This window comes from Microtus oregoni, unplaced genomic scaffold, assembly GCF_018167655.1.
Source record: "Microtus oregoni isolate MIOR12 unplaced genomic scaffold, Mior012 000046F_ref0000063, whole genome shotgun sequence".
Classification (NCBI taxonomy): domain Eukaryota; kingdom Metazoa; phylum Chordata; class Mammalia; order Rodentia; family Cricetidae; genus Microtus; species Microtus oregoni.
Window position 1 is genome coordinate 13769526 of NW_024543220.1, and position 142328 is coordinate 13911853.

The 142328-nt window shown below is 47.5% G+C and overlaps 3 protein-coding genes across 5 annotated transcripts in view; 2 read left to right on the top strand and 1 right to left on the bottom strand.

The window, feature by feature from the left end:
* Positions 1 to 2426: 2426 nt before the first annotated feature.
* On the bottom strand, positions 2427 to 55083 carry Slc26a8 (solute carrier family 26 member 8). The gene is made up of 20 exons (XM_041634960.1): positions 54958 to 55083; positions 48300 to 48495; positions 36986 to 37125; positions 31721 to 31837; positions 30548 to 30729; positions 28316 to 28480; positions 26323 to 26472; positions 23273 to 23355; positions 19408 to 19555; positions 18183 to 18296; positions 16799 to 16876; positions 14381 to 14476; positions 13501 to 13607; positions 13352 to 13421; positions 12334 to 12426; positions 12115 to 12246; positions 9469 to 9849; positions 6914 to 6968; positions 6635 to 6819; positions 2427 to 3111 (listed from the first exon to the last, which is right to left on the bottom strand). The coding sequence occupies exons 2-20, from the start codon at positions 48479 to 48481 to the stop codon at positions 2611 to 2613; spliced, it is 2979 nt and encodes a 992-aa protein (XP_041490894.1). The 5' UTR covers positions 48482 to 48495; positions 54958 to 55083; the 3' UTR covers positions 2427 to 2610.
* A 1401-nt stretch (positions 55084 to 56484) lies between these two features.
* Mapk14 (mitogen-activated protein kinase 14) lies at positions 56485 to 118852 on the top strand. Of its 3 annotated transcripts, none has more exons than XM_041634344.1 (12): positions 56488 to 57010; positions 80027 to 80156; positions 82078 to 82136; positions 92382 to 92493; positions 93114 to 93143; positions 93415 to 93462; positions 94910 to 95024; positions 95461 to 95532; positions 109162 to 109241; positions 110270 to 110348; positions 115381 to 115554; positions 116737 to 118852. In XM_041634344.1, exons 1-12 carry the CDS (start codon positions 56895 to 56897, stop codon positions 116802 to 116804), a joined length of 1083 nt encoding a protein of 360 aa, XP_041490278.1. In that variant the 5' UTR covers positions 56488 to 56894; the 3' UTR covers positions 116805 to 118852. The 3 variants fall into 3 exon arrangements, with proteins under 3 accessions (XP_041490279.1, XP_041490278.1, XP_041490277.1); XM_041634343.1 differs by lacking the exon at positions 109162 to 109241 and adding an exon at positions 104853 to 104932 and having other exon boundaries at positions 56490 to 57010; XM_041634345.1 differs by lacking the exons at positions 109162 to 109241; positions 110270 to 110348; positions 116737 to 118852 and adding an exon at positions 104853 to 104932 and having other exon boundaries at positions 56485 to 57010; positions 115381 to 115539.
* A 20254-nt stretch (positions 118853 to 139106) lies between these two features.
* Positions 139107 to 142328, top strand: part of Mapk13 (mitogen-activated protein kinase 13) — a 9257-nt gene continuing 6035 nt past the window's right edge. The window contains exons 1-3 of the mRNA XM_041635024.1: positions 139107 to 139313; positions 139772 to 139901; positions 140918 to 140976. Of these exons, the coding sequence (XP_041490958.1) occupies positions 139195 to 139313; positions 139772 to 139901; positions 140918 to 140976 (308 nt within the window). The 5' untranslated portion in view covers positions 139107 to 139194. The remainder of the gene's footprint in view (positions 139314 to 139771; positions 139902 to 140917; positions 140977 to 142328) is intronic.

Genomic DNA, 142328 nt, shown 5'->3' on the forward strand with positions numbered 1-142328 from the left:
AAAGTACGTAGGGTAAGATACTTACTTATTTTTAATTATATGTGTGTGCTTATGTGTATACATGTGCACGTGTGTGCAAGTACTCTCGGAGGCCAGGTGAGGGCGTGAGTGCCAGGTAACTGGATCCAGGTCTCTGGAAGAGCGGTACATGCTTTTGTCTCCTTAGGCACGGCTCCCAGTCTAGGAGGTGGGTTATTTTATCAAAGCACTTCCTAATTTGCGTGTGTGTGTGTATGCGCGCGTGTGCATGTGCTTGCACACATGGGTACAAAAGCATACGTGTGCACAAGGTCATCTTCAGGTGTCAGTCCTCTTGTTCTGTCTACCTTCTTTCTTTTTTTGAGACAGGGTCTCGCTCTCGTTAGTCTGAACTCTCTGCTAGGCTAGACTGGCGGGCCTGGCCCCCAGGACTCCTCCCACCTCTGCCTCCCCAGTACTGGGAGGGATCACAGATGTGAGCCACCATGCTCAGCTTTTTTTTTTTTTTTTTCAATATGGGCTCTAGGAATGAAACTCAGGTCCTGTGCTTGTGACTGAGCCATCTCCGTGACTCATTCATTTGTTACAAAACATAGAGATAATTTTGTGCATATGTATCTGTATGTGTGTGTTCATGTATGTATGTGTGCACGTGTGTGCAGGTGAATATGTATGTGCAGGTGTGTGCAGAGGCAGGAAGACAATTTTGGCTGTCATTCTGCAAGTGCCATCACCCTTTTTTTTTTTTTTTCCTGGAACTGACTAAGTAGGCTAGGCTGGCCGGCCAGTGAGCCCAGCCATGCACCTGTCCATGCTTCCTTGGGGCTGAGGTTGCAGACTGTGCCACCACTCCCAGGAAAGACATTACTGCCTAGCCACCTCCTGGGGGGCATTTACGACAGTTTGTAATTGCTGCCTGTTATCTTCACCCTTCAGCTTCAGTTCTGGGGACAATACCTAGCACAACATGACAAAAGGATGAATCTTGTGCCAGACTGAGGGGACACATGTGTAGTCTCTGTGATTAGGTGTGTCTGTATATTCATGTGCACGTGAACACATAGTGCAGAGGGCAGAGGAAGGCACTGGGTGTCCTTCCCCTGTTGAAACAGTCTCTCCATTCATCTGGAGCTGGACATGTTTGGCTAGGCTGGTGACCAGTGAGACAGTACCCTGTGCTGATGGGGTTGCAGGCATGACATGCCCAAGGCCCAGCTGTTTTTGTGGGTGCTGGAGAGCTGCATACAGGCGTTGGTGCTTCATCAGGTGCTCTTCCCTGAGCCAATTCCATCACCCCAAGGCATCTTTCACCTGCCAACAAGAGAAACTGAGAACGCAGAGAAGTCACGCTTGTTGACCAGAAGTAAAGGGTACGGATGGTGGATCTGCCGTCTCTTCTAGGCTTACCTTGTTACTAGCTATTTTTAATCGAGAAACAAAGAAACTTTAAGGGGATTTGAATAAAACTAGAATGACTTTTCCTAGTCCTGGGGGTGGGGCTTGTATCTGTCAGTTTTAAATTTTATCTTTTTTTTTTTTTTTTTTGGAACAATGTTTCTCTGTGCAGCCCTGGCTGTCCTGGAACCCACTCTGTAGACCAGACTGGCTTCGAACTCACAGAGATCCATCTGCCTCTGCCTCTGGGATTAAAGGTGTGCCCAGCTAGGTTTATTTTTTTCTTAATGTGTATGTGTGCCTGCTTGTCTGTATGTACACCACGTGTATGTAGTGTCCTTGGGTACCAGAAGAGGGCATCAGATTCACTGGAATTGGAGTTCCATGCCCTGGGGAATCACCCAGTGTAGGTGCTAGGAACTGAACTCCGGTCCTCTTCAAGAGCAGTCAGTGCTAGAAACTGCTGAGCCACTGTTCCCACCCATCACACATTTTAAACTAAGTCTGGTAATGGCTCCAGGCTGGCTTGGAAAACCTGTAAGAAAAAGCAGTTGTAGCTGAGTGCATTGTCCAGACTAGAGAATCTGGTAATGGCTGTCACCGTCCACTGCCGCGGGAGCCTCTGGATGACTGTGAAGCCAGAAGTAGGGAAAGCGGGATGGCAAAAGCGCTGTCTGCTAAGCAGGTCCTAGTGCTCCAGGCCTGAAGGCCAGCTTACCTTTGCCCGGCCCCTCTGGATGGTGGCAATATTTTCCTGCATGTCAGCTCCAGATATTGCCTGGGTTTTCTTTTGCTGGCTCCCTTCTGGCGTCCCTCCCACCTGGCATTTCTTCAGGGTTGTGTGATACAGAGACAGGCAGGAAAAGTCTGAATGTTTTAAGTATAGTCACATATTTTATTTGAGCCTCATTTCTTTGGAGAAAGGGGGACGGAGAGGAGAGGAGGTAGTCAGAGACAATCTGGCACAGTTGGCAGAGACGTGGAGTGTGTGCAGGGAAGGTGAAGACTGGGACTCCTGGGGACAGACCTCTGAGACAACTGTGGACCCTGAGTCACGCAGCCTGGGTATGTGATGGGCATGTGATCCCGTAACCCAGAAAGAAGGAAGTCAGCAGGTGCAGGGTTACAGAGCCAGAACGGGTAGCTTGTACCCAGTCTAGATCTCATGCCCCAGTGGTGCCTTTGGGCAGGGAGGATTTGCCAAAATAATCCGCCTGCTCTCTCTTCCCAGTTCACCTACCAAGTGTCCTCATCACCGTGGGGTGAGTTTGGATGAGCACGCGGCTGTTTCTTCTCCTCTGAAGGTGCCTGAGATGGAATACGAGACTGGGAGCTCGAACTCCCAAAGCGATAGGCAGTGAAGTAGTTCCGCCAGGGGCTGTAAGCCCTGATCCGGGTCCTAGGCTGGGGCCTCCTCTCTTTCTCTGACTCCAGCTCTGGCTCTGGCTCTTCCTCCATTTCAGGCTCTGTCTGGGCCTCTGTCTCTAGCTCTGTCTCCAGATCAGATCTGGTTTGGATCTCAGACTCCAGCTCAGACTCAGGGTCCAACTCTGACTCCTGGTCCAAGTCCAGGTTCAGGTCCAGATTGAGCCCCAGCCCACTGTTCTGTCCAGAATCCAGGTTCAGGTCAAAATCCAAATCATCCTTGATGGGCTGGTGGGTCTTGATATAGTTTGAGCCTGCACGTTGGGGAGCTTCTAAGATGCTACCGCCGGTTTGATGTCTCTGATTCCCATTCTGAAACAACACACATTTGGAGGGTTAAGACTTGCCAGTGAATTCCACTTCCAAGCAGTCAAGGGTTTCAGAACACAGCACTGACTGCTCTTCCAGAGGACCCTGGTTCAATTCCCAGCACCTGCATGCTCTTAACCGCAGAGCCATTGCTCCAGGCCCTTAATGTCAGGCGAGCAGAGAGGTGCTTGTTAAAGGACGTTGGTGATGATGCCCAACAGAAGCCACACTCACTCCAGACTTAGGGCACACACTCCAGCAGCTTCTCCCATCAATCCAGCAACAAAGCAAGACCTATCACTCCTGCTCCCCTTGTTTTGGGGACCCTGACTTCAGCAACAGGATGTACTATCAAAGGAAATAGTGGATAAGTGCTAGTAAATAAAAAACTATTACATATTTGTGAGTGTGTATATGTGGGGGCACATGGGCAGGCATGTGTGTGTGTGCACTTGTGTGGGCACAGGTGTGTGTGTGGGCACAGGTGTGGGGGGCATGTAGGGGCACATGTATAGTGTATGTGGGGCACATGTGTGGTGTGTGGGTGGGCACATGTGTGGTGTGGGTGGGCACATGTGTGGTGTGTATGGGCACAGATGTGTGTGGGGGCACATGTGTGGTATGTGGGGGCACATGTGTGGTGTGGGTGGGCACAGGTGTGTGGGGAGACACAGGTGTGTGGGGAGACACAGGTGTGTGGGGAGACACAGGTGTGTGGGTGGGCACAGGTGTGTGGGTAGACACAGGTGTGTGGGAAGACACAGGTGTGTGGGTGGGCACAGATGTGTGGGTAGACACAGGTGTGTAAGGAGACACAGGTGTGTGAGTGGGCACACATGTGGAAGTCAGAGGACACTCGAGAGAGTCAGTTCTCTCCCTCCACCACGTGGGTCCTGGGGACTGAACTCTGGTTGGCAGGTTTGGAGTGATAAGTGCCTTTACTTGCTGAGCCTTCTTGATAACTTTGTAATTTTTTTTAATAAAGAAAATCCATGAGAAATAATAGTGAACCCTCTCATGACTGGTAGAACTCTCCAGAAAGTTGGTCAAATAATTTTTAAACTTTACCCTTTCCTGTCCTTTGGGTTTTCCGCTGCCTGCTTTGCATAGCTGTCTATTGGAGCATTTGGTGCAGAATAAAGTTACTTTTACTGTGGTTTTAGTTTGGGATTGGGAAGGACAGTCTTGCTATACTGTCCAGGCTGCTGACAAACTTGTGAGCTTAGGTGATCCTCCTGCCTCAGCTTCCTGAGCAGGCGGGTTATAAGTGAACCAGCACACCCAGGCGGCGAAGACTTGTTCTGAAAGGCAATTAACAAAAAAAAAAAAAAAAGTAAAGCGGGGCATGGCAGCTCAGCAGTGAGAGCACTGGTCTCTTCCTGAGGGACCTGAGTCTGCTCCTGGCACACACATCAGGTGGCACACAGTCCTTAGAACTCCTGCACCAGGGGATTTGTCTCTGGAGCTAGCCACCTTCCTGTCACTGCAATGCTAGGAGACTGAACGAATGCAGAGAACCCGCGCCCAGAAAGAAAGGAAAGTGGAACAATACACATCTCAACCTCCTCTGTATTTTGGGGTGATTCTCGGGGAAACCTTGACAGGGATTTTGTTTGCCTCTCTGAGGACAGGACGGAGCCTGAAGAATAATGGTAATAATGAGTTAGGAAATTGGAAACTAGAATGCTGATAACCCGAGACTTCTTAACCAGTGTTCAAATGTATTCTAAAGTGACGCTGATCAAAACAGCATGGTGCCAGCAGAACAACGAAGCAACAACAAGCTATAACGTTTAAGCTATAAACGTTTTCACAAAATGTTTATGTGAAAATAGTTTCTCAAGCCGGAGAATTGGGGAAGGCTTACTCAATAGAGGTCAGCAGGTGCTAACATTTGTCTGGCCTTCAAGACTGATGTTGGAACTTAATACCGTGTGGGTCAGCGATAGAACTCAGGTCGCCAGGCTTGGCAGTGAGTGCTGTGGCCTGAGCCTGATGGCACTCTGTCACCGCCTGCTCTACCCCAGCCACTAGAGACACTTCCCCCAGAGTGCACAGTCCTGTGTAATAATTTACACATAATGCCCCTTTGATGCTAAAGAAACTTCACGTGGTACCAGGCAGCCCTTAAGGGCTGTTGACCTTTGCCCTTGAATGCCTGTGAGATTCGAATAGAATAATGAAGTCAGGCAGTGTTGGCCCCAGAACCAGAGTCAGCCTGATCTACAGAGCAACTTCCAGGTTAGCCAGGGCTACACAGAGAAACGGGTCTCAAAACAAACAACAAATAACCAAGAAAAAGGGGACAATGGCATCCCCACTGAGAGGCATTTAACCATTGCTTCCTGCTTTTGTGAATTCGCCCAATCCTGTGGGGTGGGAATGAAGTGCAGAGGTCTTTTTATGACCATGCAGTGGGAAGAAGAAACCAGTCCTCTTGCCCAGCCGTGGATGCCGCAGATGGTGTGACGTGCACCTCTGATATCCACCTTTACAAACCTTGCCTTGAGCTCCCTTCCGCACACAGTGCTGTTTTGGCTCTCAGGTTGCTGTCTCTCTGCTAGCATTAGGAATGAATTCATCAGTCTAAACTACAGTCTTTCCCAGTGGATGCCAATGCCACGACACTGCCTTTGCCCACTGAGTCATCTTGCCAGTCCTCAGGAGAATTCTTGCTCCGGGCAGGTTTATAAACACGAGTGGGTGGCAGAACAAACCAGAAGCCCTACGTTCTGATCTCGGTGACAGGGAAGAAAACTGTTCTGGAAAAATGAGGCACAAGACCTGTGAGACACCTCAGCAAAGCCCGGGGGAGGGGGATGAAGAAGAGCTGGGTTCTATCAGTCTGTGTATTTTTCACTTCTCCAATTATTTTAAAAACCTTATCGCGGTACATTTTTCTTGTCATAAAAATGCAAACTATTAAAGCCCAGCGGGTCAGAAACAAAAATGTCGACTGAAAAATAATTCCCGACCATTAGATAACACTGCGCGCCTATCCATGTTTTAATTTCCCTGCGGACTCTGATCTGGGAAGCCCAAAGCCCACTCAGGTCTCTATTTAGGGTTAAGAAATGGTTCAGACTGTGGATGTATGTGTCCTCCTCTCTTGTATCTGGTCATGAATCCTCATTACCCACAATGTAAATAATCACCCAAGTCCTGGGAGGGCAGACATGGCTTCTACTCATCAGATTTAAGACTCCTCTGGAGGTGGTGGTAAGGGAGGCTCTAGGGTCTGGATGGCCAGGCGAGGATCTCAGATCTCTAGCAATTGGTGTGACACTAGCCATAGGGCGATGGATGAGGATACCTGAGGCCTCTGCTGGGCCGGCTGGGGTGGGGGTCCTGCATGGGACACCAGGGGCTGTGGCAGTCTCTGCCATTCATGACTGGTCCCAGAGCTTGCTCTGCGTCAGCTTCTGGCACAGGTGCAGCCCAGCCTTCCGTGAACACCCTTTACCTCTCCTCAGACACCCCCCTCTCCCCACTTCTCCCCCAGCCCTGAGGCTCCACAGCATCCTACCTTGTCTGACTCCGAGTAGGTTTCATGTATCACTGTCTCAGCTGCATCCATGCTTAACTCCGAGGGCTCGGGCATCTTCCTTGATAAGGCAAACAGCACTGCGTCGTGGAGGCTGAGGAAGAGCTGGGCCTTCGTGATGCCTTGGTCAAAGAAGTCATTCTTCTCCAATGACTTGACCACAGAGGCTACAAACCAAAGCCAGACACACAGGTGTCAGCGCCTTGGAGCAGAGCACTGGGGGACGAGACATACAATCTCTCACGGCGGAAGGGTACTCACTGTGACACCCCGAAATGAGCACCAAAATGTTGGCATTGTGGAAGGCATTGCATATCTGCAGGGAGAGAGATAGCCTGAGTGAGAGCACTGCATGCACCCCAGAAATGACCCACTGACTGGGTCTAATGCCTCATCAGCCGCTCACTACTTTTTCCTTCCAAGCCTAGGAGCATTGGGTGAGTGGGCCTTTGAGTACCACGGCTTGGAACACAAATACCCATCAGTGCATCTCATGTGGGTGGGGAGTGATGGGGAGGGGTGCTTAAAACCTAAACAGGAAGACGGTTCCCATGATGATGTTTACATGAGGCAGCTCAGGATAGATGGGGCGAGGATGCTCTTGGGAACATCCTAGAGAGTGGTTACAAAGAGTTACCCTCCTTGCAAAAAAAGATGTATTTTTAGTCATGTGTGTGAGTCTGTATGTCTGCAGGGTGTGCCTGGTGCTCAAAAAGGCAGAGAGGACATTCAGCCCTTTGGAACTGGAGTTACAGACAGTTGTAAGCTGCCATGTAGGTGCTGGGAACTGAACCTGCAACCTTTGGAAGAGCTGCTAGTGCTTTTAACCACCGAGCCATCTCTCCACCCCATGTTCTTTATTTAGGGCAAGTGGACCATAAAAAATTCCTACAGTGAGAAATGCACAGGACGGTTGCAGAAGCATGAGGAAGCCTAAACTGCAGGACAGAGCTGTGGACCATGCGTCTCACAGCAGTAAGGCAGAGGATCCTGGCTTGCCTAGACCAGAAGGCCTCCTGTGTGGGTCAGGTGTGGGTGCGAGAGAGGGGAGATGAGAAGAGCCAGGAAAAGCCAGATGCTTGAAGTTCCGAAGCACCAAGCCGTGGACTTTTCCAAACAGGGCTGTTATGGGGGCTGCTGGAAGGATGGAAGGCAAAGGTGTGCGTATGTGGAGCAGCCATCCTGCAGGCTGCATCTGATCATGTGACCTCAGTCACTCTAAAGGAATCAGTATAGCACCAGAAGAGAGGAAGGCAGCCTGGTCCCGTGCAAAGGCCTACGATGGAAAGTTTGGAAAAGAGACCACATCAAATACATTTGGATCTAAACGGGTGGTGAGGGCTGGGCGTGGTGGAGCACACACTTAACACCGGTACTTGGAAGACAGAAGCAGGCCAGTCTGGTAGGCCTACATAGTGAGTTCCAGAGTTCCAGACCAGCCAGTGCTACACAGTGTGAGACCCTATCTAAATAAGAAAATGAGAAAGAGAGAGAGAGAGAGAGAGAGAGAGAGAGAGAGGCAGATTTTTGAGAGTTCAAAGTCAGCCTGGTCTACAAAGCAAGTTCCAGGACAGCCAGGGCTAAAAAAAGTGGCAAAAGGGGTATTTAAAAGGGATTTAAAAGGGATCTTGCTGGGCAGTGGTGGCACACACCTTTATTCCCAGCTCTCAGGAGGAAGTGGCAGGCAGATCTCTGAGTTCAAGGCCAGTCTGGTCTACAGAGCTAGTTCTAGGATAGCCAGGACTACCCAGAGAAACCCTGTCTTGAAAAACAAACAAAATAAATAAAAGTAAAGGAGGATCTCAGGCCTAAACTCACTAAGTGACTGGCAATGATCTTGAGCCACCAAATGTCTTGCCTCCATCCCCAGGCACTGAGATTATAAGTGTGTGCCACCACAACCAGTTTCTTTGGTGCTGGGGAAGGAACCCAGAGCTTCAAGCGTGCTGGGCAAGTGCTCTGCCAGCTGAGCCACATCTCCAGTCTTAGGGACGCTCACAATGTTAACTTTTAGGGGCTGCTGCTGAGGAAACAGACACTGGGCATCTCAGGAATGAGGTGCAGAGGGACAGCGCTTGCTCAGGAACCCTAGGGAGCCCGCCTTGCACAGCCAGTCACAGGTTTTCCGGCTTTGAAAAGCTTCTCACGCCTCAGCTCAAAGAGGAGCCAGACTCCCTTAAGAGAGAAGCTTACTTCTTCAGGAGTGTGAAGGTTTCATAAACCCGGATCCAAGTCAGAAGGAGGGCATGCCCATCAAAGGAGCGCAGCTCACAGTGGGCAGATCCATGGGGGCTGGGAGGGAGCTATTGTGAGCAAGGGGGGGACGGAGAGAAGTGTCTGAAAGGAAAAGGAAAAACACCAAAGCCAGCGTGGTAACCAGGCAGCCTTGCTGCCTGCTCTGTGCCAGAAGCAGAGGCTCTGCGGAGAGTAGAGGAGGGGGACCCTCTTGACACCCCATAGGCAGGGCCAGGAGCAGCTGAAAGGTGGAGGGTAGGGGAGGGTGGGAAGGCAGGGGGTGTCTGGTCCTCCATAGCTGTCCTGGAGTTCCACAGTGGGTGGGACAGATACTGCCTCAGCGATATTAAGAAGCACCGCCCCCAACCTTGAGAAATGAATGAGCCACGTCTAGGGAACTAACTGCTCTAGTTCCACAGACCAGGGCTGGTTCATTTCCTTCTTATTCTGATTGACTTTACGCCACCTTTGGTGTCCCCACTCTAGGATCTGAGCAACACCATGACTCACAGAATTACACTGGGATGGGGCTATGTGTGGGAGGGGTTCAGAGCCTAGGGCCAGGTCTCTGTGGTACTTACCTGCCTTAACACAACCGAAGCCTGATTGTCCACATAGTGCACCATGGAGAAGTCCAGGATGATGGTGTGGGTGCTGAACTGCACACCTGAGTCTGAGTAAGGGACGATGACGGATCTGGACCGACTCTGCGCTAAGCTTTCTGAGGGCTCAGGCGGAGGCAGTGAACTGGTCCTTGAGACGTTGCTGGGCAGCCAGGCCTTCTCCACGTCCTCATAGCTCTGCCCTAGGTTTTTCTGTGACGTGGAAGACACGGTGTAGGGGATTTGATCCTCGGAAGTGGTTTCGCTCGTGTCTATGTTGCCCAGGTAGAAGCAGCGGATCAGGTTGATGGACGAGTGGTCATGCTCCTGCTTGCTTTCATATCGCTCTGTGTAGACGACCTGGGATGACGGGGAAGGCGGGACCCTGGTGAGGCTCAAGCGGGGCAAAGGCAAAGGCAGTGTGTCCCCTAGCTCCCCCATCTCCCCTTTGAAGCTTTACCTCATTGACTTCCTGTAAGGTGCTTTCTTTCTTTTTACATGCATATGTATGTATTATACAGCATATACATGAGGCTGAATACATCACGTGACAGCTCCCCTAGAACTCAGTTACAGGCAGTCGTGAGCCACCTTCTGTGGGTGCTGGAAACCAAGCCCAGATCCTCAGGAAGAGCAGTGTGTGCTGTCAATCAGCGACTGAGCCATTTCTTCAGACCTGTAACACGCTCTGTCAGGCTTTCCTCAGCACCTTCTTGCATGTGTGCAACAGTCTTTCCTCGGCCTTCTTAGGACTACAGCAGGTCATTTCTGGGAAGCCTGTCTTTATCTCTGACGACTTCCGCCAGTCTCCCAAGAGACCTGAGCAGCTGACACCGAGAGCAGGAGGTGCCGCACTGTGCACGGTCCTAGCGTGGCCTCTGCAAATGGAGTGTCACTGTACTCGTGATCACTCCCCTGCCCCCTCTTCCTCACCCTCCACCGCATCGTGCCTGACTGAGAGCCTCAGGGTCCTGGCCAAGTCTCTGATACAGAGAACTCTGTTTTCTGAGCCAGCACTAGCGTCAGAGTCTCTCAGCAGCCCCTGCCACTCTCTATACACCAGAGCTGCCTGTGCTGTGAGGAGCTAAACACTGCTCAGGGGCGCAAACTCATCTGCTGCTGTACTGCACTGCTCCTAGTTACTTTCCTAGTCCAAATGGAGACATGGCTCAGTGGTTAAAAGCACCTGCTGCCCCGAAGAGGATCAGAGCTCAATTCCGTGCATCTAGTTCAGGTGGCTCACAATCATCTGTGACTCCAGTTCCAGGGGATTTGATGCTTTTCTGACCTGTGTAAGTGCCTACATACGCACACACCATATATACACACATGCATATACACACACACACCATACACAGACAAATACACCATACACACATATACGATATATACACACACATATGCATCATACACACAATCCATATAGATACATACATACACACATATATACATACATGCTATATACACACATGCATACATATACACATATATACATACATCATAGACACACAAACATACACATGATACACATACATATGCATACACATAGACATATACATAAATTGAAAAATAAAAAATTCAAATTGTACCACTATTTACCATCTAGAAAGGAGAAAATATTAAAATTTTATGCCGGATTATACAAACCAGAAATGTGGAAGATGCTGACTTTAGGTCAATTGCTGGAGAGTTGACTCCCTAATTCAATTTTAAACCCCATGAAGTGCTTTAAACCAATCTTACACATTTTGGGGGTTGAATACGTAAGCAAAACAAGCTTAGCTATGGACTGCTAAACTTTAAAGCCATTCGGTGTGGTGTGGTGCACACGTCTGTAATTCCAGGATTTGTGATATCACAGGATGACCACTGTGAGCTTGAGACCAGCCTGGACTACACGGTGACATCCTACCTCAACAACAAGCTGGGTGTGGTGGTATCCCAGCGTTTGGGAGGCAGAGGCAGTAGGAAGGAATGGGGTGCACACCTTTAATTCTGGCACTTGGGAGGAGAAAGCAGGTGGATCTCTGTGAGTTCAAGGCCAGCCAGGGATACTTAGTGAGTCCTGCCAAAAAAAATTAATAAAAAAAAATATGTGCATTGACATATGTGCTTGAGTGCATGCAAGCATAAGTGCATGTGTGTGATATATGTGTGTATATATGTACTATTAAATATTAATATTAAAATATTAAAAGATAGCCAGTTGGTGAAAAGATTCACTACCTGCCTCCCAGTATTTGGGAGGCAGAGGCAGGGCAATCTCTGGATTCAAGAACAGCCTGGTCTACAGAGTGAGTTCTAGGACAGTCGGGGCCACACAGAGAAACCCTGTCTTGAAAAACAAGAAAAAAAGAAAAGAAGAAAGACAGACAGACAGACAGACACACACACACACACACACACACACTATGTCGTTGGGATCAGACCCACCCCACATTCTTCCGCTCCAATTCCTCTTCTACCCCCACCATCACTCCCAACCTCTCATGGATCTCTCTCCACAACCAGAGTCTATTTAGTGCATTCGTGTGTGTGGAGTGGACTGTTTTTTCCTTAAAGGGGATGGCTGTTTCCTTTTTACAGGAAACGGGTGGAGAAGTAGGAAGGACAGGCGTGGCTCACCCTGGTCTCCGGCTCCAGCTCTTCACAGTCGCAGAAACACCTACAGATCTTGTTCTCCGATAAATTGGTGTAACTTTCGTTAAAGAGGGTGAATATTTCTTCTTCTTTAAGAGGTATCTTCACCATGTTGACCTGGGAGACAGAAGAGGGCTCACACAGGAAACAGGCAGTGGAGCCAGAGGCCCAGGGCGTGAGGGGTGCCTGGCGGGCGGTCCTCACCTCCTTTAGCAGCTTGTGCTTCAGTTTGTACACATTGACAAACGTGATGGAGCAGCAACACTGCAGGATTTTCACCCCAGGGATGAGCATCGCCTGCAAGACACGCTGAGGTGGGGCACAGGCCTCTGCTCTTTCAGGGAGTAAGAACCACACAGCTTTAATGGCTCCTCAAGAGCTTCTGGCCTAGCCAGGCAGTGGTGGCGCACACCTTTAATCCTGGCACTGGGGAAGCAGAGGCAGGCAGATCTCTGTGAGTTCGAGGTCAGCCTGGTCTACAGTGCGAGTTCTGGCTAGCCAGAACAGGCTCCAAAGAAACTCTGTCTAGAGGGGCAGGGCTGGGAGGGGGAGGAAGAGAACTTCTGGCCTCAGTGAGTTGAGGGCTAGAAAATCACCACCTCAGCTCCTAGCGCGCTCTCTCTCTCTTCTCACTACGTACCTCTTGCTAGCTCGGAACTAGAGTTGGAGCTGTGCTTGCCTCTGCCCCAGCACGCTGAGGTCCAAGGCAAGCAAACACCTCCATAGCTGCCACCCCCTGCTTTGGTGTACTCTTCCATGTCTTACTGCTATCTAGCCTTCTTCTCCCTGGAGTCCACGGTGAGAGAGCCCCCTGCTGGCTGGAGGGGGTGTGGACACTACCTGTCCCCTGGAGCCCATTGCCCGTGAGTGGGCTGCAGTGCCTTGGTGAAGGGTTTGGGGTTGAGCTGACCATTCTCCACACCCCCTTCCATGTGTGTGTGCGTGTACACTAATGTGTAGGGGGTGCATGTGTGGAGGCCAGAGGTTAAGGTCAAGAGGTGTCCTCCATTGCTGTCCACTGTTGACTGAGGCAGAGTCTCTCCCAGAAATCCAGAGCTCTAGGATTCAATGAGCCTAGATACCCAGTTTGTCCCAGGGATGTCCTCTCCTGCCTCCCAAGCCTGAGATCCCAGTGAGCTCGGAGGAAGTGAACTCCTCACACATGCATGGCACCGGCTTTATCCACTGAGCCATCTCCCCCATACCTGGGCTGGCTCCTTACCTCCCGATAGTCATTGATGTTTCTGTAAATGTTGGTGTTGGGGATCTGACCCAAGACGAGGATCTTGGTTCTGGAAGGAAATGGGCTTGTCTTAGGTCCCAGCGCCCTGCCTGGCCATGACTGTCCTCCACCCCCCAGAGGCTGAGTACCTGTGCGAACGAACAGTGATGATGAAGAAGGCAAAGACCAAGGAAATCAGCAGTCCGACGTCCAATCCCAGGAAGATCGCGGAGGAGAATGTCACCATCCAAACAACCTTGTGGGAAAGGGTGGAGGGGAGGGAGACCGTGAAAATGAGCAGATGGAGAGGTGCCAGCCTGTCGCAGAAGACTTGGCCCTCGAGGCTGTCTGGATGTTCTCTGATACATTCCTGACATCTTTCCCTTTATTTCTTTCCTGGATGATAGTTAAATGTCTGTAATAGTTATTAGGCATATTTAGTCTATTTTGTTTTGTTTTGTTTAGTTTTTTGAGACAGGGTTTCTCTGTAGCATTGGGGCCTGTCCTGGAACTAGCTCTTGTAGACCTGGCTGGCCTTGAACTCACAGAGATCTGCCTGCTTCTGCCTCCCGAGTGCTGGGATTAAAGGTGTGCGCCACTACCGCCTGGCTTAAAATTTTATTTCTTTTGTGTATGTATGTGAGTGCTCATGTTGGTGTGTGCAGAGGTGAGTATACACGTGTGTGTTTGCATGTGGAGACCAGAGGAACTACATATACTTTGTGTTTTTCAGACTGGGTCTCATTGGCCTAGAGCTCCTCATAGGCTAGGCTGATGGCCAGCGAGCCCCAGTGATCCCCCTGCCTCTGCCTTTCCAGTCCTGGCAGTCTGAGCGTGTGTCACAATGCCCAGCTTCCTTACGTAGGTTCTAGGCTCTTGAGCACTGAAAGACGAATCCTTTGACGGCCCCTTCTAACATGTTTAGCGATGCTGCCTGCAGCTCGGCTCCGGCTGGTTCTGTTCCCCCTGCAGGTTCCAACTCCATCCGTCTTCCCCCCAACCTCTCCACCCCCTGGCAGCTGTACTCACACAGTCGTACTGGTCCTGCCTCCACAGACTGGGTAAATAGTAAATGGTTTCGAGGTAGGGTATCACATTGCTCAGGATGATCCCTGCCAGCACAGCCTGTGAGGGAAAGATGAACCGCCCTAACTGCCTTGTTCTCATTTCAGGGATGGCATTCCCAAGTCTGCACAAAGGAAACACAAAATCTAGCCTCGCCTCTACAAGTGCTGTGTGAGTTTGTTTTATTTTATTTTTTTTAAACGAACAGCACGCCCAAGGTCTGGCTCACGGTTCAAACACAAAAAGCCCTTTCCGTCTCTCCCCAGTTTCCTCAATAGTGTGTCAAGTCTGACAGGCAAGGTGCGCACGTCTTCAATCCCAGCACTCGAGAGGCAGAGGCAGAGGCAGAGGCAGAGGCAGAGGCAGAGGCAGAGGCAGAGGCAGAGGCAGAGGCAGGCGGGTCTCTGTGAGTTCCAGGCCAGCGAGGGCTGTTATACAGAGAAATCCTATCTTGAAAAAACCAAAATAACAAGTAAATAACCCCCCCCCCCAAAAAAAAACAGTGTCAGAAATTGCAGAAAAAGAAGGCATCTTAACTTCACAGGGGGCTGTAGAATTCTTTTTCTTTCTTTCATCTTTCTTTCTTTCTTTTTTTCCTTCCTTCCTTTCTTTCTTTCTTTCTTTCTTTCATTTTTTCCTTTTTTTTTTGTTTTTTTGTTTTTGGAGACAAGGTTTCTCTGTGTAGCCCCGGCCTTCCTGAAATTCACATGGTAAACCAGGTTGGCCTCGAACTCACAGACATCGATCTGCCTCCCACGTGCTGGGACTCACAGTGTGCGCCACCACCGCCTCACTGGATTCTTTTTCTTTTAATCTGAGGCGAGGAATAGCCCTAGGAAACAAATCTCATCGTAAAGCCACATACGGCAAAGCTGTGTCCTTTCTGAATATTAAGGGGAAACATTTGCTTCATTAAAAATTAATTGCATTCCTATATAATGTCATTAAAAAATTTTGTTTCTTTGAGACAAGGTCTCTCTGTGTAGCTCTGGATACCTTGGAACTCACTACATAGATCAGGCTAGCAGGCAATCCTCCTGCCTCTGTATACTGGGTGCTAGAATTACAAGTGTATGCTACCATACCTGGTCTCTGTTATTTCCATCACTGAAGAGACAGCCACTGCTAACATTCTGCTATGTTCCGTGTATCTGGGCATCAGCCTGTATGATTGCTTAGAGTCACTTGCTTACAGGTGTAATAAACACACACAATATGGCTAAAGGTCGGGTCATGTCTCAAGCAAAGGGAAGAAGAGATGCATTGAAGCAGACACGCAGCTGAACACAGAGGCAGGAGTCAGTCTGCAGGCCTGTCTTCCTAATGCTCTGCATAACCGAGAGGCCATGTGACAGCAATGGAGAGACCAGTGCAGACACAAAGGCCTTCTGGAAGCAGCTAAGTGAGTCTCACTGGCAATGGGGTTCACGCTTCTGACTCTGGCTCTGTCATTACTCACAGAGTCCCCACACTGACAGCTGAGCTTGCAGCTCAGTGAGACCAGTTGTGACTCTTTCTTGACCACTCACTGTGAGTTTAGCATGATCTTGCTTTACATGAATATATACATGTATTACATACAGACATGGATCCCAAACAATCATGTTTAATGTTTAACTTACAATGGAGACACTACCATGATTTTCGCTGTCTGAGTTGGTCCGCGAGTGTAAGAGGACGGAGGAGAACCTCAAAGGCCCTGCTATCACTCCTCGCCATATTCCATACTCTCCTTAAACAAGGTCTCTCACTGAACCAGAAGCTTACCAATTTTTTTTTCCCGTTGGTTTTTCGAGACAGGGTTTCTCTGTGTAACAGTCCTGGCTGTCCTGGAACTTACTTTGTAGACAAGGCTGGCCTTGAACTCACTGGGGTCTGACTGCCTCTGCCTCCTGTGTGCTGGGATTACAGGCGTGCGCCACCACTCACCATTTTTTTAAAGCTAGGCTAGCTAGTCATCAGGCTCCAGCAATCCTCCTGCCTCTGCCCACCTCCTTCCAGCACTGGGCTTACAGGTGCATAGAGTCGCACCTGCTTTTTCCATGGGTGCTGAATATCAATCACCCTTACCCACTGAGCCATCTCCCTGGCTCCAAGATGTCATTATTTTAAGAAAAAAGATTGGGAACCAGGCAAATACAATTCTCTGCAGGAACGCTCTACCAAGATTCCATCTTTCTTCCTTTGAAGATGAATTTATTTTTATGTGAATGCATGTTTGCCTGCATGTATGTATGTGTGCCACATGCATGAAGTGCCTGAGGAGGCCAGAAGAGGGCAGCAAATCCCTGGGGACTCATTATAGAAGGTTGCAAGCTGCCAGGTGGGTGCTGGCCTTGGATCCCGCCCATCCTGACTTCCTCGAGCCGCTCAGCCACTTACGTTGGGCATGCTGTGGAAGAAGTTCCCCATCTTCGCCATCAGGAGCACCATCACACCTGCGCCTACCAGAGATGCAAACTGAGGAGATAGAGCCGGTTGGAGAGAAACCGTCAGGAGCGTGCTGCTCCCTGTCTGCAACTGAGGCCTTCTGTTTGCTGGGAAGTGCGCCATTTGCTTTTCTTAGGAGGAGTTGAGGGTTGAGCACACCTGCCTTTTAGGATCTTAGTGGAGTGTACCACACTTAGTAGGTACTTCTTAAGTGTCATGTGACTGCTGACTGCAAAGTTCCAGTTTTCCCTATAATCTTTATTGTCACCGCTTAGGGCTATGGCTCTCCTAAGATATATGGCTCCTATTCCTTCAAAACTTTAGCCTCTCCTCACACAACCTAGAAACTCCACTCCCAAGCAGACCCCTCGCTGGCAGCCCGAAGTTCCACCCATTTTACCTCCTGGGTAAATAAAGGCCCCATCTGTCCCTGTGTTGCTGGTGCTTTGACAACTTCCCAGCTTCAGTCTGCTTCATCTTTTCTTTGTTTTGTATTTGAAACAGGATCTCATGGTGTAGCCCTGGCTGTCCTGGAACTCCCTCTGTAGATCGCTCTGGTCTCTAACTCTCAGAGATCCGCCTGTTTCTGCTCCCTGAGTGCTAGGATTAAAGGTGTGCACCCCCACATCCGGTGTGTTTCATCTTTTTAAAGGTGATTTTTAGTTTATGTGGATGAGAATTTGCCTGCATGCATGCATTTGCGCCATGTGCATGCCTGGTGCCCCAGGAGTCCAGACAATGATGCTGGATATCCCGAAACCGAACTTACGGATGTTTGTGAGCCACCTGATGTGGATGCTGGGAATCAAGCCTGGGTCCTCTCTAGGAGCAGAAGTATTCTTAACCATTGAGCCATCTCTCCAGACCCCCAATAGGGCAGGAGATGAGTGCTGGGGGTTACAGGCATATGCTACCATGTGCCTCTCCCAATAACTTTTTAAAAAAATAATTTATTTTTATTTTATGTGCACTGGTGTTTTGCCTTCATGTATGTCTATGAGGATGCCAGATCCCCTGGAACTGGAGTCACAGACAATTGTGAGCTGCCATGTGGGTCCTGGGAATTGAATTCAGGTCCTCTGGGAAAGAAGCAATTAACTGCTGAGCCATTTCTCCAACCCCCCCCCCCAATAACTTTTAAGACAAAATATGAGCAAAAATTAAGGTGAGTGTGGAACCCAAACTTTTCCCATAGTCTTCCCACTGACTAGAACATTACAGTGAAATCAACCCAGACAATGCCCTTCTGCAAACAGACATGCAGACAGCCATGGGATAGATGTACATCTCTTGCCTTATGGGGACACACTAGGGACGGGATTCCCTTTCAACACACCTGCTGTCTTCCTCCAGATTTGTCTTGGATAATAGTCCTGGCCACGGCTCCCGTAAACACACACGATCTGAAAAAAGAGCTGACCACATTGCAAAGGCCGATGGCTATTAAATCCTGTGGAGAGACAGCAGAGCCTTTGAGCCCACATTCTGTTGAGGAATCTGATTTTGAGCTAGAGGCACACTGCTTTGTGAGGTTGAAGTTAGGGTTCTTACACGCCCTTCCGACAGCACTTGGATGTAGCCTCAGGAAGTGTACAGGGAGGGCTGATCTGACCTAGATTAGGCTGGGTCTCTGCCCTAGCCTCTGACCGTAAGGGAAGTACTTTCTGAAAGTAATAAAACTGACGCTTGCCTTTTCCTCTTTCCCGTGACCCCTGGGACTCAGACACACAGAGAGAGCTCAGTGCTGGCCTCTCCCTTCTCTACACTAACCTAAGTATCTGGCTGGGGCACCACTTGCTTCTGTGTCCCTCCTGACTTTTTGAGAAAGTACCACTTTCAGAGTAGTTGGAGAATTTTTTTCCTAAAAGATAAAAGCAAAGGCCAAAGGCAGGGAGGGTATTGTCGTAGTGACAGGCAGCCTGGTTCCGTGTGCGATCTCGTGGTGCTGGTGCCCTAGCATGCACCTGCCTTCCTCGGCCACAGGGAAGTGTTGACAGAGGTTTCTGTCCCACCCGGTTCTGTAGTCACTCAGTCCCCAGGAAACACACAGAGGTCTACATTAATCATAAACTGGTTGGCCTAGTAGCTCTTATTAACTAGTAGGCTTCTTATTAATTCTTATAACTTATATTAGTCCATAATTCTTGTCTGTTTAGTCACGTGGCTTGGTCCCTTTTCTGGCGAGGTAGTCACACTTTGCTTTCTCTGCAGCTGGGTCACGACTGCAGACTGAAACTTCCCTCTTTCCAGAATTCTCGTTGTCCCGCCTCTACTTCCTGCCTGATTGCCCCACCTCTACTTCCTGCCTGGCTACTGGCCAATCTGCCTCCCTGGTGCTGGGGCAGCAAGCATGTGCCTCCCCACCTGGTTGATTCCTTTGCCTCTCTGCCCCATATCTGTTCTAGGGGAATAACGTGTTGTATGAGTTCAAGCGGGTTCAGAGTTACACATCGTCCACTTCTCAGAACCCGTATATGATTACAGTCAGATTATGGTCCTGGTGACCCGTTAAAGAGTAATGAATGTTGGTGTGAGGCTCACAGCAGAGAACAATCCCTCACCTGGTTGGAATTGGTTCTGTAGTTATGTAAGCTGGCAATCTTCTTGCCCACAGATATGAGCAGAAAGGAGCTCACTAAAGATAAAGACATGGCTTGTAAAATAATCCTGGTAAGGATGCCAAACTCTGGAGTCTCCGGGAACACGAAGCTGGAACGGAAGACTGGGATTACCGCCGGGTGGCGGGGAGTCCCTTACTGCACCTCTCCCACTCCTCCTCATGCCAGGCAGGCCGCAGGACAGACAGAGCAATGGAGGCAGCATCTGGCCAATGAACTGAGCCAAGTTACAAAGGAACTGCTCCCAGTTCCTACCTTACAGTGAGGGCAAGCACCAGATGTGATTGGAGGAGGATGTTCCGCTGCTGTCTGAGAGCATCCTGGGGTGTGTGGGGAGGTTGACCTACATCCTGGATGCTTTAGAGCTCAGTGGCTTCACGACAGGGCTCTTCTCCCTTCCAGGTCCACACAAATTCCACCGCACCTTCTCTCCTGGACTGTTTTGTTTTTACTTTTTGACTCAGAACCACAGACATCCCAGGCTGACCTGGAGCTCCTCCCCAGGGCTGGGGCCATAGTTGTGCACCATCACGCCTGGCTCATTGAACTGTGTACTGTAAAGAACGAATCTTGCGGGTATCAACAAGATGATGAAGGAGTGGTGCGAACAACTTTATGCCAATGTGTTTGATCATTCAGAATAAATGAATAGATACTTTGAATGGCTCAGATGAATGGAGTGCTCTCCAGGAGAAACAGATAACCCAAAGTAGACACAGTGATTACACACAGTGCGATGGTTGGTGGCTACTTTCTACTTGAAGAATCTGGTCACCTGGGAGATGAGCCTCCGGGCATGTCAGGTGGGGAGTTCCCTCCATGGCAATGATTAAGGTGGGAAGATTTGCCCACTGTGGCCAGTGCTGTTCCCTGGTCAGAAAGGAACTGAGCACGGCGTGCACTCCTTGCCCTCTGCTTCCTGACGTAGGTTACCCTGTCACCAGTCACTGTAAGCTCTGCCACCTTGACCTCTTTCGGCATGAGAGGCTGTGCACTTGCAGGATAAGCCGGACTAAACCCTTTCTTCCTTAAGTTGCTTTTGCCACAGAGTATTTTACCACAAGAAAGGGACTGAGACACAATAGGAGTTTTGTTTAGTAACATACAAGCTGGGTATGACCATTTGCCTGTGAAAAACCCAGAACATGGGAAGTAGAATCTGGAGGAGCTCAATGCCAGACTTCAAGCTTAGGCTGCCTAGGATCCTATCTCAAAAATAAACTTTAAAGATTCGCACACTTAAAGCTGAATTATAGTTAAGAACCTTCCCTCTCACAGTGAAACCTCCAGGCCCATATAGCTGCACTGGTGGACTCTACCGAGTGTGTAAGGAAGAGATCATGCCAGTTTTATAGGAACTTCCAGAGGCTGCAGACATTCCCAGCCAACGCTTTTCATGGCTATAATGGAAGAGATCTGACCAGCCTATAAATTGTTAATATGACAGGACCACTTGGGCTTCTTCTCAGGACATGAGAGGGTTAACCTTCAAGTGTGTTTATCATTCATGATAGGAAAAGACAAAAAAAGGAGAAGAAATCCTGATGGTTTGGGAGAGAGATTATATATATAGATATAGATATGTATGTATGAAGTATATATAACTTCATGCTGACACAATCCTTTAAACCTAATTTAGGAGCATGGATATGTTCCATCTTTCCTTTCTCTATTTTTGTGGTAGACTTTTCTGCAGAGCAAATAAAAGCTTATCTAATTAAAACTTCTTAGTTCATGCTTAAAGCCCACCTCTCCCTCTTTGTTTATTTATGAAGGTGGGTGAGAACATGGGTATTCTAAAGAGGTAAACGATAAACACTGTTGACCACACAGACTTAGCAACATGAGCTGGTGGCTCTCCCGCCTGCTGTTGTCTGTGCCATACTCTTTCTGGGCTTTTTGAGACACGGTTTCTCTGTGTAGCCCTGGCTGTCCTGGAACTCACTCTGTAGATCAGGCTGGCCTCCAACTCACAGGCCCACACCTGCCTCTGCCTCCCAAGTGCTGGGTTTCAAGGTGTACATCACTACCCTGTGCTCAACAAATTAGGATTAAAAAGAACACAGAAAAAAAAAAGAACACAGAAGCTGGGCATGATAGAGCACATCTATAGTACCAGCACTTGATGTGCACACTGGAGGATCAGGAATTCAACGCTGGTCTGCACTACCTGTATCACAAAAGCCAAAACAACCACTGAAAGCAGCAGAAAACAACACCAGGAAACAAGAGCATAACAGGAGTTAAGTTACAGTGTCCAGTTTTACCCGTTCCTGGCAGCCATGTATTAAAAAAGAGGGTGACTCAAATAAAGAATATTTGAAGCAATGTGTAAATTGGAGTTTGAAATGCTTTCTTCTCTATATGTGAATCTTATGGTGAAAGATTAGCTGAAGTGGACTGTGTGCTTTGGAAGTCATGAAGAATACGAACCAGGCTGAGAGAGCGCTCGGGGTAATGCTCACCGATGCTCTCCACCACGGCTGCCGTCCTGAGCGCGATTCCCGGAACGCGCACAGTATAAGGAGAGACGTGACTCCTGTAAATTGTCCTCTGCCCTCCATGTGCGCACTCTGGCATGCACGCTCTTCCCTCCACAGACGTAGAGAAAAAAATGTTTAAAAAGAAAGCAAGTTGCTGGGCATGGTGCTACACACACCTTTGATCCCAGTACCCGGGGAGGCAGAGCAGGACTGTGTAATTCACCTTCAAGTGGGTGATGGCAAAGCAACAGGTCTCCTCTGAACACAGAATCCTGTTTTCTATCAGAGACACTAGAAAATGGATCTCTCATCCCACCTCTTTTGGTTTGTTTTATTTTATTTATTTATTTATTTATTTATTGGAGAGGGTGGTCTCAAGCAGCCCAGGCTAGCCTGGTGATTGATGTATAGCCAAAGCTAGCCTTTAACTCCTGAGTCTCCTGTCTCCCTCTTCTCCCCAAATGCTGGGATGACACACGGGCACTACATGCCTGGCTTTCTTGTTCTGCTCTTGAGAGTTAATCAGACAAGGGTGGGGCTCTGTGAGACCCAAAATGCCTACAGAGAAAAGAATCAAGGCTCTGGTGTTCTGGGCACCCAGCAGGTGTCTTAGCAGACAGGCTCTCTTATGAGAAGAGTGACAGAGGGTGAGTAAAGAAGAAACAGGAGATGTGCTGGCCTGATTGTTCACAACCTCCGTTCTACACCTGATCCCAGTTGAAACTCTGAGAACTGTACCTGTGCCAAGTATGGCCAGGGGCGCCTATGACCGGACTGTGTGCAGGGAGGCCTGGGGAGAGTGCTCAGAAGGGAAGAACAGTGCCATGAAGGTAACGTCTCTCATCCCTGCGGCCAACCTGGGCTACAAAGCAAGACCCTGTCACAGAAAAATAAAGGAAAAGCAATCTTGAAAGGTGGAATGACGCCAGTTGGCGGTGGTGGCGCACGCCTTTAATCCCAGCACTCAGGAGGCAGAGGCAGGCAGATCTCTGAGTTCAAGGCCAGCCTGGTCTACAGAGCTGAGTTCTAGGACAGACAGACCAGGGCTACACAGAGAAACCCTGTCTCAAAAAAAAAAATCAAAAACAGAGTTGGGGAGATGGCTCATTCGTTAAGAGCAATGGCTGCTCTCCCAGAGGTCCTGAGTTCAATTCCCAGCAACCACATGGTGGCTCACACCATCTTTAATGAGATCTGGTGCCCACTTCTGGCCTGCAAGCATACATGCAGGAAGAACACTATATATATATATATATATAATAAATAAATCTTAAAAAACAAAAACAAACAAACAAAAGAGAGGCAAGGCAAGTGAAATGACTGACCTGTATGGAATCATGTTGATCAGCATCTTGCTGTTTTCTGTAGCCATGCTTATCTTGTTCGTAAGTAAGGAGAAGCCAAGAATCTGTCCGGAGTTAAGAGGAGAAGCATATGATTAAATATCGTGCATTGCCTCCAGCAGTGAGGTGCGGAGGCCCCAGCATGACAGGGAGTGAAATGTGGGCCGTCCTGACATCAAAGTCAAGAGAGGCCTTATGTTTTGATTCTCCATGCTCCCTGTGGCCTGGTCTCTGATACTCGGATGGGGACTGGGAAGTGCCGCAGCTTCTCTCTCCTCGGGCTTCCAGCACAGGCCCCACTGCTGGATGTGTATCAAGAAGCCCAAGGCCAGCCAGTCTGGCTAATCATGACTCCAGGTTCAGTGAGAGTCTCTCTCAAAAGAACCAAGAGGAGGGGATGGAGAGGTGCTCACAGCTTAAGAGCACTGGCTTGTTCTTCCAGAGGACACAAGTTCAGTGCACCCACATCACTGGCTCAGAAGCATCTGTGACTGCTGTTCCAGGGGACCCAATATCCTCTTCTGGACTCTGCGGGCGCTTACACTCACATGGACATTTCCTGGGCATGCACACATACAGGGAATTTTCTAAAAAAAACCTTTTAAAATTTCAAAGAAAAGCCAAGGTAGAGAGCAACAGAGGAGGAAACGTCTGGTCTACACACAGGTGTGCATACATACACACCACACACATAACACATTTTCACATTTTAAAACATAAGCATTCCGGTAGAGAATGGTACAGCCTGGGGCCTACAGTTAACAATAGTGTACTGGAGACATGAAAACTGGGAAAGCGATAGGTCTTAAATGTTCTCACAATGAAAAGATGATCACTGGCCGTGGGCTCTGTGTCTGTCAGCTGGCAGTGGGCACTGTGTCTGTTAGCTGGCCGTGGGCTCTGTGTCTGTTAGCTGGTTATGAGCTCTGTGTCTGTTAGCTGGCCGTGGGCTCTGTGTCTGTTAGCTGGCCGTGGGCTCTGTGTCTGTTAGCTGGCCGTGGGCTCTGTGTCTGTTAGCTGGCCGTGGGCACTGTATCTGTTAGCTGGCCGTGGGCACTGTATCTGTTAGCTGGCTGTGGGCTTTGTGTCTGTTAGCTGGCCGTGGGCTTTGTGTCTATACCCCAGAACTTGAGGGTAGGCTGAGAGTTGGATTCTAGCTAGAGCTGACTGGCAAGACCTGTTTCAAATGAAGACAAAGCAAAGAAGAGACACCTGTGTGGTGGTAGAGGCGCTGACTTGACAAACCTATAACATAACATGCCAAAACCTCTCCGTGTGCAAGCAAGTATATAAAATTCCTATGGTCAAGTATACCTGAGCAAAACCTAAATTTTTTAAAAAACCAAAACACACGACTGATTTAAAAGGTCAAAGCACTTGCTGGGTGCTAGGCTGATGACCCGAATCTAATCCCCGGGGAACCCATGGTAGAAGAAGAGGGTCGACCCCACCAAACTGTTCTCTGACCTTCCCCCACGCTCTGTAGAACTTAGGTGCTTATGTGCTCAGCTTATACATAAGAATAATAAATTAAAAAATAAAATAAAAACAAAACATGTCACAGCCGGGTTTGATAGCACGTGGCAGAAGTTCCAGCACTGGAGAAGCTGAGGCAGGGGAACTGTTATGAATTTGAGGCCAGTCTGGGCTACATAGTGAGACTATTTTAAAATAGCAGTGAGAAGCCGGGCAGTGGTGGCGCACGCCTCTAATCCCAGCACTTGGGAGGCAGAGGCAGGCGGATCTCTGTGAGTTCGAGGCCAGCCTGGTCTATAAGAGCTAGTTCCAGGACAGGCTCTAAAAGCTACAGAGAAATCTTATCTCGAAAAAAAAAACAAAACAAAAATACCAGTGAGAAAGAGAGAGAGAGAGAGAGAGAGAGAGAGAGAACGAACAAGAGAGAGAACAAGAACCAGAGTCACAAAGAGAATTTTACAAGAATGGCACACATTTAAAACTGTATTTAGGGGATTGGAGAGACGGCTCAGTGGTTGGGAGCAATGGCTGCTCTTGCAGAGGACCTGTGTTTAATTCCCAGCACCCCCATGGCAGCTGGATCCTCTGTAACTCGAGGTCTAGGGGATCCAACCCCCCCTTTTTTTTTGTTTTTAAAGATTTGTTTATTTATTATGTATACAACATTCCTTCCGTGTATGCTTGCAGGCCAGAAGAGGGCACCAGATCTCATTGAGGTCTAGGGGATCCAACCCCCCCTTTTTTTTTGTTTTTAAAGATTTGTTTATTTATTATGTATACAACATTCCTTCCGTGTATGCTTGCAGGCCAGAAGAGGGCACCAGATCTCATTATAGATGGCTGTGAGCCACCATGTGGTTGCTGGGAATTGAACTCAGAACCTCTGGAAGAACAGTCAGTGCTCTTAACCTCTGAGCCATCTCTCCAGCCTAGATCCAACCCCCTTTTCTGACTCCTCAGGCACAAGGCATGCATGTACTGCCTTGCACACATGCAGTAAAACACCTATACTCAAATAAATAACTCTCCAACAGAACAAAAGCCTCTATCAGCTTTGACCTGATTTAATGTTTCCTTACAAGTCTTTTAAAGAGAGATTTATGTTACTCTTATTTTTGTGTTTGTGTGTGTGGCATATGTGTGGAGAAGTGTCCGTGGAGCCAAGAGAGGACATCTGATTCCTGGAGTTGCAACTAGGAGCACAACTCCGACCCTCTGGGAGCTGCAAACACACACACACACACACACACACACACACTCTCTCTCTCTCTCTCTCTCTCTCTCTCTCTCTCTCCTTCTCCCCCTCTCTCTCAACAGGGTTTCTCTGTGTAGCTCTGGCCATCCTGGAACTCACTCTGTAGACCAGGTTGCCCTCAAACTCACAGAGATCCACCTGCCTCTGCCTCCCAAGTGCTGGGGTCAAAAGTACAGCAAACACTTTTAACCATCTCCTTGCCAGTGGTTCTTCTTTTCCAGTGTTATCTTTGCCCTCCTAGGTTAGAGCGAGTGTCTGGAATCACTGGCGGAACGGTGGAGTCCGCCGCAGAGACACCTACCAGAAACAGCTCCATGGGGAACTCGATGGGGTAGTGGTTGAAGGAAATGCGGATGCACTTGTTGATTCTCAGAACCACCACAGCGGTGAGGAAGAGCAGGATGCTGGTGGAGTTGGCTTTGGGGAGAGCGATGCAGTAGTTAATTATGTTCTGAAAGAAGAAAACATTGCACAGGCTTCCTTAGGGATACCGCCTGAGCTCTGCGGGAACACGAGGGGCAGGAATGAGGGCTGTGTGGTTTGGGTAGTTTTTCTCCATGCTGGGGACTGAACCCATGTCACGCTGGGCAAGTGCTCTTCCACTGCACTGTGTCTCCAGCCCTCTATTTTGTTCTTTGAGACAAGGTCTCATTAAATGGCTCATGCTGGTCCTGAGCTCATCTTGTAGCACAAGCAGGTTTTGAACCTGAGATCCTCCTGTCTCAGCCTCCCAAGTGAGATTACAAGACTGAGCCATCAGCCTTACGTAGCTTAAAATGTTTTTTTTTTTAATTTTGTTTTTTAAATTGAAGAGTAGATACCTTAAAAGGCAATAATGCTAAATGAAGGGAGAATATACTTATGGTTATTATACTTCTGTCTCATTGTAAGGGAAAAGACCTGAGAATCTATTTAGGGGCTAGAGATTCCTGGCTGGCCTGGAACTTGTTATATAAAAAATGTTGGCCTCAAAATTACAGAGATTTGCCTGCCTCTGCCTCCAGAGTGTAAGAGTTCTATCTGTTAACCTGTCCACTGTTATTTTTAAGGCCATGAATGCTATTTAGTTGAATTTTCGCTTCATTTTTTGCATTCATGGCCTATTCACAAACTCTGCGTATTTAGGATACAAGTCTGCTATGTGGCATGTGATAGGGAGAATAATGAAACGATGCGGGACTCCCCTCTGTATGCTATGGATATGTTTTATTACCATTGGTTAATAAAGAAGCTGCTTCGGCCTATGGTAGGGCAGAATAAAGCCATGCGGGAAACCCAAACAAAGATTGAGAGAGTAGGCAGAGTCAAGGAGACGCCATGCAGCTGCCAACGGAGAAAGACCCACCGGAACCTTACTCGTAGGCCACAGCCTCGTGGTGATGAATAGAAATGGATTAACTGAGCCGGGCGATGGTGGCACACGCCTTTAATCCCAGCACTCGGGAGGCAGAGGCAGGCAGATCTCTGTGAGTTTGAGACCAGCCTGGTCTACAAGAGCTAGTTCCAGGACAGGCTCCAAAGCCACAGAGAAACCCTGTCTCGAAAAACCAAAAAAAAAAAAAAAAAAAAAAAAGAAACGGATTAACTGAAGATGTTAAAGCCACCTAGGAATACGTCTAAGCTCTTGGCCAAACAGTATTATAAGTAATAGAGCTTCTGTGGGACTATTTGGGTCTGGGCGACAGGAAATGAACTAACAGTCTCTGTCTACAACTAAATAGTAACTTCCTGACAAAATTTAAATTTTTTACATTTAGTTATTATACGAGTGTGTAAGTGTGTGTGTGTGTGTGTGTGTACATAACTTTTGGTAGTTCACTCTCTCTTTCTAGCAGGTGGGCTGCAGGGATGCAGCTTAAGTCTACATACTTGCTGGCAGTCAACTTTACCAGCTGAATCATGTCACTGACCCCATGGTCAATATTTTTTTTTGGGGGGGGGGAAGGTGGGGGCAGGGCTTCTTTGTGTAGCTTTGGCTGTCCTGGAACTCACCCTGTTGACCAGGTTGGCTTCCAGAGATCCACCTGCCTCTGCCTCCCGAGTGCTGGAGTTAAGCGGGTGCTCACGGACAAATTTTAATGCAAACCATCTAGCTTAAAAGCTGAACTGAAGTGAGCTGCTGCTCCAGTCAGCTTCTGTAGTGGACCAAGACCCTAAATCTGCAGGAGACAGAGTTACTTCTGGGCCCCTCTTACCCTCTTGGTACAGGCAGGAATCTGTCTACCCAGGCTCAGTTTTCTTCCTAGGCCAGAGGAGGGGTGTGTGAACTCTGGGAGAGGTTTGAGGTTACTCACGTAGAAGAAGGAGATGGGACCAGCGTGGAAACTGACCATGATCCCAAAGATGCATGTCATCTGGGCCAGTATGATGTGTAGGGCCACAGCAGCGAGGTAAGCACTGATTGCAGCCTCCGGAAGGTATGTGGCCACGAAGCCCATTCCCATCATACCCATTGACAGCTGTGGGGTGTGAAGAAAAGAAACAGACCAAAGAGACTTGGGTCATTGTGCTGGCTAGTTCTGTGTCAACTTGACACAGGCTGGAGTCATCTGAGAGGAAGGAACCTCATAGGATCTGGTTGTAAGCCTGTAGGGCATCAGGAACCTCAACTGAGACTACGACCCCATAAAATCAGGTTGTAAGCCTGTAGGGCATTTTCTTTCTTTCCTTTTTCTATTTTAAAAAGGTTTGCTTTATTTATTATATATACATGTTTGTCTGCAGGCCTGAAGAAGGGCATCAGATCTCATTACAGATGGTTGTAAGCCACCATGTGGTTGCTGGGAATTGAACTCAGGACCTCTTGGAGAGCCATCTCCCCAGCCCCTAGGGCATTTTCTTAATAAGTGATTGATGGGGAAGGGCCCAGCCCATTGTGGGCGGTGTCATCCCTGGGCTGGTGGTCCTGGGTTCTATAAGAAAGCAGGCTGAGCAAGCCATGAGGAGCAAGCCAATAAACAGCAGCCCTCCATGGCCTCTGCATCAGCTCCAGCTGCCAGGTTCCTAGCCTGCTTGACTTTCTGCCTTCATATCACTTCAATAATGAACTGTTATATGGAGCGATGATGGAAATGAACCCTTTCTTCCCCAGGCTGCATTTGTCACAGTGTTTCAGCAATAGTAACCCTAATTAAGACAGCCATCAAGTCAGCAACAATATCAGCTGGACTCCCCAGGGGCCCACGACCTCTGCTCAAAACAGATTCCCAACCAAAAGACCAGGGGCGCCTTGGAGAACTCCTTAGGCTCTCCTTCCCCAGTGAAATGGGGTCCTTGAATGTTGACTCAGAGGCTCCCAGCAAGCCCCAGCCCACATTCTTCTTTTCCTTCTGAAACACTGGCAGCTGTTAGGCTCCTCCCCTAGAACCTCTGCCCTCTAGATGGACGCGGCTCTGAGACAGAGACTGACAGTCACAAGACCCATCTTTTCCAAAGGCCTTGGGTCGGAGCCCCTCTCAACTCTGTGAGGAGCGCCGCCTTCCACAAAGGCAGAGGACCACAAAGAGGAACTGAGAGGGAGAATGTGAGGTGGTGGTGCACACCTGGAGCTTCAGCACTCCAGAGGTGGAGGAGGGAGTTCAAGGTCATCTTTGACTATAAAGTGAGTTTTAGAACCCTGGGCTCTGTGAGTCCCTGTCCCAAAACAAACAAGCAAGCAAACAAACTCAAGCACCAGATCAAACTTCCCAGCCTTGTGACTCCTGTGTATTAAGAATGATTCAATGGGGCTGCTGTGGTGGCGCACACCTTTAATCCCAGCACTCTAGAGACACAGAGTTTGAGGCCAGCTGATCTAAATACAGAGTTCCAGGACAGAAACCTTATCTCAAAAAACCACCACCACCAACAACAACAAAAAGAAAGATTCAATCGAACTTTCGTAAATCTTTGCCATACCACTGGGTCATCTCTCCAGCCCAAGTCTCCCTTTCTTTCTTTCTTTCTTTCTTTCTTTCTTTTTTTTTTTTTAATTTTTCGAGACAGGGTTTCTCCGTAGCTTTTGGTTCCTGTCCTGGAACTAGCTCTTGTAGACCAGGCTGGCCTCGAACTCACAGAGCTCCGCCTGCCTCTGCCTCCCGAGTGCTGGGATTAAAGGCGTGTGCCACCATCGCCCGGCTTCCCTTTCTTGTACTTTAAAATTTTGCACACTTTTAGCCCTCAGAGAGGGGACAAATCACTGCGACTCTGGACACGTGAGTCTTTCACAGCTGCCGTGTGAGTTATCACTGTGACTAAACGTCCAGCAAGATGGGGCTAACGGTACAAATGGTGCTTCGCTTCCCGCACTCACGTCCTGCACTATAGGAAGCAAAGAACAGACAAGATGTGGGACTGAACAAAACTTCCAGACCTGCCTGGGAGCCAATTCCTCCAGGGGCCTCTGTCTTCTAAAGGTTCTGGAGCCTTCCCAGACAGTGTCACCAGCTGGGGACCAAGTGTCCACTCACAGGAGTAGAACATTTCACATTCAATCCACAACGCACCTGTTCTTTAGTTTTTTTCAAATTCAGAGATTCAGTTCCTACCTGAATAACTCCTGTCAGGAAAGTTGTGGTTGCCACCACACTCAGAGATCTGTTATAGTTTTCGTAGAAGGTCGGGAGAGAAAAGTCATCCTTGACGAACGTTCCCATGATCAGGTGGCCGTTGTTGAACGGTCTCTCCTTCAGAACGTTGATCATCAGAGCGCTCACGAGGAAGAAGGGGCCTGTGAAGGAAGTATGGGAAACATATCGCAAGCTCAGAAAACCTGAAATCATCCTTGAGAAGGAAGAGAAAGCAGGGACGAGAATTGGGGCTTCACAGGTTGGGTGGTTCAGGAGTTTCACCTCTTTGAAACATGGGCATAGAGGCTGGGATACAAGCACAGGCTGGCTGGAAGTCACTGTCAGGCTTAGCCACTGTGCCTCACCTTGAGACTAAGTTAAAGAGGGTGGAGCCAGGCATGGTGGCATACATCCTTAACCTCAGGACTTCTGAACTATGCTGGAACTGTAAAGACTATGGAGAGAGACTTAGAGAAAGACTGATGTACTTTGCACTATGGGACAGATGTGGGTTTGGGGGTTAAAACACTACACTTTGGCCTCAAATGCTCCCTAAAAGCTCATATGTTGAAGTCTTGGTGTTCATGCTACTGGAAATGGATGAAGTAGGTCCTTGAAGATATGTACTTGAGGAGTAACTCTTGTCCCCTACCCTATATGTGTGTGCATTCATAGATGTGTGTATATGTAAAATCTTGTACATGTTTGTACATGTATGTATGTGTATGCATGTGTATGTGTGCATACATGGATGTGTCTATATTTGTGTGTGTTAATGTGTCTGTGTTTATGTGTGCATGTGTCTGCTTGTGTGTCTGTGCATGTGTCTTGTGGGGATATTTGTGTGCATGTATATGTATGCGTGTGGGTGCATTTGTGCATGCATACAAAGATGTGTCTGTGTATTCATGTCTGTGTCTGAAGGTATGCGTGCATGTGTGTCTGTGTGTGTATATGTGCATACATGTCTCTGTGTGTGAATGTGTCTGTGCCTGTGTCTGTGTGCACGAGCCACTGTAAACCGTTCCTGTTTAAGCCCATGTTCCCAAGCATTTCTTTATGGTGACTGAAAGCTAACTGGCACTGGTTGCTAAGCAACAAGCAGATAACTGACAGATCATCTAGCTCCTGTGGCTCCGGCATTGAACTCACCGATGGACATTTGATGGCATGATCCGAATATTACATAAATGACTGAAGAGCAGAAGGCAGCATAAGTGACATTGAGGGGAGGAATCAGTTGCCTTGTCAGCAAACTAAGTGTCAGGCCTGAAAAGCAAAATAACTTAATTAAGCAAAGACAGTAGCTTGGCTTTAAAAGTTACCTTAAACCGGGTAGTGGTGGCGCAGGCCTTTAATCCCAGCACTGGGGAGGCAGAGGCAGGCGAATCTCTGTGAGTTCAAGGACAGCCTGGTCTACAGAACAAATTCTAGGAGAGCCAGAGCTGTTATTCAAAGAAACTCTGTCTCGAGAAACCAGAAAAAAATTACCTCAAAATAAAATGGCTATGAATGCTTAGCCTGTGTGTAAATAGCTCTTATATTGCCGTAGTTTCCAGCATGCTTTTATAGCTTAGCTTTTGGGTTTTTGTTGTTGTTTGTTTTTGGAGACAGAGTCTCATATAGTCCAGGCTGGTTTCAAACTCACTACGTATCGGAGAGTGACTTTGAACCTCTCTGATCCTCTTGTCTCCAGCTCCAGAGTGCTGAGATTATGGGTGTAAGCTGTTCTGCCAGTTTGTGAGCACTGGAGAGTGGACCCCAGGGCTTGTTAATGCCAGCAGGCACCCTACCACCCGAGCTACAAACCCTACATCTTAGCTCTGTCATAGACTCACTGAGTGGCTGCAGCACTGACCTGGAGAGGAGACAGGGTACTGAGTGCTAGCTCCAGCTTCCTGTGCAGTGCTCATCCCTCCCAGCTCCAAGGGCCTGGAGGGCTGCACAGATGGCCAAGGACCTGGGTTTGGTTTCTAGCACCGAGGCTTGGCAGCAGACACCTCCTGTAACTCCAGTTCCAGGGAACTGGATGCCTTTGGCCTCTGAGGGCACCTGTACTAACATGTACACACACACACACACACACACACACACACACGCACATAAATGAAGTAATAAGAGAAAAAAGGCGGCCCTGGGAATCCTCCAGGACCAAAGATAGAGCTGGAGAACAAGGCAGAAGTCACACAAAAGTCACTTGATTTTGGCTTGTCAGATGCAGTCTGTCTTCTATATGGTAACCATCCCAGTGTCTTTTCTTAGTATTCCTATTCAAGGCTTCAAAAACACTTATTTATGACTGGCCGGGTGTGCTGGTGCAGTACTGGGGAGGCACAGGTAGACAGATCTCTGAGTTCAAGGCCAACCTGGTTTTTATAGTGAGTTCCTAGTGAGAGACCTTGTCCAAAACAACACCAAACCACCAAAACGCTTATTTATTTTTATGTGGTGTGTGAGTGTGCACACATCTGTACCACAATGTGTTTGTATGTGTGTGTATGTGTGTGTGAGAGAAAGGGTGTGTGAGAGAGTGTGTGTATGTGTGTGTGTGTGTGTGTGCGCGCGCGCGTGCGTGCGTGTGTAGGTCAGAGGACAACTTCATGGAGTTGGTCTCTCCTTCAGGTTCTGAGGGTTGAACTCAGACCATCAGGCTTGCAACCTCAGGCAGTAAGCACTCTACTAGCTGAGCTATCTCCCCAGTCCCAGTCTGTGGTGGGAGATTATTTTAACTAGGCGAAGATGTGCTACATTTGTTTGTGCTTATTTGTGTAACTCTGTGAAGATGTGCTGCTGCTTCACCTTGCCTGCCTAAGGAACCTGATTGGTCTAAAAAAAGCTAAATGCTAGCCGGGCGGTGGTGGCGCACGCCTTTAATCCCAGCACTCGGGAGGCAGAGGCACGCGGATCTCTGTGAGTTCGAGACCAGCCTGGTCTACAAGAGCTAGTTCCAGGACAGGCTCCAAAACCACAGAGAAACCCTGTCTCGAGGGCTGGAGAGATGGCTCAGTGGTTAAGAGCATTGCCTGCTCTTCCAAAGGTCTTAAGTTCAATTCCCAGCAACCACATGGTGGCTCACAACCATCTGTAATGAGGTCTGGTGCCCTCTTCTGGCCTGCAGACATACACACAAACAGAATGTTGTATACATAATAAGTAAATAAATAAATATTTTAAAAAAAAGAAAAGAAACCCTGTCTCGAAAAACCAAAAAAAAAAAAAAAGCTAAATGCTAATAGCTAGGCAGGAGAGGGATAGGGGAGGCATAGGAGGAGAAATCTAAGCTAAAGAGAGAAGATGGAGGTAAGAATGAGGGAGAACGAGAGGGACAGGCCCAGGGCCAGAAGCCAGGCAGCTGCCAGCCAACCAGCTAGACATGAGAAGCAGTGAAAGTAGGACAGAAAAGAAGAAGGAAGGACGGAAGGAAGAAAAGAAGGAAGGGAGGAAGAAAGGAAGGAAGGAAAGAAGGAAGAGGCCGGGTGGTGGTGGCGCATGCCTTTAATCCCAGCACTCGGGAGGCAGAGGCAGGCGGATCTCTGTGAGTTCGAGGCCAGCCTGGTCTACAACAGCTAGTTCCAGGACAGGCTCCAAAACCATAGAGAAACCCTGTCTCGAAAAACCAAAAAAAAAAAAAAGAAAAAAAAAAAAGAAAGAAAGAAAGAAGAAAGGGAAGGAGGAAGGGAGGAAGGAAGGACGAAAAGAAGGAAGGATGGAAAGAAAGGAAAGGAAGGAAGAAAAGAAAGAAAGGGAGGGAGGAAAGGAAGGGCGGACGGAAGAAAAGAAAAGGGAAAAGGGGGCTGGCAAGATGGCTCAGTAGTTAAGAGCACTCTGGCTGCCTTTCCAGAAGACCCGGGTTCAAACATTCCCAGCGCCCACATGGCAGCTCAGAACTGTCTGTAACTCAGTTCCAGGAAATTTGACACCTTCACACCAATAAAATAAAATAAAATAAAAAAGAAAGGAAGGAAGGAAGGTAAAAGCCCCATGGCAAATGTGGATAAAGAGAAAGAGCTGAAACAGGAGCTCAGCTAAAGCTGAGCATTCGGAACTGATAATGTCTCCATGCCATGACTTAGGAGGCCAAAGGAAAGCCTGTTACCTGTGCCACCAATTCTATCCTTTTTTTAGAGGGGGATATGTGGAGACAGGGTTTTTCTGTTCTGGAACTTGCTCTGTAAGCAAGCTGGCCTTGAACTCAGAGATCTACCTGTCTCTTCCTGTCAAGTGCTGGGATTGAAGGTGTGTACTACCACTGCCCAGCCCCAATTTCTTTCTTAATCAACCTCTATGCATTGCAAAAAGTAGAAGCTATGCTTAAATTAGCTTATACTAACTAGTAAATTAATTATGAGGACACGAAGGACAGTCAAACTTCATGAGAAACTAGAACCAAAAGGCCATTTCCCTGCTCTTGTCTTCAGGATTTCACATTACTCTGCCTCCGGTCCCAGGATGGGCCTAAACTAGGGATGTATTCTTGTATATATCTCCTGGTCCACAGACATACAAATTCTTCGAGATTTTACATACGTTTCATGAAAACTCCTGAGGCATATTTACTGAGCATATATTGGCAAACTTTGCCAGGTGGATATGGTCAGTAAAAGACTTGGAGGGCCCAGGTTAGGCGTAGTCACTGAGCACCTTAGTGTGCACAGGGCCTTCAGTCAACCTCCAGCATAACCACGTGGGAACCATGACTACTGGGAGCCAATGGTAAGGAAACCCAGCCTCTTCACAGTGATCGTCACATCTGGTCTTCGGAGAGGGAATAACAGTAGAACATCAGTGCTACCAGAAGTATTGGCATGGTAAAAAATGAGCCCTGTTAGTACGCTCCGTCTGCAGGGAGCCTGGGGATGCCCTGGTTGGGGGCTTCTCTGAACACAGGGACTCCTCAGATTTGGTTTGTCACTCACTTTTGGGGGTTCTAGAAACGACACTTCAGGGACTGTTAAGACAGTGGCTGGCTCCAGGAGCCCAGTGCCTAGCAACAGAGGAACAGATAAAGAAACTGTGGTGTAGCTACAGGGGAGTCCCCGGCCATCGAGAGTGAAGTTGTGTCATCTGCAGGAAAATGGAGGTCATCAGAGGAAGTGAACTATTTGTGTCTCAGAAACACAGATGTGGGATATCTATTATCACATGTGGTTCCTAGGTCTTAGATAGGCACATGAAATCATGACTGTACATACAACATGTAAGTACAGTAAAACCGTCTAGGAGAACAGGGGACTAAGAGGCAAAAAGGGAGGAGGATGAGGAGATGTGCCGTCATGTTCAATGCATAGTATATACTTAAATCAAAGGTCTGTGTAACATACTATCACGTATAATCAATATACACAACGAAAAAAAGAGAAAATGGGAATTTCTTTAAACACATAGCTAACAAAAAACAGTTGTAGAACCCTTAATAAATTATACATATTTTCTGTGTGTGTGTGTTAAAAAAAAAAAAAAGGTTAAAAAAAGGAGGTATGTGTGATGGCTCAGGGCATAATATCAAGCCTGAAGACCTAAATTTGATTTCTGGGACCCATGTCATGGTGGAAGGCGAAAACAGACCCCGCCCCCCCTTAAGCCATTCCCTGACCTCTACATACACACAATAAATAAATAAATGTTAAGAAAGTAAAAAAAAAAAAAGCTGGTTGTAGTGGCTAACGCCGGTAGGATTTGCTAAAGGAGGCAGAGGCAGGAGGATCACGAGTTTGAGGCCAGCCTGGGCTACACATAAAAAAAAAAAAAAGAAAGTAAAAAAAAATAGTTGTGCCTGGTAGCGTAGCCCTTTAACTCCAGCACTAAGGAGACAGAAGCAGGCAGATCTCTGTGAGACAGAGGCCAGCCTCCATCATGAAACTGTCACAAAAATAAACAGACAAAAGAGTTACTGATTCCTATTTGGAGTCGAGATTTTGTTTGTTTGTTTCTCGATAAATTCTCAAGTAGGCGTATCCCCACCTTTTGATGCTGGGGCTGCAGGTGTGCTCTACTGCTCCTGGGTGGAAAGGAGCTTTCTACAGCCCGGTGAGACCTTGGGGTCTCTCATCTAGCAGCTGTGGTGTGTCCCCTGCTGGAGAGACAGGTGCCCTGTTCCCTAGCGCTCATCTTTTCCTAAGGAAAATTAACACCTGCTGAGATCTACTGTCATCACGAGTGTGAAACCCCCCAGGGGCAGAAAATGACCAGGAGTGGGGATTGCAAATTCTGTGGAAAGTGTTCATGGGTCTCAATTCAATCACATCTTTTGGAACCACCTGGAGGGGTTAGAGACCTGGGGATTACAGGGAGAAATGATGACAGTAAGAATGCCACTCCTGTGTTTCCCTTCTGTTCATCCAGCAGAACTGCTTGCTCCCGAAAGTTGTTGAGGTCTAGGAGATCAGCTTTGGTAAGAAGGTTTTGGATTGCCCTTACCTTGGGGAACTTGAATAAGACCAACACTTAAACCAGCAAGTAAGTCTCCAAGAAGCCAGTCCTTGAATCGATACAAACACATCCACTCTAGGAAGGGAAAGACCGTAAGCATGCATCGTAGGAACTTGTGCCATGAGCAGCTGGAGGAAAGAAGAACAGAGACTCAATTAGGTTCTCCGGAGAGAATCCCCTGGCCAAGTAAAGACACAGGATACAACCCTCATTCCCTTATGGTGCAGTTTCTCATCAGCACGGCTGACATTTTAACATATTGGACCACAATATTCTTTGTTGTGAGACTGATTGTTCTATGTGTTTCAGGATGGTTAGCATCCCTGGCTTCTGTCAGTCACTAGATGTCAGTAGTCTCTCCTCCCCTGGCTTAGAGACCCAAGGATATTGAGAAATACCCCCAGAGGACAAAACTACCAGCAAGAACCTGCAAGGTTGTAAGAACTGAGATTCACATGTCTAGTACAGAGCCAGTTTTGTGTTTTTATTGGCTGTTTAGAAACAGTCAAACTTCAAACTTACTTATTTCTTCTTTGTTTTTTCCCTTTTTTTTGGGGAGGGGGTGTTTTTTGAGACAGGGTTTTTCTGTGTAGCTTTGGCTGCCCTGGAACTCACTGTAGACCAGACTGGCCTCAAATTCACAGAGATCCACCTGCCTTTGCCTCCTGAATGCTGGGATTAAAGACTTCTAGTAGAGAAGGAACTTGTATCACTGTCTCTTCATAATAACAGTGTTTGGGGGGCTGGAGAGATGGCTCAGTGGTTAAGGACACTTGTTGCTTTTCCAGATGACCTGGGTTAAGTTCCTAGCACCCACGTCATTGTCCATAATCATCTGTAACTCCAGTCTCCGGGGATCTAATCCCTCTTCTGGCCTCTGTTGGCACTGCACACACAAGGTGCACCCACATACATGCAGGCCAAACACCCATATACATTAAAAAAACAAAACAAACCATTTTGTTGTTGTTATGAAATCAATGGATGGTAGAGATAGTTAACGCTTTAGTTTTCATGTTTTTGTTGTTGTTTTTGATGTTGTTGGTTTTCCAAGACAGGGTTTCTCTGTGTAACCCTGGCTGTCCTGGAACAAGCTCTGTAGACCAGACTGACCTCAAACTCACAGAGATCCACCTGCCTCTGTCTCCCAAGTGCTGAAATTAAAGGTGTGTGCCACCACCACTTGGCAGTTTTCATGTTCATTTACTTGTATATATGTATGTATATACATGTTAAGTATGTGTGCATGTATGTATGAATGGATGGATGGATGGATGGATGTGGGCATATGTATGTGGAGATAAGAGGACAACTTTTAGGAGTCAGTTCTCTCCTTCTACCACGTGAGTCCCTGGCATTGAACTCTGAGAGGTTGTGCATGGCAGGCTAGGCAAGCGCTCTACTTGGTAGCAGGTGCCTTCACCCTTGAAGGCATCCTTCTGTGGTTAACACCGTCATATTATTCTCACACAGAAAAATCTAACCAAACATTAACTGTCAAGATTTGCCTGGGACATCTAGACAGTTACAGAAATGGAGTTTTGTACTTGAAGAGTTAGCCATTTAAAGAAAAGCCTGTATATTTTAAAGGCTATATTATCTGTGGGTCTCAACAGGAGCAGTTCTGCTCCCCAGGAGGCGTGTGGACTGTGTCTGGAGATCCTTAGGACTGGCATCCAGTCGTAGAAGCCAGGAATACAGATAAATAGTCTACAAATGACAGGACATTTCTCTACCAGAAAGAAATCGGGGAGTGGGGGACAGGGGATGTGGCTCAGCTGACAGAGAGCTTGCCTAGCATGCGTGGAGCCCTGAGCTGTCTCCAGCACCACACAGACCAGCTGTGGTATATATGTTAAATGCCCGTAATCTCAATAATCATGAGGTGGAGGCAGAAGACTAAGTTCAAGATCATCTTTGGGTTCACAGTGACTTTGACACTAACCTGGATGACATAACCTGTTGGAAGGAAGGAAGGAAGGAAGGAAGGAAGGAAGGAGCATTGTCAGACATGATGGCACACTTTAATTCTAGCACTCTGCAGACAGAGGCTGGGAGATCTCTGTGAGTTCAAAGCCAGACTGGTCTACAAAGGGAGTCCCAGGCAGCGCCACACAGTAAGAGCCTGTCTCAAAACACCAACCAATTAAAAAAACACAGCACCACCACTGTCAGCAAAACAGAAACAAATTCATACTCCAGAATGTTAGCATGAGAAGCTGAGTCCAGTGGCACATGGTTGCAGTCCCAGCTGTTGTGGAGGCTGAGGCAGGAGGGTCACCAGAGCCCAGGAACCAGCCTGGACAGCATAATGACACCCTAACTCGAAACAAAAACAAAATGTCAGTGTTGCGGAGACCGAGTAACCCTACCGCAGCTTGAGGTCATCTAAAACAGTGGTTCTCAACCTTTCTAATGCTGCAATCCTTTAATACAGCTCCTCATGCTGTGGTGACTGCACAACCCTTAAAATTATTTTCATTGTTACTTCATAATTGTAATTTTGCTATTGTTATTTGTATTGTAGATATCTGTGTTTTTCGATGGTCTTAGGTAACCCCTGTGAAAGGGTCATTTGACCCCCAAAGGTATTACAGCCCACAGGTTGAAAACCACCTCTGTAGAGGAAGGTAACAATCTATTGGTGAGTAAAACCAGTTTGACTTTAAACTGCCTTTTGTCATTTACACTTTGGCATGGACTGGCGGTAGACTAGATGGTTTTCCTCATGTACATGTTGGACTAGATAAAAGATTTAACTATGACAACAAATATAAGTTTACCATGTGGAACACTAAAGTGTGCACTCAGAAAAGAGGCAATTTCACGTGTTTAAACATTTTTAGGTTTATTTTATGTATATGAGTGTTTTGCCTGTATGTCTGTGTACCATGTGCATGCAGTGTTCAAGGAGGCCAAAAGAGGGCGCTAGATCCCCTGAAACTGGAATTGCAGATGGTTAGGAACCACCAAGTGGTTGATGGCAATTGAACTTGGGTCCTCTGCAAGAGTAACAAATGCTCTTAACTGCTGAGCCCTGATCCCACGTATTTTGTCTTGCATGACCATAAGCATCCTTAAGGTAGATGAGGCCAGATAAGTAGGAATGGTTTCCCCAAAGTCAGTGTCACAAACATGAGCAGAGTTGGGGCAGAAAGCCACGTCTCCTGACACCGAGCTCAGTGTTCTACTTTCTACAGACTCGGAGCCCCCTTATGACAGATGCTCCTCCGACCTGCTCCAGGTTCTGGAGGAAGGTTGAGCTGCTATTTCCATGTGGGTCGCTGGGTTCGAGGTAGGTGTACAATCATAATCAGACAGAGTGATCTTGGTGTGCATGGAAACCCAGAACATGGTGCTGAGACAACCTGTGCCACCACCTGGCGCAGGGTTCCCTCTCAGACACGTGCATCTGGCTGAAGACCACTAACCCTGTAGAGTCGGCATCGGGGAAAACTGAAGTGGGCATGGAATCAAGATGGTCTGAGCGACACAGAGCCAAGAAGGGAGATGGCTCAAAGAACAAAAGGAGCTGATGGGGGAGATGGAAGGCATTTAGAGAGAAAGTCTGATTAAGTGAGAAATGTGAGCTCGGGGCGTGGTGCAGTATGAAGACCTGAATCTGAGTTCCCAGGACCAGGGTGAAAACCAGACACGTAGTTTAAGAGCTTGTAATCTCAGTGACCTGCAGGGAGATGCGGAGTGGAGACAGGATCCTCAGAAGCTGAACAGCCAGCCAGTCTGGCGTATGTGGCAGAAAACAACAAAGACAGTATCTCTAACGCAGGGGAAGGTAAGGACCAACCCAGGGTTGTTAGCTGACTTCCACACATGGGTATGCACACACACACACACACGGAATGTGAGTGACCTGCTGGCACACATCTGTATCCCTAGCACTTGGGAAGTAGAGAATCAGAAGATCTGTGGTTCAAGGTCGTCCTTGGCTACACAGTAAATTGAGGGCGGCCTGAGCTGTCTGCGACCAAGTGAAAGAGTGAGGAGTGCAGGAGCTGGTAAGACAGCACAGCGCATTTTGACATGAAAGGGGCAGAGGTAGTTGCTAATCAAGAGAAAGAAAATGAGGGAAGAGATAAGATGTGTTTCTGCAGAAAGGAAGAGATGGACTTGACAGATAATTTTGTTTACTAAAAATGTTCCTCAAGACCAGAAAACCAAAACCACTTACATAGTGTTTACTATTTTCTAGACATAAACAACAACAACAACAACAAAAAAAAAAACAAACACCACCACCACCACCATATCCTTTAAATCCTCCTTATAGAGCCAAAGCAGGTGCCATAATCAGCCCCACTACACAGAGGAGAGGCGGCACGGGAAGAGGGGAGCTAGATAAGTTACCAACAGTCACACAGCTGGGCATCCGGAGCTCAGAGCCATGCTTTCAGTGCCCTGCTGGCCTAGATTTCTGGTTAAAATTCAGAAGAGGCCAGAACTGTGTTTTAGAAGTGGGAATATGAAGAGAAGAGAAAGAAAAATGTGAGCAATAAAAGAAAAGATTTTAAAAATAGAAGCTGAGACTCAGAACATCTATAAAAGCCCACGGGAGAGGCTGGAAATACGGCTCAGAGGTTAAGAGGTTAAGAACTCTTGCAGAGGACCAGAGTTCAGATCCTTGTCAGGTGGCTCACAACTGCCTGTAGCTCCAACTCCAGGGGATTTACCGTGCTCTCCTGACCCTCATGGACACCTGCACACACATGGCATCCGTGTATACAGATACATACATATAAATAAAATACACACACACAGCATGCAACTCTTTTTGCAGACAGTGTCTCATGATGTAGTCCTGGTTGGTCTGGAACTCTGAGTAGAACAGGTTGGCCTCTTTGCCTGCTGAGTGCTAGGCTTAAAGGCATGTACTACCACACCAAGACTTTAAATTAAAGATAAAGTAAAATAAAAAGGCCTACAGGAAGCTGACTCGGTCGTTTTTAAGTGTCTAGGTGGAATGGTGAAGCAGAGACCAGATAAACTGAAATAGCTTTAGTAATAATTGTTTATAAGGGTAAAGTTATAAAAAGCAATCGTTTTGTCTCTTTGCTTGCTGGGATTCTGGGGGTGGAACCCAGGGCCTTCCACCTGCCCTGGTGAGAAATGTCCCCATTGGCACACGTTCCCTTCTGCTGCCCGAGGTGGAGGAAGTTAGGGTTGTGACACGGAAGCAGAGAGGGGACGTCCAACTGCAGCTTGCACAAGGCAGGACATGAATAGAGGGAGTGGAGCATCGGAAGCAGAGGTGCGGCGGACTTTGCTATCGGCAACTGCAGGCCAGATTGTGATAGGAGAGCAGGGGATTAGGGACAGATAAGGCCGGATGTGGGGAGGGCAACTAGAGCCGCGAGAGTTACCCTTGGTCACGAAACAGCTCACACGGGATTCAGTTAGTGGACCCTGGGGGTCTCAGGCAGAATTGGAGGTGAATGTGAATTTGGGGCTAAAAGAGTCATTATTTCCAGTAACTTCAGGACTAAATTTCATATTTCCTTCAATTATGTTTTGTTTGTTTGTTTGGAGACTACTTGCTCTGTAGCTATTGTAGGCATTGTATATGTAATTTAGGTGACCTCAGACTCATGACAATCCTTCCACCTCAGGCTCCCTGGGGTGACAGGCTCCTTCAATTAGGAATATTGATTATAAACTGAAGCATAAGCCCAGAACTGACTGCGGTAACCAGAGCATTACTGTTGCCATAGGTACCCTTTTCTTGTGATAAATATCTTCACATCTTATTTACATTCCTTACTTCCTTGAAACTATGGTTTTCACTATGTAGTTACTAGGCACATGCACACAAACACACACATACACACACACATATATATGTACTAAAGGCTGGGATTAAAGGTGTGCACCACCGCCGTCTGGCTCACTAGATTTTAATACAACTGTTTTACCTTATAATTTTATCTACTTTATATATTAATAAGTATTGGGCAGAGAGATGACTTAATCAGTTAAGAGTTTGTGCTACTCTTGCAGAGGACCTGAGCTCAGCTCCCAGAATTCACATCAGTGGTTCACGGCCATATGAAACTCTGGTTGTAGGAGATTTGATCCCTCTCCCCTCTGCAGACACCTGAAGTGTCATACACAGACCCACGTACATATACACATAATTAAGAATGAAAAACAAACAAACAAAAACAGGAAAAAAAATGTCACAAGCCTTTAATCCCAGCACTCGGGAGGCAGAAGCAAGAGGATCTCTGTGAGTTCAAGGCCAGCCTGGTCTACAGTGAAAATTCCAAAATAGCCGAGACTGTTATGCGGAGAAATCCTGTCTTGAAAAAACAAATTAAATTAAAACTATTCTTACTGAGACCTTTCTCTCTTCCTTCCTCCCTCCCTCCCTCCCTCCCTCCCTCCCTCCTTTCTTCCTTCCTTCCTTCCTCCTTCCTCCTTCCTCCCTTTCTTTAGTTTTTCAAGACAGTGTTTCTCTGTAGCTTTGGAGCCTGTCCTGGAACTAGCTCTTGTAGACCAGGCTCGTCTCAAATCACAGAGATCCGCCTGCCTCTGCCTCCCGAGTGCTGGGATTAAAGGTGTGCGCCACCACCGCCTGGTGCTGAGAATGGGAAAGTAACATTCTCTTCAACAGACCATGCTGTTAAAGTGGAATATCTATAAATTAAGGAATAAAGTTGGACCCTGACTTTACACAGGGTACTAAAAACTAAAAATAGATCAAAGACTTAAAAGTGAACACCAACAGGCGTAGTGGCTCAGGCCTGTTAATCTCAGCTACTTGGGATGCAGGGACAGGAAGATTCTAAGTTCAAAGCCCGTCTAGGCTATCGAGTGAGTCCAAGACCAATCTGGGAAACTTAAGACCTTGTTTCAAAATAAAAAGTAAGAAGAGAGTTGGATACAGCTCAGCGGGGGAGCCCTTGCCACATGAGTGGGAAGCCCCATGTTCAACCTCTAGCCGAAAGAGAAAAAAAAAGGAGCTAAAGTATAAAATTCTTAGGCTAAAACATAGATTGAATTTTTATCAAAGTAAAATCCTTTCAGGGCTGGAGAGGGGGCTCAGTGCCTAAGAGCACTGGCTGCTCTTCCTGAGGTCCAGGGTTTGGTTCCCAGCTGTCATGGTGGCTCACAGCTGCCCATAATTGTAGTTCCAGGCCTGCAGTCACGTGTACATTCCCACATACAGACACAAACAACTACACATAATTAAAAATAATAATTTTTTTTGCTTGTTTGTTTTTTTAAGACAGGATTTCTCTGTGTAGTGCTGGCTGTCCTGGAACTTACTTCGTAGACCAGGCTAGCCTCAAACTCAGAGATATTCCTGCCTTTGCCTCCCAAGTACTGGAGCTGGGATTAAAGGCGTGTGCCACCACTGCCTAGCATAAGACTGTTTTTCTCTTTCTCTCTCTCTCTTTCTTTCTTTCTTTTCTTCCTCCCTCCCTCCTTTCCTTCCTTTCTCCTCCTCCTCTTCTTCTGACAGGGTTTTTTTTCTGTTCTGAAACTCACTCTGTAGACCAGGCTGCCTGTCTGTGACCCCCCAAGATAAATATTTTTAAAAGACTTTAATGGAGGAAAATGACAACTTAAAGAGTTAAAAAAAATTACAAATCATCAGAAAAGAACTGAATATTTAAAAAAATCCCCAACTCAGCCAGATAGGGGTGGCCCGTAAGCACTTGGGAGGCAGAGGCAGGTGCACCTCTGTGAGTTCAAGGACAACCTGGTCTACCGAGCTAGTTCTAGGACAGCCAAAGCTACCAAAGAGACCCTGTCTCAAAAACAAAACAAAACCATCTTTCAACTCAATGATGAAAAGAAAAATGACTTGATGTTGAAAGGGGAAAAGAAATGAGACATTTTTGTCTCTGAAGATACAAGAATGACCAATAAACACAGGAAAAACTTGCTCGAACAAGATAAAAAAAAAAAGCAACCAGCACAAAGAGACACCACTTCATATATGCTAAGATGGGGATAATGCAAAAGATGGAAAGGAAATTTTGGAGAGTGCATAAAATTAGAATCCTTTTTCATCTCCAGCAGGAATGTAGAATAGTGCCTGCATTGTAGAAACTAATATACCAGCTCCTCCAAAGTTAGCAAGCGATGTAAAGTATGCCTGTGATCTTAGCATTCAGGAGGCTGAGGCAGGAGGATGGTGAGTCTCAGGCCAGCCAGGACTAATAGTGAGACCCCCATATCAAAGAAACAAAAAGGGCAGAGAGCCAGCTTGCCTGGCAAAGGACCTGCTGTGTAAGCATGAGGATGGCATTCAGATCCTCAGCTCGTGGAAGATGAAAGAACCAGGTGGGCAATGTAGCTTGAAATCTGCAGCTGGGGCAGTGGAGATCAAGGGTCCCTGCAGCTCACTGCTCAGCCAGCCTAGCTTAATCCAAGAGCTCCCGGTTCAGCGAGGGACCCTGCCCAGGAACTCCCGGTTCAGCGAGAGATCCTGCCTCGAAACTAAAGGTGGGAAGTGATAGAGAGGGATGCTTGACATGAGTCTCTGGCCTCTGTGTGTTTGTGCACACATATGTGCACATCCACATGGACATGTGTACACACACAACCGCACAGAGAACTCTCATATGACCTGGGAATTCTACCCCTAGACAGGGTCCTGAGAGGATTAAAAACGGTGATTGAAACAGATCTGTGCCAATATTCACAGCAATGTTATTCTCAGAGGCCAAAAGATGGAAATGACCCAAGTATCTATTAACCAATGGATGGATAGACAAAGTGTATACAAAACACAATGGATTATTACTCTGCCATAGAAAAAAGGAAGCGTGCTGGCCCTTGCTATAATGTGGGTGGGTCTTGAGAGTATGATATTAAATAAAACAAGAGAGACGCAGAAAGACAAATGCTGTGGCTCTGCTTGAATCACAAGGGGCGGGTTCGTAGGTCCATCTCGAAGAGGCAGACTCGCAGGGACAGTGGGTGTGGGGTGAGAGGCAGAGAATCATTGCTTAATGAGTACAGAGTGTCTGTTTGAGGTGATGAAAAGGTTTCACAAATCGACTGTGGCGGTAGTTGCACAATAACAATTATGCCACGAAATCCCACACTTAAAAATGGTCAAAACACAGCCGGGCGGTGGTGGCGCACACCTTTAATCCCAGCACTTAGGAGGCAGAGGCAGGTGGATCTCTATGAGTTCGAGGCCAGCCTGGTTTACAGAGCGAGTTTCAGGACACCCAGGGCATACTATATATTTTTTACTATAATAAACACACACACAATGGCACAAATCTATGACAGAGTGCTTGCCTAGCATATGTCAAACTGTGGGTTCAAGGTCCAGTACTGGGGATAAAAAGCAAAAGAGCTGAGAGTGGCGGTGCGCCCCTATAGAGCTGGGGGTGGTGGTGCGCCCCTATAGAGCTGGGGTGGCGGTGCGCCCCTATAGAGCTGGGGGTGGTGGGGCGGGGGTGGCGGTGCGCCCCTATAGAGCTGGGGGTGGTGGTGCGCCCCTATAGAGCTGGGGGTGGTGGGGCGGGGGTGGCAGTGCGCCCCTATAGAGCTGGGGTGGCGGTGCGCCCCTATAGAGCTGGGGTGGCGGTGCGCCCCTATAGAGCTGGGGTGGCGGTGCGCCCCTATAGAGCTGGGGTGGCGGTGCGCCCCTATAGAGCTGGGGTGGCGGTGCGCCCCTATAGAGCTGGGGTGGTGGTGCGCCCCTATAGAGCTGGGGTGGCGGTGCGCCCCTATAGAGCTGGGGGTGGCGGTGCGCCCCTATAGAGCTGGGGGTGGTGGGGCGGGGGTGGCGGTGTGCCCCTATAGAGCTGGGGGTGGCGGTGCGCCCCTATAGAGCTGGGGTGGCGGTGCGCCCCTATAGAGCTGGGGTGGCGGTGCGCCCCTATAGAGCTGGGGTGGCGGTGCGCCCCTATAGAGCTGGGGTGGCGGTGCGCCCCTACAGAGCTGGGGGTGGTGGTGCACCCCTATAGAGCTGGGGGTGGTGGGGCGGGGGTGGCGGTGCGCCCCTACAGAGCTGGGGGTGGCGGTGCGCCCCTATAGAGCTGAGGGTGGTGGTGCGCCCCTATACAGCTGGGGGTGGTGGTGCGCCCCTATAGAACTGGGGGTGCATGCCTACAGACCTAGCACTGGGGACATGGAAGCAGGAGGCTCAGGACTTCAGGCTAGGCTGGACTACATAGAGAGTAGGAGGCCCCGTCTTGAAAAAGAAAAAGAACAAAACAAAACAAAATTAATGAAAGAAAATATTGTGGAAAGTGTCCTTTCACTTTGTCAGTTTGCTGAGAGGTTCATGGCACAGGAACAGGTTCAGAATCCCTAGCTAGTCACGGGGAGTTGGAGGCGGTGTGTCCTCTCTGTTACTATTGCTTAGTCCGTCAGAGCTGTCTTTCTGGAAGACTGCTAGTGGTGGTTGGTGTTTTATCACATCTGTTTAGTGTGGAGTGGAATGGGGAACAGCTTTGTAGAGTCATTTCTCTTCTTCCACCATGTGGTCCCGGGATTAGAACTCAAGTCCTCAGGCTTTACAGCAAGCACCTTTTACCCACTGAGCCATTTTGCCTGCCCTGATGGAACAATGTGTTTATTAGACATCATCCCGAGATACTGCAGGAGGTCTTTATGGCTACAGAGGCTGGACTGTGTAGTCTTGCACAAAGATTCAAGTGCTGAGAGCTTGGGTCCAAAGGAGGCAATGTTTGGAAGTAACACATAGTGAGACCTTGGCTATGGGAGCTGCTCCTTCATGCCTGGATCTAGCTATTGTGGGGCTGAATTTGCACCTGGAGAGCAGGTTTTATAAAGTGAGGCTGCTCCATGCCTTGACCACTTGCCAGCTTCCCTTTCCACTTCTCAGCTGCATTGTGACACAGCAGGGTGTCCTCACTAGGACTGTTTGGACCCACTGGCTATCGGAACCATGAGCCAAACAAACCTCTATAAGTTACTCAGCCTTGCACCTTTGGTTATAGTAGAATACTAGAAAACAGGCTCAAAGACGGTGCCAAAGAGGTTTATAATCAGAGGACCCTGCAAGACATATACAGGCACACAGACACACAGATACACAGACACACACACACACAGAGACCCACCGACGACAGACAGACACAGAAACGCCCACAGACAGACACACACACACACACACACACACACACACACACAGCCAACAACAACAGAAAACATCACACAGTGAACAGCACGGTTCTGACAACAGGGATCCAGAGAAGGGAGAGAGAGAGAGATAGAAGTGGGCCGCAGAGGAGTCCGGTTAGAGTTGGCTCCTGCCTGGCTTGGTGGCCACTGAGAGGTAGAGGACACGCACCGGCACTGGACGTGGTGTTTAAAGGTGGTGATGTTGATGTCCACGTTCCCGGAAGAGGGAGCCTTCCTCTTGTGCTCCTGTTGGAAATTCTCCTCGTTGTACACGTTTCGCTTGACATCATATGCGAAGGGGATTTGCCTGTATCTGCTGCCCAGACTCTGGATGCTCCTCTCTGCCTGCATTCTTCCTGGGGGAGCTGGAAAGACGCGAAATGAAAACGGGTGTTAGGGCCGATAAGACCAGACAGCTCAGTGGCAAAAGGTGTTGCTGGAAAGCCCGACGACCTGATGACCTGTGTGTGATCCTGGGGTCCACATGACAGGAGAATACCTGTCCCCGTAAACGGTCCTCTGACTTCACATACAACCTGCGGTAACATACGCCACTCCTACCACCAGATAAATCAACGTAACACAAAATATTTAGGGTTAGGTGCTTGTTAATCCCAGTACCTGGCATGCAGAGACAGAAGGATTTCTATGAGTTTGAGGACAGCCTGATCTATATAGCAATTTCTAAACCAGCCAGGACTACACAGGGAGACCCTATCTCAAAAGATAAGTACATTTTTAGAAATTTAAATCATAAGCATTTTCTTGATTTTTTTTAAAAAAAGATACTTTTATCAAGTCCAAATGGATCAAAGACCTCAACATAAAGCCAGCCACACTGAACTTCATAGAAGAGAAAGTGGGAAGTATACTTGAACACATTAGCACAGGGACCCACTTCCTAAATAGAACCCCAGCAGCACAGACACTGAGAGAAACAATTAATAAATGGGACCTCCTGAAACTGAAAAGCTTTTGTTAAGCAAAGGACATGGTCAACAAGACAAAACAACAGCCTACAGAATGGAAAGAGATCTTCCACATCAGACAGAGGTCTGATCTCCAAAATATACAAAGAACTCAAGAAATTAGACACCAAAAGATCACATAATCCAATAAAAAAAATGGAATACAGACCTTAATAGAGAACTCTCAACAGAGGAATCTAAAATGGCTGAAAGACACTTAAGGAAATGTTCAACATCCTTAGTCATCAGAGAAATGCAAATCGAAACAACTCTGAGATTCTATCTAACACCTGTAAGAATGGCCAAGATCAAAAACACTGATGACAACTTATGCTGGAGAGGTTGTGGGGTAAAGGGAACACTTCTGCATTGCTGGTGGGAATGCAAGCTGGTACAGCCCCTTTGGATGTCAGTGTGGTGATTTCTCAGAACATTAGGAAACAACCTTCCTCAAGACCCAGTAATACCACTTTTGGGTATATATCCAAAGATGCTCAATCGTGCCACAAGGACATGTGCTCAACTATGTTCATAGCAACTTTGTTTGTCATAGCCAGAACCTGGAAACAATTTAAATGTCCCTCGACCGAAGAATGAATAAGGAAAATGTGGTACATTTACACAATGGAATATTACAAGCAGAAAAAAATAATGACAGCTTGAATTTTGCAGGAAAATGGATGGAGCTAGAGAACATTATTTTGAGTGAGGTAACCCAGACACAGAAAGACAGTTATCACATGTACTCACTCATAGGTGGTTTTTAAACATAAAACAAAAGAAAGCCAGCCTACAAACCACAATCCCAGAGAACTTAGACAACAATGCGGACACTAAGAGAGACGTACATAGACTAAGAGAGACTTACATAGATCTAATCTACATGGGAAGTAGAAAAAGACAAGATTTCCTGAGTAAATTGGGAGCATGGGGACCTTGGGGGAGGGTTGAAGGGGGAAGGGGCGAGGAAAGAAAAAGAAAAGAAAGAAAAAAAAGATACTTTTACTATTTGTGTGTGTGTGTTTGTGTGTGCTTCCGTGTGAGTACACGTGCTCTCCAAGCCCTGAAACGGGAGCAGGAGTTGGTGCTTATGAGCTTTCCAACGTGTTACTGGGATCCAAGCTCAGGTCCTCTGCAAAAGCTGGGTCTGCGTTTATTGGCTGAGCCATCTCTCCAGTACCCTTGCTGTTTCTTGGAGAGAAGGTCTCCTGTAGTCCAGGTTGGCCTCAAACAAACAATGTAGCCAAGGATAGCCTTGAATTCATGATCCTCCAGCTTCCATGTCCCAAATTATCTACTATCTTTGTGTCTGTTTGTTTGTTTTTTAAACTAGAAACTTTCTTTGTTGCTCAGTCTGGTTTTGAATGATGAGTCTTCAGCAAGCACCCTAATTCAGTCCGAGCACTGGGACCAGGGGCGTGTCTAACTGTGCCTGCCTTTCAACATACTTTGATGGGAATGTAATTCATACATAATGATGTTACATTTGCACTGCAGTTTGATATGACCCTTCCTCCGTGTTGTATAATTTTACTCTCAAAGGACATGTTATTCTCATGTTCAAAATGGACAAGGTGTCAGGTGTGGTAGCCTGGCCTGTAATCCCAGCACTGTAGACACAGGGGCAGAAGGACCATGAGGCTGAGATCATCCTGGGCCACATACCAAGAGCCTATCAGAGCAATTGGACACAAGACCCCACATGAGAACACAGCTCAGGAAGTTAGGCAACTTCAGTGTTGACCGCTTACTTACTATGTGTGGTAGCATGTGTGTGCTCAGGTGTGTGTGGCTGCACATGTGTGCGCTCAGGTGTGTGTGGCTGCACATGTGTGCGCTCAGGTGTGAGTGGCTGCACATGTGTGCGCTCAGGTGTGAGTGGCTGCACATGTGTGCGCTCAGGTGTGCGTGGCTGCACATGTGTGCGCTCAGGTTGCGTGGCTGCACATGTGTGCGCTCAGGCGTGCGTGGCTGCACATGTGTGCGGGTGTGTGGGGGGCTATCTTTGTTCTCACTATGTAGCTCTGCACTGGGAAGACGCTGGTGTTTTCCTCACAGCCGCCAGACTCGTCTCTTCTGACAGGTGTAGGAAGTTCCTCAGCACACCACAATGATTCAGTCACAGCCACAGTTCAGGCCCTGTCTGTAAAACAGATGTCAAGTCTTAAACCATGTAACTTAGGGCGACACTGATGGCCCCTGAGAAGGTGAGTTGAGACTCAACTCAAGTCGGGGAAGAGGAATAGCCGTTTCCGGGAGAGGACTGGACACAATCAGAGATGATATAAGGGAAAGAATTCAAAAGATCTGAGTCGGGGGCTGGAGAGATGGCTCAGAGGTTAAGAGCACTGCCTGCTCTTCCAAAGGTCCTGAGTTCAATTCCCAGCAACCACATGGTGGCTCACAACCATCTGTAATGAGGTCCGGTGCCCTCTTCTGGCCTTCAGACATACACACAGAATATTATATACATAATAAATAAATAAATATTTTTTAAAAAAATCAAAAGATCTGAGTCATGTCTGCTTCTGCTTTACACTGGGGGGGGGGGGCGGGGGGTAAAGGTACCCTAGAGGAGGGCCGGTGAGCTGACTGCTGGGGAAGGCACCTGCCACCAAGCCTGATGACCCGAGCTGGATCCCTGGACCCATGTGGTGGAAGGAGAGAACCGACTCCCACAGCTGTGTCCTGACCTGCACTCGGCAGTGTGGCCTGCGTACATGAGCACACACACAAAATAAGCAGCTTAACTGTTTCTAGAGGGAGCTGGGTGTGGTGGCACATGCCTGTAGTCTCAGCACTTGGCACACAGAGGCAGGAGGATCAAGGGTTCAAGACCAGCCTCTGTTATGTAGCAAGTCTGAGGTCAGCCTGGTTATAGGAGAGCTTATTTCAAAATAAACAAACAAGACCACATGCCAAACAAAAGTCATTTCAAGAGGGTCCTGGAGGTGTGACTTGTCCTGGATCTCCTAGGATCTGGATTCGGAGGAGGAGTCATGTACATGTGGGATATACTTAAGGAGACATTAAATCAGAGATGCTGCCTAGAGCTGTATGGTCCGGCATGCTGAGCCGTCGGCTAATAAATTTACTACTTAAACCTAACTTTCGTAAAGTAAAATTTTATATTTTAAATTTAAATCCTACCAGTGCAGATATAAAACTTTCTGTCAGTAGGAGAAGCTGTTTTGAACACGGCTGGGGAAGGAGAGGTCAAGGCAAAAGCACAATTAAGAGACCCTCTGTGTCATACTGATCTAGGGACAGGTTAGTAAGTCATTTAGAATAAGTTGGAAAGAAAGAAACCAACTGACCAAGCAAACAAAAGCATGGAGCCCCAGTGGAGAGACAGGTGGAACGCTGCCTGTGATGTCTGATCATATGTCTCCCTGAAACATCAAAAGGAAACACATGACTTCCTTATTATGAGTTTCTTTGGAAGTCTCAGCAATGGCTCCAACTCCATGACTTTGTATATGTGTTTGTGTGCATGCATGTGTGTGGCATGTTTGTGTGAGTGCATGCATGTATGTGGTGTGTGTGTGGTGTGTTTGTGTGTGTGCATGCATGTGTGTAGTGTATGTGAGTATTTGGAGTATGTGTGGAGGCCAGGAGTCTATGCTCTCCATCTTTTTTTTTTTTTTTTTTTTGGTAAAGATTTCCTTATTCTATTTTTATTTTTACTTTTTTTTATTTTTCAAAACAGGGTTTCACAGTGTAACAGAACTAGCTTTTGTAGACCAGGCTAGCCTCAAATTTACAGGGATTCACCTGCCTCTGCCTCCTGAGTGCTGGGATTAAAGGTGTGCACCACCACGGCCCGGCTTTATTTTACTTTTACATGTATATTATGCACTGTGTGTGCCTGGTGTCCTCTGGCACAGAAGAGAGTGTCAGATCCCCAGGAATTGGAGTTATAGATGGTTGTGAGACACCATATGAATTCTGGGAATTGAACCTGGGTCCTCTGCAAGAGCTTCTTAACCACCTTATTTTTGAAACAGGTTCTTTTACTCAACAAGAGTGCACTGATTCAGCCAGACAGGGTGGTCATAAACTCCCTGTTCCTTCCCCTCCCCAGCTCTGGGTGTCTGAACTCGGTCCTTATGCTTTCTCAGTAAGTACTTTCCTGATGGAACAATCTCCCCAGCTCTTCCATCTCTTTTTGCTTTCATAAAAACCCCAGCAATGTCTCACACACCAACCCTTTCTGCACATGTTGGGATGTGCAGAACTCCTACGGACATGTAGGCCACACCGAGCAAGACTTCCTGAATCACAAGTTCTGGGGCAGCACAAAAATATGTTTCAAGGAGTTGGGAGAGCCCAGATTAGTGGCACACAGCTTTAATCCCAGCACTCGAGAGACAGAGGCAGGCAGATCTCTGAGTTCCAGGCCAGCCATAGGAAGACCTTGTTTTAGCCAGAGAGAGAGACAGCAGCAGCAGCATGATTCTGATATAGAGTAGCATATAGGGGTGCTATAATCTAAGATAAGCTAGTTACCTTTCCGGTCTTGGCTTTTTTAATTTTTAATTTAAATTTTTGAGACAGGATCTCATGTAGTCTAGCTGGTCTTGAACCCCCAGTCCTCCTGCCCCGCCTATCAAATGCTGAGATTACAGGTATACGCTGCCAGGCATGCTCTAATTCCTTTCTTTTCTTCCTGAACTGGGAATGCACCTGAGGGCCTCACATGCTAGGCTGCTCTACCCTGAGCCGTAGTCCTAGCCTTTAATTATCTTTAATCAGGCTCTAAGTGCTAAATTTAGAATACTATTAAAATACAAGCGCTTTAACCCAGCTCTTTCAAAACATCTACTGCCCTTATTCATTTATCCGTCTTATCTGCCCATCCACCCAGCCACTGACTGATTCAAAGAATCTCCATTTGAAATATTTAAATGCAAAAAAGTAACTTGATATATAAAATTTTGACCCAGCAGAAAAGAAACCCTGAAAGTTAAGGTGCAAGAATTTCTTTCAGCTGATACAGTCATCTTTTATTTGTTTCCTATAACCATTAGGCAAAATTCACTTCCAAGTTTTAAAAATAGCACGTGTAATTCCCAACCAAAACCTACTCGTTGCCTGTGACCTTCTCAGTTTTGATGGAGAGTGTACAGGGGACACGCATTGCAAAGGTGTTCGCAAATAGTGTTGTCTAGTGTCAGGAGATAATTGAAGGTGACAGCCCTCCAGCTGCTGATCATAGGTCATGTAAAACACGGACACCTTCCTTTAGGGTCATACAGTGTGTTACCAAGGGGGTGGGTTGGAGAGCGACTCATCACTGGGCTGAATGGAGGTTTCATGGGCGGACCCAATATATAATCTATAAATAGGGATTTGACTGGAAGACGGACAAGACGGGGAGTGGGCAGTGGGGGTGCGGGTGGAGATGGGGTGGGAGGCGCGGAGGTGGAGCACAGGGTTTAGCCAGAAAGAACGAAATGAACGAAAGCAATGAGGTTTGAAAGGATAAGGAGCCTTGGGCTGAGGCCTGATGGGGACACTGATCGGGTGGAAGTGTGGTGAAGCCCACAGACCGGTTCTCTCAGCTTTTGACAACACGGAGAGTTTTTGAAGGACCCAGCCTGCAAAACTCACTGTCTCTAGTCACTGTTTCACGCGGCCTTTCGATACGAGAGAGAAGTTCCAGGGACCACCGCCATTCATTTATTTATTCATTCATTCATTCATTCATTCACCCACTCGTTGCGCAAATCATTCAAAGGGTGCCGGGGACCTTCCGGGGTTGCAGGTGACCCCAACAGCCCAGCCCTGGGACGCGCCGGAGCCCCCAGGGTCCCGGGCAGCAGCCAGTGCTCCCGATGGCTCCCGACCAAGGCTCACCTGGTTCCCGGTGGCCGGCGGGAGCGCTGACGCTGGGTTCAGACTCGGCTCCAGCCTGGCGGGCGGCGGCGCTGCGGACGCGGAGGCCGGCAGTTCCCGAGCCGTTGCTGCAGAACCCTCCGGCGTTCCGGCTGTGCGGGTGACGTCTGGGGCGAGGAGAAGGGTACCTGGCTGCCCTCCACACCCCTGGGCCATGGGAACCCTCTGGATGGTCTAGAAATAGCCACGAGAATAGGAAGTCCTTTTCCTTCGTCTCCGTGTAACAAACACAGGCATGCGTTGGTCATGGCGGGGTGGATGTGGGTAGGGATGGGTTGAACTTGCCCCGTTCACATTTATTACTAGCTTAAACAGAAGATTCCACTAGGTGGGAATGTAGGGCAGGATTTCTCGTGTAGACACAGGAGCCAGGGCCCAAGCAAGGTCAATGGACTTGCCTAAAAGCGAGGCTGTCGCCTTGCTCCCAATACTCCCAGAGGCATAAGTCTAAAAATTTCTCTAAGTTTAGATTCTTAAGATTCTCCAAAGTTTCCTTTAAATTTCTACATTTTGGATAACTCTAAAGGGCAGGGGTCAGTCTCAAACTCCAGTAACAGGTTTTGGGGTGTTTGACATACGATCTCATAATAGCCCGGGCTGGCCTCTAATTACATTGCAGAGGCTGGTCTTGAACTGCTGATCCTTCCAAATGCTGGGATTAGAGGCTGTATAATGTGTGTGTATAAAACATATAAACATTGCATATATACATACACATATTATATTCATGAACATGTGTTTGTGTGTGTGTAAGAGGAGACTTTCCTGAAATGGAACGACTTACCTACTAATAATTTATGTAGTTATATATATATGTGTGTGTATGTACACATATTTCTCTTTCCCTTCCAGTGCGGGGATGGAACCCAAGACCTTGCAAATGCTAGCCTCCAGCCTGACAGCGCACATTCTTGATGTCTATTCTGACCTTGTCCATTCGACTCCCTATGGGTCCCTGGAATTTCCTTCTGGAACTTCCAGAGTGGTTCTTCAGCTTGAGAAAATTTAAGAGCTACTAGAAGCGTCTGGAGGGAAAGCCTCGGCTTTGAGGCAGGGTTAATATTTCCTTAAGGGGCAGATTTCGTCAACACCCCCAGGAGTAAGCCACGTGTCCTTGAGCAGACAGGAATGCAACAGCTTTCTGGACAGGGCCCGTCTGTTCTTGCAAGGGTTTCTTGGAAATTGCGAGCTCCAATGAGCAGGTGACTTGCAGTTCAAAGATCTTTTGGCTCCCCCCCCCCCTTCCCCGCCCCGACGCTGTCACAGTCAGTGGCTTTCCGCCATGGCGCCAGGCATTCGCCAAGCCGACCACAAAGAGGCGCGCGCGGCATGCACTGCGGACTCGTCCTCCGCGCCCTGGAGGAGCCCAGTCCCCGAGTTCCTGCCTCGTCGCCCCAGCTGGGTCTCTTTTCTCGCGAGAGCTGCCTCCCTCTCGCGAACCTCCCCCCCCCCCCACGGGCAGGTTCCATATTGGGTAAGATCTCGGCTGGCCGAGGGCTGTCTCCGGGATCTGTTCTCGCGAGACTTCCACGAGAGGCTCCCGGTCCTTGCCTGGAGGATCTCGGCCACTGGAGCCCGAGCGGGCGCTGTGGCGCGAGCGGGTGTTGTGCGGTGTCGGCCAGGGCAGCGGCTGCAGGGGGACCGCGGCGGGAGCAGCCTTGAGCCGCAGAGCCGGCTCCCGCACTTTGCTGAGGCTCGTCGGAGCCGCCGCGCCTGACAGAGGCCGCGCGCCGGGGGTCACAGCGTCCGGAGCTGCGCGGGCGGCTGGGGCAGCAGGGTCCGGCCAGCCGCGCGGAGGGCAGGCGGGCGGGCGAGCGGCAGGCGCAGAGGAGAGCGTGCGGCTGCAGGCAGGGGCCCCCCGCTCGGCCACCTCCTCGCCCCGCGGCCGCCGCTGGAAGATGTCTCAGGAGAGGCCCACGTTCTACCGGCAGGAGCTGAACAAGACCATCTGGGAGGTGCCCGAGCGATACCAGAACCTGTCCCCGGTGGGCTCGGGCGCCTATGGCTCGGTTTGGTGAGTGTCGCCGGGCCTCGGGTGGAGGGACGCGGTGGAGCAAGCAGGGTGGCCATGCATGCCTGAGGGCCAGGCCTGTCCCCACAGCTCAGCGATGCGCCCAGCGGCAGGAATTCTCCGGGCGTGTGTGGGGGTGCAGGGGGCAGTCGGAGCGGTGCGTGTCCTGCACCCCTCACCCTGCACACGCAGGTAGATCGGGAGCCATGTGCAGGAGCGGGTCCGCGGTGGGCTCCCCGCGATGGTGCTCCACCCAGCGCTGTCTCTCTGCTTAGAAGATTGTTCCTCTCGGGGTCCCTCTGCAGCCGTGCAGCCGAAGGACCCTGGCCCCGGGTGCGGCCACTTGGGACGCTGGAGCCCTGCCCCGGAGAGCAGACGAGCCGGGCGGAGCTTCTGTGGGGAGCTGTAGGGCAAAGCCTGGCCCGGGGACTGCGGTCACCTGAACGAAACTTGCAAGAAAAAGCGCTCCTTTCCCGAAATTTTTTTTCTTATTTTTTTTCTTTTACAATCCTCCATAGAAAAGTCCTGGTTTACGAACCGTTCTTTTGGAGTTCGCACATGAATTAGCAGTACCCCGAAGAGCTTAAAATACCGACTTTATCTCGGGGAGCGCGGTGCCAGCTTGCGTCGTGTGTTTCGGATTCGGTCGAAAGCTTTATTTCCTTTTCGGGGGAGGGAGGGTGGCAGCGCCTGCAAGGACGCTACTGCTCGCCGCTTAGTCACATCCCACTGCTCATTTCAGTATTGTTTGACAAAACAGTTTTTCAGTGCGGAGCCAGAGGGATTCTGACCTGTTGGGCTTTCTTAGGATCAGAAAAGTAGGACTAGGGCTCAGAGGTTTTTGATTGAAACAAGTCCTGGGGATGCTTGCCTTTTTTTTTTTTTTTAAAGCCCCTTTGAAGGGGAGCGTTATCAGCCTTTAAGGACCGAGGTACATAGTGGTTTTCGTGAGAACCTGGAACATGTATAGCAAAGGAAACTATGTTTTTCAATTTTAAGCCACGCCGTGATTTTTGGTATTTTGTTGTTCGTTTGAAACTATGTATCTCCCTGGCTGCTCTGAACCTCACTGTCTTGGCCTGGAACTCAGAGACATCTCTTCTGCAGGCGCTGAGCATGTCTTTCACCACCCTGCAAGGCTCTGGGAATGGGTTTAAAATTAAATCCATACAATAAAATTTCCACTCCAGAAATGTCTTAGGAACTTTCAAGTATTCCTACAGTATCTTTTAGACTTGGTATCAGATTAGAACTCCCGATCAGAAAGTAAGCATCGGGGTCAGCAGATGAGCTCTTTCTGTCTTTTAGTAATTCATCTGCATTCCTGCTTTCCAAAGAGTCTGGAGAATTGGTTTGTTTTGTTTTGGAACAAATTCCAGGCTTCTGGATGTGTTAATCTCTAAGTATGAGTCCTGTGTTACTTAAAGTCACACCATGAATTTCCTGTTTGGTAGAATCTTCTGGGTAATTGAGATTGTGCAATCGTGTCCAGCAACAGATCGTATTACATTTGCTGGTACAAGCTGCATAAGTTATGTTGCAGATGGTACCAACCTTGACGTCTTTCTCCCTGTTTACATTGTGGTGGTTTACATTTTAATAAAATGGCAGTAATACACATTTCTCATGTGTATCTGCGATTGGATTGTTATATTCATTATTTTTCTAATATTTAATAGCTCATTAGCATACCTTTATTTTTCATTCCTAATTATTACAGTATCAGGCTTTTGTTTCCATTTGAATGCTCAGGGAGTGATGCAACAGAATAGCTCCACTGTAGGCCATCTGGGTGGGGTAAACTTGCAGGGTTTCCCATGGACACTGCTGCCCTGGCAGAAGAGCAGGTTTGCAGTGACGTTCAGTAGTGAAGTGCCATTAAAGCCCTCAACACTTCCTCCAGTGCTGTTCTTGTCTATGAAACAGAATTGAGCACAGCCTCACAATTTGAAAGGACTTTTAGCTAACAGCTTCTTTTTTTTTTTTTAAATATTTATTTATTATGTATACAATACTCTGTCTGTATGTCTGCAGGCCAGAAGAGGGCACCAGACCTCATTACAGATGGTTGTGAGCCACCATGTGGTTGCCAGGAATTGAACTCAGGACCTTTGGAAGGGCAGGCAATGCTCTTAACCACTGAGCCATCTCTCCAGCCCGAGCTAACAGCTTCTTAAAAGTAGTTGATGCGGGACCAGTGATGTAATTCTTGGTACAGCCCTGGCCTTGCCTATGGGAGGCCCTGCATTCCATCTCCAGCAACACAAAGCAATTCATTATGTATAAAGTTCAGAAAGGTATGCCACAGTTCTCCAGCCCTACTTTCTCTTCCTTCAGTGACAACCACTATTCAGTTCCTTGCATATCTTTTCAGAGAGGCAGTTTCTACAGAGTTGAGATGTGACCTACAACCTATCAATGGAGCAAATACCATTTTCAAGTTCGAAGTTGCAGGGGTTTTTGAAGATTTTTTTAAAAAAAATGTTTATGTATATGAATATTTTGCTTGCATGCACATATATGTGCACATGAATGCCTGGTGCTATGGGTCCCTGGAACTGGGGTTACAGACAGTTATGTGCAGCTCTGTGGGTGCTGGGAATTGAATCCAGGTCCTCCTCAAGAGTCAAAGTTACGCTTTTTTTTTTTAAACATTTATTTATTTATTTATTTATTATGTATACAGTATTCTGTGTGTATGCCTGCAGGCCAGAAGAGGGCAACAGACCTCATTACAGATGGTTGTGAGCCACCATGTGGTTGCTGGGAATTGAACTCAGGACCTTTGGAAGAGCAGGCAGTGCTCTTAACCACTGAGCCATCTCTCCAGCTCCCAGAGTTACGCTTTTTAAGTGCGACTGAAAACACCTTTTTGAATTTCTTTTTTTGGTTTTTCAAGACAGGGTTTCTCTGTGTGTCTCTGGCTGTCTGGAACTCTGTAGACAGGCTGGCATTGGGGTCACAGAGATCTGCTTGCTTCTGCTTCACGAGTGCTGGGATTAAAGATGTGTGCCACTGCGCCTACCTTCTTGAATTTCTTTTTTAACCCACTTTGGGGCTTGTGTTCCTTTTCTCCATCTCATCCTCTGAGACGGTGTGGTGTTGGAAATAAGGAAGTCCATTTGAATGCAAGTAATTGAGGGGGATTTAGACCGAAACCTTGAGAGAAGGCACTGCAGCTGGTGACAATGTCTTGTGTTGGTGAGGGTAGACCTATAACGAATGTCACAGCATTTTTTGTATGACTTATTAAACTGGAAAAAGGAATCTTTGAATGGGACATGGTACACTTTGATGTGTAACTTTTTTTATGTTCACGCCTATTTTTATTTTAATTTGCACTATGAAGTGAACAACAAAAACAAAACAAACCAAGTACAAGTGTGTAGTAACCAACTGTGAGTCAAAGATCATGGCAGTCAGACTAGAAATTTGAGAGTTGATACAGCTGTACAGATACCTTTCTTTTAAAAAGAGTAAAAGGGAACTAAACCAAGTCTTCAAGTTTTAAGGAACTTTGTTCCTTGTCTGTAGAGGGAAATGAAGCAAAATTGCTTCAGACCACATTGTTGCAAAGCATTGATTTTGTGGTTTGGGACACAGGGGACAATCTCTGTGGGGAATTTAAGGAAATACAAACAGGAACTTCAGTCCCTTCCCTCTGGGGAAGGGGGTCTTTCTAGCCCCCTTGCTGTGCTGACTTGGGCACCATACGTTGTGCGTGAGAATTGACAATTACTTCTAGATCATCTGTAGCCATTTACTCTGCAGTATCTATTGCATACCACCAAGTAGTGGCTGGGTTCTTGTGGTAGACAAGAGAAGACAGTTCATTCCATCATTGGACTGGCTACTTTCTATGGGTTGCTTACTGTGTTGCAGGCAGGGAGATGCACAGTTTATGTTCGGCATGTAAACATATAACAAAAAGTAGCAGAAGATGGTGAGTTCTAAGAAATCAGCAACTTAATGCACTATATAGGACAAGATTATTCCAGTAAATATAACAAAAATAAATAAGGCTTTTAAAAACTGTTACTAGCCATTCACCATTAATTTTATTTTAACAAACCAAGGTAAAAAACAAAACCTCCATGGTTAGATATGAAAAGATGACTCTCTTGACCAGTGAGAAGTCTGTGTTTTTTACTTTCTTTTCTAATAAATAGCTCGACCCTCTTCTTCCTTCCCTCCCTGCCTTCCTTCAAGACTGCTGGCCTTGAACTCCTGATCCTTTTGCTTGAGGATCTCTACTGCAGGTACCACAGGAGTGGGCCACCAAGATGCTTTTAGCTGATATACCTTCCACTTACTGTCTTTGTAACTAAAAGTAGAATACTTACCTGTATGTTACCAGTCTTAATAAGAAACATTTAAATATAGTTACTAACTCCCAGCTACAAGTTTGAGGCCAGTTTGGCCTGCAGAGTGAAAATGAAGCCATCTGGAGAAAAACATAAACAGACAAAACAGCCCATGGTTACTGGCAAGAGGGTGTTTGTGTGTGTTTAGATTTATTTATTTTTATGTGTATTGTCTGAATGTATATCTGTATACCACAGTGTGTTTGGTGCCTTCAAAGGCCAGAAGGGGGCTTCTTATCCTCTGAAACTGGAGTTACAGATGGTCATGAGCCATCATGTTGGTGTTGGGAACAAAACCCAGGTCCTATGACAGCCAGTGCTTGTAGCCACTGAGCCATCTCTCTGGCCCCAGTCACTGGCAGGGGTTTGTGTGAGTACTGGAGAAGGACTGGTTTAAGTGTTCAGCCAATAGTTCTGTTCTATTGAATTCCGCTTCCCACTCATAGCTTCCCACTGGACCCAAGGCCTCTCAGATCTGCCACTTTGGATTTTGCTTTTGCTTTTGATTTCTCTTTAATTCAGCCTTAGAGATGATCTGTGTTGCCTTTGCCTTCTGTGGACAATTTTGTGAATTGTGCTGAGCCCTAGGACTTAGGCCTCAAATGTAGAAGAATTCTTTGGATTCGGTCACTTGGTATTAGCTGGCATTTTATGAGATTCTGTAGTCTGTCGGTCATTTGCCTTTCAAGCATTATCTGTTACTCCTTTTCTAGCTCCAGGAGGCTGGTTTTACTTCTCTCTTCTCCCTTTGTATTGCTAGTGAGTGACTCTAGGTCATGTGCATGCTAAGCACATTATCCACTGAGCTTCACCCCAGCCTTCAGGTTGCCATTTTTAACCTAGTTTTGTGGATGAGCTGGACTTATTTAAAGGAGACACGCTTGCCAGAGCAGCTTTGGTTTTGGGTCTGGGGTTCCAGCACTTGAGTAGTGTCTTTTCTCATCAGTGTGCCTGCTGGTTGTATGGGGACAGCGCCTTGTGTGTAGTCTTTTGCGATAGAGTTGTGATTATAGGACAGAGGACTCTTCAGGGTCACTGTGGGTAAATGACAACCCACTTAAGTCGTGTACTCCCTCAGAATTGATAAATTAAAAAAATGAAGTTAATGCCCAGATGAAATCCCCCCCCCCCAAGAACTAGGTAGTTCTCATAGGTGACTTTTGGATTTATGACTAACATTCATTTGGAATTTATCAGTGTATACTTATGGAAAGTTAAGACCAACCATGTTGGTGTTGTATAATATAAGTACAGTATATGAAAATGAAATAAGCCTTGCTAGGCCTTTGAAAATACATCAGATTTTTATTCTTTGTGAGATTTGTCCTATCCAAAGGGGTCTGGTTGCTGCGATATCAGTGCATCTCAGTATAATGCTGACGGGTTTCTGCTCGGGCTTGTCGTGGATGTGCGTATTGTGTACAGTTTTTTTTTTTTTTTTTTAAGGAAACAAGACCAGAACTTTCTTTAAGTTTGATTTTTTTTTTTAATTTCAGTTTTAGAAGATTGATCTTTGCAAATTGCTTTATAAGCTACATTTGTAGTGAGACTTAACCAGTTTTCCAGTGGACAAGCCTTTAAGAATTTGTTACAGGGGGGGCTGGAGAGATGGCTCAGTGGTTAAGAGCATTGCCTGCTCTTCCAAAGGTCCTGAGTTCAATTCCCAGCAACCACATGGTGGCTCACAACCATCTGTAATAAGGTCTGGCGCCCTCTTCTGTCCTTCAGCATACACACAGATAGACTATTGTATACATAATAAATAATAAATAAATATTTTTTAAAAAAAAGAATTTGTTACAGGGAAGAAAAGGTAGTGTTCTGTGAAATACACTTTACAGGTTGTTTCAGGGTTCTGAGCATGTTCCCATCCCAGGCTGCTGGTGAGGTAAGTGGTATAGGTGAACGTGACAATCCCTAAGTTTTGGTCTTGGGGAAATGGATAGATTGTGGTGACGTGCGAAAAGGTACAGACAGGATTGTAGATTCGTCCGTCTTTCCAGGGACATGGTTACTCACTTCACTGTGGGGCTTGTTCTTTAGCTACAGAATGTGGGATGCTAACAGAGTACAAAATGCTCGACTGTCTGAAGCTGTGCTGTGCTGACAGGGGAAAAATAAATATGCCACGTTTATGGTGTCAGTGTCATTGGGAATACGAGACACAGCAAGGAAGGCGCAGAGTGTCTTCGCTTTTTCTCCTCCTCCTCCTCCTCCTCCTCCTCCTCCTTCTTCTCCTCCTGTTCTTCCTTCTTTTTTCCTCTTCCTCTCAGTGCTGAGGAACTTTGGTCCTCGTACATGCCACACAGGCCTCTACTGTTCGCCATCCTCTGTTGCACTTATAAGCCAGAGGACGGTGGTGGAAGTGACAGGAAAGACCTCAGCTGAGGTGCTGGGCATGGTGGGGCGAGGGGGATTAATAAAACACAGACCTGTGCTACGTGATCAGCACAGCTAGAGCTGATGCGCCTGGCAGCAGTCAGGAGAAAGGACTTTGCAGCTGGTAAGGCTCCTGTAAGATCGTGTTTGCCCTTGTAAGGACCAACTTTATGCCGAGAAGAGACAGAAGAGGGATTTCGCTCCATAGTTTTCTTTCTGTTCCTTAACTGACAAAGGTACTGTTTGTGGTTTAGGATAGCACAAGAGAGATGAATCATTGCAAAGCTCTGACCTATGCCTGAAGCTCTCATTCCACCAGTCCCAGAGTGCCAGAAATTCAGGGTACTCCGTTCCAGCTCTCTAAATGACATGGGCTTGCTTCAACTTTTTCAGGGTTTTGTTGCCAAAAAGAAGGGAGCAAAGAGATTAGCTGTTGGGTTCAGCTGAGAAAGGAAGATGAACGTCTGGAGGGCTGAACGTTTTCTAACGTCTTTGGCTTAAAGTTGTTTTTATCTTCCTTAGGGTATCTGAGTATTTAAGATCCCATTTATTTTGCTCTTTGGCTTTGTGTCTGTTTTCCATTCCTCTGCCTTTCCCTCCTCATGTTACCTGGCACTGATGTTTTTGGCTATGAGGCTCCAAGGACTGTTAACTTGAATAGATGGGACAGATCTGCATCTACAGATACTTGTGACTGCTTTCTGTCTGGGCTGTCTGGGCTGCCTTCATTGAGCTCCTTTCTTGATTCTTGGAAGCTGTCCCCTTTTACTGCTCTACTGTCGGGCTGCAGAAAGTGAGTTCCTGCAAACACAGATTCCCATGGCAACACAACAGAAAGGTATTAGAACAAGTGTTTCTTCTGTCTAGACCTGCTGTCTGACAGGCTGCAGCCCCTGAGCATGTTTGCTCCTGCTGCGCTGAAGGATGTGCTTACAGATTTCCTCATTTCCCTCAAAGCCTCCTCCTCGTAGGCCTTGCCACTGTGCTTGTGACATGGAGGAAGTAGTATGTGTGCCTTGCTGCAGGTCTATCCCCAAAGTGTGTGGTGGTTGTGTCTCCAAGCTTGCAGTCAGCATACAGCACACTCATACCTAAAACAACGGCAGCTGCCCCTTTGCTGTCGTACACTTGGTAGTGCTAGGCATTGTGTGTAAGGCCAAACCAAGGGAACTGGGGAGGTGGGAGTGCTTGCATGAAAGCATAAGGATCTGAGTTAGATGCTGGGCACGGCACACACTCGTGATCTAGCACTAGGGTGGCAGAGGCAGGCCAGTTAGCCTAGCCAAGTTGGTGAGCACCAGGTTGAGTGAGAAAGCCTGTCTCAAAACAAGGTGGAGGACACGTAAGGTCAACCTCTGACCTAGACACAGAAAAGCAGGAAGGGCCCCAGGTTGCTTCGGAAGTCTCTGTAGCTTTTCTTTTTGCATTTGTTCAGTGAATCTTGTCACCTCAGAGCTCCCTTTATATCTCTAAAGACTCTTCTGTCTTTCAAGTTCAGTGACATTCTAGTAGCTTGTCACATCTAGGACAGCTTGGTGCCAGGATATGTATTGGAAATCTGTGTCAGAGAAGCCTTTCCATCTGGTGATTCAGATCTGGAAAGGATGACGTCAGCATGTGCCCACAAGAGGTCAGAAAACAAAACCAACCTCTTTTGATGTGTGAAGGCTCTGGGAGGCTGTTTTAGCAGAAGACGGTGGGAGAGTAATTGGTCTGGGTCCTGGGCCCTTGGCTGTGTCCACGCGCAGTGTCTTGTGCGCAGTTCTGCCTCTGCTCTCTCTGTGACACTCAGCTTGGGGTGTCTGACTTGTGCAAGTGCTGAGTTCATCTTGTATTTCTTCATTCCGGTAGCAGACTAATTTAATTCCCAGAAATAATTTCTTTATTCTTAGTATCCTCGGAAGCTGACTTTCTCCCTCTGCCCTCCCCCTTAAACCTCTCATTTAGGGCTTTTGCTAGCTTGAACCTCCTTGAACTTAGACTTAGGAATACATAGTTTCTGTTTGTTTTCTCTCCAGTCTACCAGTTGCTGATGAAGATTTTAGTTCTCTTTCTCATCTGTAAAAGGGGAAAAAAAGCAAAATAAAACCCTCCTCCCTAAAAATGCTTGTGTTAGGTTGCAGGGAAATATTGATGTTGACATTTTGTATTAATATATTTCTGTCATTCCATGATTGTGTGTGTGTGTGTGTGTAAACATTCTTACACATATGCGTATACGTGTGTGGAGGCCAGAAGTTAACCTCAGGTATTGTCCTTTGTCACTCTCTACCTTATTTTTTTTAAAGTATAGTATCTCTCAATGAATCTGGAGCTCATGGATTGGTTAGATTAGCAGGCCAGCGATTCCCCAGGGACTTTCCTGTTTCCACCCCCAAATCTCAAATGCTGGAGTTGATTACAGGCACATAGCATCATACCGTTTTTTTGGGTTTTGGATTTTTTTTTAAATGTATATTGGTGTTTTGCTTTCATGTATGTCTATGTGAGAGTATCAGATGTTGGAGTTACAGACAGTTGTATGATGTCATATGGGTGCTGGGGATTGGACCCACGTCCACTGGAAGAACAGCTAAGTGCCCTTAACCACCGAGTCATCTCTCCAGCCCCCCTGGTTTTTGTTTGTTCTTTTTTATGTGGGTCCTGGGAATCAAAGTCGGTCCTCATACTTGCTAGTGTAATCACTTTCCCAACTGAGCCATCTCCCCAGCTTTTGTCACCCCTCCTTTGATGCTGCAGTTTGGCTTGCATAGGTTTCTGTGTAGTGTTCTAAGTGCCTTGTGATCTCTTTAGAAATGAGCAATCTCAATGTTAATTGATGCTGGTGCTAGGCAAAAGGTTGAAAGGTCACAGATTAAGAACGTGTGTCTGTTACTTTGCATGCCCGAAATCCGTTTACATCCCCAGACGTAGTATAACAGGGTTCCTCAGTCTGCAGACATTCTGGGTGGGGCTGATGCTTGTTGTGGGGACTGATAGGGTATTGTCGTTTAACAGTAGTGCTGTCTCCTCATCTCAAGATTTATAGCAGTTTCCCATTGTGACAGCCAAAATTGTCTTACAGACATTGCCTTATGTTTGGGCGCCAGTCTAGGGAACAAGCACCCATAATTGAAAACTTTTACACAGCTGTACATATTTAGGATAATTGGTCTGGAGTGAAAACTAGAGGCTAACTTGAACACTTGACCTGTCAGCAGGGAGGAATGCTTCCTTTTTCCTTCAACATGACCTTCCTTATTCCAGGGAACATCAGGGACACTGGCTAGGTCCCAAACTTAATGGTTGGGACAGCCGGCTTAGAATGCTGTCATTGACCATGGGAATAACTGTATAGTGTTGTGAAGAAACAGTGTATGTGAATGACTTGTTTTCTTTTGGTCTGACCCACTTAGGGTTTGTTCTGGAAGGGAAAGCTAACTATTTAGGACATTAAGTCCAAACTAAAGGTGGTGTTTTCCCACAGCATCTCTGCTGTTTTCTGCCCTTTCTCTCCTATCTTCTTTCTGTAGATATCAAAGTTCTAAAAATAGAATGTTCAGGCCAGCTAGGGCTATATAGTGAGATCCCATCAAAATAAAAATGTTAGCAAAGCAAGAGACTGTCAAGTACACAAAGAAAAGTACTAGCAGTCCCCTCCCCCCCGTTTGTTTGTCTAACATAGTCTAGATGCATAGCCCTAGCTGGCCTGGAACACTGCAGACTAGCTTGACTTCAGATGCACAGCAGCCCTACCTCTCCTGCCAGGATCACAAGCATGCGCCACTACTTTATCTGCATTTTGAAGATTCTTAACATTTTAGTCTTTAAAACATTAGACAATAACAAAGGGTGAATTTCTTAGTAATCTTGTGGATCTCAGCAGTAACTGAGGAAAATTAGCTTTAGTCTTGATTTAGTGCCTCTTATTTAGACTTCCGTTTTGGTGTTTTCCTGAATTAACTATGGTAGTACTTGAAGAGCTCTGATGTGGCAGTAACAAATTCTGTATTAGGATATGCAATTTTTAATGTTTAATGTTGTTCTTTATATCTCCATTTGTGTGTGTGTGTGTGTCTGTTCATGTGGAGGCTAGGGGATACAGTCTGCCTTCTCTGAGACAGGGTCTCTCTCATTGTCCTGGAGCTCACTTTAGGCTGCTAACCAACAAGCCCCAGGAATCCTCCTCTCCTGTCTCTACTCCAGTATTGGGATTATAGGTACACAGCAGTATGCCAACACTTTTACATGGGTTCTAGGCTAGAACTTAGGTCCCCACAGATCCCCCATTTTAGATCATTTTCAGATATCCTCAAAGTGTCCTGTTTTGCTCTCCATATTTCTCTATCTTATTTCATCTTTGGAGGCAGTTTTACTCTTTTATTATCTTTTATTTTTTGCATCATGACTCATTCTGAAATTGTATTTTCTTTGTGTATATCCTTTTTGGATGCATAATCTTACAGCCTCATCCATTGCTTGTTCCTATAATGTGATTTCGAATTTCAAGAATGTCTTTCTGGAAATGTAATTCAGTGGTAGAATATATTTGGCTAGCAGACACAAAAGCCCTGGGTTCAATCCTCTGCAAAGCAAGTTGGGGGGTACCTGCTGCTGGTGGTGGTGCACACCTTTAATCCCAGCACCTGGGAGGCAGAGGCAGGTGAATGAATCTCTCTGAGTTTGAGACCAGTATGGTCTACAGCGCTAGTTCTAAGACAGCCAGGACTACACAGAGAAACCCTGTCTTCAGGAAAACAAAACAAAACAAAAGAAGTAACTGTGTTGTTTTGGACTCCTCTATTGTGCCAGGTGTGGTGATAGAGGCTAGTAATCCCAGCATTCAAGAGGCTCAGGCAGGAGGATTGGGTCAGCTTGGGCTACGGCATGAGAACCCTATTTCAAAGCACTAGAAGATCTAATCTTGTGGATTCCAGGTCTGTTGAAATGTTAAAAAGTTTCCATAGCACCCTACTTTTCCTTTGCACATTTTTTCAGGATGCTCTTGGAAGATGGAACAATGGCTTTCTTGGCGTGGATTCACATCATATATCTGTATGGTTCAGTCTTACATAGATAGGAAGTTGGTATTTAAAGGAATCTTGGTGGTTAGAAAGTACACTGCTCTTGCAGAGGACCTGGGTTTGGGTTCTCAAACCCACATCAGGCAAACTCAAAACTGCTGTCACTACAAGTCCAGGGAATCTGACTACTCTTGCCTCTGAGGACACCTACTCTTGCCTATACATACACCTGTGTATAGACACATACACATCAATAAAAATAAATCTTTAAAAAATGAATCTTATTGTTACCACTGGTAAATGAGGGGTTGTAGGAATGAGCATGAGCCAGCTGAAGATTTGAAATCTGAAATGTGTGTGTCTTGTTTCTTTTCCTGTTGCTTTGGTGAATAAGGTTTATCTTGGCTCACAGTTCAAGGATACAGTCCTTTATGGTGGGGAAATCATGGAGGCTGGAGCTTAAAGCAGCTGGTCACATGACACCCACAGTCAGGAAACAGAGAGCCAGGAGTTCATGCTGCAGTTTAACTTCCTTTCCCTACTGATCTGCTCACAATCGATCCCAGCCAAGAAAGGCTGGGTGTTCCCAGCTCAGTTCATATCACCAAGATAAGACAGTCATGCCCAGGGAGGTCTGTCTCCCAGATGATTCTAGATCCTGTCAACACTAACCATCACAGTGTGTGTGTACACATGTGTGTACATGTGTGTACACGTTTATATGTATGCTTTAGATTTACTGTGGTGAGGAAAATTTGTTGCTATCCATCAGAAAGTGTTTAAGGTTTACCAGTATGTCAGAGATAAGACTAATGGACTACAGTCACTTGGTGTGGACATATACGCAGGAGTGGTGGCTTTGTGGGTTATAGTATTTAGAATGCTTTCATGGAGGAGAAAAGTTGTGAGAATTATTTTGAGAGCTTAGTAAACTCCTCGGTAGGGAGGATGAAAGGAAACAAACATCTTGAGATAGCAGGTGAGCGAAAAGATGTGGAGAGGACCAGCCTGACCCAGCTGTGGGTCTCACCCGTTCAGAGTCATTTGTGGAACTTTAACTGTACAGATGTCAGAATAGTCAGACGTGTTCCTGGTTAGCAGGGCATCTGTAGGCAGCAGAGAGCTGTTCCCTTGATGTGTACCGAGGAAAGGATTGGTGTTAAGCTTTCTGTCTGAAGCTGCTGCAGGGATTGGTCAGAGGAAGCGGAGTGCTGTTCTGCTGCAGTGTGCAGCAGTTTGTCTACAGACACCTGTCTTTCTGACTCCCCGGGCTTCTCTATTCTTCAGGTCAGGAGTGATCTGTTCTTGGTATGTGTTTATTATTTTTGCTTTATGTTCAGGTCACGACTAGATGCCAAAAATAAAGATAAACCACAGCTTCTGCTCTCTCACAGCCTGGAGGAGGAAACGAGCATATGGATGGTGGTTTTGAGTTTGGTCTCTACAGGACTGGCTATACTGTGTTGCTGACGGCAGTAGGTCCCAGGTTCCATCTGAGAGTCATTGAATTCATGTACGCTTTTAACTTGTGAGACTCTGGGTAACCATAGAAACAAATGATCAAGGACTCTCAATTATATTTTAATAATCTTCTCTTTTTTACTGTTACTTTAGAGATCTGATCAACTTCCAATCTGAGAGAAAGAGATATAAAAATATCTACTAAATATCTGAGGGTTTACTACTTGTAAAGTCCCATGCTGGAAGCTGCAGGTACAAACTTACTTTATAGTTGAGTGTTGATTTCAGTTTGGAGTATTTAAAACTGCCTTCTGGGGCAGGAGAAATGGCTCGGTTGTGGAAAGTGCATACTGTTCTTGCAGAGGATCCAAGTTCTGTTTCCAGTACCAGTGTGGGGAAGCTCACAACTCATACCCTGTAAACTCCGGCTCCAGGGAATCTAATGGCACTCAGGTGCAGAAGCCCACACACAGACACAAACACAAGATTAAAGATAAAATAAGGTAGTTTTTAAAACTACTAGCTTTTTATAGTTTGTGAAGCACACTCACATACTTAACCTTATTTGAGCCTTTTCCTAGCATTTTGAGTCAGGCAGTGCTGGGGACTCCCTGGTTTATTATTTGGAAATAGGTTTGTGAAAGCTTTGTCTGGGATCACCTGCTGGGAAGTTCCATAACCCAAACTAGAACTCATCTTTTGATTACTGGTTTGTTCTCTGTATGGCAATGTGTATGTTTAAATTTGCTAAGTGGAATTTTCTATATCAATAAAAAAAAGTCAAGGTGTTCCTTGGCTTACATTGGTTTTGTTTTATTTTATTTTGTTATATTGAGACAGGATCTCTGTGTAACCTTGACTGTCCTGGAACTCACTCTGTACACCAGGCTGACTTTGGAATTAAAGGCGTTGCCACCACCTCTCAGCTGCATTTGTGTTTTGCTTTTGTTGTTGTTTTGTTTGCCCCGAATCCTGTAAGTTGAAATAGTAAGTCCCAGGTTCTCCAAAAGCACCTATCCACCTCAGTGTCTTACCTTAGCAACAGTATACTGTAGTGTGAGCACGTGGCTTACTGGACAGACACTGTCGCCGAGCATTGGGAGAGCATCTGACTACTCAGCAGCCTGTGGAAGGGCCCACCAAAATTTCAGGTACTTGGTACTGAATGCTTGTCACCGTCTCACTATCTTAAAGGAATAGTAGAACCAAAGTTAGAGATCATCTGTAGTCTGATTAAAGAATGAAGACGCTCCTTCTGTTGAGAGGCAGAGCTTAGTTCCCCTCCCCTCTACTGAGGACTGTACTTGGTGGCTCAGTTTTCTGCTGTGTGGCTGCAGCAGTTACTGATAAGGTGTACCTCCTGCCTTGCTTTTCCTCTGGAATCACTCCTGTGGGAGCAGGCATGTCCAACTTGTGACCCACAGGCTGCATCCCAGGCCATGTGCATCTCAGGATAACTGAATTCCACCCAACACATTTGTAGATGACACCATTCTCCCACAGTTTGGAAGGTTGGACACCCCTGCTCCAGAGCGTAGTTTCTCAGCTCTGATACACTTTGGCATTTGGGGTCAAGTAGTTGTTCATAGTTCCTGACTGTCTGGTCTGCTGTAGGATGCTTAGCTAGCAGCATCTCTGGACACCACCTGCTAAGGTGCCAATTACATTTTTGCTTTAAGAGTTGGTTGTGACAACCCAGAATGACTCAGATGTCCTCTGGGGGACAAAACAGCCCTCTTTTCAGACCCTCTACTGGAAGCCTGTGTTGCAGCTCTGTGAGGCCTAGATGGCAAGCACATTAGCCATGAGGGTGCCCCACCTTGGAAGAGGAGTTTCAGCCTCGTCAAATGTAAAAGTGACTTCGGGGAGAGATGGTTCAGCAGTTAAGAGCACTGGCTGCTTTTCCAGAGGACCTGAGTTTGATACCCAGCACCCACATGGCAGCTCACCTGGCTGTAACTCCAGTGCCAAAGGATCTGACGTCCTCTTCTAGTGGCTGCTGCATGCTCACGGTACGTGTAGCCAAAGCACTCATTCACATACAGAAATAAAATTTAAAAGCAATTAGAGGAGGCTTGCTGTGGCCCGTGTCTTTCTGTAGCTTGAGTGAGCCAGAGCCACCTTGCTAAATTACTCCCTAGCTCTTGACCCGCAGCAGTGGGAAATAATAAACCATGTTTAAAGCTCCAGATTTTGGGGTGATTTGTTATCCAGCAGAAGGTAATATCCTAAGTTCTGTGCTGTGGAGACACCAGTCCCGTGCAGTTAATGTGCTACACATGCTTGTAGCCTAGATACGGAGTTAAGAGCTGTTGTATGGAAACCTGTTCCATGCTTGTAAGAACTTCAGTGCTACGTGATTAGTCGGGTATAGCAGATTCGTTTGAATGAATTATTTACGATTACTTTAAAAATTACTGCTCTTGAAACTTTGAAACAGAAATAGAGAAGTGTCTCTGATAGTACATTGTAATGACACGTTAGAAAATAGGGAGGCATAGCATACTCAGAATGCAGGAAATGTCCCATGAAACCCACGATTGGGCTATGGCAATAAAATAAGCACCTTTAGATTTGACTGCACTGGAGGGTCCTCTTGGAAGGACACTCATCCTCATGGCCGTTGGCAGAGGGCCTCCTTACTATTTAGATCTCAGCACAGGGCTGCTTTGAAGTCTTCCTCTAGATAGTGGTTCTCAACAGAGGGGACATTTTGTTCCCCTAGAAACCACATTTTTAAAAAGGGGAGGGCTAGGGTGGTGGCATGCACTGGGGAGGCAGAGACTGGCAGATCTTGGGCATGTTGGCCTCCCGGTCTAGCCTACTCGGTGAGTTACAGATCAGTGAGAAATCAATTGTGTCTTAAACTACCCTTTCCAGCCTGGTAGTGGTGGCACACGCCTTTGATTCCAGCTCTTGGGGACAGAGGCAGGTGGGTGTGGTCTACAGAGTGATTTCCAGGTCAGCCAGGGCTACACAGAGAAACCCTGTCTTCAAAACAAAACAACCTAAAACAACTAAACAAACAAACTGCCTTTTCAAGTCAAAAGAACAAGATGGTGCCAGATTCTAGTATCATAATCACACGTTAAATAGAGTTTGAATTTCTTCTCTTTGAGCTTTCCATTTGTTTTTCACATGATTTAAGGGTTTTTAAAGAAATTTCTGCTTTTGGACATTTGTAATTTAGGGCAGAAAGTATAATTTCTCTCCTTTTCAAATACTGCTTTGATACAGAGAAGAAGGAGCCTTGGAAGTGAATTTTAGTGCATAGAGCCAGGACTTTTTAGCAGCCTGTGCTGGAGGGTTAGCAACACATGAGAACAGTGTCTGAGTAATTCCTGCATGTCTCTTATGTGTAAGTTGTATTTTAATGGGAGTGTGTGTCCTCTGTGGTAAAAATTAGTATGTTCTGATATAGCTTGTGAATTGGGAAGAAGCGGTGAGATAGATGTTCTTTGAGATGGTATTTTGTTATGTATGTGACTAAGCTCCTATCAGTAACAGGGTGATTGGGTAGACTGCATTAGTGAGAATATTGCAAAATACAGATTTGAAAATTATTTGGTAAAATGAAAAATGATTATAGTCTAGGGATATAGGTTCCATATTTACATATGGTGATTATGACCATATACGTATCATTCAAAGGAAATATAATTGCTGCTAACTAGTAGTTTCATTAAGTTGAAAATGCCACTCAGTGACAGAGCAGCACTGTGATTCATGCTTCTCACTCAGCTAATGGCCTCTTTGAGAGATGGAAGCTTGTTAACACACACACACACACACACAACTGAGAATAGCCAGGTGGTGGTGGCGCACCCCTTTAATCCCAGCTCTTGTGAGGCAGAGACAGGCGGATTTCTGTGAGTTTAAGGCCAGGATGGTCTACAGAGCCAGTTCCAAGACAGCTATACAAAGAAACCCTGTCTCAAAAAACGAAAAAAGAAAAAAAAAAGAATAAATCTGAAAATAGAAACACATACAGTTCAAAAATGTTAAAAGTCTGGCATGTATTAGACTTTTCTTCTGTATGGATTCAGAATTTCCCTATGATAGGATCATCTTTGCTTCTGAAACTCGTTCTTTGCCCTCAGTACCTGAAAGAAGTGGAGTCTTGCTGATTGCAGCATGTGTGAGACATGAGAATGTACTAGACTTTAAACTCTTCCTGTTGGGTTTCAAGCAGTTTCTTGTGACCAGGCTGCAAAGGCCACATACTTTGAACCCTACTCTGTTTGTGTCTTGTCTGTGTGTTTGAGACAAGTCTTCCTCTGTAGTCCAGATGGCCTCTACCATGTTCTTGCTGTCTCTCCCTTTCAATCGCTAGGATTATAGGCATAAATCACTACCCCCAGCTTCAGTGTGTGTGTGTGTGTGTGTGTGTGTGTGTGTGTGTGTGTGCGCGCGCGCATGCGCATCTTTACAGGCTCACACTTGTGGATGTCAGAGGGCAGTTTGCAGTAATCAGTTCTTTCCTTCTACCATGTGGGTCCCAGGGATTGCGTTCTCAGGCTGACAGCAGAGCCTTTACCCTCGGGTCCTTTACCTGCTGCACTCTCCCATCAGGCCTCAGTATGTATGCTTTTTATTTTTTTATTTTTATTTATTTATTTTTTTATTTTCGAGACAGGGTTTCTCTGTAGTTTTTGGAGCCTGTCCTGGAACTAGCTCTTGTAGACCAGGCTGGCCTCGAACTCACAGAAATCCGCCTGCTTCTGCCTCCTGAGTGCTGGGATTAAAGTCATGCGCCACCACTGCCTGGCTGTTTATATTGTTTTTTTGAGACAGGGTTTCTCTGTGTAATAGTCCTGGCTCTCCTGGAACTCACTTTGTAGACCAGGCTGGTCTCGAACTTAAGATCCACCTGCCTCTGCCTCTTCCCAAGTACTGGGATGTGCCACCACACCTGGCAATGTATTTATTTTCAGATCCTGTCTCTTGGCTGTTTTATTGGGCATTCCTGAAATATATATTTGTTATCACAAATAGATGATAAGTTTTGTGACATCAGCTATTATACTTACTGTTTCTTTGTAACCATAAAAAAAAATAACGCAATAAACCATGAATGGTGGCTGGTCTCTAATCCCAGCATGAGGATTATAGATTAAAGCCAGTGTAGACCAAGTTAGCAAGATCCTGTCTCAATAAAACAAAGCAGTTTGTTGACTAGCACTTGTCTGCTGTGTGTCCAGCCCTGAGGGAACTCTTCAGAGACAACTGACGAAACTGAGGTTTTTCCTCCTTATCTCAAAATAACTACATTATAAAATACTCTCTGGTGTACTTTTTGTTAAACAGTTCTGGAGAATGTCCTGAGTGCCAGGAGTTAGGATAAGTCCTTTGTACCATGACGGTGAGGGGAACTGATGCACTTCTTGCCTTCAAGATGCCCAGGGTGAGTGGCAACAGCAGCTGTTATTAATGTCTGGTATTAGAGTTTTACAAAATTAGGGTTTTGTTAAACCTGCCATAAAAGCTTGTACTTTAGATTAGATACAAACATCATCTTTATTTTATATATGAGGTTGATAGAATTTAATTAACTTCCTCAAGATTATACGGTTATTAAGTGGCAGAGCTGGTATTAAAACCCAGACAGTCTACTTCCAGAGCCTAGCCCTGTTTAACTACCTGGTGGGTGATAAATAAACATATAATAATCATTGTGATTATTGGGAGCTGCTGAGTCCCAGTAAAGCATCTGTCACCCACTGACCAGCGAGTGGAGTCAGGTGGGTAGAACATGCATGCCTTGCTCTGGAGCCAGCTGAGAATGGCCTGCTTGGGTGGTCGTCATGGACAGCTGTGGTGTTTCCCCAGCCGAGCTGAACTTGTATGTGCAGTCACACTGCTGGCCTTCCCTGCTCCCCACAGGCTCACCCCAAGGAAGGACACTCAAGGTGGAAGTTGAAAAGCCACATCATGTAGGAGCCATAGCCATTTCCCCACTTACAAACCAGTTTAGAGAACTGAGTTTAAAGAGTGGTCAGGACTCACACTGTGGAAAAAGAGGGTTGTCTTCTTAGGGTTTGTGGAGCATGAGGGCATGTGGAGTGTGAGGGCTGAAGACTCCCAGAGTCTCCCTCAGGCCAGGTAGGTACATCCTGGAGAGGGGGGGGACTAAATGAGCCCGTGAAGAACAAAGATTTAGTGGGGGGCGAGTCGGGGCTGGTGGTGAAGGAACAGTAGTAGCAGCCTGTCCAAGTGGTTTAAGGAACTGAAAGAAGCAGCACACCCAGAGCAGGCCTGGGCGAGAAAAGGTCATGGTCCTGATGGGATGCACATATGGGCACCACTGATGGGGTGAGCAGCCGGACCAGGTCATCTCATCTGACCTTTAGGCTATGGTAGGAAATTTACATCTTATTCTCTACACCAAGGGAATTCCTTGGATTTAAGATAGTCGCAGTTTGTTTGTTTGTTAGTGTCTTGAGGAGGGTTTCTCTGGGTAGCGGTCCTGGTTTGTACTGGAACTCACTTTGTAGACCAGGGTGGCCTGAACTCTGCCTCCCACGTGCTGGGATTGAAGGCGTGTGCCATCATAGCCCGGCCCTATTTATTTTTTTGAAATTGTGTATGTGTATGTGGGGGTGAGCAACATGTAGGATTGGACTTAGGTCATCAGGCTTGGTGACAAGCACCGTTACCTGCTGAGCAAGGGTGGCTGGAGCAACCAGATGGTCATCCATTCACCCGGAGTGACAGTGACAGGAGGAGAGCTGTTGTGGGGTTCTCAGTGCTCACCCGTGCTTCCCCAGCGATGTGTGGTGAATTTTCTCATTTCTGTGACCAGAGACCTGACGAATGGTTTGAAGGAGCAAAGGCTACTTCAACTCTTCTTTTCTCAGAGTCTTTGTGTGGCTACCTGGACCCATAGTCTCGAGCAGAGCATTATGGGGATAGAAAAGATAAGATGCCCAATCCAAGCGACCTCCTTCCAGCCAACTTCCACCTCCTAAGTAAAAACAACAACAACAAAGTTATATTTGTTCAATTTGTGGGGGTGGAGGTCAGAAGACATTTTTGAGTTGTTTTTCTCCTACTATTTGAGTTCGAGGAACGAAGCTCAGGTTGTCAGGCCCATCTGATTGGGCCCTCCCGTCTCCTGAGTTTTCAAGTCTCTCTAGTTAGACATGGTGGCACATCTGTAGTTCTGGAGGTAGGGCCAGAAGGTTCAGGAGTTACCTTTAGTTATTTAGTGAGCCTAAGGCAAACCTGAACTATTTGAGACTTTGTCTAATAACAGTAACAGAAGGAAACAGCAGTGTCACCGGCTGGGACTCAAGTGTTTAACACATGCACCTGTGGAGGGCATTCCACGTTGAACCTAGGTATAGAGGAGGTTGTCAGGAGGAGAATGTAGGAGGCTGCCCAGGACATCCCTTGAAGAACTCCATTATCAGGAGTACACAGTGCAGTGACGGTTCTAGAAAGCCTGTAGAAATGTTGATATGGATGTCTGTAGGAATTAATAAGAAGAAGCGGAAGTGGTAACCATGCCAGATGCTAATCCAGGAAAGTGGTCGTTGGGCCAGTAATGGACTTGGGAAGGAAGAGCAGCAGTTCCAGCAGGCAGGATTGGAGGAGGAACGGGAGCTGAGAACAAGCCATATTCCAAACTGTATGAATTATCTGAGAATTTGTGCCTTCTCAGAGGCCTCTCAGGCAGTGCCAGGGCCTCTGGTCCCTGAAGTATACTTTGAACAGCAGAGATGTAGGTTAGGAACTCTTATTTTAGTGTATGAAGGGTCTGAGAAAATGCAAACCATTGGCCTTTCTTCAGTTTCTGATTGCAGTTCTAGTGTGGTATTCTGCTTTTTTAACTCCTCGAGTGAAGCTAACATGAATGGTTCCCATACCTTGAGAATTTGGAGAACTTTTTAACTATGGTGGGGTATCGTCAAAGAACTTTAATAAAATGGGAAATTTCTGGAGCATATTCTGAAATGAATGACCCAGTAGATTTAGTGAGCCTGAGCCAGTGGTATCTCTGGGTTCAGTTCTCAGTCTGTCTCTGTCTGTCATTCTGTCCATCCATCCACCCACACACACATGTGCACGCACATATGCATGTAAATAGTATAATCCAGTATTACAAGGAAAGAAGGGGGATGCAGAGAAATGTCTCTGAGAAGATGTGGTTGGCTTCAAAACACTGTCAATCTGGGGTTTTGATCAGAGGGGATGCCTTAGAGCAAGAGAGGCTGTGGAGAGCATGGTCCAGGGGCAGCTGGGGTAACAGGTGTGCATGAAGGGATGGAACTCCCTTTGATAGCTTATATTCTCTCAAGGAAAGTGTGTGTGTTGGGGGAGGGGGAAGGTTGAGAGGCAAAAATGTCAAGTGATTATTTTAGAGTAGAGAATGGCCCTATGAAAAAGGTGGTACTATTTTAGGGCATATTTGAAATTATGTTCAGAAGTTTAGAGTTGTCAGCCCATCTAGTCTGTACATTTTTTTTCTTCAACCACAGTTAGCCTTGTATTCAGACGTGGGTAACTAAGTGATTGGGGTCACCTGAGGTTCGACTAGCCAAGGGGAGGGTACAAGGGAGTGATTATCACTATTGAACAATTAGGAGACTGAAGAAGGAGCGGCTGGAGAGACAGAGTGATGATTAGGTCGGCAGCTTCATGGTAGTCAAGGTGGAGTAAACTAAAGCAAACCAAAAAGCAGGGTGGGGTGCTGGAGTGCAGCCCTGAAGGGCTGTCTGAGGTGGAGTTTCCTGAGGGGTCAGGAAACAAGGGCGTTGGATGTGCCCTCCACTTGGATGTTGTAGTTGCCAAGAATGTTGACAGGAGTTGGGAATGGAGAGATCCTCTTTGATAGGACAGACTTTTGGTGGGTGATGGAAAATTCTAGTCATTGGATAACAGCAGCAAGGCTGAGGGTTTTTCAGAATTGCAAGCAGGAAAGCAAATGGGAAGTAGTAGTTTTGAAACAGTGTAAGACACCTGTGCTTACAGGGACGCGTGTGTGCAGAGAGAGCGCCCTCTGATGGCAGGACTCTCGGAAGTGTCTGCTTAGCTTACTGCAAAGAGAGGTAGACAAGGCTCAGAAAGGAGGCTGGACCGGTCAAGTGTTAGACAAATCAGACTGACAGCTAACGATTGAGGGTCCATGTAGGTTTGGGGGTGAGAGGAGGACTCCTGGAGTAAGGGAAAGTCAGCGCATCGTCCTAGCTAACGGCGATGCTGCACTGTCATTCGTCAGTCTTGTTCTCCCATCTTTATTCCGAGGTCCCTGTGTCCATCACTATTATAAGTGTTTATTCTCTCTGCCACTCCTCCCTGCTCCCAGAAAGCTTCCCACTGTACCTCAGTCTATAAAGTGCCCAACACTTTGAAAATAGCTTCTTCTTCTGAAAGCAGGGTGATTTCTGAGGCCTTTCCTTTGACCAGCATCTCATAGCAAGGTGACAGAGAAGCCTGGTCACGGGGTACATACAGAGATTATCAGTGTTGTTTCCTTTGAACAGATGGCTGCCTGGCTTCATGAAGTGTACTCTAACACAGCCACACCCATTTTATAGGTTTTTATTCTCTAGCTGCTCTCAGGCAACAACTGTAAGCTGCTTACCTAGGGTCTGGAGAGTATAAAACCCTGCTCTCTGTACCTCTCTGGGAAGCACTTGCTACCACTGATGTAGGCAGTGGGCGGAGTCATTGTAGTCTTCATCTTAGTCTCTGTTCTTTCTGTGTCCTGCCACACATTTAAGTTGGAAATGGAATTGCCTTGAAAGTATTAGAAGTAGTTTTTGGAGCACTCTTAATGGTGGATTTTTGTTGTTGTGTTTTCTCCTTAGTGCTGCTTTTGATACAAAGACAGGACATCGTGTGGCAGTGAAGAAGCTGTCAAGACCGTTTCAGTCCATCATTCATGCCAAAAGGACCTACAGAGAGCTGCGCCTACTGAAGCACATGAAACACGAGAATGTAAGTTCTCATGTCCTTGCCCAGACCAAGGGCTTTGTGTGCACTGCTGCAGGTACACACACCACATTGGGGCTGTCGGGTTGGGTTGTGCTGCTTGAGGATGCTGGTGGTGCCTCTTCCCAGAGCTGTAGTTTTATTCCAGGATCTTAAGAAGCACTTTATTTTTTTATTTTAATTAAAAAAAATTATGTATAGTTTCTATGATTTGTGTCTGCCTCCTTGAGTTTATGTGAATCATGAGGTGCAGGGCTCTTGGAGGCCAGAAGATGTCAGATTCCCTGGAACTGGATGGAGTCACAGGTGCTTGGGAGCCACTATGTGGGTATTGAGAACCAAACCTGGCTGCCCTGCAAGAACAGCCAGTGCTCTTAACTGCTGAGCCCTCTCCAGCCCCCAGTACCTTTCTCTGTATGTAACTCTTTATTTTGTGGGTATGTGTATTTGCATGTGTATGTGATGTCAAAGGACAGCTTGTGGAAGTTGGCCCACAGTGATCTGTAAATCTACTTTCAGGGATCTGATACCCACTTCTGGCCTCAGCTAGCACTGTGCACATGTGGTTCACAGACATAACATGCAGGCAAAAACACCATATACACAAAATGATAAGATTTTTTGAAGAAAGATGGAGTTTTACTTTTTATAAGTTTTATAATTATGTATATGTGTTTGCGTACATGTGGGGATGTATACACACACACACACACACACACACTTGTATGCAGTGCCATGGAGGACAGAAGAGGGCATCTGGAGTCATAGGTGCTTGTGAGACACCTGACTTTGATGTTGAGAATGGAACTCCGTGCCCTGAAAGGATGGCCGGGGCCCTCTGCCACCCCAGAAGATGGGTTTTGGTTATGCACACTGCTGCTTAGCAGCAGTGTCATTGTATGTCAGGATGGTCAGGGCCCAGTCTTAAAAGACCCCATACTCAGATATTAGTGGGTTTTGTCTTTTAAAGGTTTATTTGTTTGAGACAGGGTCAATCTCCATAGCTCTGGCTGGATTAGAACTGCTGAACCACTCCAACTCCGTTGCTTTGTTTTTTTAAAAAGCAGGCACAAAGTTGAATGTCTCAATTTTCTTTTCTACTGACATGTTTAAAGGGGAGATGGGAAAAGACCAGAAAACTTACACTTAATATAGAAATTGTCTCAGCTTTCAGATTATCCTGCAGACATTTGTTAGGCACTTAAGATACAGAAGCAGTTCTGCACAGTGAAGAGCCAAGACTGTCCAGGGAGATAGATGTCTCAGTGGCTATGAGCTCTTGGTACTTTTATAGAGGTTACCAGCAACTACATTGGGTGACTCACAGCTGCCTGTAATTCTAGCTCCAGGGGATCCAGTGCCTCCCTCTGGCCTCTGAGGATACACATCACATGCTCATACACTCTAAATATCTAAAAAACAAAACTTCCAGCAAGTTTGACCTCCAAAGAGAATAGCAACAACCATAACCAGGTTTTTAGAGGCCATCACAATATTCAGTCTTTTATACAAAAACGTCTAATGGTAGCAAATGACAGAGACACAGTCACTATGAGGGTAGCCAGCTGAGTCAGCTGGCCTGTTCTTGACTGAACTTGAAGCCTTGCTCTCATACACCTGCTCAAGGACCGGTTCCTGAGAGGCAGCCTACCAGCTGCATCCTTAGCTGTCTGCACAGTTAGGACAGAGCTTGCTTGCTTGTCTGCAAATACTACATATCTTAAATTTTAAAAACAAATCCTCAACACCCCAATCCCTGAGAAGAAATGATGTTAACAGGTCTAAAACAGAAATGCAGGGGTAAGCAAGTCAGTCCTCGCACACCAGTGGAACTGGATTTGGAACCTGTCCTCTTTCCACCGCAGACCTGGTAGGCGCTGTGGGAGCCCACTGCTTTCCTACTAATCATTTTTCTGTGTTCTTGCAGGTCATCGGTCTGTTGGATGTGTTTACGCCCGCGAGGTCCCTGGAGGAATTCAATGATGTGTGAGTGAATCTCTTGCATTTGCAGCATCAGCTGGAGGATGAGGATGAGCAGGTAGCCCACAGAACTGCTCAACGGTGCTCAGACTCCAGGAGAGTATTCTGTCCCCCACCTCTCCTGGGCTCCTGTGGGGAGCATAGAAAGTAAAGAGTATGCATGGTGCACTTTAGCACTTTTACTGTCTCCGGCACAGTGTGACCTGTTCAGAGGCAGCAATGAGTCCTTATGAAATTTCAGAGAGTTGCAAAAGAGGGAGTGATGGAATTTCGACTATAATTTTTTTCCCTCTTTGAGCCCTCAGGGATAGGGAGGTGATAATGAGGCTGCTGATCCCTGAAAGTTTTTGTACTGGGGCAGATGGCAGCCCCTGCATGTTGGAAAAGATTTCTTCCAGTCTGGTGCCTCCTGGAAAGCAGAGCCTGGGATCCCGTCCCAGCAGCCAGGAGTAGAGAGCCGGGGAAAGGTCTCTAAAATGGAAGGAAGGAAAGGTCGTGCATGGATGTGTTGTTGTGGCCAGTCACCACTGAGAGCACCTGGGCATAGGAAATGGCAGAAGGCACTCAGATGGGACCAGTCTGGTGATCGCGCCTAAGGTTCCACTGCTGATGAATGCCTTCACATGCGGGGTGGCACCCTTGTGAGAGCAAGACGGATTCCAGCAGGTGTCCTCTGCTCCACAACAGCCTCCCCACCAGGACAGCTTCCCTAGTACCTGATTAACACTGTATTATTTTCAACTTGATAGACTGTAGGATCACTGATGGCTTCTGGGCATGCCTGTGGGGATTATCCTGAGTGAATTAATAGATGTGGGATGAGCATCTAAATTGTGGCTGGGACTATTCTCTTGGCAGGGCATCTGGGACTGAATAGGACAGAGAAAAACAAGCTGAGCAGTAGCATCTAACTCACTCTGCTTGATTGTTGCTGCAGTGTGGTCACCTGCCGCGGGTTCCGGTGGCTGTGACCCCACTAAGATGAACTGTACACTGGAACTGTGAACTAGAGTACAACCTTCTCCCTTAAATTGCCCTGTCCTGCTTTAGAGACACACTGTGCTGTAAGAGAAGAAACATCTTTTAAACATTTTTATGTCTGTGGATCTTTTGCCTGTTTGTATGACTGTGCGCCATGTGCATTCAGTGCCCATAGAGGAGGGCGGAGGGTGTCAGATCCTCTAGGACTGGAGTTACAGATGGTTGTGAGCCATTGTGGGTGCTGGGAATTGAACTCAGGTCCATTTGGAAGAGCAACCATTTGCTCATAAGTGCTGAGCCATCTCTCCAGCCCGAAGAAGAAACATCTTAAGCACAGTTACACGTTTGGTCCTGTTGCAATTCTGGCATTCCTAAGTGGAAAGGATGTTTATTGTAAAAGTCAAACAGAATTGTAGGACATTACTATTCGTCCTGAACTTTCTATATTAGTCAGCTTTCTTTCTCTGTGACCACATGCCTGAGAACATTATCTTGTGTCAAGAGAAAAAGGTTTTTTCACCTCATGGTTTTAGAGGTTCCAGATCATAGTCAGGCCCATGGCTTTTAGGTGTCTGCTAGGGGTGCCAGGTTCAATGGTAGGGAATGTTGGTATAACAAAGACCATTCATCATGTGGCTAGAAAGCAAAATGAAGAAAAGACCAGGATTCCAGTTTTCAAATCCATATTCCTAATGACCTAAGCCCTGCCGCCCAGAGGTTCCACTGCTCCTAATACCCTTTGACACATGCGGTGGGGATGGGGGGCAGGTCACGCAGCGTCCAGATTATGGCACTTCATTCCCAATGCTCCCAGTGCAAACCAACTTTTCTCCAATCTTTTTTTTGGGGGTGGGGGCTATTTAATCTTTTCCCAAAAACAAGCAGGCAGATACATTTTCACTTACCTTAATAGAAGGGAAAAAACAGAGGGAGAAGTGAATGACAAAGATGGGTGAAGAGGAGGAAGAGAGGCACTTCAGCCCATGTGCAGGAGCTCAACCGCATTAACCTGACCCTGCAAATGAAAGTTTAGGACTAAGAATGACATGCTGTTCCCACAGCCCTGTCTCAGTGCCAGAACAGAGGCTTCCAAGGATTGCCAGAGGCTCCACACAGCTGAGCATAGACCATGGAGCCTGCTGCAAGCTGTGGTTGGAAAAGAGAATGTTGTGGAATCTGAATGGGGAACAAATGCTACTGCTGTGTGTCTGTGATTTACTTTGGAAAATGTCAGTTAGGTCTGAGTTTTACCCTAGGATTTTTATTGAGGATAGACTTTAACAGGGAAAAAAATGATTTATAGACTAGCAAGTATTGTGTTTTGGTTTGATTGAGCATCCTGGAATGGAAAATGAACCTGTTTTCTTACATTGAAGAGGCCTTAATGAAGACTGAGATCTATTTGAAGGGTTAAATTTTACTGATTATAATTTTATCCCCATAGAGAGGCCCACCAACTATCTAGTGTCTCCCTAGCAAACTAAAGTTATCTTCATTGACTGAGCAAGTCCATGACTGGAGCAAAGCGTCTGTCTTATGTTAACTCCAGCTAGATTCTAACAACTCTTCTTTTGTGGGGTTTGTTTTTTTCCATGACAGGGTTTCTCTATGTAACACTCCTGGCTGTCCTGGAACTAGCTCTTGTAGACCCCGACTGGCCTCAAACTCACAGGGATCCACCTGCCTCTGCCTCCCAAGTGCTGGTGTACCACCATCGCCCAGCTTGTTTTTGTTTTTTTTTTTAAGATTTATTTTTTATTATTTTGTGTGTGTCTAAGAGTGGCTGTGTGTGTTTGTACCCGGTGTCTGTGTGGTTCACATCTTCCTTCTAGAGCTATAAGTGGTTGTGAGCCACGGTGTGCGTCCTAGGAAAGTAGCCAGTGCTCTTCATCCCTGAGCCCCAGCTCTTCTGTGACTTGAGCAGCTCTCAGGTACTGCCTGGTGAACACTTCCCAAACGCTGAGTCCCTGCCAGACGACTAACGTGCTCTACCTAGAAACGGGGAACCTGGGTCTATTAGGAAAGTGTTTTACTGCTGACTTTTGTGATGTTGATAGCAGTCAAAAAATTAGCGCCTGTCCAGAGCAGTGCTTATTTCTGTATTCTTCAGAGCCAGTGAAGAGCACACCCAAGAGAACAAACTTTTTCAGTACGATTGCAGGGTTTACAGGGCCACACCGATAACAATTCTGTCCGGTGTTACACCATTTTGTGTGCTAGAGCCTATGTCTCCTAAAAACATTTGTGTCCACTAAGAAAAATAGGCAATCAAACAACACCCTGAGGACCAAAGATGAAGGTTGCTGGATGCACAGCAGGCTCTGATTTTGATATGCATTTCCCATACTAATTAGCAAAACCTGTAATTGCCTTTCAGGTGTACAGTTGACTTTTGTCTATCCTCTTCCTGTGTTTGTGCCTTTGTTTCAAGTATTGCTTTTCATTTCCTCATTCAGACTTTTGCTTCATCGCTAAGACCACATATACCTGCCAGAAGGGAACAGTAGGTTGTGCGTTTTGTTTGTGACCAGCAACCTGCAGGCACTGGGATGACTTGGGAAATGAGCATATCTAATTTTGACTGCTGTCTAACTTGGTGGGGCAGGTGGCACATTTTTACAGAGACACACGGGAGATCACGTGAGCACTTCTCTGCGTGATCTCAGTTATCACCTGGACTATTTCATTGGTGTGCATTCTGACCTCATACTGCAAATATTTGGAAATGCAGAAAATTTCAGTAGATGGTATTGGAATCCAGAATTCTTAACCATAGTGGTTCTCTGCCCTAGCGGAGTAGACAGGGGGAATTTTAGGACTCTTCTTGGGAACTGACTTGTCATGGGTTAAGTGGAGATAAGTCTTCAAGTCCTTTCCTCCCTGTTTCTAGCTTCTCATTCCTGGTTTCGTCCTTCCTTCTCTTTGTTTCATGCATTCATTCATTTGAGACAGGAGCTCACTATGTATCTCAGCTAACTTGGAATCCACAGAGATCTGCCTCTCTTTCCATTTCTGCTTTGCTCTTTATTAGTTTGTATTTGAGGTGGGATCTCATGTATCCCAGGGGTAGCTTCAGATTTACTACACAACCAAGGGTGACCTCGATCTCCAGCTTCTCTGCCTTCTTCCCAGTGCTTGGATAACAAGCAGGAAGCACCATACCCGGTCTGTGTCCTGCTGGGCATAGAACCAGGGCTTCGTGCATGCCAAGCAAGCACTCTGCCTCTATCAACTTAGCCACACCCAGTCCCCTGCTTTGTTCATGAAGAGACACAAGAGCTTCTCGGTGGCCCTCGTTTTGATGAGAGCTGGTGAGCAGTTGATCACTAGGCTGGCCTTGCCCCTGTGGAAAGTGCAGTTCCCCAATAAGCTTGAACATTCTGGTTCAGTTAACTAAAACTGAAGGGATCAAGTCAGTGAAGACTTCAGGCTTCGCTTTTATTGATCCTATTTGGTGTTTATATCTACCTCTACCAGACACAGCTCTCACCCTTGAGGAAGACAGCAAGCACACATAGTCTGTAATCACTGTGCTGAGATTATTGATGAAGAAAAGCAAAATTTAAATGAGCACATGTTTTGCAGTGTAGTAGATTTGGAGAGCACCCCCCATGACCTGTCTCTGTACTTGAAATGACCTCATGTGACTTACTTTCCACTTCTGTCTCTGTCCCTGTGTTCTTCCTCTAATACTGACAACCAACTATATCCCCAACAAAACCTCTGTGTGGTCACCACCATGGCCGAGCTCTCCACATTTGCTGATTGGCTCTCATTTCCTGTCGAATCCCATACTGACCATGGACTTCTGATCAGAAACATGTTCCCTGTGCTCCTAGCTGAGCTGTAACCCCAAGTCACTGTGTCCCTTGGTCTGCTGGGTTCTTTGTAAAGTTATCAGCTTATATTTCTGCCTGTTTGCTCCTGTGCCTTGTGAATCTATTAAAGAGGTTGCTTTCCTTTCCTGAGTTGTTAGTGTTTGCAGCAGGCACACGCCTGCAGGTATTACTTATGGAAGAAATAAATGCAAGCACCTATTGGATATAGAGTACTAGGGGGTCTCAGGCATTGCTACCCACCCCAGCTGATGTTTCCAGAGAATGCTGTGCAAGTAGTCCCTGAGCTGGTGCTCAGTTGGCGTTGAAAAGACTAAGAAAGGAGAGCCAAGCCAGATATCCAGAGAGAACTGGGGGTAAAGTACTGCAGTAGCTCAAGGGCTGTCATGGCAATGGGGCTGGAGAGATGGCTCAGCAGTAAGAGCCCTGCCTGCTCTTCCAGAGGACGGTGGCTTGTTTTCCAGCACCCACATGGCAGCTCTCAACTCTATAACACCAATTTCAAGAGATTCCTCTTCTGGCTTCTGAGGGTACCAGGCACACACGTGGTGCACACACATACACACAGGCAAAGCACTCATACACATTAAGTAAAAATAAATAAATCTTTTTTAATATTTATTTTATTTATTATATATATAGAGCATTCTTTCCATGTATGCCTGCAGGCCAGAAGAGGGCACCAGACCCCATTACAGATGGTTGTGAGCCACCATATGGTTGCTGGGAATTGAACTCTGGACTCTGAGCCATCTCTCCAGCCCCCAAAATAAATAAATCTTGAAGGAAAAAAAAAAACAGATGTATACTGGGGAGAAGCTGAAGGGGGGGGGGGCGGTTAGGTTATTCATGACTTTATAAGCTAAGGAGATTGCCCCAGAAAAGAGATCAAAAGGTCCGGGGCATGGCGTGGGGCTGGGAAGGGGAGTAAAGGCTTTGCTTTTATGTGGTGTGACTTCCATTCAGCTCCGTCTCCAGTTACTCACACCACAGACACTCCGTAATATTCAAGGAGATTTCATTGTAGCAGATGTAGTTTTTCTCCTGAGTCTTCACTAACAGGGTCAGAACTGGATGAGTATAGCAGCTGAAACATACCATATAGTGGTATTCCTCATTAGCTTCTGTCAGCTTCTTTTCTGCTTTGGATTCCTGGAAACACTTCCTTAGTTCACAAACATGGTCCACCAGACATGATGATGCACACCTTTAAGCCCAGCACTCTGGAGGCAGCGAGAGGCAGATCTCAAGGCCAGTTGGTCTGTCTGCATAGCAAGTTCCAGACATCCAGGGCCACATAGAAAAACCCTGTCTTGAAAAACCAAAACAAAAAAGACCAGAACCATGGCCTACTGCAGCCACGAGCTAAAACTAAAACATTCAGACGATCTGTGGTGCTAGCTGGTTGTAGTAGCAGCTCAGCTCCAATCTGGAGGGGTTTTCTCTCTTATCCTGAGGGAGGAACGTTTGGGATCTGATTTTCGCTTTTGAAAAGAAGTGAGGACTGGTGGTTAGTGTCATCTCCTGGAGCGGGTTTAAGCCCTGTTTAAAAATGGAAGGCAAGCTCTGCCTTTTTGTAACTGCTTTGAGTGGAGCCAGTACTGGTGGAGATAGCAGGCTAGAGCAAGAGGCTTTTGTTTTGTTTTGAACCTTCATTGTATTATGCTTTCAAAAGGCATGGGAGGGGAAATCTTGACAACTGGGTGTCACCCAAGCAGGACTTAGTAAAGGGGGCTCTGAGACAGGGCACAGCCTAGCGTCCTGGAAGTTGTCAGTCCTGAGTCCCACCCGGTGCTGGTCCAGTGCATCTCAGTGATTCATGTCCCTGGGGGATATGTGAGGGACTTAAGTTTAGAGGGCACCACCTTCTCAAGAGAGAAGCAAGATTCAAATCTGGTTGTGAAGTCATCATTTTGGCCTTCAATTTATGATATAATCTCACTTAATCTTTTAAAGATTTAGTATTAGATAGCTTTCCAACTACAGTGCACAGCAGCCTTCCTTATTTTAGGAATTCACTGTCTAGTCCAGTGATGGTGTTAGGCGTGTCTTCTCAAATGTCATAAAGTACGCTCGCCGGAATCAAATCCTGTAGAGACACGTGGCTCTCCAGCAGTGCCCCTTTCCCAGTGTCCATCTTGCTTCCATGGTGCTAGGTGGAGCCAGGCTTGACTTTTGAGTGAGTTCATCTGTACTTGTCCTTCCATGTCCTGCTCACTGGTCTGAGAAGCCTGATTGCCATGAACAGAAACTCTGGGTAGTGCTTGCTCCTGTCCTCTGTTGTGTGATTTGCTTTGGAGTTCCTTCTATATGTGAGCTGAAATTTGATACTTGGTGGTGGACCTTGTGGGAACAGCATGGAATGAAATAATAATAATTCCACCACAAGTAGTGCTGTATCCTAGGAGCAGTGTCCGATTTCTTCCTATGGAAATGACCGATTGGATGATTGTGCAGTGGTTTGACGGACTCGGCCTCCTAGACATGTCTGTGATAAAATGCATTAGAAGCACTGAGCCCATTCATTCATCTCCAGATCGTCCTGTACAGTTGTGTGTGGTAGAGAAAGGCACTGAGAGTTACACAGGGGCAGTGGTCTATTATGTGTGCCTGTGTGTTTGTGGTGGTGCAGAAGCATGTGTGCTGTGGTGCAGGTACAGAAGTCACATCCACCATGAGTCCTAGGGGTTGAATTTAGGATTTCGTGGTGAGTGCTTTATGCACTGAGTCATCACAGTGCCCCAGTCAGTGTTCTTATATTTACCAGATTGTCTGCCAGTTTGAGACTAAAAATAAGATAGGTTCCTGAAGCAGGTATTTGAGCTGTATACATCTAATCCCAGTGCTCAGGAGGGTGAGGCAGAAGAGTGTCCAGTCCAAGGCCAGCCCAGGTAAATAGTGAGACCTTGTCTCAAAAGCTCCAGGACTGGGGGTGTAATTCAGAAGACTGTCTGCAAGCATGCACGAGATACTGTGTTCAATCCTCAGCACTACCAAAAAAATGAATGGATGGAATTAAGAGGGGATAGTGCTGTGCTCTTGACAGTCTTCACTAAATATTCAGAAGCTATTAAATCATCTAGAGGGCTGGAGAGATGGTTCAGAGGTTAAGAGCATTGTCTGCTCTTCCAAAAGTCCTGAGTTCAATTCCCAGCAACCACATGGTGGCTCACAACCATCTGTAATGAGGTCTGGTGCCTTCTTCTGGCCTGTAGAATATTGTATACATGATAGATAGATAGATAGATAGATAGATAGATAGATAGATAGATCGATTGATCGATCATCCAGAGATAAGGTATCCTTGGTTATTGTGACATCTTAAAATATTAAAGTTTTATTAATTTATGTGTGCATGTGTGCATATTGTGTAAATTTTCATGCCACACAGCCTGCATGTGGAGGTCAGAGGACAGCTTGTAGGAGTCCGTTCTCTCCACAGCGTGGGTCCTGAACATGGCTCTCAAGTCGTCAGCCTTGGCAGCTGCCTTTGATTATAGTCTTTGAGGCTGGGAACATCACTGAAATAAAATCTACCTTGATGAAAACACTTCAGAGAGTCTAATTTACTCTTTTGTTTTTTGGTTTTGTTTGTTTGTTTGTTTTTCAAGATAGGGTTTCTCTGTAGTTTTGGAGCTTGTCCTAAAACTTGCTTTGTAAACCAGGCTGGCCTCGAACTCATGGAAATCTGCCTATCTCTGCCTTCTGAGCACTAGGATTAAAGGCATGTGCCACCACTGCCTGGCTTACTCTTTATATTTTTAAGAATTACTGTATGTATATGTTAGAGGGTATGTATCTCGAGCTGGAGTTACAGTCAGTTGTGAACCATCTGACATGGATTCTGGGAACTGAACTCAGGTACCCTGGAGAGCAGGAAGCATTTTCACTGATCAGCTGTCTTTCCAACCTTCTAATTTACTCTTTAAATTACATGTAGAGCTCATCTTTTTCCTTAAGGCTGTATAAATATGCAAGTTTTAGGAAACTGGCTAAAATCTCACTTTAAAGTCACAAGTAGGCCAAATCCCTCTGGTCTACTTATGACAGTAGACCACCTGAGCACTGTGAGAGGCAGCTGAGCTTTCTGTCACAGAGGAGACACACCTACCCTTACAAACTCAGCCTTGTGGTTCTGCTCTGCTCTTTGGTGGGGTGAAGACGTTGGGTCTAGAGTCTCTGTGGCAAACCTGCTGGGCTTGAATGCAGTCACTCCCATATAAAGGCAAGGCTACTACTCAGCACCACACCTATGGGAAGCTCTGGACCGTCCTGTTCCTGCTTCCTTTAGGGTAGTGCCAGTAAACAGCCTTTTGCTAGTCATTCCTGGAAAAAAGAAAATTACACTTTGAAAATCTAAGGGCACACCTGTTTTAAAACCTACAACATAGGGCTGGAAAGATGGCTCAGCAGTTAAGTTGGATCTTCCAGAGGACCCAGGTTCAATTCCCAGCAACCCATATGACAGCTCACAACTGTCTATAACTCAGGTTCCAGATCCTATTCTCTCACAAAGACATGCAGGTCAAACACCAATGCACATAAAAATAAAACAACCTACAACATAGATTTACAATGAGGTAAAAGTACGATGATGAGATTGCAAGTATGTGATCCTTATGGGCACGCAATTAGTTATACTGTAGATTTCTCCTGCAAAAATAAGAAAGCTGATGGGACTGGGGTGTGAATTAGAGGACTGCCTAGCATCCTTGAAGCCCTGGGTGTGATCTCCAGCACTGTTCTGTTGCTGTGAACAGACGCCACAAACAAGGCAGTTTACAGAGGCAAACATTTAATTGGGGGCTTATAGTTTTAGAGAGTTTTTAGAAGGGCCGTTATTATGGCGAGGGGGGCACTGGTGTGGGCTTTTGAAACCTCAAGAGTTTACCTCCAGTGAAACCTCCAACAAGGACACACCTCCTGTCTTAGGGTTAATTTTGCAGTGATGAAGCATCATGTCCAAAAGCAACTGGTGGTGGTGGGGTGCTAATTTACCCACTCTTCCATACCATCAGAAGTCGTGAAGGCAGGAACTCGTACAGGAGCCTGGAGGCAGGAGCTGATGCAGAAGCCATGGTGGGCTGCTTACTGGCTTGATCCTCATGGCTTGCTCAGCCTGCTTTCTTATAGAACCACCCACGATGGACTTATCTCCCTCCCCCAACAATCACTTAATCATCTCTATCTTCGATTTTTTTTTGGGGGGGGGGGTTCAAAACAGGGTTTCTCTGTAGCTTTGGAGTCGATGTTTTCTTTTCACCTCAGTTTTTTCTTTAGAATGTGGAAAAGGATTCAGCAAGCAGGAATGGGTATAAATGTGGTGAGATTAGATTGCCAACTTGCAGGTGGCAAAGTTGAGATTTTGGCTGTCATTGTGGTGCTTCCTGGGCGGTCTTCCCTGGATTGTCTGTAACTGCTTTTCTGTTTCTAGGTACCTGGTGACGCATCTCATGGGGGCAGACCTAAACAACATTGTGAAGTGTCAGAAGCTTACTGATGACCACGTTCAGTTCCTCATCTACCAGATCCTCCGAGGGTTGAAGGTACAGCCAGTAACGGTGTTGTGTGGGGAAATGAATTCTCCCCTCTTTCCTGTCTAGTGAGGACCTACAACAGTAGTCGGGTTTTCTTATGAGAGACTTAGAAGAATTACAGAATCAGCCAACCCTGCTGGTCATAGATTTCCCAGGCCACAGATTTCTGTGAAACAAGTCATCCGTTCCTTTGATCCTTCAGTCTGAATATCCAAGAGGGGTGCTGTTGACCATATTGAAAAGTCTTGATACAAGCTGGTATCTTGTGTGATCAGTATGATATTGTGTCTTTAAAGCATCCTCAGGCCTTGACTGGCCTCTCTGTTCGCTCTCAGGACTGGAGAGGTAGAGGAAGGAGGACCACTGTGGGCAATAGATGAGTGCCAGACCATCCAGGGTTGGTCTTGGAGGGGAGGGTGCTTTTCAGGGATCAGAGCTCTTACTGAGGCTGTCATCAAGAAAGAGAAGAGGGGTGACAGCTCCAGTAGGTGGAGTGGGAATCGTAGTTAGTGTCACCAACTGAATAGCGACAACCCACTGTGGACCTGGACAGTGCTTACCGGCTGAGGGAGACCCCTGCAGACATGTACAGGCTGTGACATGGAAACTGACGCTCTTCTCTTTTGCAGTATATACATTCGGCAGACATAATTCACAGGGTATGTATTGTGCCTTTGACGATGTGGGCAGGGCCGGAAGAGCGACACTAGTTGAGGGCTCTGTCAAAATAGTGATTGACTTCACCCTTGCTCTTAGTGTAGGCTGGTAGAGGAGCACTTGCCTGTGTACCCGCTGAAGGCTAATTTGGCTCGGACACTGACTGTAGCTTGGAAGTCTGCTTGTCTTCCGTGTGTCTGCATCCTCTGTACCAGGAAGTGGGGGGACTCCTTGTGCATCAAGTTGATACTGTTCTCTCCGCTTGCTTCTTAGGACCTGAAACCTAGTAACCTAGCTGTGAATGAGGACTGTGAGCTGAAGGTAAGGAAGAAAGCATGGAACTTTGAACTGTAGGCTAAGCAAGCTGTTTAAGTGACCTCGGAAGTAGATCTCAGTAACAAACCTTTACTGCAGCATTCAGGAAGAAGAGGCAGGCAGACCTCTGAGTTCAGGTCAGCCTGGTCTACAGAGAGAGATCCAGGACAGCCAGGGCCACATAAAGAAGCCCTGTCTCAGGGGTGTGAGGGAGAAGAAAAAAGAAAAGAAAAAAAAGAAATGAAAATTAGAAATATAGCGTGTTGGGCTAGAGAGATGGCTCCAAGACTAAGAGCACTGGCTGCTCTTCCAGGGGTCCTGAGTTCAGTTCCCAGAAACCACATGGTGGCTCACAGCCATCTGTAATGAGATCTGGTTACCTCTTCTGGCCAGCAGGCATATATGCAGACAGAACACTGTATACGTAATAAATGAATCTTTAAAAAAAGGAAAGAAAGAAAGAAGAAAGAAATATAACATGCTAATTGTAATAAAGGATATTATAATCTGTCATGTTAAGGAATGTTAAGCATTCCTGGAACACTCACTATTAGATAGTTTTCTGAAAAGAAAAATGGCAGAAACTCAATGATTCAAATAAGATAGAAGTGAATTAACCATCTGTTAAAGTAAGTAGTACTACATTTTTTTAATGAATTTTTGAAAAAGGTAACATACAGGGAGCTAGAGAGATGGCTCATTTCCCAGGACCCACTGAATCTAGAGGATCTGATGCCCACTTTTTGTCTCTGTGGGCACTGCATGCTCTTGGGGCACAAACATACATGGCAATCAAAATACCCATACACATAAAATTGGAAAATTAAAAAAATACAGTAAAATACACCCATTTTAAATTTACCTTTTTTAGGGTTCTAATGTCCATATAACTACTACCATTATAACATAGTAATCCCCATAACTTCAAAAAGTTCTGAGTGTCTCCTCCTAGTGACCCTCGCCCCTTACCCTTCCCCCTGCTCCAGGTAGCCACTGATACGATTTCTGACTCTGAATTATTGTTTTATAATGGAATCATACAGAATTGTGCACATTACTGTGCTACGGGTATTAGGTTCTTCATCTGGACTGTGTGCATCAGTATTCTCATTCTGTTGCTCAGTAGCAGCCCGTCTCAGAAGCATACCAAAATGTGTAGCCTGTCTCCCGTTACTGGGCACCTGCCTCTGTTCTGGTTTGAGATAAAACTATTGTGATTGTCCCTGTGCAGACCTCTGTGTGGGCATATGGCTTTGTTGTTCTTGAGTAAACTCCTAGCAGGGGATAGTGTGCTTTGCTGGCATCTTTCTTTTTAAAAAGTTCTTGGAGTATGTTTGCCGTGTATCTTGAGTCAGGTTGGCAAAGCCCATGGAATGAGAGAAATACCATTTTCTTTGTCATAAGGTAGCAGAACTTGCCTGCCCCCATGCCTGATCTCTGCTCTTGCCCTTAGATTCTGGATTTTGGACTGGCTCGGCATACTGATGATGAAATGACAGGCTACGTGGCTACCAGGTGGTACAGGGCTCCTGAGATCATGCTGAACTGGATGCACTACAACCAGACAGGTGCTGCTCCAGTCACCTGCCCAGACCTGACCCAGATGGGGGAGGGGTGCTGCTCACATGGTTTGCAGATGACTCAGGGCTGGGTCTTTACCAGCGGAGAGTGGGTTGACAACTCAGTATTCCCGGGAGGTCCACCATTCACCAGTACGAAAAGTGCCCTTTTGTGAGATATTTTGTTTATCTTAATTATATGCCAACTTACATGACCTGTGGAGCCCTTTATTGGGTGACAGTTTTAATAAGCTTATTTATTTCTAAAAGAAAAAAATGATTGTTGAACGTCAGGTGTCTCGAGTGTTGATTTGAATCTTTCACTCTGTTTGAGTCCAATCTGTGGCCATGAACATGAATAGAAACCATGTCTGTGCTTGTGTTCCCATTACTATGAACATGAATAGAAACCGTGTCTGTGCTTGTGTTCCCATTACTATTCCAGTGGATATTTGGTCCGTGGGTTGCATCATGGCCGAGCTGTTGACCGGAAGAACGCTGTTTCCTGGTACAGACCGTATCCTTTAACACGTTTTTGCCCTGCTTCTCATCTGTGTTTGGCTGTTGTAGATGTGTGTTTCCCTTACTCGTTTGTGAGGAAGGCTCAGGTGTTGCTTTGGAGGTTCGTCCTCTTGATGAATAGCTCACCTTGCCAAGTAAACAAGCTTAAAACTTAGCTGTCGTCTTTTTGCAGCCTGTCCTTATGAATGAGTTTAGTCTTCTGCAAGCCCTTAGCAAGCGTGCCCAGCACCTCGAGCTCAGAGGGATCATGTTCTCACATTTGCTTACACTAAAAAGGCTGTGGCCCTGTTCTGACATGCATGCTGACTCTTATCCTTTTTGTTGCTGAACAGCAAACAGTAGAAGCAAGAGGAGAGAGTCCCCTGTTGTGATTTTGTTTTCCACACAGCAGTGTCCCTGGTTAGAGCCAACTCCACTTGAGTCTCATACTCCGCACCATCTGGGTTCTGGGCACCAATCACCCTTTCTATCTGCTGGGCATGTGTTCCGTGACCTAGTAATAATATCGCCAAATGTGGTTTGAGACATCTCTCCAACTCTGCCTGGGGAGAATGTTTAGATAAGAATGTTAAAACACAAGCTTAAAATCAGTCCTCAGGAAGCGTTTCTGCACAGCCTGTCATAGCCTAGAAGTGATTTTGGTTGGGCTCTTAGAAACGACACAGCAACCCGGGCTTCATCTAGCTGTAAGGCTAGCTGACCTGCCACACCTGAGTCTGTGAGCTCATGTGCCCGCAGCTGGAGCTGCTCTTCTCCAGTGACTGTCCTGGCTGTTTCTTCTGGACAATGTCTTTGTGAAGTGGAACCTCTACTCCTCTGGGTGCTACTGGACCAGAGTCCAGCCTCCCCGTGCTCAGCTTGCCCTGTCGCTCAGCTCGCCCTGTCACTCTCCGGGACGTCAGCACCTAGAACATCTCCCTTCCCGTGGGATTTTGGTTTACATCTGTTACGGTCCAGGCAGAGAGGACCCTTCTTCTGTCCTCTGAGCCTGCCCTGACGCTGCCCTCTTGTCTCTTTCCTCCTGTGTCTCTCCAGCTCCACTTTGGCTAGTCCTAGACATACATACCTTCATAGGCAGACAGACAGCAACATCTGTAGGGGACCTCTCAGTTCCTCACTTTTGTAGTCCAAGTATTCATGGGTTAGGGGCCCAGACTCTGGAATTTAGATTTAAGCCCTTTTACTTCAAATTATGTGACTTTGAGCAAGTTTCCCAAGCTTGGTGTTTCTCAGTTTCCTTAACCATAACATGACATTAGTGTAAAGTCCAGAAGGTGATTGTGAGCCACCAAGGAGTGCTAGCAGCATCTTCATTATGGCTGTGTCAGCCACTTGCCATGGCCACAGATACCTGAGAGAGGATTTAAAGAAAGGAAGATTTATTTTGGCTCATGGACTCAGAAGTCTCAGTCCATGGTGAGACTGAGCATCTTGGTAGTGGGAGCACAAAGCAGAGGAGTCTGCTCACTTCATGGTAGCCAAGAACCAGGAAACAGAGAGGAGATGGGAGAAGAAAGAAGCCAGGGACAAAATAGGACAGATTCCCAATGACCTACTTCCTCCCTCCAGGCCCCACCTCCTAGTGTTTCCGGCACCAAAATAGCACCGCCAGCCAGGGACCAGACCTTCAGCAGGAGGCACTTAACATCCTAGCCCTAGCCTCTGAAGGCCATATTCATCTTATAGAGCAAAATGCATTCAGACCACATCCAAGAGTCCAGGTCCTCTTGAGTCTCAGAAGTGCAAGGCAAACTCTGAGCTGTTAGCCCCTGTTAAAAACAGATTATATACTTCCAGTATTCAGTGGCATAAACAGTCTCATCCAAAGGTAAGGAAGGACCAGACCAAAGTGACATGAAACATAGCATTAAAATTCCATAGTTCAGGTCCGTCATTAGAGAGCCAGGGTGGTGTGAGCTGAGTTCCAAAGGGCTTGAGCAGCCCAGCTCCTGTGACCTTGCTGGGTGTATCCATATGGCCTCTCTCTTGGCTCACTGCCTGTAGCTGTCACGGTCCACATTCTGGGTACTTGTGTTTCCTGGACCTCTTGCATCATCAGCTTCCTGAGTCATGCTCTCAGGCCACTCAGGAAATCCAGCCCCAGCGTACATAGCCAGACTTCCCTTGGAAGTCTGTTGGATACTTCGGCCACCCTGTACTTGGATTCTGCATGTCTCAAAAACCAGTATCATGTCAGTGACACCAAGGTTCATTGCCACCTTGGGCAGTAGCTCTCTTTTCTTTCATTCTGGAGCATGGCTGCAGTGACCTGTGAATAGCTCAGCACTGACTGATTCCTGGGAAGGCACTTCCTAAGTGGCTTAGTGGGCAGGGGTTCTGGAAGTGCTCTTTTTTAGGGATGTTTTGGATGAGTTTACACTTTGTAGCCTGAACCTACAGTGGTTAGGGGGGGTCTCTGGTGATTTTTCTGTCTTCTCTGCATGGAATTTTGTTTGAGCCGGTCTTAGTTTGTAGCCCATGCTGACCTAGAACTCACTGTGCATCTCCAGCAGCCTCAACCTCACAGTGCTCCTTTTACCAGCTCCTAAATACCAGCTGCCTGTGCCTGGTGCTCAGGGCTGCCCAAGCCCTTTGGAGCTCAGCTGCCAACACCCTGAGCCTCCAGTGATAGACCTGGAACTGTAGTTTTCTTGCTGTGCTGGTTCTGGAACCTAGAGCTCCGTGTGCCTGACAAACACTTTTCCAGCTGAGTCCCATCTTTGGGCAGCTCTGCCGGGCTGGTGGCTTGAGTAAAATGGGAGTTAACCCACTTGGGTTTAGTTTAACGGGGTGAACTAAGTAGGCTTAGCAGACCTCTTCCATTTTTCTTAAGGTCTTGATAAGTCAGGTTCTCCTCACTGCCTTGTTCTGATTTTTAGAGTTCTTCCCAAGGCCTCTGGAGATCACGCTGACTCCACAGCAGCTGGCCTGGAAGGCCTGAGGTTTGAGAGGTTCTTTGATGAGACAGTGTGCAGGCTGCCTCTCTGCTGGGTTCAGTCTCCTATGGGTTTGTGTTTGCCTCTCTCAGTCACTGTGCCTTTGGGATGTGTTATATGGGTGTTGTCACGAGCCTGTGGTGTATGTTACTTGATGACTGATTTGATTTTTGTGGGAAAGTGTATATAATGTAAAACTCACTAATTTACTCCCATTGTGATAAAATTTCCATTAACAAAATTAACCTCAACAATTTTAAACTTTATAACTTAACAGCACTAATTAAATTCATGATGTTGGACAGTCCTTGCCTCTAACTACTATGCTTGTGACTCTAGAAGACCTTTCCATCTGGCTTAATAAATGTTCATAGTAGTTGTGTAAAGAGTAAGCCCTTCTCTAGAAGCCTGCCTGTGTATCAAGTGAGTTCAGCCAACAAGACTTAAGAGCAAAAGAGGGAGACTGTAGACTGTCTTGCCAAGTGGAATTCTAACATTTTCCAGGTGCCACCAATTTTGAAGTCTGTGAGTGTTAGGTATTGGGAGTCACGGGTGCCAGTACTTCATTCAGCCTAAGAGCAGGGAATTGTGTAGCCTTTTCCTTATGTGTATTCAATATCTACCAGTGATTACAGCCTTGGCTTGTGTCTTAAGGTTTTATTGCTGTGAAGAGGCATCATGACCACAACTGCTCTTATAAAGGAAAACATTTAATTGAGGCTCGCTTAGCATTTCAGAGGTTTAGTCCATTATCATCATGGTGGGACATAACAGTATGCAGGCAGACATGGTGCTGGAGCTGAGGCCTGCATCTTGATCCAGAGGCAGCAGGTTGTGAACTCTGTGCCATATTTGGCCTAGCTTGAGCATAGGAGACCTCAAAGCCCAGTCCACAGTAGCATGCTTCCTTCAACAAGGCCACACCTATTCCAATAAAGACACACCTCCTAACAGTGCCACTTCCAATGGGGGTCATTTTCCTTCAAACCACCAACAACTCGTTATTTTTCTTTCCTATATAATCAGATAAATTTCCTTTGTGCATAAAAGCCCCTCCCCCCAATATAATGGCCATGTTACTCTTTTTTTTTTAATTTTTTTTAATATTTATTTATTATGTGTACAATGTTCTGTGTCTATGCCTGCAGGCCAGAAGAGGGCACCAGACCTCATTACAGATGGTTGTGAGCCACCATGTGGTTGCTGGGAATTGAACTCAGGACCTTTGGAAGAGCAGGCAATGCTCTTAACCACTGAGCCATCTCTCCAGCCCCTGGCCATGTTACTCTTAAGATGTAAACTGTGCTCTTGAGAGATGACTCAGTAGCTAGGAGCATTGACTGGCTTTCCAAAGGACCCATGCTCAAATCCCAGCATGATGTTCACACTCACCTGTAACTCCAGTCACAGGGGTCCGGTGTCTTTTGGTCTCGGTGGGCACCAGGCATGCACATGGTGCACATATGCACACAGGCAAATGCTCGTACACATGAAAATAAAGATGAAGAAAAAGACGTGAATGAGAGGTGCTGGGGCTGCTGGGTCACTCACACACCACTGTTGCTGCTCTGACCTATGTAATGTCCTCCGTGTATTAGATCAGTCTCAGTGCAGTGTCGGTCCTTTCTTCTACAATAGTCCTATGAACCCCATGTCTGCTCCACCCAGATGATGAAATGTGGGTAGTTAAGCAAAGCCACTAGAGTATCTATCATATCATATCTTGTCCATTGCTTTCCATTGTTGAGTTTCTTTATTTTCTCATTTTTTGTTTTTGTTTTTTGTTTTTTTCTTAAACTCATGGAGGGACTTATAAATGCTAGGCAGATACTGTACCACTGAGCTGCATCTCCACAGTTCTTCCTCAAACATTGAAGGCAAGTATCTTATTTAGGGCTGGAGAGATGGCTCAGTGGTTAAGAGCCTCCACACCAGCCACTCTTGAAGAGGGAGAGAATTAGTTTTCCGCACCCATGTCAGGCATCTTACACCTGCCTATAACTACAGATCTTTTGACCTGTCTGCACACAGACACAAATACTTGAATTTAAAAAAAAAAAGTGTCCGACGGCAGGCATGGTAGTCACATACCTTTAAGCCCAGCATTTGGGAGGTAGAGATAGGCAGATCTGAGTTTGAAGTCAGCCTGCTTTAACATGGTATGTTCCAAGCCAGCCAGTGCTCATGGTGGAACCCTGTCTCAAGAAAGAAAAAAGAAAAAAACAAGTGTATGTTGAAGAATAAAAGTATTTTGTGAGATATGTTGTTGGAACTCAATATCCTTTAAGGTATTTGGCCACTTTGGGCGTCGTCTCATGTACTAAAAGTGCGTGTGGCCCTTTTTTTTGCTGGTTCAATTCCAGTTCCCAGTGCAGAGAGAGGACTGTGGATGTCCACCCTTACTGTGAGTTTGTCCCCAAATAATCAATCCTTTGTTATGCTCCATTCCAGGCTACTGTGGAACTCTTCGACACATCTGCAGAGTTTATTATTTGCTCTTTGTCCTTGAAAATGTATTTTCCTAGAAAAGAGTAGATGTGTCATGTTTGTCCAAAAACCTTAGGAAATATTTGTGTGTGTACTAGTAAAATTTGACTATGTCCATAGTCCAAAAGAGAAGGGAGCAGGTTGGGTTCCATTGAAGTCTATCCTGTCCTGTCCTGTCATTAGAAGAACTGACTTCCCTCCCGGAGACTTGTTGAGCTCGGCATGAGGACCCAGCACCTATGATCACAGCACCTGGGAGGCTGAGCCAAGGGGATTTCTGTGAGTTTGAGGTCAGCCTGAGTTACATTAATTTTCAAATTATTATCCTTTCCCCTACCTGGATATTCTGCCTTTGGCTTCTGTTACAGAGAATTGATTTCAAAAGTAACCTTGGGCCTAAATTGTCTTTTTCTTCATATTTTTATAGAAAGACTCAGGAAATTTATGAGTTAAAATTTTGGTATTGTCACCCTAATTGGAACATATTTTAAACTGACAGTAAACATAGCTTCTGTGCAGGGGAAGAAGGGCTGCGCAGTTGTGAGGGGCAGCCCACTGTGGGAATGGCAGACTGCAGTGAGTGTCACTGTGCTCTGAGGTATAAGCCGGTTGGTAGCTTTGCCGTAGGTAGTAGTGTTAGGATTGGTGGTGGCAGTGGTGGCAGTGGTGGTGTTTGCGTGCTTTGCCCAACAGCTTTCAGCTGCTAAGGCGGTTTCTTTTATAGTGTGTTTACTGCCTTCCAGCTCCCAGGCTGTGCTGTGGCCACTTCCTCCACACTGGGCGCTGTGCTCATGGGCTGCGCTTCGGACTCTGAAAGCAGCAAGCTTCTTACTACTTTGTTTCTTTTTGTGTAAACTGCATAGAATGTGTTGTGGGCGATGAGAATAGGGCAGTGAGTCAAGTTGAAAAGCATAGCTGGGCAGTGGTCACACACACTGGCACATCCCAGAGACAGGCAGATCTAAGCCAGCCTGGTCTACAGTGTGAGTTCCAGGATAGACGGGGCTACACAGAGAAACCCTATCTTGAAAAACCAACAATAAAAGAAAGAAAAGAAAAGCATATTGCAAGTCTCCGGATCAGCCAGCATTTGTCAGGCCAGCTTCTCCAGGCAAAGTGCTGAGGAAATAGATGATGCCACCCTGCCCTCTAAACCAGAGTGCTCAGGCTGGGCTGACAAGGAGAGATGGAAAAACAAGGAGGAATGTTTAATAGAGGTATAGATAAATTACTGGGGAGAAAAGCCAAGCATAAATTAGGACTCCAGATAACTGCTATGTACATTCATTCCCGTAACCCCAGTCCTGGAATGGAGGGAGGAGACTCAGTTTCGGTCACCTCAGCTACATAGTGAGTTTGAGGCCAGTCTCAAATAAGCATTTCCAGAAAGACTTCCTGTTTGAACAAGATGTAGAAGGGTGAGGAGGAGGAGAAAAGGCTTCATGGTGAGGAGTAAAGAAGCATAAAGAGGCTTAGAAGTGCCTGGAATGTTGGCTGTGAGTTGAAGCCTTGACCCCATTCCAGAATAGTAGTTTGAGACAGGCAGAAAAGGTGTAGTGACATTTCACAGAGGGGCGTGAGTGCGAAGCTGCTGAGTCGCTGATGGCTTTCACCCTGAGAGTGCTCGCACCTGCAGACAGGGAGAAGGCATGGAGCGCTTGCCTGCTGCTGAGTGAGCTCCCTTGTCAGAAAGGCCGCTGCTCCTAAGAGCAGCTAGGATACGAGCCAGACTGGAGACCCATGCTCCTCAGCCACTTCGCAGAGTTCTGAGGCATACACCGCAAAACCAGCTGCCAGGGGCTGGAAGGATGTTTCCTCCTGTTGCACATGTCATCTTGCAGCAGCTACTCAGATCGCTTGCTCCTGGGAGGTCGAGGTGTGAGTGGAGCTGGATTTATGGAAACCAGGTGGATCCTCCTTTCTACCCCGAGTGACCAGTGCACATCTCATCCTCCCTCTGTCCCCTCCTGGAGACACCTGCCTTAAGCTTCACTTAGAGCTTATGTTTATATTTGCAGTGGCAAGGTTGTTTTGTTTGGTTTTGGTTTTGGTTTTTTAAACCATTCTCTACCTTGAGAAATATCTTATGTGGGTGGCCTTGCTTCTGGTTTGCCTTCAGTTTTCTGTAGAATGCAGTTGCTGGGTGTGTTGGTTTATCTCAGTGACTGTTGTAGGCTTGTGAACTGTGAACCAGCGTGCAAACAACAAATCCACAGCCTTGTTGCACTCCAGGAAAGTTTCATGTATGAGACAAGCAGCAGGTCGCGCCTTGCTGTCATATTTCTAGAATCTTCTTTTTAAGCAGATTTTCTTTTTTTTTTTTTTTTGGTTTTTCGAGACAGGGTTTCTCTGTGGTTTTGGAGCCTGTCCTAGAACTAGCTCTTGTAGACCAGGCTGGTCTCGAACTCACAGAGATCCGCCTGCCTCTGCCTCCCGAGTGCTGGGATTAAAGGCGTGCGCCACCACCGCCCGGCTTAAGCAGATTTTTTTTTAAGGCAAGATGCCATCTTATTGCATAAGCAGTTCCAGTAACTAGGCAGCTGTGCTGTGGTTTGCAGAGCTGTTCTTATTAAGTTATGCTGTCTTACCTCTATGAAAACCAAATCAAGAATATTTCATCTACTCTAGCTGCACTTCAAGTGTTGTTTGTTCCTTTTATGTACTAGATAATAATCTAGAAATTAGGTATAGAATGTGAGTGATGGCGTACATCTGTCATCCCAACACTTGGGGGCGGGGGTGAAGCAGAAGGATCCTGAGTACAAAGCCAGCCTGGGCTGCATAACCTGCAAAACGAACAAGAGCTGCTTCCCACCTGAGAAAGTAACCGGGGATAGATACCTTTCACGCCTGGCCTTGCCTGCTTGTGCACTTGCTGAAGGGACGAGGCACAAGCACACAGACAGTGCTCAGAGAGTAAGGGGCGTCAGGAGGTTGGGAGGGGGCGTTTAGACTGGCACGTGGAGAAAGGATACAGTCCTGCAGATCCTGGTCATTGGCATAGATCTGAGTAAGCTATTTAGATGCTCACAGAAAATACTAAAGGGCATTTCAAGGTGTTTTTCCTCTGACTAAAGGCAGTGAACAAGTAGAGTGTTTGATCTTCTGGTGGATACATGCACATTTGTTCTGAGTAGACAGCAAAGTGCTGGATGCCAGAATGAATATGGGCCCTTTGTCTTTGTGCTTAAAACATTACATCTGACATTAGCTAAACCTTTGTATTCCTTCACATTCATAAGGCTGAAGCCTGGTGTGCTCAAATTTATTGGGCCACTCTTGATAGAAACCATAGTGTGTTCCCTCTGCCAGCTGGCTGTTCCTAGTGCTCTGCCTCATGGGGAGAGGGGGAGGTGTTCAGAGGCACTCTCAAGAGGGCAGGCTTTGGGATCAGAGCAGGCCTCCCAACTGTCAGATTGCAAACTGACTAGGTCAAGCCTTAGGGGAATAGTCAGAAATAGACCACATAGCTGTGTGCTCTGCTGCTATTCTCTGCAGCCCTCTGCTTGCTAGCACTCCCTGCTTAGCTGGCTCCTGGTACCTTGGTAGAAATGAGATAGAGATGTAGGCTGGACCATGGGCTGCGTAGCACGGCTTGTTTTCCTCTGCTGTCTAAAGCCCAACCCCAGTGGCTTTACTTCTGCTGTGTGATATTAACAGATGTGTGTGTGGCAGCACTTTGAATCTTTGTGCAGGAGGAGCGTGTCCTGGAAGTACAGCCTACAGAAGCCCTTCCTTCCACCTAGACTCTTTCACCGTGTTGATCTTGTTTGGGGGTTTTAATTTTCATTGTTGGGATGTTTTGTTTGTTTGTTCTGTTTCATTTTGTTCATTGTTTTTGTTTTTCCACTTTTATTTTGTCCCGACATTTTCCTTTATAGTCCACCATTAGATATTGATCAGTTGAAACTCATTTTAAGACTCGTTGGAACCCCAGGGGCTGAGCTTCTGAAGAAAATCTCCTCAGAGTCTGTGAGTTGATGCCTTGATTGTAATTACTGCCCTTTTGGGAGCCACTTGCCTTCCGTCATTCTGCACTTTGACCTTTGAATGTTTGTGAGTGTGTGTGCTCTGTGCATGTATATGCACACATGTGAGCCTGCATGTGCCTGCTTGCATGCATGAGTGTGTTTTATTCTATCTTTATCTGGGTGTGGACTTAAGATCATGGGAACCCCTTTGGGGCAATTGTATGCTAATAAAACTGAGGGTTGAGATTCCAGTTCATGCTAAGAGATTAATGGGAAATCTGTGTCTACTTGTGAGCGCTCGCTTCTCTCTGAGATTGACCACATGCTCAAAGGCTCTTTCTGCTTCCTGAGAGTCTATAATCTCTGAGCACTTACCATGTGCTAGTCTGACATCGTCTCTGGGGGGTCACCTGCTTCTTTACTTCCCTTGAGGGGCTCGTCCTGTGCAGGGAGCCTTCTCATGGGGCTCCTGTCCCCCACCCACCCACCCACCCCCAGACCACACAGAGAAGCTTACTCCACTCCTGACAATCTGCAGTCGCCTCTGAGCTCCTCTAGGTACCTTGGTCAATACAGTGACCTATGGAGGCCCTAAGAAGGTGACTCCAGTTTACTTTAGCAATTTTTTTTTAAACTGTTGGTTGCTTTCTGAGGCCAGAAATTTTGAGGAAGCTAGGAAAGCCCCTCATTCCCTCTTAGGGAAATAAACTGAGGAGCCAAGCCCCAGCTGTGCCCTTCTAGGTCCTCCCACCACTTCCCAGTACAGGGGCCCTCTGCCCAGTTGGGTAGCAGGAAGCAGGCAGTAACACATCACCTCGTCTGGGAAGGTCAGGACCCAGCATGTGATATGTGGCTGTACATAAAGGGCCGTGGACTCAGAACAGCTTTGAGTTTCTGTTCTGAGTGTGTAAAATGGTATGCTAGACAGGTCATAGTGCATCCTTTACTTGGTAAGACAAGGAAGTGAAGACACAGAGGCCGTGACTGCCTGACTCACGCCTTGAGTCGCTGGGCAGAGGCAGTGGGTCCCAGGTGCTCCGGGAATGGGAGCTCATCTTCGTGCACTTGCACATTAGTGTGGAAGGCACTGTCAGAGTGTGGGCCCTAGCCGGGGAGCCAGAGCTACGAGGGGCCTTTAGAAAGGAAGGGCTGTCGGGTTTGTTTTAGTGTGTTAAAAAGAGTGACTGGACGCCAGGTGGTGGTGGTGCACGCCTTTAATCCCAACACTTAGGAGACAGTGGCAGGTGGATCTCTGTGAGTTCAAGTGCAGCCTTTTCTACAGAGCAAGTTCCAGGACAGCCAGAGCCAGGACTGTTACAGAGAAACTCTGTCTCAAAAAAAAAAAAAAAAAAAGACTGGTAAGAGGACATGGGACAGGGTGGGGCTTGGGAAGGAGTCCGGCTAGATGGAGGATGGTGTTGAGAGGTCCTCTTCCCGCCACCGTCTGCCTTGTAGGTGTGTGCCGCTTGTTATAGGTTCTGAAACACATCTCTGTGAAAGGTAATATGTACTCATCACTAACCCATTATCTCTGTTTAAGAAACAATGCTGTACACGTGGCCTAATATGAGATGTCTTTATCTTAACATGAAATGGACATCATACATTTCAACAGTTCTACTGCAGCCCTGGGCAAGATTAAATCAGGTACCAAAGTAAGCATCCTCTCAATAATATTCTGTTAAACATAGTAATGAGAAAGGAGCTTTTTGCCTACATAACTGTCATGAGTGGATCAGGGTAATCTACATGTTTAAAAGTGTTGGCAAGGTTGATTTAATGTTGATGACACCACCCAGTACTTTTGAATCTCAAAGCACATGATGCCAGGTGTGATGGTACAAGCTTGTAACCCCAGCACTTGGGCAGAGGCAGAGGGATTGAAGAGTTTGAAACTGGCCTAGGCTACATAGCAACTTTGAGGCTTGTCTAGGCTAATTTGTAAGACATTATTTTTAAAAAAAAAAAAAGGCAGTGATGGCACACACCTTAAATCCCAGCACTCAGGGAGGCAGAGGCAGGCGGATCTCCAAGTTTGAGGCCAGCCTGGTCTATAGAGTTGAATTCCAGGACAGCCAGGGCTATGCAAAGAAGCCAGGTGTTGAGTTGTAGCTTAGTTACATCAACGAGACCATGGGTTTCTTTCCCAGAAGCCCATAAGGGTGAAGAGCACAAAGTGCCTAAGTACAGGTGGGAAAAAAGCCAGGTGAGTAAAATTACTGAGAAAATTGAAAAATGAAAGCCATTAGTAAAGACTCGTAGTCAACAGAATGCTATAGATACTTCATTTCTCCCAGGAAGAATGGAGCAGTGACGCCAGCAAGACAGGCACATAGGCCTGAGTAGCAGAATGTGGGCATGGGTTAAATAGTCATGATGGAGGCCCGAGGGCAGAACTGACTTGGCCTGGCACCTAGATTAACCAGGAAAGGAATAAACCACAGTACTAAGAAAGCAAAGCCCTAGCCGGGCAGTGGTAGCACACAACTTTAATCACAGAGGCAGGCGGATCTCTGTAAGTTCGAGGCCAGCCTGGTCTACAAGAGCTAGTTCCAGGACAGACTCCAAAGGCACAGAGAAACCCTGTCTCAAAAGAAAAAAAAAAGAAAGCAAAGCCCTTTAGAAGTCTTTCTGATCCTTAGATAGGGGGGCAGCAGGGGCAGGGGTGTCTGATCCTGTTTCACAGAAGCAGACAAAGCCAGATCTTGTATACATGTGATTCCCAAGGAAAGAGTTGGCAGGACTTGGGTGTGTGAGACCTAACTGAATCCTGCCCTGGCTGGTTCACTCTGAGGCCCTGTTTATTCTTTCTCTTAGCATGCAGAGTATTGTTCAGAATGTAGTTTGCTGGAGGGTAAGTCTAGAGTCTGGTCAGAGGGGCCAGCCCGTCTTTGGGCTCAGTGGGAAGACGGGCAGATATATTAACAGTAACCTGATGTCGAACAGCATTTGGCACACTCAAGCTAACGCGGAAGCAGCATTCAGGGGAGCCATGATGAAGTGCTATTATTTGGCTTGGTGTTTATTAAAGATGAGACGTCAGTTGAAGGATGAACTTGATACTTAAGGGAGTAGAAAGGAAACTCACTAAACATGTTAAGATTTAAATGCCGTCATCACTTCCGTTTTGAGAGGGAGTGTGTGATACACTGGCAGTGGGCTCTTAGATTTTAGGAGCTATAACTTATAGCTGGTAAACTGATTCTTAGGACCCGCACGGTGGGAGAAGAGAATTGACTCCTACAATCTAGAGGCCCCTGACCTGCACGCATGAGTGGTGTCTGTGACCTGCCCTTACCGCCACGCACAAACACTGTAGAAGTGCAGTGAGTAAAGCTTTCCCCGTCAGATAATCATGGCACTTTGAACATTCTGTTCCTTGACGCTAATGTGTTCACCCACTGTAGGTATGGCATAATTGTTGTGGCGTGCTGGTACCAGCCTGTGCCTTCTGTTTTGCTTTTGCCATCAGCTTCGTAATGTACCCTTCTTTGCCTACCTATGTGTTTGTGGCATGTTGTTGGGTTTGGTTTTTTTTTTTTTTTTTTTTTTTTTTTGAGACAGGGTTTCTCTGTGTAGTCCTAGCTGTCCTAGAACTCACTCTGTAGACCAGGCTGTCCTCAGACTCACAGAGATTCACCTGCCTCTGCCTTCCGAGTGCTGGGATTAAAGGCCTGCACCACCACTGCCCAGCTGTGGCATGCATCTTAAATGTAACATTGCCAGTGTCTTTGAGACTTGGCATAGCTCAACACCCACTCTCCTGTCTCAACTTGGGGTGTGTCCCCAGCACTCAGCCTCTTCCTCGGGTGGGTCTAGGAGATCTTTCAGTTTTCCCGAGTTTAGTCACCATTGTCCCCATATTCCATCTTTGCCGTTGTGGCAAACAGGTTTTGACTGTTGGTACTTCAAAACAGTTCTCTGGCTAACATCCTGGATCAAGGAGCGTTCTGCTTCCAGGAAACTTGAACTATTTAAAGTAAAGTTGATACTTAGGGAAAAGCTAGTTTTTTCGTGTCTGCATGGCCACTCACTGGCTAGGTGACTAATAGTGCTTGCCATTCTCCAAAAAAAAAATGTTTTAGCACATACCTTAGACTCTGAGCTGGGGCAGGTGGGAAATAGAGCTGTTTTCTTTGGGGATAGCTTTTAGACTTTAAAAACAAAAACACAGCTAGAATTGATTTTTGAACTGTGTGTTTAACAATACCCTTGACTAGGCGTCTTAAGATATTAACCAGCTTCAGCAGATAATGCGTCTGACGGGGACACCCCCTGCTTATCTCATTAACAGGATGCCAAGCCATGAGGTGAGAACAAACAGCACATTCAGGGAGGTCTAACTCAGAGGCCACCTTCTCGTAATGTCTGTCTAACCAGCAGTTTCTGATGTCACCAAATGCTTGCATGTGCCCCGAGGACTGCTGCGGCAGTGACTGGCTGTGTGCTGCCAGGGTACTGGCATTTGGGATGAAATGTCATGCAGACTGAGGCAGTGAGATAGTGTAGGCTTATAAGTACAAAGTAATGTTCATTGGTGTTTGGTTTTCTGAATCTTGTGCTTGAGGCCCTGTGTGTCTTCGTTGGTGTGTGTAGTTAGTATGTGCTACAGCTTCATCACAGGTGCGAAACACCTTCTGCTAATGGATTGCTGTGTTTTTTTAAAGACACAAGTGGTCCATATTAAATATGAGCACTCAGGTAGAATTCGGTTCTTGACCAGTTCATAATCATTACCCTATCTCCAGTTTTTAGTCAGAGGTTACTGGGGTACTTCTCACAGGCCCTTGGTATTTTGGGGAACCAGGTTAGCAAACAAACAAACCATCATGGCAGCACTGTTGGCATTTCAGTCCTGTCTGAACACTCTCCTTGTTTGCACTGAAGGACGGCTTCTCTGGGGGAGATGGGTGTCTACCTCTCTCTTCAATTCCTTCTTCCAGCCTGCATGGCTATGTAGGAAGGGATGACAGCCATGTGTCTGTTGCTATGACTGCAGGTTAGAGTAAGTCTCTGCTGCAGTACCAGCTCCTCTTCCAGATGTAGCTGACTAGGAAGACAATCCAAGAAAAGACCACTTCTTAGAAGTCTCGGTTCTCGTCAAGCTTCTGACCCTATCTGTGATGAGAGAACTAATGAAGGGTAGTTGATTGGTTAGCAGTCTCATCCCCGTGAAACAGAACAATTCTGGTGGTCAGCAAGAATACAGTCAGTGGTCTCAAATCGAGGAGCTGAGGGGCTAGAAGAACCGCTGAGACAGTGATCCGCACTGGGCTGCTGACACTCCAAGAAATAACAGTACTGAACACAGTCATTCTGAGAGTCCATGTTTTTACAGGCAAGAAACTACATTCAGTCCCTGGCCCAGATGCCGAAGATGAACTTCGCAAATGTGTTTATTGGCGCCAACCCCCTGGGTAAGTTGATCTCATTCATTTGGGGACTTGAAATTTTGTTCTGTAAGTGTCTTTTGGATCTTAATGAATATGGCTGTTACTGTCTGCTTATGCTGTCACATTTAAAGAAGAATCATACAGTGGTCACCGAATATGGAGGGAGAAAGGATGCGTGTAGCAGACACTGGAAAACTGTGGGAAGAAGGCAGGAGACTAGAAGCAGACATTGATCCTCACAGCTGCTGGTGGCAGATGGGGCCCAGCTGAGGGCAGAATGCAGAGACAGGGCCATGCTTAGTGCCCAGTATCCTGTTGCCCTCCACTCTCACAAACTCTTTCCTCTTCTCTCTGCCCTTCCGGGACCTAACCAGCTGCCTTTGCAGAGTTAATTTGCCATCTCAGACTTCAGCTCAATTCCTTCCTGCCCCCATCACCTCTAGGATCCCCTGGCAAACGGAAGTGACAATGGTAGCTAAGAATGTGTCTTCCCAGGGGTTGGAGAGATAGGTCAGCATTTAAGAGCACTGGCTGCCCTTATAGAGGACCTGGGTTCAATTCCCAGCACCCACATGATAGCTCACAACTGTCTGTACTCCTGTTCCAGGTGATCTGGCACCCTCACACAGACATACGTGCATATAAAATAAAAATAAATAAATCTTTTTTAAAAAAAAGATATGCCTTAGCCAAAACTCCAGTTACTATTCCTTAAAGATGGGGCTAATCTGTACTTCAGCTGATTCCAGCAGCTGCTCAGGCGCTAGTTTCTTACTCTGGGACATTGTAGTGGGCAGTAGTAGACACAGAAGGCCAGACCACAGACTCGCTGCAGTGGGAAGGGAGTGAGTGGGTGTGGCAGCTGGTGTCCTTGGCCTCCTCACATTCCTGCAGATATTACTGCAGGCTGCTTTCAAAGCTCACCGCATGCACTGCACGTGGGTCATGTTACTTTCTGAGGCCTTCAGAAGCCTTGCACCAGAGTGGACCAGAGTCAGCTGTTGCCTCCGGAGAGCTGGGGGCCAGGGCAGTGGGTTCAGAAGCTGTTTCCCATACAGGAATGCCATCCATAGCCACGGTGCAGTGGGCTGTGCACTCTCTGTGGCAGGAAAGGTGCCCACACTTTTGGAGGAGTGAGTCCAGCCTAAGCTACATCAGTCAGGCCTTGGGTGTGCAGGGTGCAGAGGGGTTGGGTTGGCTTTGCAGCCTCCGTGACATGTTCTCATTGTTCTTCCGTGACATGTTCTCATTGTTCTTCTGTGACATGTTCTCATTGTTCTTCCGTGACATGTTCTCATTGTTCTTCCGTGACATGTTCTCATTGTTCTTCCATGACATGTTCTCATTGTTCTTCTGTGACATGTTCTCATTGTTCTTCCGTGACACATTCTCATTGGTCCTCCGTGACATGTTCTCATTGGTCCTCTGTGACATGTTCTCATTGTTCTTCCATGACATGTTCTCATTGTTCTTCCGTGACATGTTCTCATTGTTCTTCCGTGACATGTTCTCATTGTTCTTCCGTGACATGTTCTCATTGTTCTTCCGTGACATGTTCTCATTGTTCTTCCGTGACATGTTCTCATCGTTCTTCCGTGACATGTTCTCATTGTTCTTCCGTGACATGTTCTCATTGTTCTTCCGTGACATGTTCTCATTGTTCTTCTGTGACATGTTCTCATTGTTCTTCCGTGACACGTTCTCATTGTTCTTCCGTGACACGTTCTCATTGTTCTTCCGTGACATGTTCTCATTGTTCTTCCGTGACATGTTCTCATTGTTCTTCCGTGACATGTTCTCATTGTTCTTCCATGACATGTTCTCATTGTTCTTCCGTGACACGTTCTCATTGGTCCTCCGTGACATGTTCTCATTGTTCTTCCGTGACACGTTCTCATTGTTCTTCCATGACATGTTCTCATTGTTCTTCCGTGACACGTTCTCATTGGTCCTCCGTGACATGTTCTCATTGTTCTTCCATGACATGTTCTCATTGTTCTTCCGTGACATGTTCTCATTGTTCTTCCGTGACATGTTCTCATTGTTCTTCCGTGACATGTTCTCATTGTTCTTCCGTGACATGTTCTCATTGTTCTTCCGTGACACGTTCTCATTGGTCCTCCGTGACACGTTCTCATTGTTCTTCCGTGACATGTTCTCATTGTTCTTCCGTGACATGTTCTCATTGTTCTTCCGTGACATGTTCTCATTGTTCTTCCGTGACACGTTCTCATTGGTCCTCCGTGACACGTTCTCATTGTTCTTCCGTGACACGTTCTCATTGTTCTTCTGTGACACGTTCTCATTGGTCCTCCGTGACATGTTCTCATTGTTCTTCTGTGACATGTTCTCATTGGTCCTCCGTGACATGCTTTAGCTGCAGCATCCAAGTAGAGGTCTGTGATCTGTAAGGTCTCTGGGATGTTAGGGGGATGGAAAATGAGTCCACCCCAGTATCCCACATTTCAGATGCATCAGTGCCTGTTTGACTCCCTCTTGTCTGTCTCAAAAGGATTTCTTCTGCCTGTGATTGAAGTCACACACATCCTGATAGGTGTTCCCACTTTAACACTGAAAAGAACCAGCTACCAGGAGTCAGTCCAGACTTCTGGGGAGTGAAATCTGGTGCTCAACACAGCCTGCTCGTATCCAAACGTGCCTCAGCCCATTGCCAAGTGTTGATGTCAGGGGGAACACGCTGTGACCGATCACTAGCATCTCCAACATGCTAGCTGGCCGCATACCAGTGATGTATTAGCTGCCCTGTGGTCAGACACTGGCTTCGCATCACTGCTGTTCCTGAACAAAGCATAACTGAGAACTTCATTGTCTGCCACGATCCCCAAGAAGTCTTTTTCTTTCTTCTGACCTTGTTCTCATCTAAGTGCATTGGTCCTGAGGATGTATAACTTTTTACCATAGTGTGGCGGGCACCCACCCATTTGTGTTCGGTATAAAATCAACAGACTTGTGGAAGACCATGAGAAGAATATCTAGGCAGTTCTCCTGGTGCTTCAGTATTGTTGAAGACAGTGTCATGTGGCCTGTTTTCTGGTCCTCTGCTTCCTATCCCAAGTGCTGGGATTCCAGTGTGTACCACCATACTCTGTGTATGCACTGCTGGTTTGGAATCAAAAACCTTGTGCACACTTGGCAAGCACTCTACAGGCTACATCCCAGCCCCCCTCTAAAGTATAGGTTCACGAATCTGAGCATCTGCATATTTCCTGTCTCCTCTGCACCCTCAAAGCCTGTATTTCCTGTGGATGACTCTGGAGTTCTGGCTGCAAGATGCTTGATTACTGTGATAGCAGAGGACATGAGAGGACATCATGTCTTCAGGAAGCTTTCCTCCTCCTTGGCACCCACAGCCCTCCACTGTGAAGAAACCTCAGCCTCTAATGAGGCCATGACACTGGGGAGAAAAAGATCAGTAATGCTGAAACCATTATCGAAAGTGACTGATACTCACCAGGAGCCAAAATATTCCCAGATGACTCACGTGGGAGAGGAGGAAACACTGTCAGGATGCCGTCACCTTTAGCTCCGCTGGCAGTGGAGCAGGTGGCTGTCATGCCCCACCAGTTCAGAGTACCATGGCCTGTGACGTGTTTGTGCCCAGTGTGCCTGACTTCATTCTGACCAGAGATTTAGACCTTTTTTTTTTTTTTTTAATATATCTAAAGAATCGGAAAATGGGAGGGTGGGTACATCAGCACAGAGAAGTAGTGGAAAGCTGTGTGGCTGTCTGCTTGCACATCAGTGTGCTCAGGAGGGTGAGTTCAAGGTCAGCCTGGACTAGATGAGACAGCTTCAGAAAAGCCAGAGAGAGAGAGAGAGAGAGCTCCATATGCAAATCCCGGTTTGAACAAGTGAGTTGTAGGAGACAGCTGTGAATTGGAGACGTTTTACCGCACACTGGGTTTGGGTTAATGACAGTGTCGTGGTCATGCAGGACGATGTCTTTGTGCTGCAATGTTTGGGCTATAAAGTGTCATCTCAGTAATCTTCAAACAATTCAGGAGAAGCACAGAAATAAGGTGAGAAATTTGTCAGACGTGGACTGATGCCCATGCCCCTGCTGTTTTAAGTTCTGGATCTCGGATTTTCACTCTATGGCTCATAAGGATCAGATATCTTTAATCGAGAAGTATCTTTTCTCCTGCGACCCTCTGGGAAGCCCTCAACTTGCTAATTGTTTGAAATTCTGGATGAATATTTATTTATATTGTTAGTATATAACATTATGTACTGTTATATAAGTTGTATAGTATGCGGGGGGCCTTCGGTCAAACAGCCTGCCTCATAGATTGCTTTAGCCATCAATCTCCTTTTCAGTACAGTTTGGTTCAGTAGTCACAGTGTGGTGTTGACATTGCAGGAAAGCTTCTTCAAAGCCTGGTTTTGGGGAGTATATTTTGCTTTGTTTTTGAGGGGTTATTTTGGGGGTGGTAAGACGGGGTCTCACTATGTAGCTCTGGTTGACCAGGAACTTGTTATGTAGACCAGGCAGGTTTCAAACACATAGAGATCCTCCTGCCTCTGCCTCTGCCTCCCAAGTGCTGGGATTAAAGGTGTGAGCAATCTCGCCCAACCCAAATTTTTTGTTTCTACGCTTTCTTTTAACAGTTTTTTTATTGTCCTGGGTTTGAAACCCAGGACATGAAGAATGTTCAGGGAAATACATACCTGCCCAGCCCAGTAATTTTTTTTCTTAAATAATACACACACATATAGTTTATTTTCATTTTTTATATGCGTTGATGTTTTATCTGTATTTATGTCCGTGTGAGGGTATCAGGTCTTAGAGTTACAAGCAGTTGTGAGCTGCCATGTGGGTGCTGGGAATTAAACCCCTGCCCTCTGGAATAACAGCCTGTGCTCTTAACCACTAAGCCATCTCTCCAGCTCCTCCAGTAATTTTCTTTAAATGTGCCAGCTAGCTTCATACATGTACACACAGGAAAGGGGTTGCATGCAGAAGCACATACTTGAGAAGATTCTTTGGCTGTTGTGGTGGTGGCACTAATGTCATGTGTTCTCTTCTCGTGGACAGCTGTGGACCTGCTGGAAAAGATGCTCGTCCTGGACTCAGATAAGAGGATCACAGCAGCCCAAGCCCTGGCACATGCCTACTTCGCTCAGTACCACGACCCTGATGACGAGCCTGTGGCCGACCCTTACGACCAGTCCTTCGAAAGCAGGGACCTCCTAATAGATGAGTGGAAAAGTAGGTCCAGCGGCGGGCTAGCGTGGCTCAAGAGCTTGATCTCAGTTTATTCTTGGTTTGCTGTTTCTCTCTGTGGGGCTGGCTGTCTCTCTTGGAACTGGCTCTGTAGACCAGACCTACCTTTGCCTCCTAAGTGCTGAAAAATGTGTACCACCATGCCTGGCTTATTGGACTTTACACGTACTCCACAAGTGTTCTACCACTGAACCACATGACCAACCCGAGAACTTATTTTTAAAAATCTTTTCTGGGGCCAAGTGGTGGTGGCACACACTTTTAATCCCAGCACTCGGGGGGCAGAGACAGATCTCTGTGAGTTTGAGGCCAGCCTGGTCTACAGAGCCAGGGCTACACAGAAAAAGCTGTCTTGAAAAACAAAAAACAAACAAACAAAAAACTTCTGGGAAAAATAAGAACTCATCAATGGCCACCTAGTATTTTGGTTCTGGTACTCGGGGTCATTCACACTGCATACATAGGTAGTTTGAGGCCAGCCTAGGCTACATGAGATCCTGTCTCAGTAAAGCCCTTGTGAATGGTTATTGCCAGCTCACTAAACTTATAGCCATGGTCTTTGGTGCATACGCTCCCTGATGCAGTCGGTAAGTACACTCTCAGAGTGTACAGCTCTTCACACTGACAGAGCTTTGGTACTCGGGGCGTGGTTGCATCGACAGCATCTCTGGAATAAGTGGGGCCAGTGCATTTCCAATTGACAGAACTAGGACAAGAGGTTGGTTGGTGTTGGTTTTCGAGACAGGGTTTCTCTGTAGCTTTGGAGTCTGTCCTGGAACTAGCTTTTGTAGACCAGGCTGGCCTCAAACTCACAGAGATCCACCTGCCTCTGCCTCCCTAGTGCTGGGATTAAAGGTGTATACCACCACTGCCCAACAAGGGCAAGAGTTTTTATAGCTTACTTTTGGCCTTGTTAGGAACTGCCAGGAATAGAGCCACATCTCCTTCATCCAATGTCAAATTCCTTCATAAATCACAAGGTCAGCTCTCCAGTTAGCCCCCAGAGCTAGGCCTGTCCACTGCAGTACCTGGTGCTGACTGCCCCTGAGCAGTAATGAGAGGCGGGATAGCCTCTGTGTGAAGCCATGCTGCAGGTCACGAGCAAGTAGCGAGGCAGATGAGGGAGTGTCTCTGTTCTCACAGCTCACCCTTCCTTCCCTGTCACAGGCCTGACCTACGATGAAGTCATCAGCTTTGTGCCACCGCCCCTTGACCAAGAAGAAATGGAGTCCTGAACACCTGGTTCTGTTCTGTCGATCCCACTTCACTGTGAGGGGAAGGCCTTTTCATGGGAACTCTCCAAATATCATTCAAGTGCCTCTTGTTGAAAGATTCCTTCATGGTGGAAGGGGGTGCATGTATGTGCATAGTGTTCGTGTGTGTGTGTGTGTGTGTGTGTGTGTGTGTGTGTGTCTGTCTGTCTGTCTGTCTGTATTTGTGGATGGAAGTCACTTCATGAGTTGTGGATGCTCCATGGCAACCTCTGCCTGCTTTCTCAGAGTCTGGGCAGGCTGATGGAAACTACTATCTTGTTAGGGATGTATTAAGTGCAGAGTAAAATTATCCCTATTCCTAGTTACACTTTTGCCACTCTGGCTTCTCTTGTGTCCCTGCCTTTACCACACACCACAGTGGTACAGAGAGGTCGTCCCCCAGCCATGCCTCCAGCAGAAGAGGAGCACCTGGCTCCTGGGCTCTCGCTGTGATTGGCTGGCTGCTCACTGTGGTCCCCAGAGCCCGACAGGTGTGTCCAAAGCTGCCAGTCTGTGCCTTAAAAGGAGAAGGACGCATAGATAGTTCCAGAACCGCAGCTGCTGACATTCTGAGCCAGGCGAGTGCGCAGGGCTGTTGGGTGGCCAGTAGTGAGCTGGAAGAAACAAGGCAGCCTTCAGGGAGGCCGTGTGTCTGTGTGTTTCTGCGTGCATGCGCGTGCGCATGTGCATGCATGTCTGTGTGGCTGCCCTCCCTCTCCCAGGAGTGAGTGGTGTCTGTGCTTACCCCTCACCTCAGTACAGAGATCTCCAGTGCCAGCTGCAGGTTCCTGCTGTCAGCCGCTTCCTGTGTGCTCTTCACGTCTAGCAGAGTGCGGGTGTGTTTGCATGCTTGTACAACCCCTGTCTGACTGCCGGGCGCGTGGAGACTTACTGGCCGCCCTAGTCCACGTTGCCTCAGCTGATGCCATGGGCACGCTCCTGCCTCCTCACTCCAGCGCTCCTCTGTGTTGAACACAGCTGATCCTCCAGCTGCTCACAGTGCAGAGACACACGGAACGGACAGAGCACCTGGAGGCTTGCCATCTGACTGTCACCAATCAAGGGGAAACGAGGCCTTTCCTAAGAATGTCCTCAGCTCTGGAAATCATGTTCTCCTCACTTGTGATAACCAGCTAAGAAACTCGAACTGAAGTGAGGAGCAAAGGCTCGTGGGCCAGGACTCCTTCCAGTCTCTCTCAATAGTGTTGCTAGGGCAGAGCCAGGCAGTCAGAGGCACCTTTTCTTGGAAGGGTCCTCCCGGCAGCTTGATACTGACTGATTCTCGGTCTCAGTGTTGATTTGAGGAAAAATCAATTTTGTCTTGGAATTTTGTATGTTTTAGGAATCCTGAGAGAATGTGATTCCTTCTGATGGGGAGAAAGGGCAAATTATTTTAATGTTTTGTATTTTCACCTTTATAAAGATGAAATCCTCAGGGGTGAAGAACTGTTTGCATAACTCTGAATTTCAGGCACTTTGTGCTATATGAGGACCCATATATTTAAGCCTTTTGTGTAATAAGAAAATAATTCCAGTGTTGGCCGTGACAGGTCTTGTATTTAGGTCAAGGTGTCTCTATTCTCTATCAGTGCAGGGACATGCATGCTCCAGACTGCCAGGGTAGAACCCTGCATCATCCGGAGCCAAGAAGGAGGCAGACTGGCCAGGCCTTGCCACTCAGTGTGCACCTCAGCTCCCACAGCCCACAGGACGCATCGAGTGGCGTGTCTGGTTATGAAGGCAAGTGTGATTCCCGACAGTTCTGCTCGGATTACTTTATTGCCGATGTCTTTGCACATGTGACCATGCTGTGTTAAGAGGGCGTGCTCCGGGGCCCGGACTCACTGGAGCTGGCTGAAGAGCTCCTGGCATCCATAGCCAAATGCTGCCATCTGCCAGGTTCTCCTCCAGAAAACAAGGGAATGAGGGAACTGCTGTTCTGTGTTTATTCATGAACTCGGCTGTAGTCCCATACGCCATAGGATGTCAGGCAATACCACTGGGTAAATAAAGCCTATTTTTCAAATTCAGTGCTTTGTCAAGTTTACTGTGTTCCTCTTCATGATGGTTTCAGCATGGCCTGGCACATGTTTCCGGCAGACCCTTTAGAGCTGTCTAGTTCACACATTACCATGTGAGCAGCCTGGGCTGGGCCGGCAAACACCTGTTTCCACAGTGTCACGTGATTGAAAGGGTCCAAAGATTATTTTTTTTGTAGCATGCATGAACTGATGTACAAGTTGAATCCCAGTGACCAGAAATTAAGTCTGATGGGAGGATGCCCACAGTTTGCTCCGTACCCTCTGTGGCGGCCTCGCTGCAGTGAGAGCTGGGATAGTTGAGACAGAAACCACGGGATTCACCACCTGTCTGCTTAGCGTTGGGCCCTTGTCAGCTCCACTGACCACTCTTACACAGTGAATTTTAAGTTGCTTTCTGATTAAATATTCTAAGACTTTATATGCTATATATTTTTATCTTTAAATTGACAGAGAAGGGGCTGGGCATGAGCCTATGTGTGTGTAGAATCATAGTGCATCTGTTTGACTCTGCTGTCTTCACGTCCCTGGAAAATGCCTTTTAAAACTAGCAATCTGCACCATGGGATTAAAGGCTGCAGGGTCTTACAGCCAGGCTCTCAGGGTCCCCAGCTATCCTGAGAGGACAGTGAAGGAAGCACACAGCTGGGTGTTTGGACCCATGAGAGCCATTTCTGGCGGTCAGCAGGAAATAATGTCGATAGCCACAACACTGGTGTAGGCTCCATTCTTATCCCCTGGCTTCCCGTGAGCATGAGAGAAGGTGGCTTCAGCTAGCACACAGGTGTGGGTGGCTCTGGTAAAACTCAGCTACGCCAGTGGCTTAGGAGTAGAGTGGCTTGTCACCAAGCCTGACAACCCGAATTTAATCCTAGGAACCCGCATAGGGGAAAGAAAGAACCAACTCTCAAGTTGTCCTGACCTCCACATAAACAGAATTTTTTAATGTAATAAAAATAAAAATCAGACCTTTAATCCCAGCACTCTGGAGGCAGAGGCAGGAGGATCTCTGTGAGTTTGAAGCCAGCCTGGGCTACAAGAGCTAGTTCCAGGACAGACTCCAAAGCTACAGAGAAACTCGAAAATAAATAAAATAAAACCAAATAAAAATCAGACAATTTGGGGGGCTAACAGACCTGGACCTAGCTCTCCTGGGGCTATGAGTGGGCCTGCTTAGACCAAGGAGAACTGACCCAGAAACTTGGGTGAATGAACTTCACGTGGTAATCGGAGCCTCTTAGGATATAGACAGGAAGAGGAAAGGGGAGGGCTCTGGTTGCTACTCTTACCCCCAAGCAGCTAACAAAAATGTGTTCCTTACTTACAATTCATATCCAAGAACAAAGAATGATCCCAGTGTTAGGTTTTCAAATGAAACAGTGTCATTTGTATTTTGCAACATGGTCACAGATGTAACTTCTATAAAAGCTAAAAGGTGGGCTGGGGAGATGTCTCTGTCAGCAGAGGAGTTGCCTTGCAAGTCAGAAGCACCCGATCAATCCCCAGAACCTTGTACAGATGTCTAGGTAGGGTAGCATTCACCTGCAAACCCAGATGGACAGATCTCAGGCTCCCTGGTCAGCCAGCATAGTCTACTTCAGGACAGTGAGAGCCTGCCTCAAAAAACGTGGGGCCTAGAGAGATGGCTCAGCAGTTAAGAGCACTGGCTGCTTTTGCAGAGGACTCAGGTTCAAGTCCCAGCACCTTCTTGGCAGCTCACAGCTGTAACTCCAGTTCCAAGCAGCCTGATGTCCACTTCAGGCCTGTGAAGGCACCAGAGACAGTGCACAGACGCACATGCAGACAAATCATCCATTAAATAATTTTTTAATGTGGACGGCGCCTAAAAAAATGACTCCTCTAGCCTCATGCATGCACACCTGCACGCGCGCAAACACGCAGACAAAAAAACTGTAAGAATACCTGATGGCCTCTCCACCTACCAATACATCGTGGTACCCTCCGTCTCCCTTACTGTTAACTGAGTCTAACTTCCCACCTCTCGGTAGCTTTACTGGAGATTTTAGTTGTCTAGTTTTTGTATCAGTTTCTCCAGGTCCATCATCGTTTGCAAGACAGGAGACAGTTGCATCAATCTGCTCGGTCTTATTTGACACGGGCTTATGCCACGGACTAGCCAAAGGCTGTCCAGGTCCTCGTACCTGCCGAAGGCTGACCTCTCTCTGGTAACTAGGAGGACTCAGTAACAATGTAAAGAATGGGGGCCTCCTTTATGCACTCTGTGTTCTAATATGGACATGCCTGCTGCACCTATGGCTACATGCACATCCCGAAGTTCTTAAGTGCAAGACGAAAACAGCTGTTGAGCACCACGTTCTCCCTGGTAGAAGGTACTGGAGACAACCTAAGAGGCTGTCTTAGTTGGGGTTTCTACCGCTGTGATGAAACACCAGTCCCAAAAAGCAAGTAGAGAAGGGAAAGGTTTATCCAGCTTACACTACACAATGCTGTTCATCTCTGAAGGAAGTCAGGCCAGGACCTCAAATGGGGCAGGAACCTGGAGGCAGGAGCTGTCTACTGGCTTGCTTCCCCCTGGTTTGCTCAGCCTGCTTTCTCATAGCACTCAGGGGCCCGGGCCAGGGACAGCACCACCCACAGTTGGCTGGGCTCGCCCCACATCCACTAATTAAGGAAATGCCTTACAGCTGGATCTCATGGAGGCATGTCCCCAACTAAGGCTCCTTCCTCTCTGATGACTCCAGCCTGTGTCGAGTTAACACACAAACGCATCCAGTACAGAGGCCATCTGTGCAAGGGAGCCCCACACAGACCCACGGTTGTCATCTGAGGTGCATGGTGGGAAATAAAGCAGTGACAGGACTGGAGAGATGGCTCAGTGGTTAAGAGCATTGCCTGCTCTTCCAAAGGTCCTGAGTTCAATTTCCCAACAACCACATGGTGGCTCACAACCATCTTTAAAGAGGTCTGGTGCCCTCTTCTGGCTGGCAGACATGCACACAGACAGAATATTGTATACACAATAAATAAATAAATATTTTAAAAAAATACAGCAGTGACATTCCCAAAGTATGCCCTCCCCCTTTCTCACTGTTCAGTGGTGAAGGTTGAGGATCCCCAGAATGTTTGGGACCAGGCACATTTTGAATTTCAGAGTTAATAGTTGGGTGTCTCTAATCAGAAACTCCAAGATCTAAAATGGACGTCCCAGTCTTCAGATTTGAGAGTGGCAGCTATGGCCAAGAGCCTCCTAGAGGCTTACACCCTGAAACATCGTCAGCATTTCTGGCTGTCGACAGCTAGAATGTCTGGTTCTTAATCACAATGAGGAGGCCTGAAGACCTGGTTCTCATAACCCTTTCTCTGTTACAGCCTGCATCAAACTCCCTGGCTGCAGGAGAGCCATATCCCAGAGGGGAGGAGCTGTACACCAGAGGGGAGGGGCCGTGCCCCAGAGGGAGGGCCTGGTGAATTCCTCCCCACAGTCAGCGTTTCTGGGAGATCTGAAGCAAGGGTTTCTAACTTTGCCATTGCTGCCATCTCAGCCAGATAATTCTTTCTCACAGAACCACCCTTTGCAGGCCACCTTGACTCCACCCTCTAGATGCCCCTTGACTCCACCCTCTAGACGCCCCCTTGACTCCACCCTCTAGACGCCAGCAGCACCCAAGCTCCGTGTGTAACAGCCACAGATGTTACAGATATTACCAAACAGTTTAAAATAATCTGAAGTCTTGCAGGAGTTCCATGCCTCTGTTCTTGAGAACACATTCAAGAGCAACATCTTGTAGCCTGCTATAACATGGAGATGTGGCTTTGACATCCCAGACACAGAAAGAAAGAAAGAAAGAAAGAAAGAAAGAAAGAAAGAAAGAAAGAAAGAAAGAGCCGGGCAATGGTGGCGCACACCTTTAATCCCAGCACTCGGGAGGCAGAGGCAGGTGGATCTCTGTGAGTTCGAGGCCAGCCTGGTCTACAGAGCTAGTTCCAGGACAGGCTCCAAAACCACAGAGAAACCCTGTCCCGAAAAACCAAAAAAAAAAGAAAGAAAAAAAAGAAAAAAAAGAAAGAAAGAAAAGAAAGAAAAAGAAAGGGTGAGGGAGAGAGGGGTTTAAAGGGAACAGAAGAAGGGGAGGGAGTGGGAACTGGGATTGGTATGTAAAATGAAAAAAGATAGTTTGTATTCTTTTCTAAATAAATAAATTTATAAACCTAAAAGAAAGACAGCTATCTGGGCCTAGTGGCACACACCTTTAATCCTAGCACTTGGGAGGCAGAGGCAGATGGATCTCTGTGAGTTTGAGGCCAGCCTGGTCTACACAGTAAGTTCCAGGACAGCCAGAACTGCGTGGTAAGACCCTGTCTTGGGAAAAATAAAATAAAATAAATGACCTTTTTAAAGACTGACATGTGTCTTGTAAAAAATTCAAACATTTCAGAAGGAAGGTCTCAGGCATGCCTCACCTGTAACCCCAGTAGGTAAAGGTGCTTGCCTCCAAGGCTGAGAACCTGAGTTCGAATCCAGAAGCTCACAGGGTGGAGAGAGAGCCCACTCAAAAGCTGCCCTTAGACTCCCAACACACGTGCTCATGTGCTCCCCACACCACAGAGTAAGTAACTAACCGTCATAAAAAAAAAATGTAGACGGGCTGCCTGGCGGTGGTGGAGCATGCCTTTAATCCCAGCACTCAGGAGGCAGAGGCAGGCGGATCTCTGGGAGTTTGAGGCCAGCCTGGTCTACAAAGGGAGTTCCAGGACAGGCTCCAAAGCTACAGAGAAACCCTGTCTCGAAAAACCAAAAAAAAAAAAAAAAAAGTAGACGGAATCATACGTGCATGACGTCAGCAAGCTGCGTCCGAATGACTGAGTAGCTGCTTCCTCTCTGGGAGCCACAATCATTGCCAGACAGAGGGAGAATGGACATGGGGTAGGAAATGAAACCCAGAAGCCACAAGGCTAAGGGGTTTGCCGAGGGTGAAATGGCAGGGCTCCAAGAGGCTGGTTGCCGCCAGGAGCCTAACCCGCTGTCCCACTCCAGTGTGACTGTCCTGGAGTGCAGACAGACAGCATCTCCTGTACCAACAGAGAGGTGAAGCCGACCTCCTGGCTCACGGCAGCAGTGTGTTCAGACAAATATTTCACAGCCAAGAAAGCCAATGAGACGCGGCGGGTGGGGCTTGAAGGCACATGCTCGAATCCTAGCACGTGGTGGCTCACAGCTGTCTGAACTCTAGGGGCTCCAAGACGCCCTCTTCTGGCCTCTGCCCGCATTGCACGAACATGGTATAGAGATAACCGCTCAGAGACATACACAGGTAAAACAAGACTACTCATAAAATTAAATAACTCTTTTTTTTTTTTGAGTTCCTTCTCCCCAATAAAAGAATAAAGTATGTTAGGTACCAAACTGTATTAGTTATTTTTATATTGCCGTGATAAAAGTAACTTGGGGGAGGAAAGGGTTTGTTTGGCTTGCAGGTTACAGCCCACCACTGAAGGAGGTCAAGGCAGGAACCTGGAGGCAGAAACTGAAGCAGAGGCCTTGCAGAAACGTTGCTTCCTGACTTGCTTCCCTTGGCTCTCCGCCTGCTTTCAAGTACAAGCACCACCCACCCAGGGTGGCTCCGCCCCAGTGGGCTGGGCCTTCCCACACCAACCATCAATCAATAAAACGCCCCCCAGATGTGACCATCGGCCAGTTTCATGGAAGCAACTCCTCCGTTGGGGCTCTCTCTTCCTGGATCACCCTAGTGCACGCAGATGAAGGCCATTTCTCAAAAGTAAACCGTGGTGGTGGTGGTGGTGGGGGGGGGGGGGGGATGGAGGGACTGAGTTACTTTGTTCAGAAGCAACCGCCATTATCCACAGACAGGAAATGTCGTCATTAAATGAATTTGCTTCCACGGGTTTCTTAGCTGGGTCATCAGTGGAGCACAGGGAGAATTGGTTTCAAAGTGAAGAACCTGGGTTTAAAGTTCTCTCAGCCTTGGGTCAGGTGTGTGACCGGGACGACAGAGCCGTTACTAACGTTCAGGTGTGTAGTAAACACCTAGGGTCGTATCAGCGGAGTCCTGACTCCAGATCCATTGATCACAGTGTAACCACTGTGAGTTGCGAGAACTACGTATGAAGAGGCCTTGAGACCCAAGGGATTCTGGCTATTCTGGAACTCAGTCTATAGATCAGGCTGACCTTAGACTCACAGAGATCCTCCCGCCTCTACCTCCCAAATATTTTGACTAAAAGCTTGAGCGACCATACCTGGCTTCCATTTTAAATAAAATATAAAAGTGAATTAAAGTCTGGGGGGAGGGGGCAGCGATAGCACAGGCCTTTAATCCCAGCACTGGGGAGACAGAGGACACCAGTTTGATTCCCAACCCTCCAGGCAGGTGGCTCACAATTGCTGTAACACCAGCTCCAGACTATCCCATGCTTCTGGTCTCTGGTATCCAAGGGCACCTGTACTCCTGTGCGCAAACCCCCACACAAAGTCACAGATGTGCACATACTTATAAAATAAATATTTTTAAAACGTCCAATTTTTAGTTCAAATCTCTCCCCCCACTGTGATGCCCACTTTGTGATGGGAGAAGACAATTGTGCGCAATGGCTGTCACCCTCCTGGTGCCCCTAGAGCAGAGCCTCCTAGTGCCCATCGCTGGAGGCCGTTTCCAGGCTAAATGCACCTTTGAACATCTCCCTGACTCACTGCTGAGAGTCCAAGGCCTGTGTGTCCTGTCCGGGGTGTTCCTGGACCTGCTGAGCGGGCTCTACCATGCCCGCTGCGGTGCCGGCAATCATCTACTGTGAAACTAATACCCGTTGCCTCTGGGCTGTTGCGCAGGCGCAATGAAACCCCCGTGGAAGGCGTGTCATCCGATGACTATGCTAGGGCTATGTCAGCAATGGATGGAGAGTGTCCCAGCTACAGGCACAGGGCAGGGTGGCTGCTCTCAGAGACCACTGCCTTCCATGCTCCCGCCATCCATGCTCAGTCCCTGGGTTTCCGTAGCTTGTTGGAGATTGCTGATGCAGAGGGCTGAAGAAGGATGCTAAAAAGAAATCCCACACTAGCTCAGAATTGAGTAAATAAAAGGTTATTTATTTAGGGGTAGACTCACAGATCACAATCCTCTGCCGGAACATTTGGGAGGCTAAGGTAGGAGCATCCAGTGTTCAAGGCCAGCCTGGCAACATAGTCATGATCTGAAACACACACAGAGAATTGTATCAGGGCTGGAGAAATGGCTCAGTGGGTAAGTGGGCTTGCTCCCAAGACTGACAACCTGAGTTTAATCCCCAGAAGAACCCACACAGTGGAAGGAGAGAACGGACTCCCAAAAGTGCGTCCTCTGACCCTACTCCCACACACTGGGGCATGTGCACACCCCTACACACACAAATTAACTAATTAAATAATTTAAATGTAAAAAATTCTAAATCATAGAAACTCAAATGATTTTGCCTTCTTGGCCCCATTTTATCTGCGCACCAAGGGCTATTGGCAGGGTCAGAATACACTTTGGGCTCTCACCCTTGACGTGATCCTAGCATGTGGGGTGGGGGAGATCGGGAATAAGGTAAACATTCTGCAGTGTGAGGTCAGTCCTTCCCGTGGAGGGCTCATCCCAGCGAATATACAGTGGGGTCAGGGCTGAGAAGTCAATAACTAGACATGGATGGGGGTGGGGGGGGGCAGCAAGATGGTTCCACGAGTAAAGGTACTTGCTGCTAAGCCTGAGGACCTGAGTTCGATCCCTGGGACCCACAAGGTGGAAGGAAGGAACGAACTTCCTCTCGGCTGGCTGTCTTCAAGGCCCCCTATCCTGCAGCAGGTCCGCTAAGCAGTTTCTTTCCCTGTGGGACAGACATGGCTTGAGAACAAGCATGTGGCACTGTCCCCAGACCCTCAGGGTCTTGTTTGCTTGTTTCGAGACAGGGTTTCTCTTTAGCTTTGGAGCCTGTTCTGGAACTTGTTCTCTGTAGACTAGGCTGGCTTCGAACTCACAGAGATCTGCCTGCCTCTGCCTCCTGAGTGCTGGGATTAAAGGTGTGCACCACCACTCAGTGGCGCCCTCAGGGTCTTGGTAGGTGCCCAGTCACCTCGGAATAAACAATGCAAAGCTTCCTTATACACTGCTAAGTAGTCAGGGACCTCAGAGACAAAGGAGCCGCTTCTGCCCTCCCAAAACTTGCACTGTGGACTCATTTAAAAACTTCTAGACCATTTTCGCTTTTAATTTTTTTTTTGTTTGTTTGGGCTGGAGAGATGGCTCAGAGGTTAAGAGCATTGCCTGCTCTTCCAAAGGTCCTGAGTTCAATTCCCAACAACCACATGGTGGCTCACAACCATCTATAATGGGGTCTGGTGCCCTCTTCTGGCCTGCGGTCATACACACAGACAGAATATTGTATACATAATAAATAAATAAATAAATAAATATTTAAAAAAAAAATTTTTGTTTGTTTTCACAGATTTATTCTTAAATTTGGTCCTGCTGTACCCCAAACACTCCAGGAGCCAGAGGAGGGGAAACCTGTATGCCCAGGCTCTAGGGACCAGCCCAAGTCGCTGTTGAGCCAGACTGGGGGAGTCAGGAGGGGCGTGACCTCAGCAAATCAAAGGAAGGACTTTCCAGACAGGACCAAACACCCAGGAGTGGCGACAGTCCAAGGAGCGGCTCCATGAGTAAGGAGGATACAGGAATGGAGGGCGTGGGTGCTACAAGACAAGGAAGACATCCGGGAAGACACAGACTCCTCAAGGAGGGCGAATGACGGTGGCGATTTGCCCTGAGGTGCCTGGGAGATGCAGGGTGGGTATCACCGGGCACGCCATCAATCAGGCCAGGCTCACCCTGAGCCAGGCTGTTCTGGAGCCTCCTTCCCCGGGGGCCCAGAGGTAGGTGGGGCGGCCTCTGGTTGTGAGAGGGAGTGGCAGAAGACGCTATGAGGGAGGAGTTCGTCCCTGTCAATCAAGATGCTATTCAGTTTCCTTTCTCGTTTTCTTGGTGTATGTGTTGATTGTATCATGGCACCGTGTGCCTGGCTCTGAGATGTTCTTTTCTGTCTCTTCTAAAGTGCCTCTTAAATAATAATGACAATTATATATATATATATGTATGTATACATACATACATATACATATATGTATATATATACATATATATGAAACCCTGTCTCAAAAAACATTAGGCTTGGTGCCCAGTGCTTTTATCTGTGGAGCCTTCTTGCCAGTACTTGGTGCCGGTGCTTTCTCATGTCCAGGACTGTGGTTTGGTCTGGGTGAGCTGGTGAGGTAAGGTGTTTTCACCATGGCCACTGATACACACTCTGCCTCCGTGCGCCTCTAACCTAGAGTTGTCTCCCCGCCCAGCACTGGCCATGTCTCCCCAGGAGAAAGGGGGTCCGGTCATGAGATTTGCATAGTGATGAAAAGGGGAGCCACGATTATAAAGCCAGATGGAACTTTCTGGAAAGTGAGTGCAGAACTGGATGAAGTCAAGAGAGCTCCTATTTGATCCCCAAAGGGGAGCGGGGGGGCTGAGGAGGGTTCCTGGAGGAACTCTGGCAAGAACAACTGGGCTGGACCCCATCTGAACACTGGCCACTCTGGGTTACTGGCTCTTCCGGAGGACTTCAGTTCAATTCTTTTTTTTTTTTTTTTTTTTTTTTTTTTTGTTTTTTGAGACAGGGTTTCTCTGTGGTTTTGGAGCCTGTCCTGGAACTAGCTCTTGTAGACCAGGCTAGTCTCAAACTCCCAGAGATCCGCCTGCCTCTGCCTCCCAAGTGCTGGGATTAAAGGTGTGCGCCACCACCGCCCGGCCAGTTCAATTCTTTTTGGTTTTTGGTTGTTTTGTTTTTTTCCAGACAGGGTTCCTCTGGGTAGCCCTGACTGTCCTGGAACTCGTTCTATAGACCAGGCTGGTACACATATATATTCAAAAGTTGATGCAGCCAGAGAGACTGCCTGACTTATCTAAGGTCACACAGCCAAGAACGTGAATTCAGAACTGCAGTCAGGGTCACAGCTGCCAGCCCAGGCCTGCTTGGTCTCTTTGACCCTGATCGGAGACACAGATATTTACCTAGAAGGAGTGGAACAGTTAGACCCAGTGACCTCTGTCCTGGAGAAGCATCTTGGCCCTGAGGTGACAGGCAGGACGCACGGGAGTCTGGGCAGGGTCATGACCCCATCGCCACAGCTGGCAGGACATGTGAGCTGGCACAGCCCCAGGCAGGAAGGTAAGCTGGCTTACACATCAGGTGCAAAATGACAGCTACACAGTGGTACCAAGAGTGCCTGTGATGAAGCCCCGCCCACTCCTGACATTCCCTCCTCTGCCACCATCGGGTGCTACTAGGGCTCTGGGAACAGGCAAAGACCTGACCCTCCTGAACTCAACGTTCTCGTCTGGGGGAACAGTCAACACGTTAACGAGTGTCACAGAAGGGCTTGGGGACAGCGAAGCCAGGCGCCGTGGTGGATTGTGGCTGTGTCCAGTTCTGCAGGCAGGGAGGGAGAGCTTCAAGCAAGGCCCGGAACTCCAAGGGCCACGCGTCAATCATCACGACCTCCTCTGTCCCTGACCAGGTGGATGGTGCATCCAGACTAACACGTGACAGAGCCCGGAGGCTGTGCTCACCTGTTCAAGGTCACACAGCTGTAAAGGGTGTGACCTAGTCGTTGACACTGACCTACAGGAGCACACCCAGAAAGTGTGGGTGCCCTGAGACCTAGGGGCTCCATGGGGTCATGGGGTCTAGAGGAGGCAGGGAGGATCCTGCTTTAAAGGGACTTTTTAATGACTTTTTTTTTTTTTTTTTTTTTTTTGGTTTTTCGAGACAGGGTTTCTCTGTGGCTTTGGAGCCTGTCCTGGAACTAGCTCTGTAGATTTAATGACTTTTAAAATGACGTGTGTGTGTGTGCTTGTGTGTCTGTGTGATGTGTGCACATATGTGATGTGTGCATGTGTGTGTGTGCGCGCATGTGTGCGTGTCTGTGTGATGTGTGCACGTGTGTGTGTATGTGGAATTCAGGTGCCCAAGGAGGGCCAGAGGAGGAGTATGACCTCCTGAGCTGCAGGCACTTGTGAGTCCCTGGGCATGGGTGCTGGGAACAAAACTTGGGACCTCTGGAAGACGAGTTCACACCCTTAATGGCTCAGACATCTCTCTAGCCCCTTATGTTTTTTTTTACATTGTATTTATTCATCTTGTGTGCACAAGTGTGTGCATACCGTTGTGTATGGGTCAGACGACAGATGGTGGGAATTGATTCCTTTCACCGCATGGGTCCCAGGGGATTCAAACTCAGATCGTCAGGCTTGGCAGCAGGCACCTTTACCTCCTGAGCCCTCTTGCTGGCACATACCCTGCTTTCCAATGGGGTTCATGATTTTTCTTGGGGAAATACAGAGAGAGGTCTGCCGCCCAGCCACAGACCAGCAAAGATAGGGATTCAGACCACATCCAGCTTGGCAGAGCAATGAGTTTATTGGGGTTACTTGCAGGAGTGTGGGAGACATGAACAGCTGAGTCACCATCAGGTCATGTCCCAGCACAGGTGATGACTCATGAAGACTGTCTTAAATCTTATATCTTAAATTTTTTTTTTTGTTTTTGTTTTTCAAGACAGGGTTTCTCTGTGTAATAGCCCTGGCTGTCCTGGAACTCGCTCTTGTAGACCAGGCTGACCTCAGACTTACAGAGATCCACCTGTCTCTGCCTCCTGAGTGCTGGGATTAAAGGTGTGCGCCACCACCGCCCAGCCCCCTCTTAAATCTTACAGCTTCGCTGGCCATAGACCTGTCTGGGGCAGCAGGGATAGATGAAGCTGTGTGAGAAGGCTAACATCCCCCACAACCATGATCACCAAGCCACGCTTTTATTTATTTCCTTGTCCTGATTTGGGGCCCAGGGATTCTGAAGGCCACCATGGGCATTTGCCTGGAGGAAACAGTCACCACCAGAATAGGAGCTTGGTGTGGCTGCCCAGAGAGAGGAGAGGACCCAGATTCCAGCCAGGCCTTCTACCACCCTGGGCTGAACTTTGTGAACACCACTTCACTTCCGACATCAGGAAAAGGGACAGAGGGCTGGGGATGTGGCTCAGTTGGCAAAGCCCTGGCATTCCATCCCCAGCAAGGCAGAATTGGGTTTAGGGACCCCCCACACTTGGAATCTCAGCACCGGGGAAGTGGAAGCAGGAAGATCAGAAGTTCAAGGACACCCTTGGTTATACACCGAGTTTGAAACCAACCAGGGCTGCAGGAGATCCTGTCAATAAACAGACAAAGCCCAGGACAGATCAAGGCCACTGAACAGCAATTCCACCCCTAGATGCTCCGCAGTGGACCCCAACTGCCTCCAATCCAATCTTCTGGGTCTTCAAATGACGCCCACCTCCTTTCCACTTGAACCCAAAAGTCCAATCATCTCTGGCCACTTGCGCACCAAGAACATAACGAAGGGCTGGAGAGACGGCTCAGCAGTTGAGAGCACTGACTGCTTTTCAGAGGACTGGATTCAATTCCCAGCAGCCACAGGATGCCTCCCTGCCGACTGTAACTCCAATGGAAGATGATCTGCCTCCCTCTTCTGGACTCTTTAGGTACTACACACATATAGTATGCAAAACACCCATATGCATAAAAAATAAAAAAAGAATAAATCTTTAAAAAAGAAAAGGGAAAATGAATTTACTGAACAGGGGAACAAGCAGAGTGCCTGGAGACCAGCAGCGACGAGGACAGTATCCACATACTCACAGGGCACAAAACTGGTAAAAATGACAAAGTCAGACCTGCCTGGGACCACATCTTCCCAGCCTTGGGGAGCGGGCTGTCAGGAGGTGATCAAGGAGTCCGGAATGGAGAGAGCCTTGAGGGGCATCTTCCAGATGAGCGGTTCTTACTGCCTTTTTCCAGCAGGGGGCGCCATAGCCAAGCAGGCTGGAAAGAGCCTGGGGACCGGCCCTCCACCTGGCTGAATCCAATTGTTAAATGTCAGCAATTTTATTTTCTTTTGGGGTTTCTCTGTGTGTTGGGACCACTTGGAGTCCTGGCCTCCAGCTGCTCTTCCCTGCTAGAGATCTTTACTTTCCTTCTGATTTGAGTTACTGAAAGCTGTGTCAAAGTTGTTTACCAGCTCTGCTTCACGAGCGCGTGTTGCCTTGCCTTGGGGATCAGAGGATAAGGTTTTCACCTGTTGGCCCACCTGACTGTTGGGTATATAAGCCTTCGTGGTGCTGTTGAATATGGTGATTCTTACCAGTGACTAGAGGTTCGTGTCTCTCTGTGTGTTTTTGTGTGTTTCAACCTCTAGCCCCTTGCCCGAAGCTCATGAACTGTATGGTAGCGCATAGAGCGCAGACAGGCGTTGTGTGCTGCATCTGTGTAGCCCTGGCTGTCCTGGCAATCGCTCTGTAGACACGGCTAGTCTCTAGCTCACAGAGATTCACCTGCCTCTGCTCCCAAGTGCTGGGGTTAAAGGTGTGTGTCACCACCACCCAGTTGGGATTTTATTTTTTAATGCATGTATCTGTGCATACACCTGTCAAGGCCAGAACTCAATGCTGGGATGTCTTCCTAATTTATCTTCCCTTATTTTCTTTTAATATTTTTTAAAATTTTTGTGTATGTCCCTCTGTGTGTGTACCACAAGCATGCAAGTGCCCAAGGAGGTTGGAAGAGGTGCTCAGATCCCTGAAACTGAAGTTACATGTGGTTATGAGCTGCTTGATGTGGGTGCTGAGGACCGAACTTGGGTCCAAGAATAGAAAGTGCTCTTAACTGATGCGCCATCTCTACAGGCCCTTTTTAAATTTTGTGTGTGTGTGTGTGTGTGTGTGTATGGGTGTGTCTGTGCACTTGACATCACTTAGAGGTCAGAAGCCAAACTTTTGAGAGTTTGTTCTCTTCTCTCACTGTAGGTCCTAGGACACAGCTCAGGTCAGCAAGAGTCTTTACCACAGAGACAGCTTTGGGGCAGTGTGTCTCCCTGAACCTGGAACTCCAGAGTTTGGCTAGACAAGTTGGCTAGCAAGTCCCAGAGAAGCTCTTGTCTCTCCTCCTCCATCCTGGGATTATAAGCGTGAGCCTCCGTCCTTGGCTTTTTTTTTTTTTTTTAATGTAGAGACCAGGAATTTGTTCTCAGGTCCTCCTGTTAACATTATGTTCTAGTTAGGGTTTCTATCGCTGTGAAGAGACAACTTTTATAAAGGAGACCATTTAACTGGGGCTGTCTTAGAGTTCAGAGGTTCAGTCCATTATCATCATGGCGGACATGGCGGTGCACAGGCAGATGTGGTGCTGGAGATGGAGCTGAGAGTTCTACATCTGGATCCACAGGCAGCAGCAGGAGATTGCCACACTGGGCATGACTTGAACATATATGAGACCTCAAAGCCAACCCCCACAGTGACACACCTCCTCTAACAAGGCCACACCTCCTAAAAATGCCACTCCCTTTGGGGACCATTTTCTTTCCAACCACCACACGTGATGTGACAAGCACCTTACCCAGAGAGCCACCTCCGCGGTGCCTCAGCACACAAACGCTGAATGAATCTAATGGACCCTTGCACCAGGGGCTGGTTCTTACATTTAACAGAGGAGTTGGAAGTGAGTGGAGTGAAGCCCACTTATGACACTGGAAGGGCCAAAGAATGAACAGAGTTGCACTCGCCCCATGACCCCTGACAGGGGCGGGGTCTGCATGGGGTCTAAGGTGCACCGGCCCCAAGTTCAGCATTGTCTCACACGATCTCTCTCACTGTTATTTTCTGGGAAGGGAGCTGGTTTCTGTAAACCTGCCCCCAAAGTACCTAACCCAGCCCAGAGCTTCCCCTAGGTCAGTCCTTAACTTCCTGTTCCCAAGACCCTCTGGTATATGCTCTCCCGCGGTGAGGAATAAATTCAACCTGCTCACGGCAGAACTCCTACCCTACTGGTTTGGTGTGAGAACTTAGTTTGCCTATACTGGGAACGACACGTTCCTAAGACTCTACATCCCCCCCCCTCCCACACACACACGTGAAAAGGAGCCCACCTACCATCTTCCTGCTCCGTAATGGAGCCAAAGTGATCTGTGTTTGGTGGCACTTTCCCAGCTGGTGTGCTGGGGCAGACGGAGGATGCTCTTGATTGAGGTTAGAAGTGGCAGGCTGCCTGCCCCTCACCCAGGTGACCGAACATCGGACATCACCTTGTGCTGTGACTGTCTACATAGAAAGTTACAGGCTGGCCAGGGATACAGAGTGACTCTGTCTCGAAAAATGAAAGCTTTTAAAAGTTCCAAACAGGTGCATACCCTGAGGACTCGAGAGCACACCTCAGAGGTGCCTGAGCATCCCTGCTCACTGTCATTCTGGTCACAAGGGCCAGGAAAAGGACCCAGCCTACTTGCCCATCAGCAGATGACTCATGAAGAAAATTCCATGCAGTCTTGAAGAAGAATGATGTCATGACATTTGCAGGACAATGGATAGAACCGAAGGAAGCCAGACCCACCCAGAAATACAAACAAGACACACGTCTCGGACGGAGGATCCTGGATGCTAAGATGTACCTAATGTGTATGTATATGGTGTGTGGGGGTAGGTCATAACTTTGAGGAAGAGCCCTTGAGAGCAGAAGGAGAGATCTTAGGGGAGCAGAGAGAACAGAATTATTGCCACGAAAGCAAAAGGGGTGCATAGGGGAGGGGGACCCACCAGGGGAAGGGGGACGGACATAGGAACGGGGAGGTAGAGAAGGACCAACAAGAGCACATTATGAAGTGCTGTAATGAAACCCATTACTCTGTATGCTAACATAAAAGCCCAAATAAAATAAAAAAGGCTGTTTCAAAGTGGGAAGAAGCAAAGAAGCTAGGGAGACATCTAGGTGAGCAAAAGTGCTCACTGCACAAGCCTCATGGCCTAATCTCTGGAACCCAGAAGAGGCTGACTGCAGAGCCAGAGAGGCACTCAGGGCTGGAGAGACGCTCAGAGCCGGAGAGAGACGCTCAGAGCCGGAGAGACGCTCAGTGATTAAGAGCGTTCACTATTGTCTTAGAGTCCAAGTTTTTAACACATTCACAGTTCACAGCCACCTGTAGCTCCAGCTCCTGGGAATCAATGTTCTCTTACAGACCCCAAATGCACCTGCACATACGTGATATTCACACACACCACACACACCACACACACACACATGAATAAAAAACAAAAATAAACCAATCTGGGCTGGAGAGACGGCTCAGTGGTTAAGAGCATTGCCTGCTCTTCTGAAGGTCCTGAGTTCAATTCCCAGCAACCACATGGTGGCTCACAACCATCTGTAAGGAGGTCTGGTGCCCTCTTCTGGTCTGCAGACATAGACACAGACAAAATATTGTATACATAATAAAAATAAATAAATAAATAAATACCAATCTCTCTTAAAAGCCAGACGCTGTGACTCACATCTATATCTCAGCACTATGAAGTGGAGACAGGAAAATCACCCAGAAGCCTATGGGCCAACCAGCCTAGGGTACAAGAGCAACAGAAACAAGAGACCCCCCCAACACACACACCTCAACAAAGTGGACGAAAACAACAACTGCCCCCCAAAGTTGTCTTCTGCCCACACATCCACATTTAACAATAATTAATAGGAAAAAATGAAAGCTGGGCCTGATAAGATGGCCCGGCAGTTACAGGGTCTACTGTTCTTGCAGAGGGTCAGAGTCACGTTCGCAACACCTATATAAGGTGGCTCACGACTGCCTGTCACTCCAGCTGGGGGCTTAGAGGTCCTCTTCTGGCCTCTGGGGGTTTTACATGTGCACATACCCACAAACATACACACATACACGTAAGTTTGTAGAAGGGAGATACATGGCTGGGCAGTTAAGCGCCGGCTGCTCTTGCAGAGGACCTGGGCTTGGTTCAAGGCATAGAAATGGTGGCTCATAGCTACTGCCACCTCCAGTTCCAGGGATCCAGTGCTCCCTCCTGGCCCCTGTGGACACCAGGCATTGACACAATGCCTTCAGGCAAAAAACACATACACATAAAATGAAAATAAATAAATCTCTTTTTAAAAAAAATATTTTAAGTGTGGGGAAGGAAAGGTGAGTTTGTCTGTACATGACCTCACAAGCCACGGAACTTCCACAGCTGGTATGTGTCACCTGTTTTGCAAGCATACTCTGGCCAGGATGGCTAAGACTTTGGGTTAAAGTCACATAGAAGGCAGTGCCAGCCTTAGGAATTCAGGTCTCCTTCCAAGGTTGGGTCCCCGACTTTCTCCATCCCCCCCACCCCCCAGCCTGCAGTGTCTTAGTGTCTGAGAGGGAGAGGGGCTAAGGTCCTTGGAGTTAAGAGAAGAATCCAGCTACCCATGATGCCCTTGGTGAGCCTTTCTTCCTCCTCTCTCCTCCCTTCTCCTCTCTTCCTAGTCCTCCTCCCTCCCATCTCCTCCCCCTCATGCCCTCAGTGACTCCCCTTGCTGGATTGAAGGCAGTTCCCTCCAAGGCTGCCAGGCTGCTGAGTAAACCCCAGCCCCGTATGGCCCAAGGTGAGGGTCATCCCCAGCTGAGTCTAAGGTCTGAGTCACTTCCTGACCTTTGCTCAAGAGGAGTCCAGAGTAGCCAGCTGTGCTGAGGCGGGGTGGGGGACACTCCAGGACCTTGAGGGCTTTCCTGGGGTTTCTGGGCTCGACTCTACCACCCTGCAGAGACCCTAGCCCCTTTCTCTTCTCTCAACCCCAAAGGGAACCCTGTTTCTCAGAGCTGACTCTCTCTAGCCTATGTCCACCCCTAGTATCTGGCTTCCAGAAATATAGTTCCTTAAACCAGAACGACCGACCCAGAGGGCCTCAAACTCCCACTGTCAACCCTTCCTTTGTCTCGGGACCAATGAAAGGAATGAACAGGAAGTGGGCTGCACCGAGGGAACCACATCCTTACCATTCCAGACGGTTTGGGGGCACCCCTAAGCTTTGCTGGCCAGAGCCTGGGCTCCAGGGCGACCATGCCCACATCTTCACCCAGCTCTGCTGTGTGACCTTTAGCTAATTACTCAACCCCTCCCTGCCTGTTTGCCACTTGTCTGGTGAGGATGTTCAGCCTGACTCACCCCTTCTGCCCTGGAGTGGAATATGTAAAACACTAATGCCCGGCACATGGCAAGCACGGATGTTTATTAGATAAGTTTTTCACACCCAATGAGCTGACTTGCTATTTCTTACACAAGCTTTGATACGGTCTTAAAGACAGATGCCCTGCCCACAGCCACAGCACATGTTAAGCATTTCTGTGAGGTTGGTCCCCTGAAAATGATCCGCAGACTGCATGGAAGAAGCAATTAGGTAATTTGAGGTCTGCACACAGCCTGACAGGGTCTCCTCCCTTACAACCAAGCAAGCTGCCCCCCCTCCTTTCGCAGAGAAGCCAGGGAGGGTGGGACGTACCTATAGGGCATGCACGAGCTCTTCTTCCAGAGCAGGTGTGACTCTATTTGAGAACAAAATCGCCCTGGAACCACACAAGATAGTGCCATTCATGTGGCCTTAGAAACCAAGCAAAAACCTATACTCAGAACTGGATGTTCACTCTAAAGGCGGAGTTTATAAGTTAGAGACCAGTCTGGTCTGCATAGAAAGTTCAGGGCCAGCTAAAGGCTACCTAGTGAGACTTTGTCTCAAACCCGCCACCACCAATGACAAACACACTCTCCCGGGACATTTGAATCTTTGTGGATACTGGGCACTGTAGAACTAGCTGAGATTGACTCTTGGTGTAAGACACAAGAACTTTAATACAATGAACAATTTGATGCCTGGATTTTGTTTCAGAAAAATGGAGACAGAGGAATAGATGCTGAGCCCTGGCCAGTGATGAACCTTAGGATCTGGGAGAATAGATGCTGAGCCCTGGCCAGTGATGAACCTTAAAATCTGGGAGAATAGATGCTGAGCCCTGGCCAGTGATGAACCTTAGGATCTGGGAGAATAGATGCTGAGCCCTGGCCAGTGATGAACCTTAAAATCTGGGAGAATAGATGCTGAGCCCTGGCCAGTGATGAACCTTAGGATCTGGGAGCAATCATTTATTTTTCTTAAAAAGCCATCAGTCAGTGGTGCCACACACCTTTAATCCCAGCACACAAGAGGGAGAGGCAGGTGGATCTCTGTGAGTTTGAGGTCAGGCTGGTCTACAGATAGAGTTCCAGGAGAGCCAGGGCTACACAGAGAAACCCTGTCATAAAAAACCAAGAGAAAGCCGGGCGATGGTAGCGCACACCTTTAATCCCAGCACTCGGGAGGCAGAGGCAGGCGGATCTCTGTGAGTTCGAGACCAGCCTGGTCTACAAGAGCTAGTGCCAGGACAGGCTCCAAAACCACAGAGAAACCCTGTCTCGACCCCCCCCCCAAAAAAAAGAAAACAAGAGAAAAGAAAAGAAATCTGGGGTCATAGGAACTCATTTAGAATCCCACGAGTTTTAGGGTTCTTGTTTGTTACTGTGTTTTCCCCCCTTTGATTTTTTTATTTTTTGAGACAGGGTTTCTCTGGGATTAAGGATGTTTGCCACCACATACATTTCTTTTCTTTTTTTTTTTTAAATTATATATATAATGACAAACGTGCTGAGAACCAAACTCAGATCCTCTTCAAGAGTGGTACAGGCTTTTAAACCTTTCCGTCTTCAAGGTTGTTTTGAGTCAGGGTTTCTCTGTGTAACCTATGCTGGCCTCCAATTTACTTTGTCGCTAGGGATGACATTGTTTCCCAACCTGCTTTTCTTCCTCCTTTCCTGCTTCCCTCCCTCCCTCCTTCCTTCCTTCCATCTCTATTCACTCCCCACTCTTTCTCTCACTTCCTTCTCTCCTCCTTCCTCAGGGTCTTACCCCGTTTGACCTTGAACTCACTAAGCACTGAACTGGACTCCTAGCAATCCTCCTGCCTCTGCCTCTCCTATGCACAGGTTACAGATCTGAACCACCATGCCTTGTATCTGTGGGGTTTTATTTCTCAAATTATCAGCACCGCGCCCCCTCCCCCCCCCCCGCCCCATCCCCAGCTCTTCCTACAGGGCTGGAGGGATCCAGGCAGCCTCGCAGGCACCCCTTCCTGCAGAGCGCCCCGCACCTGCAGCAGGTGGCCAGTGGAGCCTGGGGCCTCCGCCGGGGATGGGCGGAGTCCGGAGCGCGGGCGGCGGGGCGAGCTGGGGCGGGGACGCACCTGGGCGAGGCGGCAGGTGCGCCGCCCCATGGGGGAGGAGCGGGCGCGGGGCGGGAGGGGACCGCGGCGGGACACCCGGGCCGGGAGCCCGCGGGCAGCCACCGCAGCCGCCGCTCAGGGCCGCCACCACGGGGTGCGGAATGAGCCTCACCCGGAAAAGGGGTTTCTACAAGCAGGACATCAACAAGACCGCCTGGGAGCTGCCCAAGACCTACCTGGAGCCGGCGCACGTCGGCAGCGGGGCCTACGGAGCTGTGTGGTGAGACCCGGGGACCCCAGGAGGCAGAGGAGACGCGGGCCACCCCTTGGCAGCCTCCCCGCGCTCACACGGCCGCATCCGGGCCCCTGTGGGTTGAGTCGCTGACGAATCTGGTTCTCCAAGGCTGTAACTTTTCAAAGGGACCTCGGAGTTCGTGGGACAGATCCCTGCAGTGGCAGTTGAGGCCCCACGAGGGGAACTTGCCACATCCGCAGAGTAGGGACTCCCGGCCCGCTTTGCATCCTGTCAGCGTGAATTGTTCCTGCCCCTGACTTGCTGCCCCTTTCCCGGTGCCCCCACCTAACCCTCGCGACGCAATACTCTGCTGTCCCCCAAATTCCTGGTCTCCAACCAGCCTGGGGAATACGGAGTCGGAGTGGCCTGGGACAGGGAGGGAGGGATCCTGAGTCTGGGCTCTTTGCGCCGCCCCTCCCCCTCACCTGCCTGTGACCCCGCAGTTCGGCCATCGACAAGCGGACAGGGGAGAAGGTGGCCATCAAGAAGCTGAGCCGGCCCTTCCAGTCGGAGATCTTTGCCAAGCGCGCTTACCGCGAGCTCCTACTGCTGAAGCATATGCACCATGAAAACGTAGGATGCGGCAGGGGTGTGGATGCGGTGGGCATCAGGGGGCAGGATAAGAGGCCCAGGAGTGGCCTGCCCGGGGTCCAGGGTGCAGGGTGCAGGAGAAAGAATCTTCCTTGCCCCACCCTGGCTTCTCAGGTCCTTAGCCCTAGAGAAGGTGCCAGGGCCTGCCCAACTCACTTCCAGAAAAGGCACTACCTTATCTCGTTTGTGAGGAGGAAGTAGACACAGGAGACCTTCGTGATTGGTTCCTTGAGAACTCAAGTCCTGCTGGGCCTGGACAGTTGAGCGACTGCTGTCCCCATACTGGGGCTCCAAGGCTGACAACAGACACTGAGTACTTAATGCATGCGAATGCTGGCTAACTTATATAATTCCCAGCACATACCGTCCGTGGCACAGATGAGGAAACTGAGGCACAGAAAGATTCCCGGGTTATTGGTTTATCAGTGGCAGAGCTGAAATTGGAGGTCAAGGTAGGCTGGTGCCTGGGCATTTGACCATTCTGTCTGATGGGAACAGACAGGGACCCAGCTCTGGACTCAGAAGTCCAGACAGTGATTTCAGAGCCTTGTCCCCTGTGAGTCCTGAACCGTCAGCCAATGTCTCCCCAGTGAAGTGGGCTTGCCCCTGGCTCTGAACCAGCCCTGTCGTAGGCAATGACAGACTGACAGACATAGCTGGAGACCCAAGGTCCAAGGCTGGAACTGAGATCCAAGGTCCCAACGCTTTTCATCCTCCCCGCCCCCCCCCCCACATTGACCCTCATGGTATGTTAGTCGGAAGTAGGTTTGTTCACCCTGTACCCCAAATTTGAGAGCAGTGGGTTGGCCACATTCTGACTTCCATCATTGTTAGCGCAAACTTCCTTTTCTGCCTGGGCCCTCATGCTTTTTCCGTGCCAACTTGGGCTACCTCCTGTAACAGAGGGTGACCTGGATGATGGCCCTGCGTGGTTGAGGCCCCAGGGAGTAGGAAGAGGGGTGGTGGCAATGTAGCCTCACTGACGACCCTTTCCCCAGGTCATTGGGCTCCTGGATGTCTTCACTCCCGCCTCTTCCCTTCGAAACTTCCACGATTTGTGAGTCGGGCTGCACGGGGGCTGGGGCATTGTCAGATCTTAATGGCAGCTTGGAAATATTTTGGGGGAGGGTGGCTTCCAGAGTTGGGTGGAAAGGGGGTCTTACGTCTCTTTGCTGTTACACTAAGGTCCTCTCTGGAAAGGTACCTCAGCTCTGAGTGAAGGACTGTAGAGTGCAGGGCTCCTACACCTTATGACCAGGCCCTGGTTCCATGAAGAGGACAGCTGGCCCTCCCAGGGTGTGCACTACCCACCCCCCACCCCCATCCCCCGTTCCTGGGGACCAGGTGTGGCTTTGGACCTCATGATACCTAGAGTTTTCTCCTAACGGGAGGGTGAGGATCTGGGGCCCGGACAATGTGGCTGATGGAGTTTGGCTGTTAAAACAAGCGGGACACTTAGTTGTGAAGTGTCAGGTTTCGCTGCACGCGCCTGGACAAGGAGGAACGGCTTGAATGACGCTGAGAATCAGGATGTGTGTGAGTGGCAGCTGAAAGCAGTCTCCATTGAGCTGCTCGGCTACCTCGGTGCCACAGAGGTCTTGTGGGAGCGGTTTGGTGCCCTGTGCTGTGTTTAGAGAGAATCTCTCAGGTATGGTCGTCCCCCATCCCATCCCATCGCACGGCTACCTAAGCAATCGAGGAAGACACTGAACGTGCGATCCTCCTGCCTCTGGTTCCAAGCATTGGTGCTAGGATTTGAACTCAGAGCTTTGTGCACGCTAGGCTGGTGCTCTGCCAACTGAGCCACATCCCCAACCCACCAACTATGGAGGTTTTAACCAGAATGCTGGGACGGTCTGTCACATTTGGGGGATATGAGTAGCAGCGATGAGAAAGGGGTGGGGAGGAGGGAGAGACAGCGGTGTTGAGCACCCCGTCTTTGATCGACCTTACAGTGTGGGATACGGAGGGCAGATCTGAGACCCACTCAGGCTGTCCTGACGGGAGTCGTCGCATCTGCTGAGACATGGTGGCTGAGGGAGGTTGGTGCAGGTGATTCAGGAACCCGAGGTAGAACAGACAAGCCTGGAGCAAAAGCTGACAAACTCCACCTTGAGTCCTGCGTTCATACAGAGCCTGTGAAACCGTAGGAGAGGAGAGAATGTGTGTAGACCAGGCTAGAATCATTTCCGTGGGTGATAGCTGAAGCCCAGGGATAGCTCATGGCAAAGTGGGATACAGTGATGCTGATCCGGAGTCCTGGCAGTCAACCGTTGATGCTTAGCAAAGGGACACACGGGGGGAAAAAGGAGTCTCTGTGGTTTGTTGTTGGTGGTGGTGGTGGTGTTTTGAGACAGGATTTCTCTGTGTGATAGTCCTGGCCATCCTGGAACTCCCTTTGTAGACCAG

What these genes read in the sequence shown, in the direction of transcription:
- Slc26a8 (XM_041634960.1), bottom strand. Translation starts at nt 48,481, where the DNA reads ATGCAGGCAGAGAGGAGCATCCAGAGTCTGGGCAGCAGATACAGGCAA. An exon ending in AATCTGGAGGAAGACAGCAG is followed by an intron (nt 16,877 to 18,182) that starts GTGTGTTGAAAG and finishes CTATCTCCTCAG; the next exon opens with TTTGCATCTCTGGTAGGCGC. An exon ending in GCTCATTTCGGGGTGTCACA is followed by an intron (nt 6,820 to 6,913) that starts GTGAGTACCCTT and finishes TTTGGTTTGTAG; the next exon opens with CCTCTGTGGTCAAGTCATTG.
- Mapk14 (XM_041634344.1), top strand. Translation starts at nt 56,895, where the DNA reads ATGTCTCAGGAGAGGCCCACGTTCTACCGGCAGGAGCTGAACAAGACC. An exon ending in CGGCAGACATAATTCACAGG is followed by an intron (nt 93,144 to 93,414) that starts GTATGTATTGTG and finishes CTTGCTTCTTAG; the next exon opens with GACCTGAAACCTAGTAACCT. An exon ending in GATGCACTACAACCAGACAG is followed by an intron (nt 95,025 to 95,460) that starts GTGCTGCTCCAG and finishes TTACTATTCCAG; the next exon opens with TGGATATTTGGTCCGTGGGT.